This window comes from Schistocerca cancellata, chromosome 2 (assembly GCF_023864275.1).
Source record: "Schistocerca cancellata isolate TAMUIC-IGC-003103 chromosome 2, iqSchCanc2.1, whole genome shotgun sequence".
NCBI classification, from domain to species: domain Eukaryota; kingdom Metazoa; phylum Arthropoda; class Insecta; order Orthoptera; family Acrididae; genus Schistocerca; species Schistocerca cancellata.
Window position 1 is genome coordinate 1,120,110,926 of NC_064627.1, and position 144,179 is coordinate 1,120,255,104.

Here is a 144,179-nt window from a genome sequence, read left to right on the forward strand (position 1 = left end):
TGTCTCATTTCACTGTCCTATATACCTACATATGTGGCTGCCTTTACGTTTGATGGGTATTTGAAAAGCAGGAGCGGCGACATCTGGGACTACAGCGACCCGCATGCGGTTGCTGTTAGATCGCAACAACAATGGTTCACCGTTAACGTGTGGGCGGAAACACTTCCGGAACTGCTGGACAATCTACCGCTTACTGTGCACAGAGGCCTCTTGTTCCAACATGATGAAGCCCCAGCACACTACAGTGCCCATGCGCGAGGACAGCTACTTGTCCGTTTTGAGCAGAAATTATGGGACTACGAGAACCTATTGCGTCTCAAAGCGTTCTTCTGACTTGACTGCCCCTTGATTACTTTATTTGCGGACATATCAAGAGTACTGTTTGTTACTAGTCCTAAGCTGATGCCCGAATCACTGATTCATTCCGCTAAATCTGACAGAACCCTCACATGCTCTCCGGAGTTGGACGAGAAGGTGTACAAGTATGTATTGGCGCATTGGGCATATTTAACTGTTCATGCAAATTACTGACAGAACATTCCAAACTGTGTGATCTACGATCCCTCAAAATTTCTCGCCGAGTTTCTGGAACATCCTGTATACTTGGCAGTGACGTTTGCACAAATCAATTACACTGAAACGCCAGAGGAACTGGTATACGCACACGTATTCGAATACAGAGATACATAAAAAGGCAGAAAACGGCGCTGCGGTCAGCAACGCCTATATAATACAGTGTCTCGTGCAGTTGTTAGATCAGTTACTGCTGCTACAATGACAGTGAGGTGTAGCGCCGTATACCGATCTTGCCTTGGAGTCGGTTAAGTTGCAGATGTGTCTCAGAGCTGGATAGTGACAGATGTTGACGAGAGACTGGACGTGCACGTAGTTTATGTCTCAGCCGATAGAGGACAGTATTGGATAGGGGACTGATTTAGTTTCGATTGTGCCCACTAGAGTGCACTAAAGTAATAGAATGTCTTTCATAAACTGTTCTAGTATTTTCATAAAGTGTTGTTATGTCTTTGTGTATGTAAAATGTTATAAATGTGTTTTAGCAGTATGAATGATGCTCGAGTGTGGTTTAAGGTTAATATAAAGATAATTGTTTAACGAGTCATGTAGTAGGATTTAATGTGGGAACATTTCGAAGTATGGATATGGACAAAGGGGATTTTTGTAGAATAGATTTGTAAAGTAAGTTTATGGTAAAGGGAAAGTTAATTCAGGTATAAATAACAATAGTAAATAACTTCATGCATAAACAAAAACTTCATATTAGATAATTGCGTCGGTTAAGTGCAGTCGTTAGGTTTACTATTTTGCGATTGGTTATTGATGAAAAGCGCGGACTGACGCGGGAGAATTTTGTTTTGCTATTGGCTGTTGAGTAAACTGACCAATGGTAAAGTACTATTCTTCGCGCGCCTTTCTCTGCTGGTAGAGAAGACAGTATTCTAGGGAAGAGTCGGAGCCTAGCCATGAAACAGTTCGGACGTGTGTAGTAGCAGTTCCGATGGAAACGATAAGTTGCCCGATCTAGCAGTGTTTAATACATCAAAAGTGTGGTAACGTGACGACATAATTATTCCGATGAGCGTGTAGAAATTTCGGAATTTTTAGGTGAATTTTGTGACGAGAAAAGACATTTCGCGTTGCGTATTGAGCAGGTCGGTGGCTAAAAACTGACTGCATTAGGTACCGACATACTTAATGCTTGGGAAGCATTCTCAATCAAAAACGATCAGTATATTTGTAGCTATTCCGTTTTCGGGAAATGCAACACCATAAACTTGCTAACGTGTGTGAAAGGGATTGTGAGTGACTGTGTTAAGACTAGCACCGACTTGGCAGTGATACTTGTTCACCCAAGTTTCAGAATATATTAACTGAGGACAAAATTTCTAACCTTTCACTTCGTGAAAACTTTCTCCCGAAACGTAGATTAGTGACTTAAATTGCAGCCTGTTTCACGTCGAAGTGCAGTAGGTTTCACTCGGCTTCCCTACTGATGATCTGCTGAGACAATGTTCACAGGTAGGTGCATCCGTCGCAAAGGGACGGAAAGAACCGCGCCGCCGCAGCAGGTTATCAAGGTTTAAGTGAGTTCGAACCTAGTGTTCTGATCAGCGCACGAGCGACCGGACTGCGTCTCCGAAGTAGCGATGAAGTGGGGATTTTCCCGGACAACCATTCCACCAGTGTACCGTGAGTGCCAGGAATCCGGTAAAACTAATCTCCGACATCGCTGTGGCCGGAAGAAGATCCTGTAAGAACGGGACCAACGAAGACTGAAGAGAATCGTTCAACGCGACAAAAGACCAACACAGACCAACACTTCTGCAAAGTGCTGCCGATTTCAATACTGGGCCATCAACAAGTGTCAACGTGCGAACCACTCAACGAAACCTAATTGATGTGGGCTTTCGGAGCCGAAGGCAAAGTCGTGTACCCTTGACTGCACGACACAAAGCTTTACGCTTCACCTCGGCCCGTCAACACCGACACTGGACTGTTGATGACTGGAAATATGTTGCCTGGTCGGATGAGTCTCGTTTCAAATTGTAACAAGCGGATGGACCTCTACGGGCCGGCCGGTGTAGCCGTGCGGTTCTAGGCGCTACAGTCTGGAACCGCGTGACCGCTACGGTCGCAGGTTAAAATCCTGCCTCCGGCATGGATGTGTGTGACGTGTTAGGTTTAATTAGCTCTAAGTTCTAGGGGACTGATGACGTCAGATGTTAAGTCCCACAGTGCTCAGAGCCATTTGAACCATTTGACGTCTACAGGTATGGAGACAAGCCCATGGCTCTATGGACTCTTCACATCAGCAAGCTACTGGCGGCTCTGTAATGGTGTGTGGCGTATGCAGTTGGAGTGATATGGAACCCCTGATATGTCTAGATGCGACTGGCAGATAACACGTATGTAAGCATCCTGTCTGATCACGCGCATCCATTCGTGTTCATTGTGCATTCCGACGGACGTGGGCAATTGCAGGTGGACAATGCGACACCCCACACGTCCTGAAATGCTACAGAGCGGTTCCAGGGACGTTCTTCCGAGTTAAAACACATCCGCTGGCCACCAAACTCCCCAGAAATGTTCATTATTGAGCACGTCTGAGATGCCTTGCTACGTGCTGTTCAGAAGATATCTTCACCCCCCTCGTACTCTTATGGATTTATGGGTTGTCCTCCAGGATTCATGGTGTAAATTCCCTGCAGCACTACTTCAGACATTTGTCGAGTTCGTGTACGTCGTGTTGTGGCACTTCTGCGTGCTTACGTGGACTCTACACAATATTTGGTAGGTGGACCAGTTTCTTTGGCTCTTCAGTGTACATCACATGTAACTGTTCATATTAGGCTGAAATGATCGTTGTGTGTGTGTATGTGATATGGGTTATTACACGATAGCGATCTCAACAATTTGGAAATGCTGAAGTGCTTTGCGTCGTCTTGTTATGCACATTCAGTCTCTAATTTGTGCCGAATTTGGAGGCGGCGGCTTTGTGCGCTTTTTCAAACACTTCCATGGTTTAGAATCGTTTTATTTTGTTGATTGGTGTCTTGATGTAGTTTGTTGTTTGAAGGGTTACTATTTTCAGTGCAGTAAGGTATTTTATTAATATAATTTTGTATTCTCCAATGAAAATAAGAATTTATCATGAAGTTTTATTGTGAGTCAATAAATATTTGGAAGTGTCAGTATTTATTTACACTCCATTAAAATTATTCATACATTAAATCTTTGGCTTCGCAGTACCAAAAGCACTGCTCACAACTACTTTGCACATAAGTGATAATACAGTGACAGAGTAAAACTTGTTGCTGGCGACAGAAAACGCCGAAAGTATGGAGTAGGAATGTGGGTCGGTGCTTTCATAACTCAATCGGTAAGATTAATTCAGACTAGAGGGGTGGCTCGGCTCCTGTATGATTGTCACTCCAGCATACAATTTTTATCTAATAGCAACATTACAGGTACCTTGCACTGCAGAGCCTAAGTATTTCTTTTAAATTAACACACTATTCAGCTTCCGATGATAATGAGGGAACACATGAAGTGGTTGCTTTCTGATAATGGACAGGTGGAAAATGGAAGAGTTACATCACTTCAAATTGAAAAGAATTGCGTAACGTAAAGGTATGCGTGACTTACACTCAAGTACTGTCACTGCCGTGGCAAGAGTCATGTTTTGTACTGGAAATTATTTTGACAGTTCAGCTGTCAAAGGATTGTTCAAATAGAAGATTTTTGTGAAGAGTGATAATGTGTACCACTCCCCGGTCAATTGTTTATCTCGCTGTTATTAGCAGAAGTAGTCATGGGATGTGACATCTGGGATAAGGGGAGGAGATGAGAGACATGTTTGCAAGGCGGAAAGTGAAATAGTGGTTAGATTCAGGTATTTGTTCACCAATGCAAGTAGGAACTTTAACACTACAGAGATTTGCATCGTCAAGTTATTCGCCTTATTTCGCAGCTGGACAGTATAATCGCAAGTGCCTTCACTATCTGCAGCTAAATTACGGCGAACAGCTCTTGAGATAAGTGCAGAGATGTAACAGGACGGAGGCCTCGAACAATTCACGTACATGAAGGCCGCGTGTCAACAGAGGGGCAGACGCGGAGAAAGCGCGGCTGGGGAACTCCGTGACCCGCCCGCCGCCGGGTTATCGCTCCTGGATCTGTCTGTGTGAGGGGCGCCGGTGCCTCAGTGGCTGGCGGAGAGTGGGTAGCGCGGGGTGGGCCGCACGACGCTGCCCCAGAAGAGCGGCACGCCGGAGCGGCGGTGCTGCAGCACGAAGAGGAACGGCCGGTCCACGACGAACTTGTAGCTGCTGCCGGAGCGCGACGCCGTCGCCACCGTCGCGGCCGCCGCCTCCGTGCCGGACTCGGTGATGTCCATCACCACGCGGTGCACCACGTCGCTCACGTACAGGGGCGCCGTCCTGCAAGAAGGTTACACAGTGAAGGAGGCGGCTGCCACATTACCGTATCGCGGCACAAGCAGGTCAGAGGAGTAACGCGGCACAAGCAGGTCAGAGGAGTCAAGCCAGAGGAAGCATGCGATGGGGACAGATTAGCAAGAGGAAGGACGAGAGGTAGTATTAGAAGGGACATGCAACGGCAAAGACTAGGAGGAGCGTTGAAAGCGGTAGGCAGAGAAGAGAAAGCAAACAAGTGACAGGCAGAATGAGATTTTCACTGCAGCGGAGTGTGCGCTGGTATGAAATGCCGGTCGGGGTGGCCGAGGGGTTCTAGGCGCTACAGTTTGGAACCGCGCGACCGCTACGGTCGTAGGTTCGAATCCTGCCTCGGGCATGGATGTGTGTGATGTCCTTAGGTTAGTTAGATTTAAGTAGTTCTAAGTTCTAGGGGACTGATGACCTCAGAGGTTAGGTCCCATAGTGCTCAGAGCCATTTGAACCATTTGATATGAAACTTCCTGGCACATTAAAACAATGTGCCAGATGGAGACTCGAACTGGGGATCTTTGCCTTTCTGGGAACAACCCCCAGGCTGTGGCACAGCCATGTCTCCGCAATATCCTTTCTTTCGGGAGTGCTAGTTCTGCAAGGTTCGCAGGAGAGCTTCTGTAAAGTTTGGGAGGTAGGAGACGAGGTACTGGCAGAAGTAAAGCTGTGAGGACGGGGCGTGAGTCGTCCTTCGGTATCTCAGTTGGTAGAGCACTTGCCGGGAAAGGCAAAGGTCCCGAGTTCGAGGCCCGGTCCGGCACACAGTTTTAATCTGCCAGGAAGTTTCAAGTGACAGGCAAGTGGAAGATAAGTCGCTCTAGATAACTGTGTGCAGAAACGCATTATCATTCTCACTGCTGAGCGAGTCCAGCCCCCTTTGTTCCGAAGTGGCGCCGCGTCGGCCTCTTGTGTGTTACTGAGCTGTGCTTCGAATATCTAATCCAGTTTGGCGGCCCTACTCTGTGATGTTCAGTCGCTCTGCTGGTCGGTTCTGTAGGTGAGGCCACAGAGCATTGGAGTTACCGCAACCGAGCCCCTGTGCAATTCTGTAAGCTGTTCGGTAGCGCGTCGGTACCGAGGTGGGCCAGTGCCGTATCGGCGCCTCTCCCCACGCCAGCCAATCTAAGACAAGTTACCATAACTGCGGGCATGCTCACTCGCCAACGGGTACCCTAACGGCGCACCACAGTAAGCACAGAGTGTCACAACCAAAATAGCTACCCGACGACTACCAGACACGGTATTCCCCTTACTGTTTCCCAAAAGTGTGTTTACACTGAGCAGTATTGGTTATATAAGATAAAACCGGAAATGGTGGAAGAAAATGAGAAGTTTATTACCTTGACGTGAAACTGATATGGCTCCACGTATTGCCGTTCTGTGTCTGTTGTTTACATGTTCTACGTGTATTTGAAACAAAACCAGTATGCAGTGAGGCACTCTATTATTGACTGGTTTCAGCCAGTATGGCATTCCTCAGAATCACTGTTAAAAACTTGATGACATGACTTCAACTAATTTAGTCATTTCAGGATTTGCTAAATATACATACCGTCGTGTGCAAAGGGATGGCTGCAGTTCTGTGATGGGCTCCAATGTACTACTGCGTTTCCTGACCCACGTAACAGGCTGCCTTCCTCCTCAGTCACTACTTAGCCACAAAGTTACTCACAGGCACTTCAGAAGGGTTGACTCATCCCACAGATTATGTTGGCAAATTCCATGGCGCCGCATTTCCTCTAACTGCCGTGCCCACTTTCGTTGCTCTTGCCTTCTCCGTGACATTACCATGCTCACCATGTCCACTTCCACGATTCTCAGCTTAAATTCATACATAATACATTACTGGCCATTAAAATTGCTACACCACGAAGATGCCGTTCTACAGACGCGACATTTAACCAACAAGAAGAAGATGCTATGATATGCAAGTGATTAGCTTTTCAAGGCATTCATATAAGGTTGGCGCCGGTGGCGACACCTACAACGTGCCGACAAGAGGAAAGTTTCCAACCGATTTCTCATACACAAACAGCAGTTAACCAGCGTTGCCTGGTGAAACGTTGTTGTGATGCGTCGTTGTGATGCGTCGTGTAAGGAGGAGAAATGCGTACCATCATGTTTCCGACTTTGATAAAGGCCGGATTGTAGCCTATCGCGATTGTGGTTTATCGTATCGCGACAGTGCTGCTCGCGTTGATCGGAATCTAATGACTTAGCAGAATATAGAATCTGTGCGTTCAGGAGGGTAATACGGAACGCCGTGTTGGATCCCAACCGCCTCCTATCACTAGCAGTCGAGATGACAGGCATCTTATCCGCATGGCTGTAACGGATCGTGCAGCCACGTCTCGATCCCTGAGTTAACAGATGGGGACGTTTGCAAGACAACAACCATCTGCACGAACAGTTCGACGACGTTTGCAGCAGCATGGACTATCAGCTCTGAGACCGTGGTTGCGGTTACCCTTGACGCTGCATCACAGACAGGAGCGCCTGCGATGGTGTTCTCAACGACGAACCTGGGTGCACCAATGGCAAAACATTTTTTCGGATGAATCCAGGTTCTGTTTACAGCATCATGATGGTCGCATCCGTGTTTGGGACATCGCGGTGAACGCACATTGGAAGCGTGTATTCGTCATCGCCATACTGGCATACCATCCGGCGTGATGGTATGTGGTGCCATTGGTTACACGTCTGTCACCCCTTGTTCGCATTGACGGCACTTTGAACAGTGGAGGTTACATTTCAGATGTGTTACGACCTGTGGCTCTACCCTTCATTCGATCCCTGCGAAACCCTACGTTTCAGCAGAATAATGCACTGCCGCATGTTGCAGGTCCTGTACGGGCCTTTATGGATACAGAAAATGTTTGACTGCTGCCCTGGCCAGCACGGTCTCCAGATCTATCACCAATTGAAAACGTCTGGTCAATGGTGGCCAAGCAACTGGCTCGTCACAATACGCCAGTCACTACTCTTGATGAACTGTGGTATCGTGTTGTAGCTGCATGGGCAGCTGTACCTGTAAACGCCGTCCAAGCTCTGACTCATTGCCCAGGCGTATCGAGGCCGTTATTATGGCCATAGGTGGTTGTTCTGGGTACTGATTCCTCAGGATCTATGCACCCAAACTGCGTGAAAATGTAATCACATGTCTGTTCTAGTATAACATATTTGTCCAATGAATATCCGTTTATCGTCTGCATTTCTTCTTGGTGTATCAATTTTAACAGCCAGTAGTGTATTTATGAATTCATGTTTTGCTTGGACGGGTTCCAGTGATTCTTCAATAAAACAATCACTACATCCAATACGAAGAATCATTGAATATTTTTTTCGTAACAAATCGTCTCTGCAATTAAAGCACATCGAAATGAATGAAGGGTCCTACTGGCACCTCACCACCTCTTGGTAGAGGAGACGAAAGATTGGCAGGCGGACCGATCGGCAACAGGCCTCAGTAGCTTACATAACAGCAACTCCAGCTACCGAACCGAAAATGGCGTCACTAGCGATGCTACCTACGGAACCGAACGGTATGGACGATACAGAATAGGGCTAACAGCAAAGTGACTGGCGAGTCATCCCCCTCCAGCGAGTGATTCCTCCTCCAACTCAGTATCATGGCTTGGCTGTAGCCTTTGATTCACTTTATCAGCAATCTATTACGTGGCTTCTCTTCGACTACTACATCAAATTATAAGTGATATCACCTTCACTCACTGACATTGTAGAGGCCTCACTGTTTCTGTAATCAACCTGATATCTGCATTTCGTTCATCTCCTTAATATTGCGCTCTTTTTCAAATTACCGTTTGTTTATTACTGCAACTGCTACTCGTTTCATGGTTATTACTGTGATTGTTTTGTTATTACGGTTCTTAAGAATGTCGAAAAGAAAGAATGCTGAAAAGTGCATTTTTAGTGACGAGTGGGAGATGAAGTACTGCTTTGTAAACAATTTGATGAAAATCCCAATGTTTAACGAATAAAAAAAAAGATGCTTAAATCCAAACTAAGGTAACAACCTCTCCCAATAAGAGCAGTTTTGAAAGTCACGCCACGAGATAGCTACCCAAAGTTCAGACTTCACTCTTGAAATCTTCTTCAGGTCCATATATATTTGCCAAGTAACATTTTCTTCAATGGAGTACATTAAATGCACTCAGCTTAAGTGGTGCAGTGAGCCATTGGAACCTTAACATCGTTTTGGTACAGTGCATTGCAGAACTTGTCAAGACGAAGATAAATAAATTTAACGTAAATATTTGTATATCTGAATGTAAGTACGACAGAGACAAATAACTGAATAAAAATCAAAGTTTTAATAGATTGTCTTACAACCTTTACACATACAGAATACGCAGAGCTCAGGGCCCACGGCGACGGACCGTCGCACCTTCAGGTTGCTATCGCCACTGGCTGGTCTCATCTTTCTCTGCCTTCCTCTGTATACTACGGGAAGGAAGGGTTCACACGCTGGCTGCACTAAAAGAAACTATTCGGTTACATATCACACATCTCGCAGCCTCAACAGTTTTATGACGAATGCCTGCCATTTCGTTAACGGCCATAGTTATTGCGATATTTCTATTTTGAGCATGTACTGTGCGAAATTCGGATACTTTGCCATGAAAAACCGGGATCGCCACGAGTTTCCATTTGGTGCATACTAAACCATATAATGCTGCGTACAAAATGGTGCTAACAATGGAATGTTTCTGTGAAGTGGAGACGAGATCTGTATCGATCGTGGGTCTCGAGAAAATCGATTGTATGTAGTGCACTTCGTCCGATCGTGCATGCAAGTGGTAGAGTTCAAGTGAAATAAGCGTAACAGCTCCACTATCTCATGGTTCTGAGACACCGGATTGAATTTTTGTCAAATGATGGAATGCATAGCGGAGGGTGTTTTGCTATGTAGCTAAAAGCAAAACTTTATCTATTGCGATATACAGTACGAGTGACTACAGATGTTTTCAGTGAAAAAATGTATTTGAAGTGCTACCATAGATGATGAAATTAGTATTAGTGTGGATATGTAATAACACAACTGAAGGAATCATATGTTTATTTTTATAATGAGCTTGAGCTTTTCATGTCCGCAATTTATCACTAATAGACTGTTTCAGGATTCTGTTGCAATTGCAGCTGCATTATCACGTCAGTGAAGAAAAATTGTGTGAACCCCGCTGTGTTTTTGGAAAATAAGCTAATTTTGACAAGCAACAACAAAAGAGGAAAAATGGTGAACAAGACAGACGAAAACAGGTTGTTACAGTTGTTTGAATTTCAGCGTAATCCTGTACCCATTGCATTGATAATAAGCGGCTGACTTAAATTATTGGTCGCGCTGACGTAATGCGCTAAAACGATTGCTTACCGACTCGCTAGCTGTGGATTACAAGTTCTGCGTGGTAGGCGTTTGTGTGGGGCTTTTCCTGTAGAGCTACACCTTCCCTGCCGCACTGTCCCGTCCGCAACGTAGTCCCACCATTACCGTTATAGCCTCCCCTAACCCTCCGTCTGTGCAACTGGGAGCACTAATATTGCACGCACTTTACCAAATAAAGCCCCATGACGTTACTTCAAGTAGACACTGACTTACGATTTCGGAGCCGTGTGTGGAAGGAATCTGCCATAACCTTGTCAAATGAATGATCCCATTATTAGAGTGGTCTGGGGATTCCAGATAAAATAGAAGTTATAGTAGCTGTGTAGGTTTTTTAATATTCTTCTTACTGTATAGTCCAGTGTTCTATTTAGAATACTTATGTTTTACAAATTGACTAAAAACTTCTGTGCAATAGCAATGGTACAGTGCCACAAAAGCGGGGTTACTAAATATGGTTTTCCGAAATGCTTTCATCAAAGAAGACTAAGTAAATCTTCCTGAATCCGATGTAAGAACAGCTGCAAACATAGATGACTTTGGATTAAATATCTTTGGTGTAGCAAAGCAACTAGATCACTTAATAAAACCGAGTCTCGTGGGCCAAAATGTGTACCAGTTATGTTCCTAAGTAACTGATACATAAATTAATAGCTACTTACTTAGCAGTCATACACAACCGCTCACTCGACAAAAGATCCGTACCTACACTACACAGGTCACACCAATGCTCAAGAGAAGAAATAGGAGTAATCCACCGAATTTCAGACTCACGTCAATGACAAGATTAGTTTGGAGCAGGATTTTGGAACGTATATTTTGTTCCAACATTATGAATTACCTCTAACGAAACGATCTATTGACGTACAGCGAGGATTCAGGAAAGATCGTCCTTGTGAAACAACTAGCTCTTTACTCTCAGGAAATAAGAGAGCTATAGACAGGGTGCTGTCAAACTGATCCCAGATTTCTATGTTTGCAAAAGTCTTTCGATACCGTTCCTGAGAAACGGCTTACAAAGAAATTGCGTCCCTACGGAGTATTGTCTGGACTAAGGGAAAAAACACACAAAAAAGTCTCGGGTTATGCGAGTAGATTCAAGGTTTCCTCTCAGTAAGATCACAGTTCGTAGTAACTGGCGGAAAGCCATCTAGGGAAACTAAGCGATATCCAGCGTTCCCCAAGAAAGTGTTAAAGGCCGTCCAGTGTACCTGATCGACATACACTTGTAAGCTGTTTATGTTTTCTTATTGGTAACGCCACGTGGCGCTCTGTATGAAAATCACTGGCTGTGCTGTGTGCAGTCTGTTGCTAGTTTGCATTGTTGTCTGCCATTGTGGTGTTGGGCAGCGGCAGCTGGATGTGAACAGCGCGTAGCGTTGTGCAGTTGGAGGTGAGCCGCCAGCAGTGGTGGATGTGGGGAGAGAGATGGCGGAGTCTTGAAATTTGTTAGACTGGATGTCATGAACTGATATATATATATATATATATATATATATATATAACTATTAAGGTAAATACATTGTTTGTTCTCTACAAAAATCTTTCATTTGCTAACTATTCCTATCAGTAGTTAGTGCCTTCCGTAGTTTGAATCTTTTATTTAGCTGGCAGTAGTGGCACTCGCTGTATTGCAGTAGTTCGAGTAACCAAGATTTCTGTGAGGTAAGTGATTTGTGAAACGTATAGGTTAATGTTAGTCAGGGCCATTCTTTTGTAGGGATTTTTGAAAGTCAGATTGCGTTGCGCTAAAAATATTGTGTGTCAGGTTAAGCATAGTCCTGTATAAATTGTTCAAAGGGGACGTTTCACACTATTTAGGAGACAATCTGAGCAGCCCTCTTAGATTGTTTGCAGATATCTTTTACCCTGCTCTAAGGACATCACACGATCGAAAGACCACTGACAGGATATTTGTGTGGTATTTGACCCTTAACAGGGGAACCTCGTTTTTTATTGTCGCGGGAAAGAGTGAGACGCGAGTTGGGTGGCACCGATTAAAGCAAATGCATTTTTCGTCGCAACAAGATGTTTTCACGAAATTTCTCCTCCGCTTGTGGAAATATTCTGCTGAATAACCTAGGTGCAGACAAATGATCATCGCAATAAAGTAAGAGTTCCGACAGCTTTCTCATGGAAATATTTAAATTTCACAAGTCGCGACTTGGTCGTGAATTGAAACAGTGATCCAAGAAGTGTATAATGAATTCCTTTTATTTCCGCCAATGATCACAAAACTTGTGGTCCTTAGAATACCGGTTTCGGCCAGCGACAGGATTAGATACCAGTTTTGTAACGTGTCTCAATGTAATAAAGCTATAGCGGCATCGCCACAATATACACACAAAATCAGCTACTTATCGTGGCATATATGGTGTAAACTAGGTTACAGTTCTAGCTGCCGTACTGTCTCCATCGCTGTTACTCTTAACAGTAGGCACATTATGACTGAAGTGTGACCTGCTTCACACCATATTTTAAATCCATGCGAAGATAATAAGCTGATTTTGTGTGTATTTGGTGACGATGCCACAACGGGTTTATTCTATTAGTACAACGTAAAAACAGACCTGAAGATGGTCATTGTTGACCGATACCAGTAGTCTGGGGCCCAAACTTTTTGTGATCATTGGCGGAAATAAAAGAAATATTGAAGTGTTCTTTTATCCTGTACTCTGTTCGAAAGTGGAAATGTAGGGAAATGGTGTGAAAGTGGATCTATGAACCTTCTGACAGGCATGTAGGTGTGAACTGCGGAGTAATCGTGTTGCTTTAGACTAGTCCAGTTCGAGTGACAGTGTTTGGAAATTCTAAACATATTATAGCAAGGGTCTCCTACATTCATCATGCAGAGGAACATCTGGTAAGAAATATACCTGCAACCAGTCTGTATGACGAGCAGGTCTTTATCTCACAATACAAATGATGTCCTCGAATTAACGTGTTCAGCGCATTCAGGTATTTTAGTAACAGCTGACTACAAGACACGTTAAGAGCTTGAACTTTCTTTAAAAGATACCGTAGATGTATGAGGACGCACAATTCCCAAGTGCACTGAGAAAATTACAGCTTTTCACTTCCGAGCAAGAGATTATAATAATATTTAGGAGAGAACCAACGAAAGATATGGACCACGGCCTTAACAATTATGACTACATATAAAGACACGAAATTTTTACTACGTACTATGTGTGTACAGTGTTTGGGTTCACAGGAGGTGGGAGGTTGGCAGACAGTGTGCCGAGCCATATTTGTCCTCTTCATTTGATAATTAATGAATGAGAGAGATTCGATAGAGGATAGAAGGGAATGCAGATGATGGTTAAATCTTTTAGGGTGTTAGGCTGCATCGTGTTCAATTTCTTCTTCCATATTCGGCGTTTCGACCTATCTGCACTGATCTTCTGGTGCTACGGGTTAGCTCAACATTGTTCAGTGCTTAGATAGCCGAAGGCTCTAGAAGAATCTGAAAAAGGCCCAGTAGAGTGTTCCGAGCTGTAATTATGCAAGACAAAATTGAAAGGGGCATGGCGCACCGTAACACCCTTCAAGATTTTTACTTTCTATCTTAATAACCACGAAAGACAGCAGACTTAATAGTGGAGGTAATGACCAGTTAGTATACAACAGATTGTGGCAGTTTGGTGTTGGACGTATACAGAGATGGTTTGATATTTTGTACACAGAAACGAGCAACTCCAACACAGTTGGAAAATGGGTCTTTGCTCACCTATTGGGGCTGAGGATGCCGGACAGATCTGCTTTGGAAGCGTCGAACATGTCCGTGACTCCGGCGGCGACGAGAGCGTCGTTGAGGTTGAAGGAAGCTTCGAGTTTCATGCGAGGGACGTAGAAGGGCAGTTCGCTCCAGTCTGCCGAGTCCAGCAGCTGGATCAGCGCCGCTGGAGACAGCTGTTGCTCCAGCCGCGACAGGCCGGACACACCCGGCTGGTCGGGGAGCACCAGGAACAGCGCGAAGTCCTCGTCCTTGTACGGCAGACCCAGCACCTGCGGGACAAAGGTCACGGTCACGAGGGACTGCGCTCGCCGCGACGCAGCCGCACGCGCCGGTACGCTGGTCCGAGGCCGCCTGGAGCTAACCTCAGACGAGCTGCTCACAGTGGTTCACGCAGACGCAAAAGAAAGCTTGTAGTCGTCATCAGGCATTTTAAGGGGGGGTGAAGCAGAGAAGGCATAACTATAACATTTTCTGAAAATGTATTTACATCATTTCCTAAGCTAATTCTCAATGAGTGGTTTAACCCTTTCGTGGGCAAAATTATTGAGCAGTTTTTTTAATGAATGGAGAGCAGATAGTAGTCAACAGGTATATTTATCATACAGAATATCAAATTTGCTCCAACTGTGAAAGTGAGGTCATACAACAATGTGGGAAGTATTCTTCCCACTGCCCTTTCTTGGAGTTAAGTGATAAAAAATAACTTTTTCAATATACGTCATATTTATTTGATAAATTTACTTCTCTTATTACAATGATTGTTCACAATTACTTGCCATGAAATTTTCTGAAACATGGGTCTATGCGAAGTGGTATTTGACAATATGTGCAAACACAGCGAGTGCTCTTTTCCGCAGCTTTGGTACTACGATGACGGCACGTCTAGTAGGTTTCTCCTAAAATGGGTTGATGCTCCCCTACAGCCACACGACGAAAATCTTCAGGTACTTTACCCCTTTTTGCCAGAAAGACAGGTTTTTGTCCACGCCTTTTTTGGGATGAGAAGCCAGCGATCAATTGTCTGGCTAGATGGATCCTGTATGTGAGCTGATCATGCTGTCCACTTTCTCTTTTACTTATTTTCCACACCATAAAACTGTTCACTGCAGCAACGTCCACCATGAAATAAAATATTCTGTGCAACCATTTTACAGAGCATATGCGAATAGCATACCTTTCTCGTAATTGATCAAACTAAACGACACCACCCATTATTTTGTTGTATTCTGCCACAAATTCAGGACAAGAAATATCTGTACTAGTACCATCCTTGTTTTTCCTATTCACTTTGGCTGTTTCTCATGGGTCCTGAATTGAGGACAGGAAAGTGACTGGATGGTTATCCATCCATTTTACTGCAGAAATGGCTCCTTTTGCTTCAAACTGGAATTCTCCTCGTTCCAATTTTATGTTTTCCTCCATAAATTTGGGTAAATCAAGAGTATTTACATTATGCTATAGCTTTGAGGAAAAAAAAAAAATCACAAAATGTCACGCAAACAGCACTGATAGGCTCCTATACAGAGCAACACTCGGCTATACAATGCCTCTGCGCGAAGGTACAGCAAAAACGGCGGGAACTTCCGATTGGAAGTTGTACCCTATACTGTTCACTAGGTGGTAGCACCGTACAGAGGTGGGATTCACAGTTGTGTGAATCCCACGGGACTAGCAGCGAGTTCATTGTAGTGGGAAGCATGTTTCTCACGGCTCACGAAAGGTTTAAGAGCACTTTTCAGTTAGTTCACAGTAATTCTGCGAAGCGCTGTTCACGTAGGACAGTCAATCTGTTAATTACGCCTATATTACAACGAAAATATCAGCTTATCCACTCCTGTTGAGAAACAGCTATGAAGAAAACTGAACAGAAACGCATGTAAAGACATTTGTCACTCTGACTTCGACGACAGTATACCAAAACTACGATAATCATTCCGCGATATTTAGACGCTTCACGTAGTTTCTGGAGGCTAATTTCAGCTTGCTCTCTGCTAACGTAAACTCGCTACTTACGCACTCCATGTTGCAGTAAGAAAATTAGCTAAAGAAAACATTGTTTTCAAAATATGGGATTTTTTTTATAAATTAAGACTGACTTACCAGGAAATACAAAACGTGAAATTAAAGACCCACAATGGCCGCCTTAAGGTGTTGAAGCTCTTCTAACCATCCATCAGGACTCTGGATTTGATAGTTGGTTCCTTCATCATGAAAATACTCCAGCACAATGGTCGCAAAGTGTACTGACTAAGTATCTACAGTAATGAGATCAGATCAGCGTCAGAAGTAACGTCAGGGTAGGAGACCACGGAGTTAACTAGGTTAAAAGAATTCTGCTACCATTGAAGCAAAATAACATCTGACGACCCACGAAGTGACGGGGACATAAAAATCAGACCATCACTGGCAGACAGAGCGCTCCTGGCCAATGTAAGTCCACTAGTATTAACTATCGATCTTAATTTGAGAAAGAAATTTGTGAGAGTGCACGTTTAGAGGCAACGTGTAATTCAGGACGTAGGTTGCAAGTGCTACTTAAGATGGAGAGATGGGTAGAAGGGAAGAATTCTTGTCGGGTCGCCTCGAACCAGGTAGAAGACTGATGACTCAAATACACTCCTGGAAATTGAAATAAGAACACCGTGCATTCATTGTCCCAGGAAGGGGAAACTTTATTGACACATTCCTGGGGTCAGATACATCACATGATCACAATGACAGAACCACAGGCACATAGACACAGGCAACAGAGCATGCACAATGTCGGCACTAGTACAGTGTATATCCACCTTTCGCAGCAATGCAGGCTGCTATTCTCCCATGGATACGATCGTAGAGATGCTGGATGTAGTCCTGTGGAACGGCTTGCCATGCCATTTCCACCTGGCGCCTCAGTTGGACCAGCGTTCGTGCTGGACGTGCAGACCGCGTGAGACGACGCTTCATCCAGTCCCAAACATGCTCAATGGGGGACAGATCCGGATATCTTGCTGGCCAGGGTAGTTGACTTACACCTTCTAGAGCACGTTGGGTGGCACGAGATACATGCGGACGTGCATTGTCCTGTTGGAACAGCAAGTTCCCTTGCCGGTGTAGGAATGGTAGAACGATGGGTTCGATGACGGTTTGGATGTACCGTGCACTATTCAGTGTCCCCTCGACGATCACCAGTGGTGTACGGCCAGTGTAGGAGATCGCTCCCCACACCATGATGCCGGGTGTTGGCCCTGTGTGCCTCGGTCGTATGCAGTCCTGATTGTGGCGCTCACCTGCACGGCGCCAAACACGCATACGACCATCATTGGCACCAAGGCAGAAGCGACTCTCATCGCTGAAGACGACACGTCTCCATTCGTCCCTCCATTCACGCCTGTCGCGACACCACTGGAGGCGGGCTGCACGATGTTGGGGCGTGAGCGGAAGACGGCCTAACGGTGTGCGGGACCGTAGCCCAGCTTCATGGAGACGGTCGCGAATGGTCCTCGCCGATACCCCAGGAGCAACAGTGTCCCTAATTTGCTGGGAAGTGGCGGTGCGGTCCCCTACGGCACTGCGTAGGATCCTACGGTATTGGCGTGCATCCGTGCGTCGCTGCGGTCCGGTCCCAGGTCGACGGGCACGTGCACCTTCCGCCGACCACTGGCGACAACATAGATGTACTGTGGAGACCTCACGCCCCACGTGTTGAGCAATTCGGCGGTACGTCCACCCGGCCTCCCGCATGCCCACTATACGCCCTCGTTCAAAGTCCGTCAACTGCACATACGGTTCACGTCCACGCTGTCGCGGCATGCTACCAGTGTTAAAGACTGCGATGGAACTCCGTATGCCACGGCAAACTGGCTGACACTGACGGCGGCGGTGCACAAATGCTGCGCAGCTAGCGCCATTCGACGGCTAACACCGCGGTTCCTGGTGTGTCCGCTGTGCCGTGCGTGTGATCATTGCTTGTACAGCCCTCTCGCAGTGTCCGGAGCAAGTATGGTGGGTCTGACACACCGGTGTCAATGTGTTCTTTTTTCCATTTCCAGGAGTGTATATTGAAAACGTAACTCGACTGACTTAGTCTTAGTAGTTCTGTACGCAACTGTCTTAGCGATTTTGAACACATTTCTGACAAAAGATGAAACTGAGACACGCATGACGTCACGCTCAGTAACAGTTTCTTCTTCAACAGGTGGAATACAACTCTTGAACTGAGATTACTGACCGTATGGTTACTACGTCTTCCTTACACACGAGAAGTAGCAGTGTTCAAACACTAAGAGAACTGGGCAGTAATTACAGTTGTCTCAGTAAGATGAGACAGCGCATTTACACCAAAGCAGTTGACGCGGCGGAAGGGCACCTACAACCTCTTCCTGTGATGATGCGAAAGCGTGGCGCTGTCTGACATCGAACCCTAGCTTGGTGGCTCTTCAGGCAAAGATGTCGACATAAGCGGAAAATAAAGCCACATCTCAACTTCATGTGAGTAGTGGGGAGGGTTCATGATGTCAACCTGGCACCAAATTTCAGCACGACTCATCCTAGTGCCACCGTCGACCAGTCGCACAGTGTGAAGGTCGCCAGGCTACTGCTAAAACCGTCGGCACACGGACCGTGCATCCGAACGTTGAGCGTTGAGCGTGCCGAGTTTCTGACGTCGTAGCGTGGAATAGCACGTTCGGGAGTCTTTCCGAACGTGCAGAGCAATATCGGGCATGTCAGATATTCTGAGCGTGCGTCTGAGCGTTGACCAATGAGATAGCACAACGCCACCTACGTCACACGCACGCCGTCTCCCTTCAGTACTGAGTTGTGAGGCGCCATACTGGCATTCATTTCAAGCCTATATGTATATATGCCGTTTCTGAGCACCAGCAAATTGAGAATCATTGGGAAACCCGTTGTAAGTTGTGCGATTCGTTTCAATAAAATAATGAGAATCATCATATTCGTGGCAAAAGAATTATTGTAACTTGCGTATTATGAGAGTAGGCTATTTGAAGGCAGCGACACATTGAAGATCCACCCAAAATGCATTGTTCTTGGTACAATTTGTTATAATTAAATTTCAAGCAGTAACATAATTATCTGCTATTAACGTTTTTAGCTAGGGGTAACAATATGATTAACTACAAGGAGCCTACTGTTGGTTTAGCGTAATGAATAGCGTCTCTGTCTAGAAATGAGTATTTGATTGTGCTGTGGTTCGCGTCGTAACACTTCCAACTTTTTTCCTAATATTCGCGTATTTATTAGGTTCTGATACTTTATTATTAGTTTAATATAAGTATACGTTATAATATTTGATGTTATGTAAATATAAGTTCACCTTTTTTTTGACTTTGTTCGATTGGCTTAATCTACAGGACAGCTTGCGCTACTTGTATAAAGATATTTTGCTCCGTTCTCTTTTACGCTTCGTAATTCACAGGTTACAATGATTCTGATACTGGGTAGGAACAGTGATCTAGTAAGACTGACCTTGGGGTTTTACTAAAATGTGGGAATGATGAAATAATGTTTTTCTTATGCGGAGAAGTATTCCAAATTTGTACCGCATTGTTTGTAATGGAACTTTCATAAGCCTGTGTCCTTTTTGATTGGACATGGTACTTTCCTTTTCGTGGACGATGGAGGAAATGTGCGTTTTAACAGAGCTAACGTGGGAATTTCACGCGCGCCCGTTGAGTAAAGAGTGTGATTTACGAACTATCAACATCCCTCAACTGCCGCTGGAGTGCGTTGCGATCGCATTTATCACGTTGGGGCCCACGTACCGTACGCACGAGTCGCATCGTCCCTGAGCGTTCAGCAGCACGTTGAACTTGGCACGTTCAACGTTAACGTTCGACAGCACGGTCCGTCTGCCGACGGCTTTACCCACATTTCAGTCCTCTTGACGCCTCTGCGGTAGACGTCAGAAACGCCACAAGCTCCGTAGAAATCAGTGTGATTATGGGTGGCTGAGAAAACACCCAACTTTCAGAATTGCCACGACAAGCCCTCATGAGATTACGTAAAGAGCGTCAACTAAACCAACTGTTTCATTGGGGCGTTTATTCTCTCATTTCGCGGCCGAAAACATTTGCCACCGCGATGAGCAACAAGACTTTGGTTGGTTGGCTGGTTTAAAAGATGGGGGAGGGACCAAACTGCTTCGGTCATCGGTCCCTTGTTCCGATTAAAATAATTCCACAAGGGTGGGTGTAAAATAATCAAGAACTAAAAAAAACAGCTGGAAGAAAGGAAAAAACAAGAATGACAGAAGGGCAACAAACATTAAAATGGACAAAATCCGATAAGTAAACCACAGAGAGACGCAAGAAACATGAAGAGATCAAAACAAGAGGGCAGATTACCATGGCTGGCTGACCATGTGTTGCAGGGTGGGTGACCTCGCCCAACAGCTGGAGAATGAGCGGAAGTGTAGATCCACATCGACGAAGGATGCGAGAGGTCACAGTGCATGATGGACTCTATGCACCATGTAAAGTGCCCTTCCGAAAGATTTTGAAAAAACGGAGGTCAAACCCTACAGGGGACCGTCACATGAAGACCGAAACGTTAGAGACTCCTTTTAGTCGCCTCTCACGACAGGCAGGAATACCTCAGGCCTATTCTAACCTCCAGACCCGCAGGGGGAAACAAGACTATTGACAGCCTTTGACACTGCTGACACCTCTTGACCTTATAAAAACCTTCGCTAAGGCAATTGTAGGGCCCCAAACACATTGAGCGTGGTAACATCGGTTTGGAATGCAGCATGACGGCAATTTTTGGTTTCATGTACACTTTCGATACATTAGGGATCGTTGAAAACTATTCGACGAAATTAGAACGTGATACAGAGCAGCAAAGTGTACTCATGCATTTTCAGCCCACTTGTTTCGCATCCTGCCGTGACGTGATCACCGACGATACGATATTAATACATGCGTGAATAAATCGACAAAGGTCCCTGTAAGAAACCCAGTGCGGCAAAAGCCTCGGTGGCACCCACACACCCCTACTGAGAATTTTAAAGAGTATGCCTTTACACAGACTACCTGTGAAGCAGTCCTACGCGCCCTCATGTTGGAATAGGGGTGTCAAGGGGTTGTCTGCTTGCAGGAGCCAAAGTCTACTTCTCAGGTTGTCTCCGTGAAGGTTTATTTCTAAAACTCTCAGTGAAGGCTTGTAGGCGCCGCAGAGGGTTGTGCCTTAGTGGCTGTCTTAGGGGCCCCTTTGTCGTTTTATTTACAGATGTGTTATGTTGCACACTCAATGATTACGCCACGGGAGGCTGTGGAGATGCGGGCTGAAATTCATGAACACCGTTTGCTGCTTCGTATCAAGTTAGAACTTCGTCAAATGGTATTGGACGATCCCTAGTATTTCGGACCTGTAAATGAAAGCAAAAATTGCAGTCGAACTGCACTCCAAATGGGTGCGATTACATTCAACGGGGATGCAGCCGTACAATGTCTTTAACGAAGGCGTGAAACGTCCTCAAAAACGCGCTGCGAGTTGTCCCACCGCTAAATTTGTAAGAATTAACGCCCCAAGGAAAGGAGTCGTTTTGTGACGCTCTTTACATATCCTGAGGCCTCTTCGTGTCGATTCTAAGAGCCGATGTGTCTGAAAAGTTTTTCTCCACCACTCATAGTAAACCTGTGTGATCTCAACGCTGGTCGTCGTGGTTCTTACCTCCGTGACAGAGACATCAAGAGAAGGGGTGCGACGTGCGTAAGAGGCGGTCTGACAACCTTACCACCGTCTGACATGTCCACGGTGGCGCTGGGAGTTTTTTTTTTGGTGGGGTTTAAGGGCGCTCAACTACTGAGGACATTAGCGCCCAGTCACAGTTGTTAGAGCACATGGAATCTAGTAAAACTCAAGGGGAGGGGGGACACCAGAAAGTCCTGACAAAGATGCAGATAAAATACGTAAAAAGTTAGATGTCTTTGGACAAGCCAGTCAAAGTTATAAAACGCAGAACACGAGCAGCCGCTCGAGCGTCATCAGCTAAAATATCCGGTAAAGTAGATGGCAGGTACAGGACAACACGAGATTGACTAAAGCGGGGACACGACAATGAAACATGGCGCACTGTTAATGCTTGACCACAAGGGCACTGCGGGGCTGGGTCACCGGAGAGCAGGTAGCGGTGGCTAAACCGGCAATGCCCAATCCGCAACCTGGTCAGAAGGACCTCTTCTCGCCGAGATGGTCGGGAGGAGGTTGTCCAAGCAGTTGGGAACGGTTTTACTGCCCGGAGCTTGTTACCTTGGAGGGATGACCAAGCATCCCACCACAACGACACAAGCCTCTTACAAACAACCCCACGAACGTCAGATGACGGGACACAATGGGAGGCTGGCCGAGGCAGGACGACTGCAGCCTTGGCTGCAGCATCAGCAGCCTCATTCCCAGGCACTCCTACATGTCCGGGAACCCACAGAAAGCCGACAGGAGAACCATTATCGGCGAAAGAATGGAGGGACTGCTGGATCCGTTGCACCAAGGGATGGACCGGATAGGGAGCTCCAAGGCTCTGAAGAGCACTGAGTGAATCAGAGCAGAGTACATACGATGAATGGCGGAGGCGGCGGGCATACTGAACGGCCTGATACAGAGCAAAAAACTCGGCCGTAAAGCTGGAAGCGCTGGGAGAATTATTGTGAAATTTGGTTTCAGTATGGCATCAGTAGTAGTAGTAGTTTTCAGTCCAGACTAGTTTGCTGCAGCTCATGATACTCTATCCTGTGCAAGCTGCTTCATCTCCGAGAAACTACTGCAACCCACGTCCTTCTGAATCAGTGTATTCATCTCTTTGTCTCCCTCTACGATTTTTACCCTCCACGCTTCCCTCCAGTACTGAACTGGCGGGCCCTTCATGCCTCAGAACATGTCCTACCGACCGATCCCTTCTTCCAGTCAAGTTGTGCCACAAATTCCTCTTCTCCCAATTCTGTTCAGTACCTCCTCATTAGTTATGTGATCTACCCACCTCATCTTCAGCATTCTTCTGTAGCACCACATTTCGAAAGCTTCTATTCTCTTGTCTGAACTATTTATCGTCCATGTTTCACTTCCATACATGGCTACACTCCATACAAATTCTTTCTGGAAGACTTCCCGATAAATCTATACTAGATGTTAACAAATTTCTCTTTTCCAGAAGCACTTTCCATGCCATTGCCAGTGTACATTTTATGTCTCCTCTACTTCAACCATAATCAGTTATTTTGGTCTCCAAAACAGCAAAGCTCATTTACTACTTTAAGTGTCTCATTTCCTAATCTAATTCCTCAGCATCACCTGATTAAATTCGACTCCATTCCATTATCCTTGTTTTGTTTTTGTTGATACTTGTGTCATGAAAAATGTCAATTTGATACTTCAAGCTGTTTCAAACTTTACGCGGTTATATGATGGCGTGTAGCAATTCCTTCTCTGCAGCACAATGCAGATTCCGTTATGAGAGAACCAGTGGCGACCTACAAAGAATGCCGTTAAGTTAAATAGGTTCTATAATTTCTTTCTCAAGGCTAATGGAGCCATGAAGTTGAGAAATCGGCTCTGCAATTTCTTTCTCACTGCACTGTCTTTACAGAACGAAGTATACTTATTAACTACAGTTCGAAAGGATCTGATATTGCCTCATATCCAGTCGATCAATAGCATGGTTTGCTGACAAGGTTCGTGGTAAACCACCTTACGTGTTTTTATTTCGTTCTAGTGATACGGACTGTTTGCCTAAGTTTCTGCTTTGGTTGTACGATTGTGTGCACCCAGCAAACGATCGTTAGTCCGACATTTAACTTGTTGGTCTTGTTGAGAAATATTCCTCTTCTTATGGTCACAGTACCGCTGAATACAGCAACACGGTAACTGAAGATGGAGTTTAGATAGAACTACGAGTGAAATGTCGACCTGCACAATAATCGGAATAATAATGTAGCTATGAAATTTCATTTGCAATACTACCCTACGTTTTATCTTTAGCGTTCCTGTCGCTATATCCAGCACTGAAGACTGGAGATATGAACCAATCTGAAGTTTTAGGGAGGCAGAATGCGAGTTGCTACGGTGGTATCAGCCGTTCACAACACCATGACCACGTGGTCTCACTGTGAGTCGAAGCTGCTGCTCTGGTACTGACATTTCCAGCATGTGGAGGATTTCTCACAGACCTGGAACAGTAGTTACGAACTACTGCGTACATAGCAAGACGACACCATTACAATTCCTGCTGCCGGATGTTTAAAACCAATCAACACTTGCAATGCGGATAACTAACGCTACATGTTTTTCCAAGTTTGTCACGAATTGGTAACTGGGAGGATTCAATTAATCCACGTTTCCACAGAACACTCAATTCATCATTCCAGTTCTTGATTCATTTGTAGATAGGTATACCCTCAACGAACAGTGCCATGGAATGTAAATACTAAAACTTCCTGGCAGATTAAAACTGTGTGCCCGACTGAGACTCGAACTCGGGACCTTTGCCTTTCGCGGGCAAGTGCTCTACCATCTGAGCTACCGAAGCACGACTCACGCCCGGTACTCACAGCTTTACTTCTGCCAGTATCTCGTCTCCTACCTTCCAAACTTTACAGAAGCTCTTCTGCGAACCTTGCAGAACTAGCACTCCTGAAAGAAAGGATATTGCGGAGACATGGGTTAGCCACAGCCTGGGGGATGTTTCCAGAATGAGATTCTCACTCTGCAGCACTTGCCCGCGAAAGGCAAAGGTCCCCAGTTCGAGTCTCGTCCGGGCACACAGTTTTAATCTACCAGGAAGTTTCATATCAGCGCACACTCCGCTGCAGAGTGAGAATCTCATTCTGGAATGTAAATACTGTTCTGAAGTTTAGTGATTTGCTGTTTGTAGAGAAATTAGCATCTGATTTCTAGCTACCAATAACAGCTTGAGACAGTCAAGTTGAGTAATGCTGTTAAAATACTGAGTGAGATTTTTATATTTCCGTAGGCATGCCTTTTTATACTTCCTCTGTGGCGAAATACCACCGCACAGGGGAAAACTATGCTGCTAGATGTGATATTTCTCCATCTAAGCCAATACTTGTTCCGGTAAGACCAAAATACGACGTTTTAGTGTAAACTAACGTAGGAAAAGCATTGTAAAACAGCGGCGTTTGATGTGACTGACCAGAGTTGTGCTGAATAGGCAGACGTAGATTACTTCTAGATCCAGTTGCTTGTCGAAACGTACCTGGCATCCGATTACTTCGTCATAGGCAAAGAGGGCGGACGACTCCTGGAACATCATGTCGACCTCAAACGCCTCCGTCTCGCTGACGGTGAAGCGCGCCCTGCGCGTGGCGTTGACCTTGAACTGCTCGTTCCAGGCGCCGTTGAAGTAGAGGGCGCTGGCCACGGCGAGCACGGTGTCCGCGCCCAGGGGCTGCTCCAGCATCCTGGGGATCTTGGAGCGCGTCTTGTCCGACACCCACTGGTTGATGATGGTTGTCGCCTCTGTCGGGTGGCCGGCGAAGTCCACGGCGAGCACTTCCGAAGACAGGACGTTCCTCACGGTCTGCTCGTAGATGGGACTGAGAGAGACCCTCTTGTCCAGGACGACAGCGTTCGCCAAGCTTGCCGTCACCGCCTGCAGGGAAACCCACACTTTGCTTTAGAGAAACCGAGAACGTTCTGGAACTTAACGGTCTGAAATTTTGCCGGAGCTCATGTTTACTATTTTAATCGGTGGACCGATGGAGAGAAGACCAGTCACGTTAAAATAATAAATGCTTCGAAAAATACTTATTGGACATATACGGTTTAGAGCTATATGTTTTAGACGAAACTGGCTCACGATCAGTGTACGTCGACAGCTTATGAAGCCTGAATTACCGTAGTAAATTCTCGGCGGAAAAATGACCCTGTAGTACCACGAAAAAGGCAAATATAATACTCTTTCAAAGACTGGCGAAAGTGAGGAACCACCTGCCCCAAACCTCATCCCATGTTCAAGAAAAATTTTTTGTGCTCCGACTGGAACGTTTTCCGCTGGTTCCCTTCTTTGATGTGGTACATCAGGTTGCGCTGCTTAAGTAAAGCTAATTCTGCAAATCAGTTCAGTTCTTACAGTTCATTTACATCATGAGAAGCATTTACGTACACTGACATATAAACAACAAATAAGTACACTCAAGTTTCACACAAAATCGTTAGCATCATATTTTTTCTGGATACTTCTACCTATTGATCGCTTTTCATGGAAACACCCGGCTTACGATTTTTGTCTTGAGGGGATTATGACGTCAAAGGAGCAGACTTTGAGCAGGAGAGGCACCACAGGACATTTTAATTTCCACTGTGTCTACTTTTACAAATAAATTCACAAAACTTTGTCAGCATGACTTAGAAGGATTCAGGATTCACACTTACAACAGTGGAAGTTCAAACGAACAGAATTTTCCAAATCTATTAAAAACTGTGCTAAAATTGAGGTGGTGGTGTTGCGGTCTTCAGTCCTGAGACTGGTTTGATGCAGCTCTCCATGCTACTCTATCCTGTGCAAGCTTCTTCATCTCCCAGTACCTACTGCAACCTACATCCTTCTGAATCTGCTCAGTGTATTCATCTCGTGGCCTCCCTCTACGATTTTTACCCTCCACGGTGCCCTCCAATACTAAATTGGTGATCCCTTGATGCCTCATAACATGTCTTACCAACCGATCCCTTCTTCTAGTCAAGTTGTGCCACAAACTTCTCTTCTCCCCAGTTCTATTCAACACCTCCCCATTAGTTCTATTGAGGTAATTAACTATAAAATTTGAGTTTTTCTAAACATGAAGTTAAAATCTAACAGATCATTTTTTCCATAAATTCTAGAGTTTCATGCACCTCTAAGTATGGTTTGTATGCTGTGCAAACTTCATCGAAGAACCTCTCTTACTGATGAAGGAAAGTGTACTTGTAGCAACACATGCAGCCAATACCAAGTGCAAAAAAATTATTTTGTTATGTTTTTGAACTTTTACTGCTACGAGTGTCCACTGCTGTTAGTGTGATTCCTGAATCCTTCCTGGTCATTCTGACAAAGTTTTATGAATTTGTGAAACTATAGACAGTGGAAATTAAAATGTCCTGTGGTGCCTCTCCTGCTCCAAGTCAGCCCGTTTGACGTCCTACCTCCCTTAATTGAGTGAAAACGTTATTAGAAATATTTTACTGAATTTGCAGTCCTTCCGTTTGTACATAATTTTTGGCAGTTAAGACCACTTTTAGCTCGTTTTGTCACAGCAGTCCCACATTTGTATAGGCGTGAGGTGCCCATTCACAGACAGCGCATTTTAAGTTTTATTGGTGAAAAAAAAAAAACGCTGACTAAAAACAGTTTGATGATCGCAGAACGTTTGCGATGACCCCATAACCATTGCCACGTGTTCACTACGACAGTGAAAATTACATTTATGCTTCAGACCGGGAATTAAGTGCAGAAGTACGGTAAATTTGAGCCTCTATATCCGTAAAAATGATATCGAAACAAATTTCGAAGTACCTCGACAGTATCATCTTAAGTACATATGGTAACCATTTCAACGATCTTCCATACTTCTCATACCTAGAAGGTGGGAATTTAAGGAGATGGGACCTGGATAAACTGAAAGAACCAGAGGTTGTACAGAGTTTCAGGAAGAGCATAAGGGAACAATTGACAGGAATGGGGGAAAGAAATACAGTAGAAGAAGAATGGGTAGCTTTCAGGGATGAAATAGTGAAGGCAGCAGACGATCAAGTAGGTAACAAGGCGAGAGCTAGCAGAAATCCATGGGTAACAGAAGAAATATTGAATTTAATTGATGAAAGGAGAAAATATAAAAATGTAGTAAATGAAGCAGGCAAAAAGAAATACAAACGTCTCAAAAATGAGATCGACAGGAAGTGCAAAATGGCTAAGCAGGCATGACTAGAGGACAAATGTAAGGACGTAGAGGCTTATCTCACTAGGGGTAAGATAGATACTGCCTACAGGAAAATTAAAGAGACCTTTGGAGAAAAGAGAGCCACTTGCATGAATATCAAGAGCTCAGATGGAAACCCAGTTCTAAGCAAAGAGGGGAAAGCAGAAAGGTGGAAGGAGTATATAGAGGGTCTATACAAGGGCGATGCACTTGAGGACAATATTATGGAAATGGAAGAGGATGTAGATGAAGATGAAATGGGAGATACGATCTGCGTGAAGAGTTCGACAGAGCACTGAAAGACTTAAGTCGAAACAAGGCCCCCGGAGTAGACAACATTGCATTAGAACTACTGATAGGCTTGGGAGAGCCAGTCTTGGTAAAACTCTACCATCTGGTGAGCAAGATGTATGAGACAGGCGTAATGCCCTCAGACTTTAAGAAGAATATAATAATTCCAGTCCTAAAGAAAGTAGGTGATGACAGATGTGAACATTACAGGACGATCAGTTTAATAAGTCACAGCTGCAAAATACTAACGCGAATTCTTTACAGACGAATGGAAAAACTGGCAGACACCTACCTCGAGGAAGATCAGTTGGGATTCCGTAGAAATGTTGGAGCACGTTAGGCAATACTGACCCTACGACTTATCTTACAAGAAAGATTAAGGAAAGGCAAACCTACGTTTCTAGCATTTGTAGAGAAAGCTTTTGACAATGTTGACTGGAATACTCTTTCCAATTCTTAAGGTATCAGGGGTAAAATACAGGGAGCGAAAGGCTATTTACAATTTGTACAGATGGCAGTTATAAGAGTCGAAGGGCATGAAGGGGAAGCAGTGGTTGGGAAGGGAGTGAGACAGGGTTGTAGCCTCTCCCCTATGCTATTCAATCTGTATATTGAGCAAGCAGTAAAGGAAACGAAAGAAAAGTTCGGAGTAGGTATTAAAATCCATGGAGTAGAAATAAAAACTTTGAGGTTCGCCGATGACATTGTAATTCTGTCAGAGACAGCAAAGGACCAGGAAGAGCAGCTGAACGGACCGTGTCTTGAAAGGAGGATATAAGATGAACATCAACAAAAGTAAAACGAGGATAATGGAATGTAGTCGAATTAAGTCGGGTGATGCTGAGGGAATTAGATTAGGAAATGAGACACTTAAAGTAGTAAAGGAGTTTTGCTATTTGGGGAGCAAAATAACTGATGATGGTAGAAGTAGAGAGGATATAAAATGCAGACTGGCAATGGCAAGGAAAGCGTTTCTGAAGAAGAGAAATTTGTTAACATCGAGTATTGATTTAAGTGTCAGGAAGTCGTTTCTGGAAGTATTTGTATGGAGTGTAGCCATGTATGGAAGTGAAACATGGACGATAACTAGTTTGGACAAGAAGAGAATAGAAGCTTTCTAAATGTGGTGCTACAGAAGAATGCTGAAGATTAGATGGGTAGATCACATAACTAATGAGGAGGTATTGAATAGAATTGGGGAGAAGAGAAGTTTGTGGCACAACTTGACTAGAAGAAGGGATCGGTTGGTAGGATATGTTCTGAGGCATCAAGGGATAACCAATTTACTATTGGAGGGCAGGGTGGAGGGTAAAAATCGTGAAGGGAGACCAATGTATGAATACACTAAGCAGATTCAGAAGAATGGAGGCTGCAGTAGGTACTGGGAGATGAAGCAGCTTGCACAGGATAGAGTAGCATGGAGAGCTGCATCAAACCAGTCTCAGGACTGAAGACAACAACAACAACAACAACAACAACAACAACAACAACAACAACATACCTAAAGATAGTGGTTTTTCACGGTTTGCTCAGGAACCGCTCACGAATAACGTGATTTTATAAACCGTCTAAGATCCACCCAAGACCACACCTAACGCTAAAGAACCACCCTGGAGGAAACGTGTAATGTTTACATTTTGACCCTATACTGTAGGGTAGCTTCAGTATGCCCGTACTCCAGATAGGTATACGTATGGTCCCCAAGACAAGGGCTAAGCGAAACAATTGTTTATCTTTTAACAATAGTACCCGGGTAGAACACAAAGAAAATCCGCATTTGAGGGAACGTGTAACTACTTATTGACTATAACGCATAAGATAAATTTTTCGGAGCTCTAACGATAACGCCCTTGTGGAGAAGTCTCTTTTGAAGTGAAGTGCTCCAAGACGATGCTTATTTCGCACCGAAAGAGGGTCTGCATAACCTTCCTATTGACTGTTCAAAATTTCTTTAGCTTGCGCAATGAGAGATGATCCTATTGATCACTCATCTTTTGTGACTGATGTACTCAGGATGGTGCTGGCTTTCTAAACGCGCCGATTAAGCTGTTTACATAGACCAAAACGACCCTGTTACAATTTTGGAGTCACGTACTTGTGCATCCATCCTGCACAGGAACTGGTTGTTCGGGTACTAAAGGACTGAACAGCGAATCACACCCTCGGTCAAGGCTTAGTTCATCTGGAATTAGTGACTTTTGTCAGAAATGTGATCGGAGTATGAAGATATGCAGGAGAGTGGATTTGTGCCATATGACGTACAATGCGGTGTTGTCAGCCGTGACTAATATTTATAGTTGCTGCAGTGCCACCCAGCGTTATACAGCATTTTATATCACTGTAGCTTGAACACTGAGTGTTGTTTGCAGTCAAAAGGTGGTAAGCCTGACTCAGACGAGGATCATGGTCACTGACTTGTTACAATTTGCGACCTTCCGGTTACGCGGTGACTTGCTGCAATGAAACGTCCACCACCATTATGTTATTTTCCTGGCTATCAATAGATTCACTGAAAAAACCTTTCCTTAGTGAAGTATGATAGATGATAGTTGTACGGGTAATTGTACATATTAAGTGTGGACGACCGCAATGGTGTGTGGCGGAGATAGGGAACAGAGTGAATCTTGGCGCCTGCCCATAGCTTACAGTTCTGTCCTCCGCAGAGGTTAACGTCACATTCCGGACAGACCGATCATTATCAACACTGTAGGGGGTGCCCTCACTCAATAATACACTCTTGTCCCTTCTGCCGTAAAGGCAAAGGGAAAAATTGTCGACAGCACGTGGCATGCCCGGAGAGTCACCCCATATCGGTCCAAGTAGTGGCCGCGCCCAACGCTGCTTAACCTAGGTGATCTGACCGAAAACTGTGTACCCGTCCTAGCAGGGCCGTTTACATCACAGCCAGTTGAAGCCCCTTGAAATGACCCTGTGGACTAAAGCTGGCTGCTTGGGGTTAACTTTACCAGGATACACAGCTTTTATAAACTAAACAGAACAAGACACTTAAGACTCAAACGTGTCTGAAGGTTCGAGAAGTAGGCAGGGAGAATTTCATCAGTGGGGTGGACAGGATTTAGAGGGGTAGTTCACTCACCTTGGATGCGTTGATGGCACGGAGAGCCTCGCCCATCTTGTTCCAGTATATCCAGTCGGATGAAGTGCCCTGGGCGAGGAACGTAGCTATTTGTCTCGCGGTGTTGCCACGCGCGCCCATCTGCAGGGCTGCCAACACTGACGCGATGCTCAGGGGCGACAGCACGGCGTTCTCATTGGCTGGAAGGTGCCTCCGGAGCGTCGTCGCTACAGTGGCGATCCCGGAGTCCACCTCGCCGGTGGCGCGTGGGGCCTTCGTTGTCACTGCCTTAGCTGCTGGCGTTGTAGGGGAGACTGGGGGTGTAGTAACAGCACTGGCGATAATAGTATTTAAAGGAGCGGTCGTCGTCGTGGTAGTTGCAGTCCCAGTTGTCGTCGCTGCCTTATTGCTGCCGATGCTGTTCCGCGAAGAAAACGGCGTCCACGGCGCCTTCGGCGGTGGAACTGTGGCAGCAGCGACAGGCGCGACCCCCGATCGCCCCTGGACGCCGACGGACGACCTGAAGTGGGCGTAGCCAACCACGTAGCCCTGGCACGACGACGCTGCCGCCAACAGCAGCGCAAGGGAAGCGGCGAGCATCATGTCTGTGGACATAACAAATCAGAAGCTCCTTAGATCCACTTGCTCAGCATTTAAGTTAACAAGTAACGTCTGGTGCGTAAAACAAAGGAGAGTTAATTACCACATACTCTAAACGTCCCAGTTCTATTTTTATCTTGGCGCTCGCCATCGTACTGGCGGAAGTAGTATTTTTGCTTCTTTACCTTTCATTTTCTATTCCAATGATTAAAGCTGTATCGAGTGACCCATTTATCAGACTTTTGCTTGAAGCAGATACCTTCATTCTGTTTTCGCTGCCCGCTACGGTCGCAGATTCGAATCCTGCCTCGGGCATGGCTGTGTGTGATGTCCTTAGGTTAGTTAGGTTTCATTAGTTCTACGTTCTAGGCGACTGATGACCTCAGAAGTTAAGTCGCATAGTGCTCAGAGCCATTTGAACCATTTTTTTCGCCGCCATGTGCTAGGTGAATGACCTTTTCCTATTCACCGAACCATGATGTAAATTTCTAGTCCGCATCACCCTCATCCCAACTCCAATACGCTACTCCACGCGGGTGTAAAATGAATGTGCGCAGCAGAAGATAACGAACGCTAAAATGATGGCCCTGTTTGATTATCCCCTGAAGTAGATCTTAGGATCTGCTAATGCTCTTTTTTTCACATAAAAGTTACATTCTAAACATAAATGAATGATGAAGGCAACTAATACTACTACATGATAAACGTTGCTGTCCAATATACCGGGGCCGTCCAGTGTGGCCGAGCGGTTCTAGGCGCTTCAGTCTGGAACCGCGCGACCGCTACGGTCACAGGTTCCAATCCTGTCTCGGGCATGGATGTGTGTGATGTCCTTAGGTTAGTTAGGTTTAAGTAGTTCTAACTTCTAGGGGTCTGATGGCCTCAGAAATTAAGTTCCACAGTGCTCAGAGCCATTTGTACCAATATACAGGGTGATCAAGAAGTCGGTATAAATTTCAAAACTTAATAAACCACGGAATAATGTAGATAGAGAGGTAAAAATTGACACACATGCTTGGAATGACATGGGGTTTTATTAGAAACAAAACAAAGTTCGCAACATGTCTGACAGATGGCGGTGCACAGGAAAATTGCTACCGTGACGGGTGAGAGGTACGCCGATATGTTACAGAATCTTATCATCCCCAGCCTGGCTGATAAACACCTGCTGGAACGTAAGATGTTTATGCAGGATGGCGCCCCACCCCATATTGCTAGACGTGTGAAAGATCTCTTGCGCGCGTCGTTTGGTGATGATCGTGCGCTCAGCCGCCACTTTCGTCATGCTCGGCCTCCCAGGTCCCCAGACCTCAATACCTGCGATTACTGGCTTTGTGGTTACCTGAAGTCGCAAGTGTATCGTGATCGACCGACATCTCTAGGGATGCTGAAAGACAACATCCGACGCCAATGCCTCACCATAACTCCGGACATGCTTTGCAGTGCTGTTCACAACATTATTCCTCGACTACAGCTATTGTTGAGGAATGAGGGTGGAAATATTGAGCATTTCCTGTAAATAACATCATCTTTGCTTTGTCTTACTTTTTATATGCTAATTATTTCTATTCTGATCAGATGAAGAACCATCTGACAGACATTTTTTGAACCTTTGTATTTGTTTTTGGTTCTAATAAAACCCAAAGTCTTTCCAAGTGTGTGTGTCAATTTGTACCTCTCTATCTACATTATTCCGTGATTTATTCAGTTTTCAAATTTATACTGACTTTTTGATCACCCTGTATATTATAGATTAAAATCAACCTTTTGAGTACACTTGTCTATATTTCCTAACTAAAATTATTAATCAATTGCTCAACTCTGCCCCTTCTTACGACTGCGCGAACTAATATCGATAACGCAAAATGACTGACACCTACGTACAAAACACTAGAAGCACTATTTTCAAAAATGATCTACAGTGGTATGGAATCTCAGTGGAAATAAACTAACGTGATCACAGCTGTTTAGCTTTTATAACCCCAATAAGCCGAAGCAATCTGCGATATCACCGTATGTACTGCGTCCGGTTCGTCGAAGTGATTGTTCTGATACTCGTCTGCGACGATGGAAGAACTCCGGCCACAAATAAACTCTTTCAAAGACTACGACGGCAGAAGGGGGACCTCTGACTACTATACTCGAATACTGTCTTTTCCTCTCTGTGTTCTATAGACGAGAAACACGAACTCCCAGCCACAATAACGTTCAGATAACGTCTCAACGTAAGTATAGGCAGAAGAAGTGCTCTCAATTACTGAACGCTGCGTACTAAATGACGACTTCGAACCCAGAGGTGAAGTCCAGAATCGTGTAGTTTCTCAACAGTACAGTGCCTAACTCTTCCAACTGTAAACTCTCCTGAGAGCGAAGACAACAATCCGTCTGTACCAACAAAGCTGATACTGAACGGCCGTCACACACGGGCGCTCACAACGGAAGACCCCGTCTCTCCACCGCTGGCTTCCCAGCAAGGCTCGGCTCCGCATCCTCGTAATTCCGAAACAGAATCATATTGCCGAAACCACGGAATATTCTCCCTCTACAGATTCTTCCGAACGCCGACCAACCGTATTATAGTCTTTAGTCGTCCAGTCCTGAAAGTTTGCGAGGAAGACCCTATGCTCTTACAATGGTACGCTTCTGAGTAAAAATCCTTGGAAATAAACCAGCCTGCGTGGTTCCCGAGGTGCTGCTGCTTCGTTCCTCTCACCTGCGTCCAAGATTTGCAGACTTAGAGAGTATTACCCGGTTATCCTTCTGGCCCTACGACAATAGCGGCCGGCCACCCCTGTATTGTGTCGTCGCGCTCAGGTGTCCAGACTGTCCATCTTGGCACTTTATTTACAAGGCGTACGTGAGAATGTCAGTCTCCTTTATATATACATATATACGATGTACAAAGTATCACATGATACCAAATTGTGTTTGTAGATCACGCAAAGTATGTGGATGAGTGCTTGTAAGGTGCGAAATTATTGCCACCTTACACAACCTCACCTCTCATTTTCACCTCTAAGAACAGCTCTATTCGTGGCGTTCAATAAATAGTTTATTAAAGCACGTCGCTGATAATGGTTACGGGATAATACGTATTTTTCCAGAAACCTGTGATTTAGCATAAATTTCACAATGACAATTGCCCAACTGCGTAGGAAACTTACTCTCGCCCTGAACATCGTCCATGCAGAATACATACAACCGACTTTTCGAATGCAGGGCTTTCTACCAATTACTTTTCGCTGTATTACAGGAAACCACTAAGGAACTCCACAACCCCACAACCATATCAGTGACTGGACCAACTTGCGCCTTCCGTCACAAACGGCATGGAGCGCATGGAAATGAAAGCAACCCTGGGCTTCATATGATGACATTAAAGATGCTTATCGTTGTAGACGCAGAAAAATATCCTCAAACCTTAATATTCAGACGTGGTTCGTAACAATACCTTACTTTAGACAGTCACCATTTCCTCTGGATCCCAAAACGCTACATTAAAATACCTAAAATTTAATACGACGAAGAAATGCGGAAATGTGTCAGGGCTTCATAGAGTTTTATAGGGCTTTTTGACAATTCTATTGGCAAGCGATAGTAACGACAAATGTCAGAGTGTATATTTGTTTTTCTGCAATGAGGTTTGTGGTTTATGATTTGTTACAGTGGCACAAAGTCATTTCGAACTATCTCACATCTCACTCCCACACTCCCAGCTCCCCTCCCCCATAGTGGGCTCACAAGGAAACACCCCAAAAAAATTGATTACGTTTACAAAAAATGATTAAATTTCTCTACTGGCACTGACATCTGTATTTTTGTTCTAAAGTTTCTTAGACCATACTTTAAGTATGGTCTAAGAAGTTATCGAACAAAAATTCGATTCTGTGCTAATGTTAAGGTAATCACGGAGTCCTCACGGGCCGGCCGGTGTGGCCATGCGGTTCTAGACGCTTCAGTCTGGAACCGCGTGACCGCTACGGTCGCAGGTTCGAATCCTGCCTCGGGCATGGATGTGTGTGATGTCCTTAGGTTAGTTAGTTGTAAGTACTTCAAAGTTCTAGGGGACTGATGACCACAGATGTTAAGTCCCATAGTGCTCAGAGCCATTTGAACCATTTGACGTCCTCAAGGATAATGTCGGCAGTGACTAGACAAGCAGTGCATTTGAGAGCTCCCGTTACTTAACAGCCGACATATCCAGATCAGTATGATTACAGATAGGTGATGCGCAGATTTACTGACTGGTTGTAAGAAAGTTAAGCGAGACAAACAATACAGGCAAAGACAATACCTTTAAGTAGCTGAAACAAATTTAGCACTACAACAGAAGTCTAACCCAGACTTTTGAATTAATTTCATTATATATTTTCCCGCATTTTACAGTGCGAACGCTAAAACATGGGAGTTGTACGCGAACATAAAGAAACAAGAAATTTTACAGGTAAAGGAGTGAGGAGCGGTTCGGGGCATCGAGCCCCCCCCCCCCCTCTCTCTCTCTCTCTCTCTCTCTCTCTCTCTCTCTCTCTCTCTCTCGCTGGACTGACCCTACACACCTGTCGTGTGCTTCTGCGAAAGCAGAGCTGACATCGTCACACCGAGCGCCGATCCCTTCTAATGACAGAGTCGTTCTCTAACCCCTGGATGGACCAGAATTAATCTCTTAACTCACTTCAAAATAAGAAACGAGTAACGCACAACCCAGAGCAAAGCGGGACAAACAAAGCATTTTGTAACGGCTACTGCGCAATCTGGAACCGGTATGGTATGAGACAGAACAAGCCAAAGACTGAACTAATGGCATCCAATACCGAAAGAGAATATAAACCCCTTAAGAATAGTAATTATAAGAGAGGAATTAGAAACGACAGAGTCATTTACCTATTTCTCAAGAATGGTCACAAGGGATGGTTGATGCATAGTAATTGTGAATACAGCAGACCAACGTTTTATTTAATTTTGAAAACAACTTACCAACTTTGGCAACATGGTGAAAGAACTGGAAGCGAGGTGTAGCAAAGCTAATGCAGTGAGCGCTCAGCTACGATCTACTCTCTTCTGCAAGAAGGAAGTCAGTACCAAGACTAAGTTATCTGTGCACCGTTCAATCTTTCGACCAACTTTGTTGTATGGGAGCGAAAGCTGGGTGGATTCAGGTTACCTTATCAACAAGGTTGAGGTTACGGATATGAAAGTAGCTAGGATGATTGCAGGTACTAGTAGATGGGAACAATGGCAGGAGGGTGTCCACAATGAGGAAATCAAAGAAAAACTGAGAATGAACTCTATAGATGTAGCAGTCAGGGCGAACAGGCTTAGATGGTGGGGTCATGTTACACGCATGGGAGAAGCAAGGTTACCCAAGAGACTCATGGATTCAGCAGTAGAGGGTAGGAGGAGTCGGGGCAGACCGAGAAGGTACCTGGATTCGGTTAAGAATGATTTTGAAGCAATAGGTTTAACATCAGAAGAGGCACCAATGTTAGCACTGAATAGGGGATCATGGAGGAACTGTATAAGGGGGGCTATGCTCCAGACTGAACGCTGAAAGGCATAATCAGTCTTAAATGATGATGATGATGATGATGATGATGAACAACTTACCAGCAAGAACGTCAGCAAATAAGGAACCGGATCACGGAAATGTCAATTTTGAGTGTGGGCCTATGACGTTGTGAAACTTGGCCAGCAGGGAAAGAAGACAGAAGACGCCTAGAAGCGGCTGACCAGATACAGTTAGTGTCAGTTCGTCTCTTAGCATAAATGACAGCGCAGGAGACTGCTCGGGTTACATCCTTACTACTGTCTCATGTCCAATTTCCGTATCTCTTGTTACATTAAAGAACACGTTTGTCGATATCGTTTCCGGTGGGCCTCTAGAATTTGCGCCCTCAACTGCGTGACTGTCTAATGTCAATGGTAATTAACTAGGGAACGGCGCAACGTAACGACATTTTTCTTAATGATTTCTCAACACGACCTACCCTTAGACACCATTACAAGCTTGTCTGTGTTTCTGGCCACCCTGTATAGCTACGTTTCTCTTGAAATTTACTGTCAGCCAAGTCTGCTTCAAGAAAATTTTCTTCTGCTGCCTAGACAATGAACACAATGCAAAAACACATAGTACGTTTGTTAAATGCGGTTATCAGATCACTGACATATGTAGATTACTGTCCAGTCTTAACTATTTCGTCTTGACTAGTGCTGTGTTCTGTCTTCTCTCCACACTGGTCGTCTTTCCATCTTTACGTAAGCACATTATGTTTCGCTAACAAAGTGAAGGTACAATAGGTTCACGCATCACTGACATGCCAAGTGCAGCATCGATTTTGGCTCAAAGAGCAGGAGCTGTCTTGGAGAGGTCTAAGAAAACTGTTTCATTTGGTAATTCTGACTGGTGAGTTAGTAACGTCAGCTCACTGGGCTGTGCGCAAACGAGAATCAGAAGCGTTATTAAGTATCTGTTGACCAATTCAGATACTGTAGAATTCAAGCACTGCAAATGGCATCCTCACGATGGAGAAATTTACCCTCAGACGCTCCTTTTTCTGACGAAACGTAATTAAATTTATAGGGGCGCTTGAACTCTCAGAACAGTTGAAATTGGAGGTCTGAATATTTTCATCAGAGAAATTCAGAGGCTCTGCATGATATGAGAAGGAAGCCGCAGTCTGCGATTTGTGCAACGCCAATTAGTAGATATATATTTTTTCATTTGATTTGTGAACAAAATACAATAACTTTTTACAGAACTGTCGAGTTGGTTGGGTGCAGGATAAGGGACTAAAAAGGTGGTCAGTTCCTCGGGCAAAAGGTACTACATCCGCAGTTAGTGGCGTCAGAAATTTTATCGGATTATTATTGTAGGAATCGAAAAAAATCGAGGCACTGAAAGCAATATGGATGTCAGAACTGAGAAAAAATTTGAGCTATAAAATTATACGAGTCGGGTCGGTACGTAGGTGGGAACAGACGAGGTGTGTCTCGCACCTCATTTGAGTCTCCACTAACCCGACAAAGGGCGAAGACAGAGTGCAGAATGCCTTACAGACGGGAGATTCGTAATATGCAGTCTATATTTAGTGCTGAAGAACCCTTCTTGTACACGATCACAACAAATGCTGAGGTATACAGGAAATCAGCAACTCTGTAAATCGCCAGGTACTTTGCACCGCAACTAAGTAGGAACGTTGCACTTAAACACTCCTGTGTGAACAGAAGTGACTAATGACACAGGTGTCAATGTATCTTCCTATGAAGAAGAGTCAACTACTACAGTTACGAAACGCTATTTCGGTACGGTAATGTACTACCATATGTGGGCGAAGAATTGAGTAAGGAACCTGACATCCACAACTATTGACAAGAGCTGATAGAAGCACACCAACTTTCCTACTGACAGGCGTTGGTTAGTTAGTGTCAACTGTGCTCGTGGAAATGCTTGAAGTTAACGCTGTAAGTATGGGGACTCACCTGTGGAAAATCCCACGGCCGACGGTACGCTTGTGTGCTTGTAGCAATGCACCGTCTACCGTAAGGCTAAAGGTCAGCTGGGACGACGAGCCAAAGCGTGTACGGGAACTGGAAGCTGCGCAGCGCGCACTGACGTTGGCATATGCCGGGTAAACAGGCAGCCGGCAGGAGAAAGCTACTGTGACGTCGGAGAAACACCGCTCCCTCATGGCTGGGCTGAATCAGAGCTAGCTCTCTTTCCTCCTCCATAATAATGATGCACGTACGTGCGGGCACAGGTCGGCAGCTAATGGCGGCTGTGGAAGCCGACGAGGCAAACTGCAGGATGTTAACAGCGCTACGCCAGACAAGGTAATAGTTTGCAAGTGGAGCTAAGCGTCTAGGGACAAACGGCGAGTTATTTTGCTGTAGAGTACACTTCGCACTGGCAGAATTTATTCGGAAGGACGTTATGCCGTGGTGCCTTATGTGTCGTCTTTGAATCCCTGGGACATCAGAGGCATCAACGACTTATAGCAGTTACAGTCTCAGACAAACTCAACAAGCCGAACTTTTTATACAGGGTGAAAAGTATTTAAACCGACAAACTCTGGGAGGTTGTAGGGGACATCAAAACAAATATTTTCCCTAATGTCATTTTTTCCTATGAGGATTATTTAAACAAGTGGAGGCCATATTACCCTCTTCAGTTGTTAGAGGCCGTATTACGATCTCCAGTTTTAGGCAACTGCTCTCCTCCAGTGTAGTATGCATTGTCTCAGTTTACTAATGGATCGATATATCTGGAGTGAGTACAATATGGTTGGTGCGTACTACGTAGCACACCACAACGGACGAGCTGCACAGCGGGTTTGTCAACAACAATATCCTAATCGCCGTATCCCGCATCCTACGACATTTGCTGCGGTGTTCCAACGCCTGCGTGAGAGCGGGTCATTTAGCAGATTACCTGGACAGGGACGCCGTCGCACGGTAAGAACGCTGCAATTTGAGGAAGCTGTCTTGTAGCATGTGGAACGGGATCCTTAAATCAGCACTTTTGCAATTGCACGTAACATGGGGACGAATCAGACGAATGTAGAAACAGTCCTTCGAGAGCAATTGTTACGTCCATTTCACTTACAGAGTGTCCACAACCTGGAACCAGTTGATTATCCACCCAGAGCACAGTTTTAGCAGTGTTACCTGGAACAGTGTGAAATGCATCCTACATTTCCATCCTCTGTGTTGTTTACCGATGAAGCAACGTTCGGGCGTGATGGAGCCTTCAACATGCACAATTCGCATGTTTGGAGTGAGGATAACCCACGTGCCACAGTTACTAGCGCTCATCAAGTGCGGTTCTTCGTTAATGTGTGGGTCAGTGTTGTTGGGGACTGTAATTGGGCCGTATCTGCTAGCTAGGCCATTAAATGGCAGGCACTATTACAATTTTCTAGCCAGAGCATTGCCAGAATTGCTGGAAGACGTCCCGCTCCCTACAAGACAACACATGTGGTTCCAACACGACGGGGCGCCGGCACATTTCAGTCGTCGTGTGCGTCGATTCCTGGACCGACTGTTCCCAGAAACGAGGATTGGCAGAGGTGGTCCTGTACCGTGGCCTGCTCGATCCACAGATACGTCCCCTCTGGACTTTGTGTGGGGAGAGATGCGCAACCTTGTTTACGCAACTCCTGTTGCATGAGAAGAGGATCTGGTTGCCCGGATAGTAGCAGCAGCAGGAACAATTCAGTATACTCCTGGGGTTTTTGCCCGTGTCAGACAGAACATGATCCGACGGTGTAACGTTTGTTTACGTGTCAATGGAGGCATTTTTTAAAATCTACTGTAATTGAAATTGGGTTGTGTTAATGTGTTGTCTCTTCGTCATAAAAAATGGAAAAGTGTTGGTTTAATTAATTTGCCGCCAGATAAATCTTCCTCTACCGGTTTAAATACTCCTCATAGGGAAAAATATTTGTTTCGATGTCTCCTACAACCTCCCAGAGTTTGTCGGTTTAAATTCTTTTCACCCTGTATGTTGTCAGGCAACTGTCGGTTTGTGACATCAGACCACTGTAATATCTCTGAGATGCATCGACTTCTGTTATGGAACCCGTAGTGAGAAAGAGTTGACACTTACTTAGCACTAATGCCAATAACTTTTATAATTTCAATTCTTCTTCGTACCTCTTAAAGTTGTTTGTGCTTCTGAATATCTGTGGCTTTTTTTTACATCGTAGCGTAGTAATGATTACATCTTGCGGAAACCACAGTGTCACAGAAAACAGTTTGTTAGTCCCTGGTCACAGTGCTTCATATACTGCTATCGCTGCTGCTGATTGATCCGACTTGCAAAGGCGACAATTACTCTGGGTTCCTTAAGGCTGAAAGAATCAACCACAGTACTTTGAGGACGATCTGTAACATTAACTGCCTTCATAAGAAACGGCTAGTCTGACAAAGACATTGTTGTTGTTGAGGTCTTCAGTCCTGGGACTGGTTTGATGCAGCCCTCCATGTTACTCTATCCTGTGCAAGCTTCTTCATCTCCCAGTACCTACTGCAGCCTACATCCTTCTGAATCTGCTTAGTGTATTAATCTTTTGGCCTCCCCCTACGATTTTTACCCTCCACGCTGCCCTCCAATACTAAATTGGTGATCCCTTGATGCCTCAGAACATGTCCTACCAACCGAGCCCTTCTTCTGGTCAAGTTGGGCCACAAATTCCTCTTCTCCCCAATTCTTTTCAATCTTCAGCATTCTTCTGTAGCACCACATTTCGAAAGTTTCTATTCTCTTCTTGTCCAAACTATTTATCGTCCATGTTTCACTTCCATATATGGCTACACTCTATACAAATACTTTCAGAAACGACTTCCTGACATTTCAATCTATATTCGATGTTAACACTCTTCTTCAGAAACGCTTTCCTTGCCATTGCCAGTCTACATTTTATATCCTCTCTACTTCGACTATCATCAGTTATTTTGCTCCCCAAATAGCAAAACTCCTTTACTACTTTAAGTAGTCTCATTTCCTAATCTAATTCCCTCAGCATCACCCCACTTAATTCGACTACATTCCATTATCCTCGTTTTACTTTTGTTGATGTTCATCTTATATCCTCCTTTCAAGACACCGTCCATTCCGTTCAACTGCTCTTCCAAGTCCTTTGCTGTCTCTGACAGAATTACAATGTCATCGGCGAACCTCAAAGCTTTTATTTCCTCTCCATGGATTTTAATACCTACTGCGAACTTTTCTTTTGTTTCCTTTACTGCTTGCTCAATATACAGATTGAATAGCATCGGGGAGAGCCTACAACCCTGTCTCACTCCCTTCCCAACCACTGCTTCCCTTTCATGCTGCTCGACTCCTAACTGCCATCTGCTTTCTGTACAAATTGTAAACAGCCTTTCGCTCCCTGTATTTTACCCCTGCCACCTTCAGAATTTGAAAGAGTATTCCAGTCAACATTGTCAAAAGCTTTCTCTAAGTCTACAAATGCTAGAAACGTATGTTTGCCTTTCCTTAATCTTTCTTCTAAGATAAGTCTTAGGGTCAGTATTGCCTCACGTGCTCCAACATTTCTACGGAATCCAAACTGACATAGGAAGTGAAATTAAAGCAATAGCAGCCCTCCGTCGCAAAAAAGAAGACTTTTGACCGAGGTTTCAACACTACCATGTTAAAAACTTAAAAAAAAACATAGGAAATGCAGTACACCCTTCAAGGTCTAGAGCGACAAATGAGAAACAACCAATTAAAGGGAAAGTTTTCATCTATAAAATTTCACACATACGGAAAACACGGCATTAATACAGTATTCAGAACAAAATGAAAGGTGTGTGAATATTCGACCACTGCAAAGGACTTATGACCATCGCTTGCCCCAGTAGGAGTGTACAAAATCCCATGCATAGGAACTACGTAGAGAAGCATTAACGCTCTCGTAATGGGAGCACACGAGTAACTGTCGCTTGGGCGAGACAGGTAAATCACCGGGACCAGGCAACCACGAAATTCGTTTCTCTGACACTTCAGTCTTGGCAAGATCTGATCACTACGCTGAATTGTACAGAGAAGCCACAGAAATTATAAATCACAAAAACAATTTTCACAGAAAAGGATAATTTAAATTATAGAAGTAGTTGGCGTTACTTCTAAATAAAATAAGAATTCTTTCCCACTACAAGCTCCATAACACGTCGGCTTGACTCCGGATCTTAGACGACGGTCTAATGACGTCACGAACCAACCACTGAATGGATACGTAATTCGAATTGATGAGCTTGTTTGAGACTGCTTCCTGAATAGATCACGTTTCTCATGATTTCTACAGCAATCTAAGGTGAGACGTTAGACATAATTATGCGTTGGACCAAGGCCTAACGCCCATTTTCAGGAATAGCTCCTTTTACTAGGATGTTTCACTTTTAGTAAAAGTACACGTTCCCATTAGTTCATCATTCCATCATCTTTACACAAGAGTTGGAATTAGGATGACATTATGCGCAGCCGGGTCACATTGCTACTATATGGTAGTGCCCTGAATAGGCTCTGCTTGCAGTACACACCGCAGCAGGAGAAACTTTAAATGTAACTTGCTGATAGGTCTCTACGATACGTGTAGTCCAACTGACTTCAGAACTTAAGGGGATAGCCTAGTGCCGTAATTGTCTGTCATACACTCTAAGCTTTCATTTCCCATTCTTTTCTTTATTTGGGGTGTGAGCTCTTCCACTGTTTTATGTCATTTGGTCTTAAGTCACTGTTCAGTTCACCTATGACAAATGACGCGGTAGGATTCACAGTTTACAGAAGGTTATTTACGATTGCACCACAAATCCATTCACAATGGATTTCCGCCACCAGAGTCAAGACAACATTTCACGAACGTTGCTGTATCAGACCTTCGGCTCAAAAGTCTGATCATTTCTTTCAAACTCTAGGAAATCCTTTATCCGTGGCAACAGAGAGAAAGCAAGTAGTCAGCAATTCGATACTCTTACGCAAACATTTCACCAATGTGATTTACGTCTAATTTCTTTTATTACTGGTGTTTGTGATGTGAAATGGAAGACTGTAATTACCTAGGGAAAGATTAGGGTCTGTCAACAATAAACAGTGCAGATCGCAATAAGTTATTTTTAATTCTGGTAAAAGGTTTGGTCTTTACCTCGGTCTTCAGGCCGAAGACAGTAGATCAGGAGTGGAGCCATTCATGCTGCGTAGTGCCAACGCATTGGCAGTATCTGTTCGTGGTACCAGTCGGTACTACACAGCAGCTCCGTGATAAGAGGCGGCTCACTTCATGTGGAGCCTTCGGCCTGAAGATGGTAGTATAGAGCGAAACCGATTGCCAGAATTAAAAATTATTTATTGCGATTTTAACTGCTTTTTTTTTAAATGTTAAATACGATCGCATTGTTTCCTCAATGACATAGAAAATTATATGATTAGGGTTTACTGTCCCATCGTCGACGATGTCATTAGAGACGGACGCAAGTTTTAATTGGACTGAAACGAAAGTAAATCGGCCACGTTGTTCTCAAACCCACGAACCTGGCATCGGCCTCAGATGGTTCAGAGGAAACGTGGCTAATCTTAAGTTGAATTTCCAGACGAGCAGCTAAGATTCTCCTTCAGAATGACAGTCCAGATTCGTAACGGTGCACTACCACGCTTGGTAAACCATATAATTACTAACTGATACAGCATTTAAGACATTGAATTATGTTTAATTTATACTAATATTGCTAACAAAAATGCTATATTTTATGAACGAAGCACACAATAGGTCACCTCTTTATTGTAATTCTCGTTTTCGGCCGAATTAATCTACACATCTAAAATGTAGTAGTCGAGTTTTGGCTATCTTCACAAGCTCCATGCTGGTAATAGCTACTACCTTCAATATCTTAGATATGGAGATGGCCTATTTCGGCCGGAACAAGCCAATACAATGAATAACTAAATCTTCATTAAGTTTTGCTCACAAAATTATGATGCAGTGAGCTTGTTTTATCTGCTCTGAGTACCAGTGGAATCATCGACTGATGTACTGTACTCTACTGAAAGTAGTTTGACAATTCTGCTTTTTGACTTTATGCAATGATATATTAAAGAGACTTAGTCGGCTTGATTTGCCTTGTTTTCGCGATACCACAATCAAAAAATGGGTGTTGTAAACGTTTTATAGCTCTGAACGTTAGCTTGTGTTCAACAAAAGGAAATTCAAATATTGTACTCTGTGTGTGCTGACATTAACATTTAAAGCTAGCAACTTCACAGGAGAAAGTCTGCCGAGTCTCTTAATTGGCAGACGACAATCCTTTCATATGTGTGTGTACTTTTCACGTTCGTTGTGCGTTTTACGTTATTTCTGACAAATGTTACGTTTTTCACTGTGCTAATTATGTTTAAGTGCAGTGCCCCACACTTCGCGATCGCACCATTATTGTTGCTAAGATAATACAAGCGCGCTTACTATTCAGCTGTAATGGCTCGTGAGGAGCAAGGCATTAATTAAACCTCTGTACGTCACATCTTAATGCGAGTCGTAACGTGACTCGACATTTTTCTTCAGTTACTTTAAACTTTAGTACCTTGTTTTTATGTGCTAGGAAACCACAGCGGCGTCATTTTTAAGTGAGTGTGGTGTTACATAGCCTCCAGATGTATAGTTTCCACGTTCAGGAAGGCGCGCTGAACGGCTCGCTCGAGTGGCTGGCGTCATCTAATGGCACCGCCATTAGTCAGCTCGTTTTCAAAGGTGACTCCTAATGGCGAGACGGCAACACGTAGTGGAAACACCGTACTTCCTCAGAGTATATCACGTGGACATGCAAACTGGCTAACTTTTTTGTAAGCAGTCAGGTGGGGAAGGAAAGAACGATAAAAGGAAGTAGTGAATTTATATTACAGTCTGAATAATCGGTCCTTGTTTTATCCATTCTTTAGAAAAATGTTAACTTTCGATAGCTTCCATACTAAGGCTGCAGGTTATTTACCCCTTTTTCTTGTTAGGATGGAGGTTGTGCTAGTAAACATCTGTCTACTTACAGACCATTAACATCTTCAACCATCGCTGTTTGTGAGCCAAAGGCTGCATGGTATATTGAAACCATTCACCCCTTCGTTGTTTGAAACTTACCAGCTGGGTCCTCTCATGAAATACGAGAAACCAGTAAGTTCTCTTCTTCCGAGTTTTGAGTGAGACTTAGCAATGCACGTGTGCTCTCAGTGTCTCTCCCACTGCAGTTTCTTCAGCATTTCTGCTACACTCTGACCCTGACTGAACAACACTTATCAATGGCGCAGCTCATCTTTGTTCTGCGCTTTCGTGTAATCCAAGTTGTTTCTGGTAAACGCCCAGCTACAACTGGTAAGTATCGGGTTCAGCAGAAAGATCGAAGTAAAGGAATTACGTTCTCTGAGTAATTCTGATTAAGTCTACCATCTGCCTTCCATGTAACATGGTACTTCAACCTTACATCACTGCTTACTGATTTTTGACTGAACTGATTCCAGTTACGAGTGGGCCAGCCTTAGTGCAGTTAGTTCCTGTATATTTATTTTCCTTTTCTTTTCACACACTCCACAGTATTTTCTCTGAGGGTCCCCTACCAGTCTCAGACAAGCACTGTTTGCCTACAGACCTTCCTTCAGTGTTAAAATTTTGCTAATTATTTGACCTCACGATATATAACTGAAAAGCCTCAGAGCTACAAATGTTATGTTTATAAACATCGAGAATAGTAACAGTATTATCATACTTTCCTTAACCCTATGAATCCTTCAAATCTAAAAATTTTAATGAAAATTTTTGTCAAAATTAGCCTTTGTATTATAATAACGAATAGGAGAAGAAAGTGGCAAAAAATCTATTGTTTTAAAGTAGTGGTTTCACTTTGGAACCACTGGGACGTACACTTTTCAACAACCATCACTTCATGAGGTATATCTGACAGAAATTCCGCATTTTTTCTACACACAATCCCACAGCTTTAAACTTCCACGAACTCTTTAATGCCTACAAGTTATAGTCCTAAATAACAAGCAAAAATAGACCTGAATTTTAACAAATTTATATGAGAAAAATACTGCTCCAGTAGTTTCATTTAGAAACTACTCATAAACGTAGTAGTACGAACTCAAATTTACGCTCCGATAACTTTAGATACACTTACGTTCACTGCCAATTATCTCAAAATGATCAGCATAAAAAGTGAATGTGTCTTATAATCATGTAGCACAGTCTGTGACGACTGTTGGTTTGGGCCCTATAAATGGCTGCTGCAATGCACTATATTTGTAGATATTCCTCAGTGTATCACTATATGTGTGTTTCGCAATAGCATCGGTGATTTCTCGAGGAAGGCGCTGGTACTTCAAAAATTAACAAACCACGGGTATTGAAAGGGTTAAAAGCGCTGAGTCCTACGTTCACTTTTACGAATGCGTTTGGTTTTGGCTTTGCGGACAGACAACCAGTGCAACCATGTGTGAGACAAGTCGACTTTGAAGGTATTCATGGCATTCTGGATAGCAAGTAACACTGCATATACTTTGGTTCCGGTATCTACTTCCTTCTGGATCTCAGAAGAAAGGAGGGAGGGAGCTGGTTTTCCATAAAATTGGTGCTAGTCGTATTGATTCTTACAAAGGATAGTCAAAGTACTATGACTTCGAAGTATTAAAGTTATACACTTTTTCAGATTCACTTTCGAGGTTGTGTTAGACTAAGGTACCCACGTAGCAGCCCATTAAGGGCACCAAAACAAAATGGCAAGCCCGCTGCAAAAGTTTAGTATCGTGCGGTGAATAGTTTTCTTCATTTCAGGAGGAATCTGCAACAATCCTGCTGAATTCTTGACATTGTACAGTAACAATACACTGTCATAATACAGTGGTTAGGTTGGGCAGACTCAGTGTCAATGTCTAAGAACGAAACTGTTTATCACATCTGAAGTATCATGAATAGAAAGATGAGGCCTTAGACCTTGAAAGACTTATCACAACCAAACGACGCTGGAAAATAAATTTTAGTCACTTTTCTAAAACATGCACGAAGTTTGGAACGTCAGGGAGGTCGCCGCCCGCTGGGTTCCTACACTACTCTCATCCTTTCAAAAAGGCCGACGAACCGTGGCGGCAGCTGTCTCGCCAATCCAGACGACGACTGTAACCTCCTGATCACCGTGGGCGAATGATGGACGTTATGATCCTGACCTCCGAGACAAGGAGCAAAGCAAGCAGTGGAAACAAGTGGATTTACGATCACCGTAAAAGGCGAAAACCGACCATCATCGGGCAAAGTGATGCCGATTGTCTTTTGGAGCTATATTATTGTGCTTAATGGTTATACTCTGAAGGGTGTGTGTGTGTGGGGGGGGGGGGGGAGACAAACTGTAACATAAGCGTATTACGGAAATACGACGAGAGGAAGCTGTATAAGGGGGTGTTTTCTCTTCACGGCAACGACCCCACTTATTCCCCAAGGAACAGTCGCAAATTATGCTTCTGTGGGCTACGAAATTTTGCCTAGTCTCCCGTACGCTTTTGGCATGCGCCAGGCGACTTGTCCCTCGTTTGTCCGATGAAGAAACCATCACGTGACAGACGTTTCCAGAATGACGACGGCATGATTTCAGAGGTGCAACGTTTCCTGAACAAGCAGAAGACAGAATTTTACAACCAAAGTCTACGTGAAGTCTTCCATTCTTGGGAGAAATTTGTCTCATTTAAGTGTAAATGTGCAGAGAAGGAGTAATACCAAAACAAAATTTAATGTTCGCAGCTTTATTTATTTGTTTATTCGAGATGTTAGATTTTTTGTGCTTTGTGTGCTTTACTCTTGGAAATAACTGTTCACAAACGTGTGCGCTTCCAAAGAAAGATAACATATGTAACAGATGACTAAACAACAACAGCTATTTGTATCTGGGCCGGTATGATTCGTAAAATTCCAATGAAGAGACATGGTCAAATTTTGATTCTACTTGGATGTTAGATTGCTACTAGATGCTTTCCAACTGAAAATATTCTGGTAACTTATCTATATCATTTGTAAATCTTCTCGCATGAATACAGAAATTTTCATTATTTTTCGAAAATCCTGAAATCGACTTTCATATGCTTGCATCAGATCTATAAGTATGGTTGTGTATTCCATCCCATATTTAGGGGTGTTTCAATTTAACTTTACATGAACGAAACATAATGGACTTTTTTCTTATCGTGCGACACATTCTCACTTCTTCGACCGCATCGATACTCTCATTGGGCCACAAGCGACCCGTGGGTTAGACACACCTGTTTTAAACGAAGTCGTGAGTTAGGATGTTTTGTTGATATTCGTATTGTTACCCAACTCAACTTCAGTTCCAGCAGTCAGTTCCGTGAACGTGACGCTAATAACGGCTCGTGGAAGGTCGAGTTCTAAGAGATTTTGTCGGACCGGAAATTTCACACTATGTGCAAAGTACTGGAGAAGGACTAAGAGCGAAATTCTAGAAATAGAAATTTTATTAGAAGTTAACCTTTTTGCCCACCGTGTTAAATTAGACAAGGTTCTGTATTCAGTCTTTGTTATGAGTTTTATTTGTTGGTATTCATACAGAAAGCACGCAACACACACACACACACACACACACACACACACACACACACACACACACACACACACACAACCTGTCTACTACTATCCAGAGAGACGGCAATGCTATCTGCTTCCACCAACCGTCTAAATGGTTCATTTGTTTGGGTTGGCTGTTGAATGCATTTTTCAACAGGTGCGACCTGTTCCCGTGAGCTGGTCCACGGAAATGCATGCATGTTTCATCAGCCTGCTCGGAACAGTACTCGCACGCTTTTCCTCGTGCGGGACTATGACAACGCAGTTACGCAAAATGAGAGCTTGCCTGTGACATTGCACGCTGAAATTACTTCTAACTAAATTTTAGGTTTAAAACCTCCAGCGCCCTTTCATCAATTTTAAGCCAGCTGACGCATTAAGAACGTAGAAATGCAGCCGGAAGGCCTTAATTTCTTTCTGTGAATACCTTTCCCACAGTGACAGAGTGGCAAGAATAAAACCCCTTTTGCAAATGTTTCTCGTTCAGAGCTAAAGCTTGTGCCGTCTCACTATTAAGTTTGAGCCGCCATTATTAAGAAGCTAGTAAGTTTTGTTACGTATGATTTATTACAAATTCTACTCCGTATTTACCCACATTTCTTGGAAAGCGAAGTTTTCAAGATACCAAGTAACTGCCTGACAAAACACGCCCATTTAAACTAGTTGCCTACAAAGAAAACAATGACAGCCACGGTTGCACAAATCATTTACTTTTGGCGTAACTTAAGGAGATGTCAGTACAACCACCTTCTTTGTTACCTTAATCGTAGCTATATAGAAATACCGTGGGTGTTACTGTTGTGTGGTATTACCCTTGTTCAGGAAAGTTATGTTATGCTGCACGACCTTAGCCGTCACATTACTGTAAATATACAGGCCATACAATAAAACAACTTGTCAGTTCGTTATTTGTATGCGCCGTTCCTCGTGCGAAGGAAGAAATCACCATTGTAGAGAATAACTGGGTTTACTGACGTAACGCAGTAAACTTTCACCTCGAGTTGTGAGCATCTTTAATATGTTGTAGTTAATGAATTCTGTGTTCCGGGAAGATCGTTTATGAAGCTACCCATCAGACAAACTATATTGCAAAATAGTTTACCTTTTCTACGTGCATTTTTATTTTTATTCCGTTACAAGGAGTAGAGCGGGCTATTTTTGATCTAGCTGTCGCGTTTCTTTTCAGACAGTTATCAGGCGAGGTTCCAAAGGGATAGCGTAGCTCCAACTGGGGGTTAATGAAGGGGGTGGGGGGGGGGGGGAGGGAGATGATATGAGCGTTTGCAGAAGTTGTAGAAGAATTGGGGGGGGGGGGGGGGTCAGCACCGTAAAATTGTGTTAGTATAGGTTAAATGAGTAGGTTAAATTTCGATATTGTCATGCCATAACAAATTCTGCAGATGACACCAAAACTTATATTCCAAAAAATTAGTGGTTACCCTCTCAGCATATGAATAAAAACTCTGTACCCAGATTCCAAGGGGGAGTGGCAAGTACCCCCTCTTCCCGCGAGCGCCACCCTTCCCCCAAGAGGAGGTGATTACCACTTCTGGCATTTGTTTTACAAGCAAGGGAAACCACGTTCGGGAGAATATAAACCGCTGTACTAGCGAAATAAAAAGTTGTTCGTAGCGCGCCAACCGCGAAGTAAAACCGCAAATGTTCCTGTGCACGTTACTCTTTCCTCATTTGCAAATGTGATCGAGAAAGTGTAATTTACTGTCTTCCCGGATCTACCGTCTTATTTCCTCTCTGCTGACGCTGACGCACTGCACGAAGATCACAGTTACATTGTCAACTAGTTGTTCAGGACTGTACATTTTGAACTTATTTCACAATAATTACTAGCACTGAAATATTGGATAAACTGCTAAAAGTTGAAAAGTGCCTTAGAGCAGGTTCCGGATCCAAATCCATTTTTTAAAAAGCGTTACTAAAAGGTGAACAATATTTCCCAAAACTTGAATAGAGGCAAGCACTCAAAGACTCAAATCTTCAACTTTTTACTGCGCTAACTGCTTTTAGAACTCATTAAAATCTTTTTTGAAAGATGAAACCGCTATTTGACTGTATTACTTTCTGTACTACGCCATTATGGAGTACAATGCTGAAAGTTTTTAGGTCATTAACATGTCATATCTGTTAAGGCAGTCCAAAGAAAAACCCTCGAAGTCAGATTTTGTTAGTCATATTTCATAAAAAGAACTGAAGCTTTACACTGGTCTACTGCGATGTTAACTTTCTGCAAATGGACGATTTATCGCTCTCAATAGTGGAAACTCAAATTTTTAAAAAGACTAATGACAACGTTCGCTTCATTCCTTTTTGCGAGAAATGAAATAAGTTCGGGAGTTATGTGGGCATATGCCTCTGAAGAATATTTCACCGTAGTTGAAGCTTCTCTGCAGTTTAAGCAAACAATTTTATAATTTTCATAGTATCAGATTTAGATCCTGCGTTAACTGAACAGGCTAAATGCCATTTCACTTTAGAGTACAGTGAAACGTTTTAGTACTAACATGTGTGCCGATAAGCGAGGTAATACTGTTACTGTCTAAGGAATATTACTGGAGACACCCGAAAGTGTAATATAAAGAACTCTGTATGTTTTCGTCGACAGTGAGTGCGTGAATAATTTAAATTTTAACTATCAACTTGGCGGCCAGCTCGACAAGTTACCATTATCACAAGATTGAATTGACTTACTTCTTACGTTTAATTCCAAAACAGTCAGCTGTGTCTGGTGCATTACTTCATGTCAGCTTCCTAAAGTAGTGCTGCACGTTAAATTAGGGTACTGATGCTCAGAAGTAGTAAGTAACAGTACTCATACCAGTAGTCACCAAATTTGTTTTGTGACTGGCAACACTGCTAAAAACTGAAGGCTATAACGCGTGGTGAAGTTTACACACGCGGTTTGCTGGGCTGATAAATGTTTACAGCACTGAAAGTAGAGCAGCAACAGAAGTGGAGGAAGCAAAAATGCAGTCCAAGGTAACAGACTGACACTGAAGATGCTTCATAGAACATTGGGACGAAACGTGTTCGGCAAAGCACAAATTTACACACTTCCACACAGCCGTATCCTCTAAATAATAAATATTGGTCAGGCTACGTCACTGTTACCGCACAATGCGAGAAATAAGAAAAAACATAAATCGTGTGATGTCCCGTAATAAGCTGCCAGACTGATTTTCAATGGCGGTTATTGCACAGAACGTCTTTTACAACATGTCACAACGAGAAATTTAACGGAGCTTCGAACTCCTGTTCCACACAAATACAGTATCTACGACTTTCTCAGCAGAGCCACAACAAATCGTTTTACTGTTTCATTCATTGATCCCACTTTTTTATCGGAGTAGTAGCATCATTAAAAACTAACGCGGCGAACAATGAAACTTAAGAAGCACACTGTTTTAATGGTAATTAATTCGAATCTCCCAGACAAAGTCGCAGAAATGTTGTTCATTTGCGTGGAAGTTATTGCTTCGGACAGCCTCTAACAATAAATCTCTACTCTTTTAGAGTGGATAGCGTGCTGAACTGGTCCAAGAATTTCGTTTAAATCTTCATGACAAACATGGAAGGAATACAGATATAGGCAAATTTAAGCAAATTTAAGTCATAGAAAATCAGGGAATTTACCAGAGCGCACGAAAGGTATGAATATTGATCTATATGATTTTTAGTGTGGAAAGCTTAACACAAAAACCGTGAATTTTCCAAAAATGCAACCTGCATCAGAAACGTAAATACCTGAAGGAAGACATTTCAGTAGAAAATGCTAAATCTAGGGAGTTACTTATGCCGTGCTTAGATAGCGTAGGAGAATAATTAACACAAGCCAGCAATGACAATTTATTCAACTACACCATTTTTCCCTCGTCGATCTGTCACGCCGAACACGCAGACAGCTATGAAAATCTGCGATTGGTTACAGTGGTATTGTGGACAGCTGTATTACTATGCTAAGTGATGAAAATCCGTTTTGAACTTTATGAAATTGCTTTCGAAATTCCTCATCCGCCAAAGACGTGTACAGTTCAGGAAACATGCCAGCCATTTTATAAATTTATTTTTGGCGCGAATGTCGTGATTCTGAGGAGGCACAAACAGGTACGGTGTTTCGATTGGTAGATGGTAAAGCTGTCTCTTTTTGAATGTCAGATTTTCGTATGCAATATCACACTCTAAAGTTACTTTACAAATTTGTTTCATTTACCTTTTGCAAGAAGAAAGAACCTTACAATTTATTACACCTTTTCAAACGCTTAAACTTTGCTGGCAATATTTGTTATATTTCTCAACTCTGGAATTACTAAAGCGAAAAAATAAACGTACGGACTTAAGAGCCCGGGGACAAGATTTGGGCTCTTCACAGGTTCTAAATCCTTTTTCGTCATGTCTTAATTTCCTGTTTGAGATATAATGGGGGCATTTGCTAGTACCGTGAACTGAAGAGAACCGTCGAACCATAAATGAACTACTTGTGCATGAAAGTTTCATTAACACAACATCGAGAAGAAGTAGTCAGCTTTGAGGTACTGTAAAAAAAAAATAAAAGTGGCTAGGCTGTGACCGTTGGTCAGTAAGGTAAAGCGGTACTCAACGCTAAGGCTGGTTTGACCACCACAGTGATAATCCAGCTGACCAGTAAGTTGTTCTTGCACTTCGCCCATTTTACCGAGAACCACTGCGACCACTTCTAATGGTTTACATCAGAGTCACTGTAGTTAGCTTTTTAAGTCCTCGCATCTTAAGTTTTCGAGGTGTCTCGTCGATTCTGTTAGGACCTGGGATGGGAATGTTAATAAGCCATCTCCATAACGCTTTCGCGATTACAAAATGATCCTGTAACGAAGCGCGCTGCTCTCCGTTGGATCTTCTCTATCTCTTCTATCAACGCTATCTGGTACGGATCCCACACTGCTGAGCAGTATTCAAGCAGTGGGCGAACAAGCGTACTGTAACCTACTTTGTTTTCGGATTGCATTTCCTTAGGATTCTTCCAATGAATCTCAGTCTAGCATCTGCTTTACCGACGATCAACTTTATATGATCATTTCATTTTAAATTACTCCTAATGCCTACTCCCAGATAATTTATGGAATTAACTGCTTCCAGTTGCTGACCTGCTATTTTGTAGCTAAATGATAAGGGATATATATTTCTGTGTATTCGCAGCACATTACACTTGTCTACATTGATATTCAATTGCCATTCCCTGCACCATGTGTCAATTCGCTGCAGATCCTCCTGCATTTCAGTACAATTTTCCATTGTTACAACCTCTCGATACACCACAGCATCATCTGCAAAAAGCCTCAGTGAACTTCCGATGTCATCCACCAGGTCATTTATGTATATTGTGAATAGCAACGGTCCTATGACACTCCCCTGCGGCCCAGCATTCGATGCGTCTGAAGTCTCAAGTCCCACAGTAATTTGACTTGTTCGTTTGCTACAGCTTTTGTTGGCTTGTGATCCCATCAGTTCTTTGCCAGTGGCAGATGACAGTTCTGACGAATTCCAGCGTGTCATTTATTTCACAGGACTGTGCCTCTGCTTATAATCTACATCTACATCCATACTCCGCAAGCCACCTGACGGTGTGTGGCGGAGGGTACCCTGAGTACCTCTATCGGTTCTCCCTTCTATTCCAGTCTCGTATTGTTCGTGGAAAGAAGGATTGTCAGTATGCTTCTGTGTGGGCTCTAATCTATCTGATCTTATCCTCATGGTCTCTTCGCGAGATATACGTAGGAGGGAGCAATATACTGCTTGACTCTTCCGTGAAGGTATATTCTCGAAACTTCAACAAAAGCCGGTACCGAGCTACTGAGCGTCTCTCTTGCAGAGTCTTCCACTGGAGTTTATCTCCGTAACGCTTTCGCGATTACTAAATGATCCTGTAACGAAGCGTGCTGCTCTCCGTTGGTTCTCGATCTCTTCTATCAACCCTATCTGGTACGGATCCCACACCGGTGATCAGTAGCGATCTTTTTCCAACGTTACCTTCTTTTCAGAGTGCATTTTGGATCGTCTTTTGAGTTCTCGATTCTCGCTACGATGGCGTTACTCTTGATTGTTTGTTTTAGTGCAGCGAAAACCAGTCTAATTTCCTGCTTTATGGCTTTGTTAGTTAACACCCGATCTTTTCCTTACCTATTTTGCCTTATACCTTGTCCAGAAAGTACTCACGAAATGCTTTATTCCTCGAGCTGTTGGTTCAGCACTGGAATGCAGCTTTCCAGTACTGGTTCTTTGTTTGCTGTACTTTGGGCAGCTTCGTGTCGCTAGTTTGAATTAGAGAAGATACTTTGTCGTCTTTTACACAGTCTGCTAATGCATGCTTCCGTTTCTCCACTGCCTGCCTCAATTGCAACTGTCCTCGACCTACTTACAAAATGTATATACGTACTGAATAAGGTAATCCATAATTAGAGAGCCGGCCGAGCGGTTCTAGGCGCTACAGTCTGGAACCGCGCGACCGCTGCGGTCGCAGGTTCGAATCCTGCCTCGGGCATGGATGTGTGTGACGTTCTTAGGTTAGTTAGGTTTAAGTAGTTCTAAGTCTAGGGGACTGATAACATCTGAGGTCAAGTCCCATAGTGCTTAGAGCCATTTGAACCATAATTAGAGAAGGAAAGGGAATTATTGAAAACGATGAAAACGGTCAGCTTTTACACGTGATACCACCAGGAAGGCAAGAACTAGGTAACTATTATGGTGAATAAGACGTCATGTAAAGATGCGTATTCTGACTTCCAAAATAATGAGGCATAGAAAGAAGATTTTGAAACGAAACAGCTACGCCTTAAAAAATGTTGAAAAATGAACCTGTCAGACTACATTGGGAAAATAGGGGTTCTTAGCAGGGAAGTAACTGTAACAATGCTCAAGGTAAAAACCAAAATTGCCACGACTCTGGTAACCAGCTGTATCATATATTCCGCTACAGTTCATTGTCATTCGTTAACTTCACCATGTTGCGAAAATTATCACCTTGCAATCTATCTTCGGCTGCGATGCAGAACTAGTACACAACATTTCAAACTATTCTATTAACGGTGACCTCGTTGAACCGTGCAGGATGATGGAATCCAGAACTTCACAACGTTGACAAATACGGAAGTACAACAAATTGTATTGAAGCTGTAATTTCATGTGGCATCTGATGACAAATGTCGCTTATGTATTTCGCAGTGGTCAAAACTAGAAGAAATAGTTTAGGCAAGTTAAAGAGTGACATCGTTTGTACCACGATGTCAGTTTAGACCAACAAACCACCCACAGCCCATTCTTTAAGGAATCTAACTACCGTGAACAAGACAGCTTCAAACCTGTGATTATATTACAGATGAGCTGTTGCATTAAATATTTGGCGTGTGATATGTAAACGAGGAAGAAAAATTAGGGAAGGTTATAAATGATCTTTGGTATTAAAAAACAGCTTCAGCTGTATTTAGCCCTTAATTATTGGATCACTACTAATTTCGTGGCACTAAAAGCCACATCTTCAGGTGACCATCTGTATAACAACAAATATACAAGGAGTAACAACCATGAGACACACTGGTATGGTAATTTTTTTAAGATTTTGAAAACGAATCTAAATAATATTAAAAACTTTTACATGAGGGTATCAAAATTTTAGTACTCACATGACAAAAACAGAGCGGAAAAGTTCGGAACCTTTTTACTTCAGATTCGTCGTCCGTCAGAATAAAACCCCTGAAAGGTAGTATGTCATAGAATGAAATAGCCGGACTCCAGTATAGTGGATCGGTCATATACACATACTACAGTGATCCATTAGTAAGGAAAAAATAAATGAAAACTATTAAGCCCTGATTTTGAGCCAGAATGAAAATCCAAGGAGCACTTGCCACAAAATGAAGGGATGTTCTACCTGGACCAAATCCACCAGGTAAATAGCTATCGACGGAAAAGCAGAACCTGAAAACCGCACTTACCACTTCTCCGATCTATACGGAATCGCAAACAGCTATTTACTTGACGCATCTGGTCAAGGTAGAGCATCCCTCCATTTTGTCGCAACCACTTTTTTTTCTCATTCAGGCCCAAAATTAGGTCTTAATAGTTTTCATTTATTTTCTCCTTACCAATAGATCACTATGGCATTATTGTTTACGGCCATCCGCTATATTGGAATCCGTCCGTTTTATTCTATTAGCGGTGTTTTGTTCTGACGGACAGCGAATGTTGGGTAAACAGGTTCCGAGCCTTTCCACTCTAATGTTTTAGTTATGTACTAACATTCTGATACCCTCATGTAACAGTTTAATATTTTTAAAATGTTTTCAAATCCTAAAATAATTTAGGTCACTAATGTATCCCTCAGGAAATGTTATTCCTTCTGGATTTATTGTTAGAGAGATGTTCACCTGAAGATACTGCTTTTAGTGTCATGAAACCAGGAGCGATCCAATAATAAAGGACAAAATACAGCTGAAAATTAATTAACAAATGGTTCAAATGGCTTTGAGCACTATGCGACTTAACTTCTGAGGTCCTCAGTCGCCTAGAACTTAGAACTACTTAAACCTAACTAACCTAAGGACATCACACACATCCATGCCCGAGGCAGGATTCGAACCTGCGACCGTAGCGGTCGATCGGTCCCACACTATAGTACCTAGAACCGCACGGCCACTCCGGCCGGCATTAATTAACACGCAAGGTGACTATTCATAGCTGTGGCTGCGCTACCTATAAGGTTGTCTGCAGGTCGCTGAGTAACACTGATTCTCAAATACTGCATGAATATAGTACGGGTATTTTCTAAGCGCCGTAAGTGCTGTCTCAGGACGTGAAAACAGTTTGTAGCCGGCCGGAGTGGCCGTGCGGTTCTGGGCGCTACAGTCTGGAGCCGAGCGACCGCTACGGTCGCAGGTTCGAATCCTGCCTCGGGCATGGATGTGTGTGATGTCCTTAGGTTAGTTAGGTTTAATTAATTCTAAGTTCTAGGCGACTGATGACCTCAGAAGTTAAGTCCCATAGTGCTCAGAGCCATTTGAACCATTTTTGAACAGTTTGTAAATGTAATATATCTTACTGCATTAAACTTGTAACGTAAAATTGAACCCTTTAGTCAGGAGGTTAGGACAGCATTTTTAATTTTTATATTCGGTCGATAGTTTGACAATGAAATTGAAGTTTTTGTTGCTCCTGGGCGACGTTAGCTAGGCCCCCTGCAACTGAGAGGGGGTGCTATGAACCAGATTAGCAATACAGAAACATAGATGATTACTTTAATCAAACTCTGCCACGTAGTTTCGAGAGAGTCGTCATTCTCAAGTGTGCAAGTGAATGTGAACATCACCTAGTGTAAAACATAACCACGATCTCTGAACAAGTACCCGCAAAACAGGTAAACAAGTTAGGTGTTGAGCCAAAACAGTGCACTCGTGCATTGTGCGTACTTGTTCGAAGATCGTGCCCATTGACGACCATGCCATGCGTCACATTTGATGTCCGAGTTCTTATGCGGACAGCATATCGTGGCAGTCGGCGGCGACCGTAAACAAACGAGAACTTTGTCTGCCCGAGGGGAGTGGAGCGGTGGAGGTGAATAAGTACCGCCTACCTCTGGAAGGGCTGCCATCCTACGTCGCGTTCTGTGCTTCCGCGAAAGCAAAAGTGACATAGCGGTCATAAAGCTCGCCGATTTATTTTCGTGTGGTGAAAGTCTCATTCGAATGCCTTTACCACTCATTTAAAAATCAGAGAGAGAAAAAAAGGAACAAACTATCCACAACGCAAAGCAAATTAGAGTACACAAAATATTTGGTAGTGGCTACAGGGCAATTGTGTGCTGCGGGAGTTCAGGCCTGAACTCTACCGGTATCTTACGCATACTTAGTTCAAAATACTTCCCACCTAAACAGCCACGATATAGTTGACGAGAATGATGTGTCCACAACATTTCGCACGGGCGAGAATGACCATTCCCTCAGAACTAGCTGTTAGGGCTTAATAAAAAAATTATGTCAACTAATAACATGATCGAATCGAGGGGATTCCAATTCGGCTACTGCATTGGCTCCTTACTTAGCTTGCATTTATCGCGAATCTCTTGCCCACGTAAAGTACCGAGCGACTGGAAAAAAGCGCAGGTGACGCCTGTATATGAGAAGGGTAGAAGGACAGATCCTCAAAATTACAGACCATTATCCTTAACATCGGTTTGTTTCAGGATTCTCGAACATATTCCCAGTTCGAATATAATGAATTTCCTTCAGACAGTAGTTGCTGTCCATGCATCAGCACGGCTTTAGAAAGCATCGCTCCTGCGAAACGCAACGCGCCCTTTTTTCACACGATATCTTGCGAATCATGGATGAAGGGTATCAGACGGATGCCATATTCCTTGACTTCCGGAGAGAGTTTGACTCGGTGCCCCATTTGGAGACTCCTAACTAAGGTACGAGCATATGGGATTGGTTCCCAAATATATGAGTGGCTCGAAGACTTCTTAAGCAATAGAACCCAGTATGTTGTCTTCGGTGGTGAGTGTTCATCGGAGGTGAGGGTATCATCTGGAGTGCCCCAGGGAAGTGTAGTTCCGATGTTTTCTATCTACATAAATTATCTTTTGGATAGGGTGGATGGCAATGTGCGGCTGTTTGCTGATGATGCTGTGGTGTACGGGAAGGTGTCGTTGAGTGACTGTAGGAGCATACAAGATGACTTTGACAGGATTTGTGATTGGTGTAAAGGATGGCAGCTAACTCCAAATATAGATAAATGTAGATTGATGCAGATGAATAGGAAAAAGAATCCTGTAATGTTTGAATACTCCATTAGTAGTGTAGCGCTTGACACAGTCACGTCGATTAAATATTTGGGCGTAACACTGCAGAGCGATATGAAGTGGGACAAGCATGTAATGGCAGTTGTGGGGAAGGCGGATAGTCGTCTTCTGTTCATTGGTAAAATTTTGGTTAGATGTGGTACATCTGTAAAGGAGACCGCTTATGAAACACTAATACCACCTATTGTTGAGTACTGCTCGAGCGTTTGGGATCCCTATCAGGTCGGATTGAGGGAGGACATGGAAGGAATTCAGAAGCGGGCTGCTAGATTTGTTACTGGTAGGTTTGATCATCACGCAAACGTTACGCAAATGCTTCAGGAACTCGGGTGGGAGTCTCTAGAGGAAAGGAGGCGTTCTTTTCGTAAATCGCTACTGAGGAAATTTAGAGAAGCAACATTTGAGGCAGTACAAATTTACTGCCGCCAACTTACATTTCGCGGAAAGACCACAAAGGTAAGAGATATTAGGGCTCGTACAGAGGCATATAGGCAGTCATTTTTCCATCGTTCTGTTTGGGAGTGGAACAGGGAGAGAATATGCTAGTTGTGGTACGAGGTACCCTCCGCCACGCACCGTATGGTGGATTGCGGAGTATGTATGTAGATGTAGATGTCGCACTTCAAATTTAGCGAGCGTCTAGTGCCCACCCAGAGGGAGTCAAAGTTCAGAAATGGTGGAGTAATAAATATTTCTCAAAATGGGCGTTACCTGTGTCTGTGCAAAAGCAACCAGCAAGCGCAGAATGGTCAGCAAGTGCAGCGGCCTTCTGTCGACAGGGAAGGTGCAGAGCCCAGTGGAATCGCACCCGTCTGTGTAGCTAGACTGCGGCCGCTGTCGGTCGGCGTTCCGTATTATACTGTCCCTGGCGGCGACTGTGTTGTCCCGCGTTGCCGCCGAGAAGAGCCCGGGGGGCGGGCCGCCTCGTCACGGCCCCCTCCCCCCACCACCAGTCAGCCGCGTGACGTCACTCTGCCTGCCAGCCTGCAAGGCCAGCCCACAGCACAGCACAGCACAGCACGGGCGCGCCGAGCTCCCGCGAAACCAGTGACGCAGGCGCCGAGATCAGCCCCCATCCCGCATATCAAACCTTCTCCCCCCACTCCGCTGCTCGTGCCCTTCCGCCCCCATACGGCCGTTCGGCTGCCGGAGTGTCTGTGGTCTAGGGGAAGCCCGAACCCGCAACGTGACCGGTCCCGGTCGCACTGAGTGCCGTCTATGAATGGGAGGTACCGATCGTGTCAGGGACTTCCAAAACCAGTACGTGGGTGACTCAAGACCGAGAGCAATAGACGTACACGTCAGTGAGGCGTTATCTTCATTTGGAAATGTTTGACTTCTGCTTCTTTTTTTTTCCTATACTGGAACACGTGAGGCAATACTGACCTTACGACTTACCTTAGAAGAAAGATTAAGGAAAAGCAAACCTACGTTTCTAGCATTTGTAGACTTACAGAAAGCTTTTGACAATGTTGTCTGGAATACTCTCTTTCAAATTCTAAAGGTGGCAGGGGTAAAATACAGGGAGTGAAAGGCTATTTACAATTTGTACAGAAACCAGATGGTAGTTATAAGAGTCGAGGGACATGAAAGGGAAGCAGTTGTTGGGAAGGGAGTAAGACAGGGTTGTAACCTCTCCCCGATGTTATTCAATCTGTATATTGAGCAAGCAGTAAAGGAAAGAAAAGAAAAATTCGGAGTAGGTATTAAAATCCATGGAGAAGAAATAAAAACTTTGAGATTCGCCGATGACATTGTAATTCTGTCAGAGACAGCAAAGGACTTGGAAGAGCAGTTGAATGGAATGGATAGTGTCTTGAAAGGAGGATATAAGATGAACATCAACAAAAGCAAAACGAGGATAATGGAATGTAGTAGAATTAAGTCGGGTGATGCTGAGGGAATTAGATTAGGAAATGAGACACTTAAAGTAGTAAAGGAGTTTTGCTATTTGGGGAGCAAAATAACTGATGATGGTCGAAGTAGAGAGGATATAAAATGTAGACTGGCAATGAGAAGGAAAGCGTTTCTGAAGAAGAGAAATTTGTTAACATCGAGTATAGATTTAAGTGTCAAGAAGTCATTTCTGAAAGTATTTGTATGGAGTGTAGCCATGTATGGAAGTGAAACGTGGACGGTAAACAGTTTGGACAAGAAGAGAATAGAATCTTTCGAAATGTGGTGCTACAGAAGAATGCTGAAGATTAGATGGGTAGATCACATAACTAATGAGGTTGGTTGGTTGGTTTGAGGAAGGAGACCAGACAGCGTGGTCATCGGTCTCATCGGATTAGGGAAGGATTGGGAAGGAAGTCGGCCGTGCCCTTTCAGAGGAACCATCCCGGCATTTGCCTGGAGTGATTTAGGGAAATCACGGAAAACCTAAATCAGGATGGCCGGACGCGGGATTGAACCGTCGTCCTTCCGAATGCGAGTCCAGTGTCTAACCACTGCGCCACCCCGCTCGGTAACTAATGAGGAAGTATTGATAGGATTGGGGAGAGGAGAAGTTTGTGGCACAACTTGACCAGAAGAAGGGATCGGCTGGTAGGACATGTTCTGAGGCATCAAGGGATCACCAATTTAGTATTGGAGGGCAGCGTGGAGGGTAAAAATCGTAGGGGGAGACCAAGAGATGAATACACTAAGCAGATTCAGAAGGATGTAGGTTGCAGGAGGTACTGGGAGATGAAGAAGCTTGCACAGGATAGAGTAGCATGGAGGGCTGCATCAAACCAGTCTCAGGACTGAAGACCACAACAACAACATTCATTTTCAATTCCCCCCGAAGGGGGCGGGCCGGCAGCAGCTTACTACGCTGCTCTACAGCCTACAGACTTTTTTTAAATAAAGGAAGGAGAAAGAAACAAGAAAAAACAGGCGATAAAATGGCGATTTAAAGTGAAAAATGGCATGAAATTGCGGAAAGTTAAAACGGAAGCAAAGGGGGTGGCAATGTAGATAAAAGACACAGGAATCAGACAAGTAACACAGTAGACACACAGTTAAAAAAAACATGGCGACAGTCTGGTTTCTGTTCGCAAGTAATAAAAGCACACCCAGCGACAGTATGATGGCTGTTCGCTACACGTCCCAAAAGACACAACACGGAGCACGCACTGGAAAAACACACTGTAAAATACTGCACAAAAAGGCGGCACAAAGATTGCACTCCCGACCCAAGACAGATGGGGGGGGGGGGGGGACCTGGAGTAGGGGGAAAAACGAGGATGGAGGAGAGGAAAAAACGAAAAGGGGGGGGGGACCAAGGAGAGAGAGGACTAATAAAGGGGGAGAAGACTTCTGCTTCCGCCGATCCGCATATTAATATGTAACGCAGCCAATGAGATCGCTGCTAACGTAGAACCTTTTCTTCTCGCGGATCACACTCGCGCAGTGATGCCTGAAGGCTCGAGGTATTTATAACGAGTGTACAGACCTCCGATTAGCCAGTCTGCACCAGTCTGCATTAGTCTATAATCAAGTTTCAGTCTGCGCCTAATAAGATTACCATATTCCTGTACATAGCCATGAAGATAAATGTATAGACACTTTGTCATGTATCAGAGATATGCGAGAATAAGATTAACGTACCAAGACCAAAGGAACTTCAGATTGTCAATTGTAAACAGCATCCAGAATCAAGTTACGTAATATCTATGGTTTTTATTATTTTAATACATGTGTCTGAAAATTAATCAAGTTCTGTTTTAAGTTGGTCACCGTCAATCTGCTACTCTAAGCGTGCAAGTGGCATTTCTATCGTCTGACCTAACGGCAGTAGATAAACACGCCACGATAAGACCACGAGACACGTTGCTGACACTCTCCTACTTCGCTAGAGCGACAAGTCAAATAATCTGATGGTGTGTGTACCGAAGGTCTTACAGTACGCACACCACACAGACATATCATGAAATTAAATTACATATACATATGTACATATTGACACACAAGAAACCTAAGTTTGTCTTTACAACTGAATATCCAGTCCTTCAATCCAGCGCACTGCACCTGCAGTTGCTAGCAGGGAGTCCTCTTTGGCGCCGTGTTAGGCTCGAATCCTGCATACACTGACAATGTGGTGAACAGTCTGGTATGGAGCCCCGCAGTTACAGGCTCTATCAGGTAGCTTCTTCCACTTAAAGAGAGCATCCCTGCATCGGCTCATGGCCGGTACGGATTCTGTTGAGACTAGTCCAGGTCTTGCGTGGTAGGTCGAATCCACTTGGAAGTTTAGCACTTGAGAAGATGTTATGCAGGTGCACGTCTGTCACTGCTTCCCACCGACCTTTCCATTCTTTAAGAGGTTTCAAATCATTAGCAACCATGTCAGCAGCATCGCACAGAGTTGGATGGCGTGATTTCAGTCTCTTACGATTTACAAGTGGCAGGTCGCTGTGCACGGGTAGGTTAGAATTCCTTGAGAGCTTGTGGAATTCTCTCGTAAGGGCAGTACATCTGCGTAGATCAGGAGGCATTATACCGGTTAACAGTGGAAGCCAATAAACTGGAGTAGATCTGATTGCGCCAGATATTATGCGCATTGTCGTATTCAGCTGGGTATCAACAAGCCTTGTATGATGACTGTTCGTCAAAAAAGGTGCACAATACTCAGCACTCGAGTACACCAAGCCCAGAGCTGAAGATCGGAGGGTGGTTGCTCAAGATCCCCAGGTAGTTCCGCATAGTTTATGGAAGATGTTGTTTCGAGTCCTCAACGTTTGAGCTAAGTTAAGAAGGTGTTGTTTGAAGCATAGTGTAAGATCCAGGATGATCCCAAGATATTTTAGGTTCCAATTATGACGAAGAATTCTGCCTCTGAAACTTACTCCCAGTTTTATGTTCGCCAACCGGTTATTTAGATGGAAGCAACACACTTCTGTTTCAGTCACACTGGGTTGTAGTCTCCAGATTTATTATTTAATGAAGACAGGTCTTTGGCTAGAATCTCTTCTGTTGTCTTCATTTTCTGGTGTTTTACGGCTAGAGCCAGGTCATCGGCATAGCAGTATTTTCTGGACGAAGTGTCAGGTAGATCAGATAGATATAGGTTACTAAAGTCCAACAGAAACGAAAGAAGTAACAAGTGTGACATGACGAAGCGTAGTCTTCGCGATATACACTATAGGTGTATCAGATGGGGTTAACAGCACCTTCAAACCTACTCGCTGACGATGCTATTTACGGTCTTTTCGTAAGGAAACGCAGTACGATTTAGATATTGCAATGTCTGTGTTCTTCAGAATTAAGTCGCAATGTTCCTTCGGATATGCAGGCATGTTCGAAAGAACATCGCGCGCTGCGCGGGATTAGCCAAGCGGTCCGAGGCGCTGCAGTCATGGACTGTGCGGCTGGTCTCGGCGGAGGTTCGAGTCCTCCCTCGGGCATGGGTGTGTGTGTTCGTCCTTAGGGTAATTTAGGTTAAGTAGTGTGTAGCTTAGGGACTGATGACCTTAGCAGTTAAGTCCCATAAGATTTCACACACATTTCAACATTTTTTTAGAACATCGCGTCGTAATTCTGAACAGCACAAGCTTTGCAATATCGTATTTATACTCCGACACCGGCCAAGCGCCCTTCAATTAAAATGACTTCCCTGTACGGGAATATGCAAATAAATGGTTCAAATGGCTCTGAGCACTATGGGACTTAACATCTGGGGTCATCAGTCCCATAGAACTTAGAACTACTTAAATCTAACACACATCCACGCCCGAGGCAGGATTCGAACCTGCGACAGCAGCGGTTGCGCGGTTCCAGACTGTAGCGCCTAGAACCGCACGGCCACAAAGGCTGGCGGGAATATGCATAATGGGTGTACGAGTAAAGACTGCAGACACATGGCTGACGACATATGGATATCTGAGTCGTGGTCGAATAGCCTAATGGTAACCCGACCGCTCGCAGTAACTGCGAAATCCGATTTCAAGTCCCGACGTGGCACAGATTTTCATTGTCGTCATCTCGTTATTCAGCTGATGGTTATTCATATTCGCAACTGCGAATACATTTCATCTACTTACAGTTGATGTATTGAACGGCATGTGCCTTTAATATGCATAAATACGGTGCATCTCCCATAAGCAAGCGAAAACTCCCAATAGTATCTAAACAAGAGCTTAGTGGTAAACTTCTAGAGCATTACAGTCTGTTATATAGGTACGGGTAACACTACGAAGTGACACGGAAAATAGCGGGACGCTAAATTAATAGTAGGGAAAACTACTGAAGACCTAGATTTGTTGGGAAGGATTCCGGCGCCGGCCGGAGTGGCCGAGCGGTTATAGCCGCTTCAGTCTGGAACCGCGCGACCGCTACGGTAGCAGGTTCGAATCCTGCCTCGGGCATTGATGTGTGTGACGTCCTTAGGTTAGTTAGTTTTAAGTAGTTCTAAGTTCTAGGGCACTGATGACCTCAGCTGTTAAGTCCCATAGTGCTCAGAGCCATTTGAACAATTTGAAGGATACCGGCAAAATAGACAGCTTCTGTTGGGAAGTTGTATGCTAGACGCTAGTGCCACCTGTTGTACAGTATTTCTGCAATACATGGGTCCCTTGACAAGTGGACCTGAGGCCAAAGTCATTAGACTGCACGAAACGCCGTTACTTGGTATCCTATGACGACAACACGAGAACTGGAATCATTTAATTCATATAAATCCTGGTTGTAACAGTTTGCATGGTAATGAAACGGTATAATCACGAAGACTCAGTCGTAGATAAAGCAGGTGACAGATCTGCGTGACGTTTCTAGCATTTGTAGACTTAGAGGAAGCTTTTGACAATGTTGACTGGAACACTCTCTTTCAAATTTACAATTTACAATTTGTACACAAACCAGAATGCAGTTATATGAGTCGAGGGGCATGAAAGGGAAGCAGTGGCTGGGAAAGGAGGGAGACAAGGTTGTAGTCTATCCCCGATGTTATTCAATCTGCGTATTGAGCAAGCAGTAAAGGAACGAAAAGAAAAATTCGGAGTAGGAATTAAAATCCATGGAGAAGAAATAAAAACTTTGAGGTACGCCGATGACATTGTAATTCTGTCGGAGACAGCAAGGGACTTGGAGGAGCACTTGAACGGAATGGACAGTGTCTCGAAAGGAGCATATAAGATGAACATCAACAAAAGCAAAACGAGGATAATGGAAAGTAGTCGAATTAAGTCGGGTGATGCTGAGGAAATTAGATTAGGAAATGAGACACTTAAAGTAGTAACTGAGTTTTGCTATTTGGGGAGCAAAATAACTAATGGTGGTCGAAGTAGAGAGGATATAAAATGTAGACTGGCAATGGCAAGGAAAGCGTTTCTGAAGAAGACAAATTTGTTAACATCGAGTATAGATTTAAGTGTCAGGAAGTCGTTTCTGAAAGTATTTGTATGGAGTGTAGCCATGTATGGAAGTGAAACATGGACGATAAATAGTTTGGACAAGAAGAGAATAGAAGCTTTCGAAATGTGGTGCTAAAAAAGAATGCTGAAGATTAGATGGGTAGATCATATAACTAATAAGGAGGTACTGAACACAATTGGGGAGAAGAGAAGTTTGTGGCACAACTTGAGTAGAAGGAGGGATCGGTTGGTAGGACATGTTCTGAGGCACCAAGGGATCACCAATTTAGTACTGGAGGGCAGCGTGGAGGGTAAAAATCGTAGACGGAGACTAAGAGGTGAATACACTAAGCAGACTCAGAAGGATGTAGGTTGCAGTAGGTACTGGGGGATGAAGCAGCTTGCATATGATAGAGTAGCATGGAGAGCTGCATCAAACCAGTCTCTGGACTGAAGACCACAACAACAACAACAGATATCCGAGACTCTAATATTACGAAAGCAGATTTCAAGATGCTTGCTTAGAAGTGAATTCTTCATCTGCGACACTCTCTGAGGACCTTGATATTCGAGTTCTCTGTCCAGCAATGTTCTATAACGAATACGCTAAAACCCGCTTAACCTGACTATATCTTCAGCCATAAACCAGTGCATTTATTTACACGTGGAATCGGAAAAATATTTATCCATTGGGCCTTTACTATAAATATTTCAAGGAGAAGTAACAATGACGCAACACCAAGAAGGATACATCTGACTGCAATGTTACAGATTAGGCACGTCGCACGTGGCAATGTACAAACGATTAAGATTGCAGAACAGTAAATCATATCTTACTCGAAGAATTCAGTGCGACTGGAAACCTCTTTGCCCTCTAAGCTGCAGTCGGATTCTCTAAATAATGAGGCATAGAATAAAGAGAGGACCGATATGTTCCTAAGGGATCTCACTCCAAGCGATTTGAATGTGAATGCACAAAACGTCAACAGGGCTTATTAGAGGAGTGTGATAAAGATGGTGTTGACTAACCGTGTACCACACATGTAAAGTCCTGGGACAGTATAGCACAGTGCCTTACAGAGACTCGAATCCAGAACCTTGTCATTCACTTGCCATGCTCCCACCGATTAAGCTATACAGGCATGATACGTCCTCACCGCCTCACATTTGCCAATAGCTCCCTACTACTTCAAAGAAATTCTCATGCGTACTTTATTCGGCTATCACTCCTGTGCCGGCCGGAGTGACCGAGCGGTTCTAGTCGCTACAGTGTGGAACCGCGCGACCGCTACAGTCGCAGGTTCGAATCCTGCCCCGGGCATGGATGTGTGTCATATCCTTAGGTTAGTTAGGTTTAAGTAGTTCTAAGTTCTATGGGACTGATGATCTCAGAAGTTAAGTCCCATAGTGCTCAGAGCCATTTGAACCATTTGAACCACTCCTGTAAGAAAGGATGACACGGAGAAATGGCTTAGCATTAGTCAAGGGGACTGTTTCCACAAAGCACTTCCACTCTCGAAGTAGGTATAACTTCGGGCAGGCAAAGACGTCCGTGGGGAGTGAAACACTCGTTCAGGTTAATCTGGACATTGTCCTAAGGACGATGTGCATCTGAAAACGCAACCCAGAGAAGCAACGCCACCCTGTCCAGCACGCACTTCTAATGTCTAGAAGTCTCAAAGTACCACATTCTTTGTAGAGAATACATTCTACACCTTTTAGAGAATGCTCTGTTTGGTAGCTGTGTAGAGATGGAAAAATTATCACATTAGAGGAAATGATGGAAAACAGAATAAACCTAACACATTCTTTGCTTTAATTTGGATATTACACAGTCCATTCGAAAAGTTCTGAGACTGAGAGTATACCAGGGGTATAAGCGGCATGTTGTTGTTGTGGTCTTCATCTTCCAGTACCTACTGCACCCTACATCCTTCTGAATCTGCTTAGTGTATTCATCTCTTGGTCTCCCTCTACGATTTTTACCCTCCACGCTGCCCTCCAATACTACATTGGTGATCCCTTGATGCCTCAGAAGATGTCCTACCAACCGATCCCTTCTTCTGGTCAAGTTGTGCCACAAACTTCTCTTCTCCCCAATCCTATTCAATACTTCCTCATTAGTTATGTGATCTACCCATCTAATCTTCAGCATTCTTCTGTAGCACCACATTTCGAAAGCTTCTATTCTCTTCTTTTCCAAACTATTTATCGTCCATGTTTCACTTCCATACATGGCTACACTCCATACAAATACTTTCGGGACCGACTTCCTGACACTTAAATCTATACTCGATGTTAACAAATTTCTCTTCTTCAGAAACGCTTTCCTTGCCGTTGCCAGTCTACATTTTATATCGTCTCTACTTCGACCATCATCAGTTATTTTGCTTCCCAAATAGCAAAACTCCTTTACTACTTTAAGTGTCTCATTTCCTAATCTAATTCCCTCAGCATCACCCGACTTAATTCGACTACATTCCATTATCCTCGTTTTGCTTTTGTTGATGTTCATCTTATATCCTCCTTTCAAGACACTGTCCATTCCGTTCAACTGCTCTTCCAAGTCCTTTGCTGTCTCTGACAGAATTACAATGTCATCGGCGAACCTCAAAGTTTTTATTTCTTCTCCATGGATTTTAATACCTACTCCAAATGTTTCTTTTGTTTCCTTTACTGCTTGCTCAATATACAGATTGAATAACATCGGGGAGAGGCTACAACCCTGTCTTACTCCCTTCCCAACCACTGCTTCCCTTTCATGTCCCTCGACACTTATAACTGCCATCTGGTTTCTGTACAAATTGTAAATAGCCTTTCGCTCCCTGTATTTTACCCCTGCCACATTTAGAATTTGAAAGAGAGTATTCCAGTCAACATTTTCAAAAGCTTTCTCTAAGTCTACAAATGCTAGAAACGTAGGTTTGCCTTCCCTTAATCTTTCTTCTAAGATAAATCGTAAGGTCAGTATTGCCTCACGTGTTCCAGTGTTTCTACGGAATCCAAACTGATCTTCCCCGAGGTCGGCTTCTACTAGTTTTTCCATTCGTCTGTAAAGAATTCGTGTTAGTATTTTGCAGCTGTGGCTTATTAAACTGATAGTTCGGTAATTTTCACATCTGTCAACACCTACTTTCTTTGTGATTGGAATTATTATATTCTTCTTGAAGTCTGAGGGTATTTCGTCTGTCTCATACATCTTGCTCACCAGATGGTAGAGTTTTGACAGGACTGGCTCTCCCAAGGCCATCAGTAGTTCCAATGGAATGTTGTCTACTCCGGGGGCCTTGTTCCGACTCAGGTCTTTCAGTGCTCTGTCAAACTCTTCACACAGTATCATATCTCCCATTTCATCTTCATCTACATCCTCTCCCATTTCCATAATATTGTCCTCAAGTACATCGCCCTTGTATAGACCCTCTATATACTCCTTCCACCTTTCTGTTTTCCCTTCTTTGCTTAGGACTGGGTTTCCATCTGAGATAAGCGGCATAAGATGTGTATTCGACCAGTTAGCTGTGAGCAGGCTGTGTTAAATATTGGACGCCCGGCAGTGGTATGTCGGCGATGTGTAACATCTCTAAATCAAGTGTTCAAAACATCCTCCATACCGTTCTGAAGAAGAGAAAAGCGTGTGCAAAGTTTGTCCCGCACACCATGACTCCTTAACCGGAATAACGACTCGTGGACGCCTGCCTCGACTTTATCGGAGTGCAAAACGTGGACAACACGTTCCTGGAGGAAATCAATACAGCCGGCCGCTGTGACCGAGCGGTTCTAGGTGCTTCAGTCTGGAACCGCGTGACCGCTACGGTCGCAGGTTCGAATCCTACCTCGGGCATGGATATGTGTGATATCCTTAGGTTAGTTAGGTTTAAGTAGTTCTATGTTCTAGGGTACTGATGACCTCAGATGTTACGTCCCATAGTGCTCTAAGCCATTTGAACCAAAATCATCACCGGTGACCGACTAGGTGTCATCAGTGGAAACATACCTCAAAACGGCAAAGCACAGAAATTCACTTGAAGGGTAGGCGTCTTGACAATGTGACCGGCATTCAGCCACTGTGACGCACGAGTTTAACAATAACCCGAAGAATGACTTTTCCGACGGTTTCAAACAGTTGTTTGGATGTTCTGTGCGTTGTACTAGGCGGTGGTGGGGGGTGGGGGAGGAGCTTTCAGGTTTTTAGGAGGGGTTAGACTATGTAGGACAACTGAAGCATTAAAACCAATTTTTTAACTTTTCTCTGTTTTTTTCTTAATCTATCCTCGAAAATTTTTTGGATGTTCTGTGCGTTGTACTAGGCGGTGGTGGGGGGTGGGGGAGGAGCTTTCAGGTTTTTAGGAGGGGTTAGACTATGTAGGACAACTGAAGCATTAAAACCAATTTTTTAACTTTTCTCTGTTTTTTTCTTAATCTATCCTCGAAAATTTGTGGGCTGACGAGCTGTTACCTGACTGCGCAATGAATTGAAAAAATGAAGCTCTACTTTTGACAAAGTAAAAAGAAAGTGTCAAAATAAATCGTAACACTCACAGAATCAAAGTTATTGTAATCCTGTTGGTAATCGTTACTATTTACTTAGAAAGATATAGCGTACTGAAATTAGGGTCTTTCGTTTGCGTGTGGCCCACCTATTCAGTGAAACCAATAAGAAGTAACAAACCGTAGCATAAATTTTCATTACCAGTAATGTCAAGAGTAAATAAATTATGTTAGCGCTATTGTAATACTCACAAGAAGATGGCTTTTTATTGTTTCTGAACATAAAATGGCATTTGCGAGTAACAAATGTTTGCATCCAGTCACTGTATAGGTTCAAAAGACAATGAAGTCGTCTTGCTTTGCGAGCTGGATGTCAGCGAGCAAAGGAATGTGCGATGGCAGAGCTCTTCATTGACCCCTCTGCGTCCCTGGTGTAGCAAAGATACGATGACAGACCAGAGACACAACTTATTTTCTTGTAATGCGTCGTATTTTCAGATATTATGTGAATGAGACGCCAAACGAATGACATAAATATCTAGAGCTCTCACGGAGCTAACAGGTATCTGGTTGCGCTGTTAGGAAAACTACAAGACGTTGTGCGCAAAGGCAGCCAACATTGCCGTCATGGCTGGCGTTAACCAGTTGCCGTGTACCCTTCAAATAGTCTAGAAAACAAGTTTAGCCTAGATTTGTGCAGAAAATACTATGTCACGCTGTTCATCAAGCAGTTGATGGTCCTCCTTAAATGACACTTTGTTTCTATGCGTTGTGTATAGTGTTGTCGTAAGTACTGATAATTGAGTTCTACATTTTAGAAAGTATCAGATACTGTCGTATGAGAATAGGGTAAATCTCCCTTATGGTTTTCCCCTGGTTTAAAATTCTTGGCGCAACAAAAATCGACTTACTAGAGGAAGTCACGAAAATATGACTCAAACGTTAGGCATGAATATTTATAAAGTAACCGGTAGACACCGAAAAGTCTATGATACGAGCTGTCACGAAAGTTCTGTTGAAAGAAATCAGCTCAAGTTACTTAAACTGTTGTTACACTACTGGCCATTAAAATTGCTGCACCAAGAAGATGTCGTGCTACAGACGCGAAATTTAACCGACACCAAGAAGATGCTGTGATATGCAAATGATTAGCTTTTCAGACCATTCACACAAGGTTGGCGCCGGTGGCGACACCTACAACGTGCTGACATGCGGAAAGTTTCCAACAGATTTCTCATACACAAACAGCAGTCGACAGGCGTTACCTGGTGAAACGTTGTTGTGATGCCTCGTGTAAGGAGGAGAAATGCGTACCATCACGTTTCCGGCTTTGATAAAGGGCTGATTGTAGCCCATCGCGATTGCGGTTTATCGTATCGCGACATTTCTGCTCACGTTGGTCGAGATCCAATGACTGTTAGCAGAACGTGGAATCGGTGGGTTCAGGAAGGTAATACGGAACGCCGTGCTGGATCCCAACGGCCTCCTATCACTAGCAGTCGAGATGACAGGTATCTTATCCGCATGGATGTAACGGATCGTGCAGCCACGTCTCGATCCCTGTGTCAACAGATGTGGACGTTTGCAAGATAACAACCATCTGCACGAACAGTTCGACGACGTTTGCAGCAGCATGGACTATCAGCGCGGAGACCATGGATGCGGTTACCCTTGACGCTGCATCACGGACAGGAGCGCCTGCGATGGTGTACTCAACGACGAACCTGGGTGCACGAATGGCAAAACGTGATTGTTTCGGATGAATCCAGGTTCGCTTTACAGTATCATGACGGTCGCATCCGTGTTTGGCGACAACACGGTGAACGCACATTGGAAGCGTGTATTCGTCATCGCCATACTGGCGTATCACCCGGCGTGCTGGTATCGGGTGCCATTGGTTACACGTCGCGATCACCTCTTGTTCGCACTGACGGCATTTTGAACAGTGGACGTTACATTTCAGATATGTTGTGCCCTTCATTCGATCCCTGTGAAACCCTACGTTTCAGCAGGATAACCCACGACCGCATGTTGCAGGTCCTGTACGGGCCTTTCTGGATACGGAAAATGTTCGACTGCTGCCCTGGCCAGCACATTCTCCAGATCTCTCACCAATTGAAAACGTCTGGTCAATGGTGGCCGAGCAACTGGCTCGTCACAATACGCCAGTCACTACTCTTGATGAACTGTGGTATCGTGTTGAAGCTGCATGGGCAGCTGTACCTGTACACGCCATCCAAGCTCTGTTTGATTCAATGCCCAGGCGTATCAAGGCCGTTATTACGGCCAGAGGTGGTTGTTCTGGGTACTGATTTCTCGGGATCTGTGCAACCAAATTGGGTGAAAATGTAATCACATATCAGTTCTAGTACAATATATTTGTCCAATGAATACCCGTTTATTATCTGAATTTCTTCTTAGTGTAGCAATTTTATTGGCCAGTAGTGTAAATTGCAACCGTTCGCATTTCAATACTATGCTTCGGTATTTTTTAAAACGCTTTTAGCTGACCTTTCAGGGGCTAAGCGTATGACTCTAAGATTAGTGGTGTTTTAAATCGTGGAATCTCCCAGTACGGCAGGAAACCGGAAGAGTCCCGAGAAGTGACGTCAGCGCATCTTACTCACTGTGGGTCCGTCTCGCCACTAGGAGCGCCCCCTAACGCTGGTCAGGCGCGGTAGCCTACCTGTGCGGTAAAGAGCCGGTCGCGAGAGGCTGGCGGCGGAGGTGTGCCAGATTGCCGTTAGAATAGCGAAGACTAATTATCTCTACAGCGAGTGAAGGATATTCACTTACATCATTAAATTTTACCATTTGAGATATTTATTAATCTATAAATTATCAACAATACGGGAATTGTGACTCCACCTTGATTTAACAATTCTTAAAAATAAGCCATAACGTACAATAAATAAGGTATATGAAAGTATCCACAGAAAACTACATTTTAAAAACGAATAGTAAAAATGTAATAACGTGTTACTGTGTTTGTATAACTACGCTATTTTCTGCATGTTTTAGATTTAAAAAACCAACTGATGATAGCGATATTTGTCACCGAAACTAGTTTGGGGAATAAATAAGTAAACAAATAACCAAGTGTTCTAAATCGAGGCGGATTCACAATTCCCGTATTGTTCTTTTTCTGTGCAAACACGGACCAAATGGAAGAGTTCCAAGATAAAGTTACTAGAAATTATCAGCATCTAGTCGTACGTACAAATACGTATTTTGTACACAGGCTGTAAACTGACTTATTCTCGATCATTTGGTGAAGAAAATGTTCATTACATGCGTTCAGTAAGGTAACACATCTCATGAACGATCTATTCACCAGATGCCGTGCATGAACAATGTCATCTGAATGATGGCTAATCCAGTCCGAAACCAATAATGATTATGTAATTGAAGAAAACGATCTTTTGACACATAACTATCGTCTATTCAGAAAATATCACTCTTGTGAAATAAATCTGGCTCTTCATTCACACGAAATAATCAGTGCTACCGAGAGGTGGGTTGGGTTGGGTTGTTTGGGGAAGGAGACCAGACAGCGAGGTCATCGGTCTCATCAGATTAGGGAAGGACGGGGAAGAAAGTCGGCCGTGCCCTTTCAAAGGAACCATCCCGGCATTTGCGTGGAGCGATTTAGGGAAATCACGGAAAACCTAAATCAGGACGGCCGGACGCGGGATTGAACCGTCGTCCTCCAGAATGCGAGTCCAGTGTCTAACCACTGCGCCACCTCGCTCGGTGCTACCGACAGGGTATCTCAAGTTGTAAGTAGGCTGTTTATGTTTTCTTATTGGCAACGTTACATAGCGCTCTGTATGAAAATCACCGGCTGTGCTGTGTGCAGTCTGTGGCTAGTTTGCATTGTTGTCTGCCATTGTAGTGTTGGGCAGCGGCAGCTGGATGTGAACAGCGCGTAGCGTTGCGCAGTTGGAGGTGAGCCGCCAGCAGTGGTGGATGTGGGGAGAGAAATGGCGGCTCACCTCCAACTGCGCAACGCTACGCGCTGTTCACATCCAGCTGCCGCCGCCCAACACTACAATGGCAGACAACAATGCAAACTAGCCACAGACTGCACACAGCACAGCCGGTGATTTTCATACAGAGCGCTACGTAACGTTGCCAATAAGAAAACATAAACAGCCTACTTACAAAGTTGATTGCATATATGTAGATTTCCAAGAGTCATCTAACACCGTCCTAACAAGTGGTTTCTAATCAAATTGGGTACCTATGGAGTATCGCTTCAATTGTGCGACTCGATTCGTGATTTCTTGTCAGAAAAGTCACATCTCGTAGTAATAGATGAAAGGTCGTCTAGTGTAACGGAAGTGATGCACGGTGTTTCCTGGAAATGTTACAGGACCTCTGCTATACTTAATCTATATAAACCAACCCTGTTAGATTGTCTGCAGAAGATACTGTCGCTTATCGTCTACTAAGTCATCAGCAAATAGAGACGAATTCAAATTATTTAGGCAAGACATCTTCATGGTGTGAAAAGCGGCACTTCACACTTAGCAATAAAAGCCTAAGTTATCCACATGAGTACTAAAAGAATCCGTTAAGTTTCGATTACTCGATAAATAACTCAACATTAAATCATCAGGCTAGCTTCCATTTGCAAAGCGGTTGTACTCAGCGACTGTTATATTGACTTGTAAATTATAGACTGCAGCAATCAGTAACCCTTGCTTGAATTTTATTATGTAGATCTAGATGTCAGCTAGAAGCTAGCCATTCTCGCTGCACTATAATTTTCGCTCAAAGCATGTAAATCCCCGTTGATCGGGCTTCACCCACAGTTCGTTGAATACTACATATCAACAGCGACTTACATGCTTTGAGCGAAAATACACTACTGGCCATTAAAATTGCTACACCAAGAAGAAATGCAGATGATAAACGGGTATTCATTGGACAAATATATTATACTAGAACTGACATGTGATTACATATTGACCCAATATGGTTGCATAGACCCAGAACAACCACCTCTGGCCGTAATAACGGCCTTGATACGCCTGGGCATTGAGTCAAACAGAGCTTGGATGGCGTGTACAGGTACAGCTGCCCATGCAGCTTCAACACGATACCACAGTTCATTAAGAGTAGTGACTGGCGTATTGTGACGAGACAGTTGCTCGGCCACCATTGACCAGACGTTTTCAATTGGTGAGAGATCTGGAGAATGTGCTGGCCAGGGCAGCAGTCGAACATTTTCTGTGTCCAGAAAGGCCCGTACAGGACCCGCAACATGCGGTCGCGCATTATCCTGTTGAAATGAGGGTTTCGACGGGATCGAATGAATGGTAGAGGCACGTGTCGTAACACATCTTAAATGTAACGTCCACTGTTCAAAGTGCCGCCAATGCAAACAAGAGGCGACCGAGACGTGTAACCAATGGCACCGCATACCATCAACCGGGTGATACGCCAGCATGGCGATGACGAATACACGCTTCCAATGTGCGTTCACCGCGATATCACCAAACAAGGATACGAACATCATGATGCTGTAAACAGAACTTGGATTCATCCGAAAACATGACGTTTTGCCATTCGTGCACCCAGGTTTGTCGTTGAGTACACCATCGCAGGCGCTCCTCTCTGTGATGCAGCGTCAAGGGTAACCGCAGCCATGGTCTCCGAGCTGATAGTCCATGCTGCTGCAAACGTCGTCCAACTGTTCGTGCAGATGGTTGTTGTCTTGCAAACGTCCCCATCTGTTGACCCAGGGATCTAGACGTAGCTGCACGATTAATTACAGACATGCGGAAATGATGCCTGTCATCTCGACTGCTAGTGATACGAGGCAGTTGGGATCCATCACGGCGTTCCGTATTACCTTCCTGAACCTACCGATTCCATATTCTGCTAACAGTCATTGGATCGCGACCAACACGAGCAGCGATGTGGGGATACGATAAACCGCAATCGCGATAATCTAGAATCCGAACTTTATCAATGTCGGAAACGTGATGGTACGCATTTCTCCTCCTTACACGAGGCATCACAACAACGTTTCACCACGCAACGCCGGTCAACTGCTGTTTGTGTATGAGAAATTTGTTGGAAACTTTCCTCATGTCAGCATGTTGTAGATGTCGCCATCGGCGAAAACCTTGTGTGAATGGTCTGAAAAGCTAATCATTTGCATATTACAGCATCTTCTTCCTGTTGGTTAAATTTCGCGTCTGTAGCACGTCATCTTCGTGGTGTAGCAATTTTAATGGCCATTAGTGGAATAGTGCATTGAGAATGGCTAGTTTCTAGCTGAAATCTAGATCTGCAAGGACGACTGATTGATCTCTAATTTACAACTTTAAATGTTGTCGAATCCATTGAACACATTTGGATTATAATTTCAAACAACTTAATTTGGAACCATTACACAGAAAATGCGAACCAAAAACTTAGTTTTATTGACAGAAAGAAGATCCAACTAATCTACTAATGAGACTGCATACGCTACTCTCGTTCCGTCCTCTCCTGGAGTACTGCTGTGCAGTGTGGGATCGCATCACCAGGTGGGACTCACGAAGGACATCGGAAAGATCAAGTTCGTCGTATCGATAAATAGAGGAGGAGGTGTCACGGATATGATATGCGTTGTTAGTTGCAGCGAGATATTTTCACGAAATTTCAATCCCAAAATTTCTATTTAGAGCCACTGATTAGGAAAATACTTTATTGAGTACCATCTCCAAAGGAAGAAATAACCATTGCTGTGGAATAAGAGATTAGAGCCTGCACAGAAAGATTTAGGTGCTCATTTTTCCCACTTGCTATTCGAGAGTGAAACGGTCCAGAAATAGTCTGAAACTGGTTCTAAGAGCCGCTGTCTGACTTTTAATTGTGAATTGTAGATACAATAGATACAAATGTAGATGGACTGTGATTGTGTCTGAAACAAAAGAAAGTTCGTAATACGTCGATCACTGGTCTCTTTCGACGGTGTGTCGCTTTTTCCAAAAGGTTTTTGTAATACCGAATCACAAGTTTAATAACTGGCCTCCATAGTTGGGGTCACTCATGCACATCCATGCCGTGATATGCAACTGGAAGGTAAGCTGTTTGGAATTCTGCTGGTGGAGGAAATTTGTACCACCAATATCTGCCTGACAACTGGAGGAGATGAGGTGGTGGGAAATTCCTTATTACCAGAATTTGCATCGAAGTTCTCGATTAAATTTCAGAACTCTCCGCAGCAGTGCCTGCAACTTTGTGAGCATCTGTGCCCTGTCCATGTTGTGAACGTTGGCGCACAAGTAGGGCGCTGACTTTTGTATATCTTCATGTGGAGGTGATTCTGGATGGTACTACTGCTCCACTCTGGCCCATTTATCCACTGTTACAACTCATTACAATAGACGATGACGTCTATCATCAACAAGTTGTTGCATGGCAGTTGACCCCCGTCGAGCCGTTTTTTCTAAAATCCACGACCCACAGAAGAGCCCCGTTAAGATGGCACTTGATAGCTCAGAGCTTGCACGCAATAGTTCTAATGCAACCTGTGTGCAATAAAAGGTTCCCATTATGCTGTTAACTGTGAAAGGAAAACTATCGAATGTACCAAAAAGGACTTTACAAATTTGAGAACGCATATTGACTTATTCATTTGACTTACAGACCTGGTTTTGGTGTCAATTTGTAGAAAAATACATCAAGTCTTTTACCTTATACTTAAGCAGGATCAGTGTCATTTCCACTGATTATGTGGCACATATCCCATCTGAAGTCTTTTTTTGCCAAACATACTGAATCGTGTGAGGGATGACTTGTTAAATTTCGAAGTAGACTATAGCTCTGAGCTCTGGACGAGAAGCCGGTAAGGATGGAACAAATATGATATCCCTGATGAATCCCCAAAAGAAAAAGTCAGGAGGGTCATGTCCAATTAACGTGGGAACAATGTTATTGGCGCACCTCGGCCCATCTATTTAACTGGAGGGTGGACATTTAGGAAATCTCAGACATCAAAGAGGTACAATGGCGGTACGCAATCTTGTGTAACATGTACACTGTGTCCTTTGCCATCAATGCCAATCTGGAGTCTAAAAAATTTTGATGTGGAACCACACAAACTACTATGTTGATATTTTTCTCTTGAAAAAATAAAGGTCTGTAAACTTTGCTCTTGTTCAGTGAACAAAACACATTCAGTTTTGGTCTGTCACATTCATGTCCCTGGGAGTTCCGTGGATTTTCATTGCCCAAGATCCTGCAACTGTGTTTATTAAGTTTACTACTTAACTCAAAAGTCAACTCATTATCAAAGCTAATCTTTCCAATGAAATTTTCACCTTAATCCAACCTACATAACATTTCCACACAAAAGTCCTTATGAGCAATCCTACAGTCTCTTTCAGTTCTTGTACCACTATAAACTTCCATGGCTTGAGATGCAACTGTTTTCTTAACATGTATCAAATAGTCATTTACGAGACGCCAAGCTCTCGCGAAGCACACTGAGTGGATTTTACAGGACTGTTCACAAAGCTTTGTCGCACTTGTTCTACGTCATCAGATGAATGGGGAAGACCTATGGGTTTTTTATGTCTTTCCAAACACGCAGTTTCAATAAAACACTCATGCCACTCATAGTTAGTAGCCCTCCTGCGAGGATATTTACCATACTCTGTATGAAAATTATGTCTCACGGTTGTCGCAGAGTTTGACTCTTAAAACCAAAACACACAGCGACCACGCTCGGGAAAGGTAAAGGCAGCCATCGTTGCTGCAACTGCAACTAGCGCTTTGGTGGTACGATTCTGTACTAACGTACCGCGTGAGTCAGAAGTTGGTTTATTTTCCTTCACAACGACACAGCCCAAGCCTATAAATCATCTTCAGCAACTGTAGTTGTATATATCGAAATAATCAGCAAACAGTTGCATAAAAGGGATTTAATTTCTTAACCGGTTTCAGGCCCTTTTTCAGAAGACTACTGTCTCTTCTCGCCTTCACAAAAAGGGCACGAAGTGCCTGAAAACGATTAAGAAACTAAATTTCTTCTGTGCAACTGACTGCTGATTATTTCGTCATATGAATAAGTCTGGCGAATTTTCAGATTAGTGTAGTCCTTTTTTTTACACGTCGTACAATGCAAAATAATTTGATGAACAAGTGTTCATCGCTCTTAAGATAAGTTTACTTGATCTTTTTGTATTGTTTGATCCATACAACCACATTCAAAATGTGGAATACAATATGTAACACTCATTATAACGGAGACATAACATCTGGAGACACCTGAATCTCAATCTTTTGTTAGGTCGAACGTTAATCAGGCGACATAGAAAGTTCAGAGGACTAGAGGTGCAACAGAGCAGCTCTTGATGATTAAATTTTCGCAGCAGCATCCTCTATTACACACTGCTCTGCAAGGTTCCTTGTCAGGACGAAGCAGGATACTTTAACCAGATCTTTAATGAAATAGTTTTCTTCAGGGGTTACCTGAGTACATACTGGCGACACTATATAACAGTTTCAACAGCAACATCCAGCGCAATAAATGTGTCAATATTTACAAGTCAATTCTCCAGCGAGCAATGTTATGAATACCAAACTTTTCCGGGTATATATTCGTTACAACTTTAGGGAGAATAAATTACAGGCAAAAAAATTTAAAATTTAAATTCGTTTAAACAGCCCAATCACACAGTGGACGCTGGGTGGAGAAAAGCTTTGGACTTGGAAAACACTTCTTTGATCATAGTATAGAAAGATATGCGCTATTCAGTTGGCTTCATTTTCACCGTTTCTGGCTGATCTCAAAACAGAAACCTGAGTGAGAAACGCAAGATTTCTAAGCCTAGGTTGAAAGGCTTATTTGTGGCACACTCCTTTTACTGGTGCAATAGACTTAAACTTCAACATATTGTTTGTTGTGTGTTCAACTGTAAATATATTTTGCATTTTTAAAAATTATGCCCCCTGTTTTTAATATTTTTGGGTTTGCTGTCATATTCCTGGCTATTATGTGGTGACACGTTCCATAACCAAGCAGTTTTCGCTAATTTTTATGGTTCCACCGAACGAATGAATCAGATTAAATTAAAAATTAAATATCTTTGACAGATTGTGAATAAAAACTTATTTGGTCATAATCTTTCCCATCTCCTATGCGGATTTTCCGTTTTATCAGATCAGTCTAGTTGTACAATCTTATATGAAAGATCATTAATTGCACATTATAAAATTTATATATAGTAGTGACTGATGATTATAATTATATTTCACAGGCGCAGTGTAATCAGTGATCTGCACTGCGTAACGCATTTCAAGTGCAGTAATAATTACGACTTAGTGCAATGTTGATTAGCATTTGATAATCTCATTAAATACTGTATTTCTTTGTTAAATGTTTCTGTAGTACGAACGTCCTGATACAAAGGTAAGTGTAATTTGAATCTTCCTGGCAGATTAAAACTGTATGCCAGACTGGGACTCCAACCTTTGACCTTTGTGTTTCGCGGGCAAGTGCCCCACGGAGTGAACACGACTCACGACCCCTCCCACTCATCTGTAGGGTCGCCAGTATCTCATTTCCTACATCCTAACGTGAGCTGTGATGGCAGATCATTAGTCACTGTTGGATAGCTTAGTTGGTAGAACACTGACCAGTGAAAGGCAAAGATCTCAGATTCGAGCCCCGTCCTGGATACACTTTTAATGTGCCAGGGAGTTTGAGATCAGCACACACCCCACTGTACAGTGAAATTTCATTCTAGTCAGTGTATGTATTTTCAGTATGTTCTTGTTCCTGAGCATAAACTGTAATTAATATCATACTACGGAACCAGGCAATGCTTTGTAACTGCTAAATATGTATGGGAATTTGATATACACCCTAAACTCCTTCTCTCTTCTCCCCCTTTCTTTGTACATGTCCTCATCCCCTCCGTGCATCACCTCCTCACCCCTAGCTCTGTCCATCTTCTCCTCCTCCTTTCTCTCTCCATCTCCTCTTCCCCATTTCCCTGTCCATTTCCGTCCTCTTCCTCCCTATCCCATTTCTTCACTCCCTCTCTGTCCATCTTTTCTTCTCCACCCTTTCTCTGTGACCTTGAGACATGTTTATTGTTATTGCAGACGAAATCTTAATTGCGAATTGAAGTCGCTTAAAATGAATAGGTAAATCGGGTGGGGTCATTGCTACACAATGAGACAGAGACCTCTCCAGATGCTAGATCTGTGAGGATACTAGCTTCAATGATATAATTTTGCGTAGTGTAAAACTGCGAATCGGTACGATTACAAAGTTTCAGACGATTAAGTTTCCGTGGAAGTATTCTAATGCAAAGCCGATAAGCCGTAAGTACAGCTTCCCTGTTTTGTGTAAAACCGATGGCGAGGAAGAAAGAAAATCATCATATTGTCGTGTATATGTTTTTTGTTTAAAATTATATGTAAGGATGAAGGATGTATCTGAGCGTAACAATTTGTCTAATGGTTTAAATGCCTGTTACAGAGGTTAAAACTGACTGCGTGAAAGATAACCAAACGTTACAACTCCACAGCACAGAATTTTATTGTCTCGCACTAGGTTTTGATGAAAAACGTATGCATTATACGTATGTATCCTATGTCTGTCTGACTGGGTATTAAGGTACCGTGTAACAATTTGAAGTAGTTCAATCACAAACTTTTCGAGATTGTCATTGGCAAAGTACGCCTCCTCTATAGTACGTAGCCTATTCCTGTCCAAATGTTTATTAGAGTGTCGTGTAAAAATTTGAAGCAAATCGGTGAAGAAATTTCCTAGAATTTTTCTGACAACAAACGTTTCCTCTTTATATATTATATGTGTACTTACATACTAAATACATTCAAAGAATATGTAGCGTATGTCTGTCTGAATTGCTATTAGAGCATCATGTAAAAATCTGAAGTAAGTCAAACAATTATATAATGCGTGGAGCTATTCTTCCGAACGTGTCCGAAAGCACAGACAACACGTGGTATCCACAGCTCTGATACAGCATCTGTAAACTGAAGCTGTAGGGGCCAGAAAGGAAAGGAAAGGAAAGGTAAGGGAGTATTGATGTCTGCTGCATCGGGACTGCACGCGGCTCCAGCAGTGACGACTGAAAATGTGTGCCGTACGTGGATTCGAACCCGAGATCTGCTTTGCGTTAAACACTGCACCGCCCGGACACAGTATTTATCACAACTGCGCCGGCTGTGCCGGCGCGCCTCTCCATCTATCCACAGTCCCACCAAGCGTCACCCATCTGCAGGCCCTGCCCACGTCATCCATGCTCGCTACTGTGAGATTCCCGATGGAGGTCACACATAATTTTGCATCTGCACTGAAGATGGTGGATTCGTTGCACATCGAGACGAATCAGATATATGAATAAGTGGGGTCTGTGCTTTCGAACTTGTTCGAATCCTAGGCCGACACACAGTTTTGCTGGTCGCCACTGGTTTCGCGTGAAGTCGCCATTCAGCTGACACCAATAGTTCCTTCTCTTTCCTTTCATTTCTCCCCCTCCACCTTCAATTTATACATGATGTATCAAATGGTTCAAATGGCTCTGAGCACTATGGGACTTAACTTCTGATGTCAGCAGTCCCCTAGAACTTAGAACTACTTAAACCTAACTAAGGACATCACACACATCCATGCCCGAGGCAGGATTCGAACCTGCGACAGTGGCGGTACGCGGTTCCAGACTGTAGCGCCTAGAACCGCTACGCCACCCCGGCCGGCATGATTACACTACTGGCCATAAACTTGCTACACCACGAAAATGACGTGCTACAGACGCGAAATTTAGCCGACAGCAAGAAGATGCTGTGATATGCAAATGATTAGCTTTTCAGATCATTCACACAAGGTTGGCGCCAGGGGCGACACATACAACGTGCTGACATGAGGAAAGTTTCCAACCGATTTCTCATACACAAACAGCAGTTGACAGGCGTTCCCTGCTGAACCGTTGTTGTGATGCCTTCTGTAAGTAGGAGAAATGCGTACCATCACGTTTCCGACTTTGATAAAGGTCGGATTGTAGCCTACCGCGATTGCGGTTTATCGTATCGCGACACTGCTGCTCGCGTTCGTCGAGATCCAATGACTGTTAGCAGAATAAGGAATCGGTCGTTTCAGGAGGGTAATACGGAACGCCGTCTAGATCCCAACGGCGTCGTATCACTAGCAGTCGATTTGACAAGCATCTAATCCGCATGGCTGTAACGGATCGTGCAGCCACGTCTCGATCCCTGTGTCAACAGATGGGGACTTTTCCAAGACAACAACCATCTGTACGAACAGTTTGACGACGTTTGCAGCAGCATGAACTATCAGCGCGGAGACCATGGATGCGGTTACCCTTGACGCTGCATCAGAGACAGGAGCGCCTGCGATGGTGTACTCAACGATGAACTTGGGTGCACGAATGGCAAAACGTCATTTTTTCGGATGAATCCAGGTTCTGTTTACAGCATCATGATGGTCGCATCCGTGTTTGTAGACATCGCGGTGAACGCACATTGGAAGCGTGTATTCGTCATCGCCATATTGGCGTATCACCCGGCGTGATGGTATGGGGTGCCATTGGTTACACGTCTCAGTCACCTCTTGTTTGCATTGACGGCACTTTGAACAGTGGACGTTACATTTCAGATGTGTTACATCGATCCCTGCGAAACCCCACATTTCAGAAGGATAATGCACGACTGCATGTTGCAGGTCCTGTACGGGCTTTCTGGATACAGAAAATGTTCGACTGCTGCCCTGGCCAGCACATTCTCCAGATCTCTCACCAACTGAAAATGTCTGGTCAATGGTGGCCGAGCAACTGGCTCGTCCCAATACGCCAGTCACTACTCTTGATGAACTGTGGTATCGTGTTGAAGCTGCAAGGGCAGTTGTACCTGTACACGCCATCCAAGCTCTGTTTGACTCAATGCCCAGGCGTATCAAGGCCGTTATTAAGGCCAGAGGTGGTTGTTCTGGGTACTGATTTCTCAGGATCCATGCACCCAAATTGCGTGAAAATGTAATTACATGTTAGTTGTAGTATAATATATTTGTCCAATGGATACCCGTTTATCATCTGCATTTTTTCTTGGTGTAGCAATTTTAATGGCCAGTAGTGTATCGCTCGTCCGGATTCCACGTGGTGATCATTCTTTCGGACATGCCCGAAGGAACAGATGCCACGCCTTTAAATAACCGATTCGCCTCGTTGGGCAACGAGTTCACTTCCCTAGTGCGGATCCACAATTGCGTCTGATCTATTGCGGAATCTCACAGTAGCGAGCTTGGAGGACATGGACGGCGCTGGGTTGCAACGTGTATAGGTCGAGAAGCGAGCTGATATATTCCGCGGAATTACAATAAATACTATGCATGAGTGGCGCAGTTGTTAAGTCAAACGCCTAATAAGCAGGAGATGCTGGGTTCGCATCCAAGTACGCCCAACGTTTCTACTCGTCGCCGCTGATTTAGCGTTAAGTCTCGATGCAGCTGACATCAATAGCTCCTTTCCTTTCCTACCCTGTTTTCCCCTATCCACCTTCAATCTACATGTAAATCAATCAATTACTTTTCGAGATTTTCGGTAGCACGTTTAACAACGAACTGCATTTGTATAGTATTACAGATTAAAGAAAGCTAGCGTAGACAATAGCAGATATTAGTAAAGTACTGTGTAGTAAAATTGAACTGTACCCAGAAGTATTGGGACTTCTTTTAGCAGCAATTACTTCATTTACAGATTCTATTTTAGTAACTATTTCGAAATAATTCTAAATTGAGAAGCACCTTCGTATGCAATATCACTTCCAGTGGTCCGACTACGTAGTTTATCTGATTTCATTCCGAAGTTTATTTTCACGACAGCTGTTTTTTTTCCAGCTAATCTGGAATTTTACATATTATTGTTCTGCCGATGAGATTAATATTTCAAGCGTTACGTTACACGGTGAATACAAAGTGTAGAATCCCATGTATAAACAATGGGGAAAATATTTCTTAATCATAAATAAAAGCTACAGTCAAAACTGTTGAACTTTTGAGACAACCGCTGACATATTAGTACCCTATTCTATTTGATTCTGGAGAAAGCATTAAATTTTAACTACAAACAACTCTCCATTGTATTTGCATTTACTATTGACAGACAACAGAAAAAATTCACATTGAGTGTCGACAAAGATCACCTTATTAGGTCCACAAATTATTCATTTTGTTTAGTGTATGGTCGTGCAATGCACTTAAATATGATCGAACATGTTATTTTGGCAAGGAAACAAATTTCCGGTTATTCGTTCATCCTAAATTTATTGACCCAGAATAGCTACAACAACCTTCGTTTGAGATGGGACGAATTAAATTATTTGCGGATGATGATGAAGTACGTGAAAAAGCTGAACGAAAGTATATTAACACGATAATGGGTTTTCTACACGTATGATTCGTTGTACGAATGGACATCTTAGTGAGTGCAGTATTTCGTATCCTTCCTAATACACTGAAGAGCCAAAGAAACCCGGTACACCTGCCAAATATCATGTAGGGCCCCAGCGACCACGCAGAAGCGCCGCAATACGACATGGCATGGACTCAACTAGAGTCTGAAGTAGTGCTAGAGGGAATTGACACCATGAATCCTGCAACGCTGTCTATAAATCCGTGGCAGTATGAGGGCTGGAGATCTCTTCTGAACAGTACATTGCAAGGTATCCAAAATACGTTCAATAATGTTCATGTCTGCGGAGTTTGGTGGCCAGCTGAAGTTTTTAAACTAAGGAGAGCGTTCCTGGATCCACGCTATAGGAATTACTGACGTGTGGGGTGTCGCATTGTTGCTGTTGGAATTGCCCAAGTCCGTCGTAATGCACAACGGACATGAATGGTTACAGGCGATTAGACAGGATGCTTACGTACGTGTCACCAGTCAGATTCGTATCTAGACATGTCAGAGCTCCCATATCACTCCAACTACACACGCCCCACACGATTACAGAGCCTCCACTAGCTTGAACAGTTCCCTGTTGACATCCAGGGTCCATAGATTCAAGAGATTCTCTCCATACCCGTACACGTCCATCCGCTCGATACAATTTGAAACGAGACCAAGCAACATATTTCCAGTTATCAACAGTCCAATGTTGAATGGTTCGCACCTTGAATGGTTCGCACCTCGGCACTTGTTGATGGCCCAGCATTGAAAGCTGCAGGAATTTGCGGGAGGCTTGCGGTTCTGTCACGTTGAACGATTCTCTTCAATCATCATTGGTCCCGTTCTTGCAGGATCTTTTTTCGGCCGCAGCGATGTCGGAGATTTGTTGTTTTAGCGGATTCCAGGTATTCACGGTACACTCGTGAAATAGTCGTGTGGGAATATCCCCACTTCATCGCTACCTCGGAGATTCTGTGTCCAATTGCTCGTGCGCCGACTATGACACCACGTTCAAACTCACATAAATCTTGATAAACTGCCATTTTGGCTGCAGTAACCGGTCTAACAACTGCGCCAGACACTTGTCATATATAGTCTTTGCCGATCGCAGCGCCGTGTTCTGCCTGTTTAGGTACATATCTCTGTATTTGAATACGCATGCCTATAGCAATTTCTTTGGGGCTTCATTGGATATTAATAATAGGAGGGATTTGCAACGGATTTTCTAATGTAAAAACGTTTACTGTGATTTTAAGCACTTGATCAATTAAATTCTATACAATCGGTCTAACGCCACGGCTCCTTAAGAATGTGAGAATATTCCCTGAATAGTGTGAATTTCTACTGAAGAAGCTAGTGCTTAGTCACATTTTGTATAAAGTGAGTCCATCACACGTAATCAGAAAATATGTTGAAACCTAAGTTACTCATTCGAGGAGTAATAACACCACCACTAAAAAACAATTAATGGGAAATGAACCATATTACCACAGGTGTCACAAATGCATGACAGCGACGAGTCATGATCACGGTGAGGTGGATGACGCTCATATACTTCTCATAGGCAACTGAAATAGTTTTAACCAAGAAGGTTAGGATAAATTGAAGAATGGCGTCTTTTTGGGAGTACACTAAAACCAAGTAGCTACGCCCGTATGCCTCTATTCTACTACACTATCTTTTAGTCAAGTGCTTATTCGAAGCAAGCAGTGCTCATTTCAGTGTATATAACTTCTCGTGTACGGGTTAATTTTGGTATTTATTCATAATGTTCCATTACACAATTTTCCAGAATGGCTTCAAATGGCTCTAAGCACTATGGGACTTAACCTAAGGACACCACGCACATCCATGCCCAAGACAGGATTAGAACCTGCGGACGTAGCAGTCGCGTGTTTCCGGACTGAAGCGCCTAGAACCCCTCGGTCACAAAGGCCGGGCACTGTTTTCCAAATTATGTTAAATTTTTACGTATAGTTCTTGGACACAGTTTGTGAGTACAATACCCATAGGTGAACGGGATGCACTGAACAACATGAAATAAATAGTCTGAAGTAAAAATATGTTTGGCCATTCGTCGTACGTAATTTGTTTGACTGTCGGAATTCGACTACATTCCATAATCCTCGTTTTACTTTCGTTGATGTTCATCTTATACCCTCCTTTCAAGACACTGTCCATTCCGTTCAGCTGCTCTTCCAGGTCCTTTGCTACCTCTGACAGAATTACAATGTCATCGGCGAACCTCAAACTTTTTATTACTTCTCCATGGATTTTAATTCCTACTCCGAATTTTTCTTTTGTTTCTTTTATTGCTTGCTCAATAAACAAATTGAATAACATCGGGGAGAGGCTACAACCCTGTCTCACTTCCTTCCCAACCTCTGCTTCTCTTTCATGCCCCTCGATTCTTTTAACTGCCATCTAGTTTCTGTACAAAATGTAAATAGCCTTTCGATCCCTGTATTTTACCCCTGCCACCTTCAGAATTTGAAAGATAGTATTCCAGTCAACATTGTCAAAAGCTTTCTTTAAGTCTACAAGTGCTAGAAACGTCGGTTTCCCTTTCCTTAATCTATTTCCTAAGATAAGTCGTGGGATCAGCATTGCCTCACGTGTTCCAACATTTCTACGGAATCCAAACTGATCTTCCCCGAGGTCGGCTTCTACAAGTTTTTCCATTCGTCTGTAAAGAATTCGCGTTAGTATTTTGCAGCTGTGACTTATTAAACTGATAGTTCGGTAATTTTCACATCTGTCAACACCTGCTTTCTTTGGGATTGGAATTATTATATTCTTCTTGAAGTTTGAGGGTATTTCGCCTGTCTCATACATCTTGCTCACCAGATGGTAGAGTTTTGTCAGGACTGGCTCTCTCAAGGTTGTCAGTAGATCTAATGGAATGTTGACTACTCCCGGGGCCTTGTTTCGGCTTAGGTCTTTCAGTGCTCTGTCAAACTCTTCACGCAGTATCGTATCTTGTGTGTGCAGATGTAGTGCCAACTCCATCAAGCGAGTTACCAAAGCCTCTTGCTTCCATGTCACGATGCGCCATCGCTGTAATCCGTGCCAAAGGTGGACATACCTGCTATTAGGTAGGTGGTCATAATATTCTGGCTGATCAGTGTAAACTCACAGGCTGCAAGAAGCTTCCTCAACTGCGCATAATCTCATATAGTAACAGCTGATCCATATTACCTGCACTTGATACAATTTGTGAGTTGGACCTGATCGCAATGTTGAGAAGTTCTACTTGCCACCAATTCTCTACCTCTGCAGCTCCTGCCTGACTGTGACGGCTGAAGCCGGTTGTGCTGTGTGACAGAATTCTGACGTGTCGCTTTAGCTGCAGTGTTCTTCATGACAACCTTCTTTAGTGTTTATCCTGCTCTTTGCAGCCTGGATTTCGCCCACTTTTCTCTACCACCGTCTTATTTGTTACTGTGTATGCTGCCACCAACTTAGACGCTGCTGCCGGTGACTGTCTGAGATGTATCTTGTAGAGACTAACCAGTCACTAACAAACAGCATATCTGAAATTGAGAGCGGCCTTTGATACTGTTTCGCATCAGTTTAGAAGTTCTGATGTTTAAGCCATCGAAGTTCTGACAAAATGAAATTCTCCCTTCATCTACATTTAAATCTACATTTATACTCCGCAAGCCACCCAACGGTATGTGGCGGAGGGCACTTTACGTGCCACTGACATTACCTTCCTTTCCTGTTCCAGTCGCGTATGGTTCGCGGGAAGAACGAATGCCGGAAATCCTCCGTGCGCGCTCGAATCTCTCTAATTTTACATTCGTGATCTTCTGGGGAGGCATAAGTGGGGGGAAGCAATATATTCGATACCTCATCCAGAAACGCACCCTCTCGAAACCTGGACGGCAAGCTACACCGCGATGCAGGGCGCCTGTCTTGCAGAGTCTGCCACTTGAGTTTCCTAAACATCTCCGTAACGCTACCACCCTTACCAAATAACCCTGTGACGAAACGCGCCGCTCTTCTTTGGATCTTCTCCATCTCCTCTGTCAACCCGACCTGGTGCGGATCCCACACTGATCAGTAACACTCAAGTATAGGTCGAACGAGTGTTTTGTAAGCCACCTCCTTTGTTGATGGACTACATTTTGTAAGAACTCCCCCAGTGGATCTCAACCTGGCACCCACTTTACCAACAATTAATTTTATATGATCATTCCACAATAAATCGTTCCGTACGCATACTCCCAGATATTTTACAGAAATAGCTGCTACCAGTGTTTGTTCCGCTATCATATAATCATACAATAAAGGATCCTTCTTTCTATGTATTCGCAATACATTACATTTGTCTATGTTAAGGGTCAGTTGCCACTCCCTGCAACAAGTGCCTATCCGCTGCAGATCTTCCTGCATTTCGCTGCAATTTTCTAGTGCTGCAACTTCTCCGTATACTACAGCATCATGCACGAAAAGCCGCATGGAACTTCCGACACTATCTAGTAGGTTATTTATATATATCGTGAAAAGCAATGGTCCCATAACACTCCCCTGCGGCACGCCAGAGGTTACTTCAACGTCTGTAGACGTCTCTCCATTGAGAACAACATGCCGTCTTCTGTTTGCTAAAAAGTCTTCAATCAAGCCACACAGCTGGTCTGATGTTCCGTAGGCTCTTACTTTGTTTATCAGACGACAGTGCGGAACTGTATCGAACGCCTTCCGGAAGTCAAGGAAAATGGCATCTACCTGGAAGCCTGTATCTAATATTTTCTGGGTCTCATGAACAAATAAAGCGAGTTGGGTCTCACACGATCGCTGTTTCCGGAATCCATGTTGATTCCTACAGAGTAGATTTTGGGTTTCCAGAAATGACATGATACGCGAACAAAAAACATGTTCTAAAATTCTACAACAGATCGATGTCAGAGATATAGGCCTATAGTTTTGCGCATGTGCTCGACGACCCTTCTTGAAAACTTGAACTAGCTGTGCTCTTTTCCAAACATTTCGAACCTTCCGTTTCTCTAGAGACTTGCGGTACACGGATGTTAGAAGGGGGGCAAGTTCTCTTGCGAACTCTGAGTAGAATCGAATTGGTATCCCGTCAGGTCGAGTGGACTTTCCTCTGTTGAGTGATTTCAGTTGCTTTTCTATTCCTTGGACACTTATTTTGGTGTCAGCCATTTTTTCGTTCGTGCGAGGATTTAGAGAAGGAAGTGCAGTGCGGTCTTCCTCTGTGAAACAGCTTTGGAAAAAGGTGTTTAGTATTTCAGCTTTACGCGTGTCATCCTCCGTTTCAATGCCATTATCATCCCAGAGTGTCAGGATATGCTGTTTCGATCCACTTACTGATTTAACGTATGAACAGAAATTCCTAGTATTTTCTGTCAAGTAAGTACATAGAATTTTACTTTCGAATTCACTGAACGCTTCACGCATAGCCCTCCTTACGCTAACTTTGACATCGTTTAGTTTCTGTTTGTCTGAGAGGTTTTGGCTGCGTTTAAATTTGCAGTGAAGCTCCCTTTGCTTTCGCAGTAGTTTCCTAACTTTGTTGTTGAACCACTGTGGGTTTTTCCCGTCCCTCACAGTTTTACTCGGCACCTACCTGTCTAAAACGCATTTTACGATTGCCTTGAACTTTTTCCATGAACACTCAACATTGTCAGTGTCGGAACAGAAATTTTCGTTTTGTTCTGTTAGGTAGTCTGAAATCTGCCTCCTATTACTATTGCTAAACAGATAAACCTTCCTCCCTTTTTTTATATTCCTATTTACTTCCATATTCAGGGCTGGTGCAACGGCCTTATGATCACTGATTCCCTGTTCTGCACTTACAGAGTCGAAAAGTTCGGGTCTGTTCGTTATCAGTAGGTCCAAGATGTTGTCTCCACGAGTCGGTTCTCGGTTTAATTGCTCGAGGTAATTTTCGGATAGTGGACTCAGTAAAATGTTACTCGATGCTCTGTCCCTACCACCCGTCCTAAACATCTGAGTGTCCCAGTCTATATCTGGTAAATTGAAATCTCCACCTAAGACTATAACATGCTGAGGAAATTTATGTGAAATGTATTCTAGATTTTCTCTCAGTTGTTCTGCCACTTACGCTGCTGAGTCAGGAGGTCGGTAAAAGGAGCCAATTATTAACCTAGCTCGGTTGTGGATATAACCTCCACCCATAATAATTCACAGGAACTATCCACTTCTATTTCACTACAGGATGAACTACTACTAACAGCGACAAACACGCCACCACCGGTTGCATGCTATCTATCCTTTCTAAACACAGTCTGTGCCGTTAGTGCCTTCAGGTTGTGTACATCATGAATGTGAGTTACATGTGTTCCAGGATGCATATATTTCTCTAATCTTGATAGCCGTGTCTACATCTGCTCATATTTAACTGTGAGTTGCATTGCTCTGAAATAACGTCTCAACAGGAGCTCGACTGGTGGCTATGCGCCATATACAAGCATGATGCACAAATCGTATGGAAACGGAAGTGTTTTTCTTTACATTTTACAGTGTCCTTTAATGGATCGGGGAAAAACCGCCTGAGCTGCTGTTCAGCCGGTATTACAAGTTTCTATGTATTGTATGCAGACAGTTTACGTATCTATGTTAATACGGATGAGTTTCTTAAACTACACTTCCGACAGCAGTGATAAATATGGAACTATCTTTTCTTTTGTTTTATAATTTGGTTGGAGTAAATGTGAAAGAAGGGGCACGAACAATCAGCAAGAAGTTGGAACAGAGGTCACCGCGATGCGATGACCACAAGAGGAATGCAATAACGAAATGAACTTGAAAGGAAAATGTGGTAACTGTGAAGCGATAAGAAACGACAACCGTATAATTATCGCACGATGATGATGAAAGGTTACCGCTGTATAAAAACGAGCTGTGAAGGTTAAAACAGGTAACATCTACGTCTAACCTAAATAAATGTGATGAATTTAACTTCTTTTGTAATTCCAGGACTACAGTTTCCGGTTTAATATTATCATTGCCCCATTATCACTTCCACCTTCTTTACTGGATTTTTCATGTGACAGTAATGGTCGCCTTGATAGGTCTTCTGCAGAAACGGTGTCAATGTAGTGCTGAATTCTGCAGTCTCGTTACACAAAGAAAAATGCTGTTTTTCCACTGACAACCAAATTTGGCGACTAACGAAGATAATATTACGCAAGAGAAAAGTGCGGAAGTTTAGTAACAGTATGTTATGCAAGTAAGGGTTCAATTTTAATTGCATGTGGTTTGCTGCGGAAGCCATTTCAACAACGTAACCATACGAAATCAGTTCAGAAAACTCCATAACAATTTTTTCCGGTACTGTGCATGGTCTGCTCCGAAATTATCTCCTAAACAATTGACACATCACTCCCAACGCCGTTCCCACTTGCGGAAGCAGTCTTGGTACGCCTCTTGCTGGATCACATGAAGCGCCGTCCTCGAATTTCCTTTTACCTTGTCTGTCGTTGCAAATCGTAGTCTATTCAACGGGAATTTCAACTTTAGCAATAAAAAAAGACCGCAGGGTCCGGATTTGGAGACTACAGAGGATGAGGCAGCACAGTGATTTAGATTTTTGCGCAATAATCACGCACCAACAGCGATGTATACGCGGGTGCGTTATCGTGATGCAAGAGCCATGAACTGTCTCGCCTCGTTTCAGGCCGTTTTCTTCTCACATTATCTCGCAGGCGTCGCAACACGTCCGGATAGCACCATCGATAAACAGTTCGTCACTGTGGCACGAATTAAAAAAAAAAAAAGGTGTGTGTGGAATCTTATGGGACTTAACAGCTAAGGCCATCAGTCCTTAAGCTTACACACTACATAACCCATGCCCGAGGGAGGACTTGAGCGTCCGCCGGGACCAGCCACACACTTCATGACTGCAGCGCCTCAGACCGCTCGGCTAGTCCCGCGCGGCGGCACGAATTCATGACGAACTAATCGTTCTAGGTCAAAGAAAACTATCAGCATCGCTTTGACATTTGATCTGACCAGAAGAGCTCTTTTTGGTCATGGAGATCCTCTCGCGACCTATTGTGAAGATTGAACTTTGTCCTCAAGATGGTTCAAATGGCTCTGAGCACTATGGGACTTAACATCTGAGGTCATCAGTCCCCTAGAACTTAGAACTACTTAAACCTAACTAACCTAAGGACATCACACACACCCATGCCCGAGGCAGGATTCGAACCTGCGACCGTAGCGGTCGCGCGGTTCCGGACTGTAGCGCCTAGAACTGCTCGGCCACTTCGGCCGGCTGTCCTCAAGACCAAATCCGTAGGCCCACGTCTCATCACCAGTTATAGTTCTCTTAAAGAACATCTCGTTCTCATTTGCGTGATCCAGAATCTCTTCACACATTGCGAGGCGAAGGTCTTTCTGGTCTTGACTCATGAGCCTTGGGGCCAATTTGGCGGTAACATGATGCATTCCAAGCTACTGTGTCAGGATTTCATGAAATGATCCAACTGAAATGTTACATTCTTCTCGAGTGTCTCGGGCAATCACTCTTCGATCGCAGCGCATAATTTCGTTGGCATTCATGACGCGAGCGTCGTCGGTAGACGTCGAAGGGCGTCCTGGACGAGGCTCATCTTTAACTCCCGTCCGATCCCTTTTAAACCATGCGAACAATTCGTAACACCGAGTAAGACTTAAGCACCCATCATCGTAGGCTTCCTGCATCAGTTGGTGTGTCTGTGTAAATGTTTCCTTGAGTTTTACGCAAAATTTAATGCAGTCGCGTTGCTCCTGCCTTCTCGAAATTCGTAAATTGTGCGACACAACGTTCTTATCAATACAGCACTGACCAATAACTAACCGACATACAACAATGACACTTCACTTCCGGCAGTTACACCTTAAACGCAGATGTGTGCAGGGATGCCAACCGCATTTCGCTCCAACACACCTTTGACGCGAAATTATGAAATGTTCCGGATTTTTTTTTTTTAACGACTTCGTATATACAAGCTGGACCAGGACTGTTTGGGGATACCTCCTGAATATTTTGGTGTAAGGTATTGACGGTCTCTGGCTGCGGATCGGACGCTCTTATAGACCGCGTGTAGTGGTAGTAGAGCGCTTCAGAGTGAACTTATAGAATATCGTTAGTAAGTTTCCTGATCGTGCTGGTGTAAGTCAGGGTGACTTGAACTCGCCAAGTATAGATTGGGAGAGTCATGCTATCAAAACTGGTGCAACGAATAGGGATCCGAGTGACATTATTCTGAATGTATTGTCTGAAAATTACTTCGAGTAGAGTCCGCCCCTGGTAGCTGAGTGGACAGCGCGACGGAATGTCATAGCTGACGGCCCGGGTTCGATTCCCGTCTGGATCGGAGATTTTTTCCGCTGAGAGACTGGTTGTTCTGTTGTCTATTTCATTTCGTCCCCATCGACACGGAAGTCGCCAACTCGAAAGACTTCCACCAGGCGACCGGTATACCCGACGGGAGGCCCTAGCCACACAGGGCATTTCAATTGTACTTCGAGTAGATAGAGAACCAGTTCGTGAAGGTAACGCCTTAGACCTCCTAGCAACAAAAGACCTGAACTTACATAATCAGTAAACGTACAGCATGGTAACAGTGATCATAAGGCTTTGACAGTAAACTGAACACCGGTTTTATAAAAAACGTTAAAGAAGTTAGAAAACTAATTTTGTTTAAGCATCTGAGTAGTCAGTATCAAATATTCAGTGATGGGGACGACGATGTGGAGCAAAACTTGGAAAAAAATTCTGAAGTATTTAGTATGCCTTAGACATACATGTTCCAAGCAAGGTCTTAAGGGATGGGAGAGATCAACTGCGGTTTAATAGCCATGTTGGAAAAGTGATCCGTGAATAAGGGAAGCTCCATCTCAAATTAACGCGAACTCGGAACGTAGCTGACGAAGAGAAGCTGAACAAAGGGAAAATGAACGTAAGGAGAGGAATGAGAGAAGCGTTCAATGAGTTTCAAAGTAAAATGTTGTCACTCTATCTGAGTAAACACCCTAAGAAGTTGGGGTCTTATGTAAAACCAGTAAGCGGTTCGAAATCTTCGTACGAAGATCGAAATGTCAAATATTGAGATATCTGATCGCGGAACGGAAAAAGAACTGCAGTCCTTTATTAATGGCAACAGAACCAGATGAGATACTTATAAGATTCTACACAGATTATGCGAAAGAACTTGCTCCCCTTCTAGCAGCAGTTTATCTAGACGACCGGAGCAGCGAAGGACACTTCGTTTTCAGCAAGGTTCTTAGGACAGATGCACGCAATTACAGACCTGCATCTTGACGTCAATGTGTTGCAGAATTATGGAACATGTTATATGATCAAGAATTACGACGTTTTTAAGGAACGCAAATCTCACCTGTAAGAATCAACATGGTTTCAGCAAACAGAGATCTTGCGAAACTCAGCTCGGTCTGTTCCTCCATGAGATCCACAGGGCTGTAGACAACCGCTTCCTTGTCTTCAGGAAGGCATTTCACACCTTCCCGCACTGCCGTTCAGTAAAAAATATGAGCTTGTCGAGCGTCGGACCAAATTGTTGACTGGATTCAAGATATCGTTGCAGATAAAACTCAATTCGTCGCTCTTTCCGGAACAAAATCCACGGATGTAAAGGTAATTTCCGCAGTACCTCAAGGAACTGTCATAGGACCGTTATTGATTGCAACGTATATAAATGATCAAGTAGAAAAAAATGCTCTTGAAGACTTTTCGCGGCCGATGCGTTTCTCTGCAACAAAGAGGCAATGCCAGTAGATAGTATCGATTTGTAGAATAGTCTGCAGAGGGCGGATAAGTGGCGTAAGCTCTGGTAGCTGACCGTCAACGTAAATACATGTGACGTATTCCGCGCACATACGAAAAAAAGGCCAGTACTGTACAGATACACTATTAACGAGAAACTTCTGGAAACAGTGTCTGCCGTAAAATATCTAGGAGTAACTATCGAGAGCGACCTTAAGTGGAACGATTACATAAAGCAAATAGTAGGAAAAGAAGATGTGAGGCCGATATTCATAGGAACAGTCTTAAGGAAATTAACTCATCCACGAATGAAGTGGCTTATAAGGCGTTTGTTTGCCCGGTTCTTGACTATTGCTCATCAATGTGGGATCCTTACCAGGTAGGACTGATAGAAGAGATAGAGAAGATCTAATGAAGAGCGGCGCGTTTTGTCTCGGGATCGTTTAGTCGGCGCCAGAGCGTTGCTGAGATGATGGACAAACTCCATTGGCACACGTTACAAGAGAGGCGGTGTGGATCACGGAGAGGCTTATTACTGAAACTGGTAGAGAACACTTTCGGGGAAGAGTCTGGCAACATGTTACTTCCTCCCACATACATCTCACGTAATAACCAAGACGAGAAATTCTGAGAAGTTAGAGCCGATACAGAGGCTTCCCGACAGTAATTTTTCCCATGTGTCACTTGCGAGCGGAACAGGGAAGTGGGAAGCAGTTTGTGGTACCAGAAGTAATCTCTACCACAAACGATGAGATGGCTTCCGGACTATGAAGCAGATTTAGATTAAACAGTAATTGCATTCCGCTTGGTTTCTTGGCCCAAGTACCTTTGTGTCTGTATAGCACCAAAAAAAAAAAAAAAAACAAAAACTGCGCAACAGTGCAGATGTCGACGGTGTAAGCTCAGTGTCGTGTTTGGAAACAAAGTTGTTCCATTCGCTCAGGGTACTTGCTGTTGGTAGCAATAATGCCCTATTTACTATTCGCCCTCGAGCTTATATTTAGTACTGCAGTGTTCTGTTTCGGGTTTGCTTTTTCAACCCTATTAGTTGTGCACTAACAGTGATGCACAGCGGTACAGATAGGTTTACTGATGAAAGGTTGAGCAATATTCACTTCATGTATGGCTTCACTGAGTGCAGTGGAAGAGCGGACACAGCATTTATGCGGAGCTGTTCCTGCAGTTCCAGCAACCACGTCACAGTCCTTTTGTGTCTCTACATAGTCTTCTACAATAAACTGGATGTGTTGTAAATTTTCGTGATTGCAGATTACGGTCTTTTGCGTTGTTGTGAAGGTATTTGCACAGAAAAGAACGTAATTGCGATAGTAAATTCAGTAAATTATATTTACGTTCTTACTCTGCAACCAGCAAAGGGAGACCATGGGCTCCTTGAATTAAAATACTCAGAAGGTGTCCCTGAGCGACCTCTGAAAGTTTGCTGTTGTTCACCCTATCCATTATCTGTTATATATGTAAAGCAGAGTGTATGTGTGTATGTCTGGTATATCCTCCCAAACTCCTGCATCAATTTCAATCAAATTTGACACAGAAACATCAGGCTACACAAATATCAGCTCCAATAGGAGTGGAGATATGGAGAAGAATCGTGTTTTTTTTTCAGTCCCTGGCATACAGACTGCTCTGGAGTCAGGCATATTATGTATCAACAATATTGGCCTGCCAAATCAACCTGTTTTGCGAGGTAGCCTACATGTCAGGGGAAAGAAACGGTTTTCCAGGTCCTGACATGTAGGTTGCCCTATATGACAGATGTGTTGTGTTGGAGTAGTATTGGTCTGCTTTATTGACTGGCTTTGGATGGCAGGCTGTACATCAGTGGCAATTAGATGATTTTCAAAGCTGTCATGTGCATCCTGCCCTGCATGATAGGTGTGTCGTGCATGATAGGTGTGTTGTGGGAGTAGTATCAGTGTGAACTGTGTTGCAGGGGCTACATGTGCCAATGAAGTTGGCTAGTGACAGGTTGAGATGGATAAAGGAGAGGATGGACAGAATAACAGGGAGAAGGAAGTGGAAAGAGACAGGGAAGGTGTAGAGAGGGAAGGTGTAGAGAGGTAATGGGTAGGGGCAAAAGGAAAAAGGAACAGGGGAGCTAGAAAGAGATAGGAGAGGTGGATATCATAAGAGGGAGGAGGTGCAGGAAATGGGCAAAGAGAGGAAGAGGAGGAGTGGATGAAGAGACAAAGAGAACAGTGAGGAGAAGAAAGAGGTGGGAGAATGAGGTGGACAGACAGAGGGAGGAAGAGATGAACACACCCACAGGTGAATCCATGGGCAGAAGGCTAGTCTGTATATCGATTGCATCCCCTTTTGGAACAAAAATATCAGGATTCGCAAGTATTGTCACTGTGGGTTTATAACATTCTAGCTTCAATAGGAGCAGAGATACAGGCGAAAGGGTGATTTTACCAGCCCCTGCCATATAGGCTGCCCTACACAATATTTTGATTTATGGGAATAATATTGGCTTGCCAAGTAAACCTGCTTTGCAGGGCAACCTACATGTCAGGGGCATTATATGATCCTCCAACTCATGATATGTAGGCTGCTCTTCATTACTGATTTGTTGTAGGAGTGTTATCAGACTGTTTCATCCATCTATTTTTTTTACTATACTTGCCGATGGGCAGAGCTGAGCAGGATACGCGGAGGGAAGAGATAGACAGTGAAAGAGGAGGACAATGATCCCAACACAGAAAGGTGGGAGTAGGAGACTGACAGAGAAGGAAGGCTGTGATCGAGGATGAGATAGACAGACATGGGCAGAAGAGATGTATAGGTAGAGAAACCAGAGGGGATTGACAAAGAGAGATTGAAAAGAGGAGATCTGTGTAGTGTATGTGCTGAAAGTGTGTGAGAAAAGTTGCAGGGGGACTAGTCAGGCAGTATGTCATCAGGATGAGGAAGCCAATTAGTAGCTACCTTTCTTCGTTTTATTTCAGTGGGGGATGATGAGCCAGTCTGCTATCGACATCCAAAGATATCGAGCCATCATCTCTAGGTAACGATTATGTTGGCATCTCGCTATGTGACAGGGGAGTCGATCAATATGTTTTTTCATCAGTCTTCTAACTGATTTGATGCAGCTAACAATGATTTCCTCTCTGAGCCAACCTTTCCATCTCTGAGTAGCACCTGGAAAGTATGTCAGTTGCTGAATACACTCCAATCTCTGACTTCCTCTGCAATATTTACCCTGTATAGGTCCCTCTAGTGCCACAGAAGATATTCTCTCATGTCTTAACAGATGTCTTGTCACCTGACCGTTCTTCTTGTCAGTGTTTTCCAAATATACCTTTTCTCGACAATTCTGCAGATTACCTCCACATTCCTCACCTTATCAGCCACCTAACTTTCAACATTCTACTGTAGTAGCGTACCTCAAATGCGTTGATTCTCTTCTGTTCCGATTTTCCCACAGCCCATGTTTCATCACTGTACAATGCTGAGCTCCGAACGTACATTCTCAGCTATTTCTCCCTCAAATTTAGACCTATGTTGGATACTAGTAGACTTCTCTTGGCCAAGAATGCCCTTTTAGTCAGTGCTCGTCTGTTTTCTTTCCCCTCCTTGTTCTCTCCATTTGGACTATTTTGCTGCTCAGGTAGCAAAATTCTTTAATTTCATCTACCTCGTGATCACCAATTCTGATGTGAAGTTTCTCGCTGTTTTCATTTCCTCTGCTTCTCATTATTTTGGTCTTTCTTCCGTTTACCGTCAGTCCACGTTCTATACTCATTACAATGTTCATTCCGTTCAACAATTCCTGTAATTCCTCTTTTCTCCCGCTGAAGATAGCAATGTCATCAGCGAATCATATTACTGATATCCTTTCACTTTCAATTTTAATCACACTCTTGAACTTTTCATCTATTTCCGTCATTGCTTGTTCAGTGTATAGACTGAACAATAGGAGCGAAAGGCACATCCCTGTCTGACACCCTTTTTAATCCAAGCACGTCGTTCATGGTCTTCAATGTGTATCACCCTTCTTTTCTTATAGCTGTTTTTCTCTTCGCTGGTCGTCGGGGCCCAGTTCGAAGCGGGTGTCATCACTGAAGACGTTTCCAGTCCAATTAATGAGATTTCAGGCCGCGGACGTATCTAGAGACGCCCTGGACAGCCACGGGATACCAACACGAATCTCACTCACCATACGATCCGACAACCAGAGGTGCTGGTTTGGGGTGCCATTTATTTCATAGCAGGACTCCTTTGGCAGTCGTCCACGACACCCTTGCTGCACAGCGGAAGGTCGACGATATTCTACGATCAATTTTGTTGCCCTTCACGGCAGGCCGTCTTGGGGTAACATTTCAGCAAGATAACGCCCTCCGTCACACAGTGAGGGTTTCTACTGCTTGTCCGCGTGCTTGCCAAACCCTACGTCGGCCAGTAAGATCGCCGGCCTCTCCACAACTGAGAACGTGTGGAGCATTATGGGCAGAGCTCTTTCACCAGCTCGGGATTTTGACGGTATAACGCGCCAGTTGCACAGAATGCGGTAGGAAACCTCCTCGGGGGAAAATCCAACATCTATGTCAATATGTGCCAAGCTGAATAACAGCTTGCGAAAGGATCAGAGATGGACAACGCATTATTTTTTGTGGTAACGTCTTATGGGACCAAACTGCTGAGGTCATCGGTCGGTAAGCTTACACACTGCTTAATCTAACTTAAACTAACTTACGCTAAGGACGACGCACGCACCCATGCCCGAAGGAAGACGCGTTATTTACTTGCTCAATTTGTGAAGCTCTTTCTGTGGTGTCACCGCCAGACACTACACTGCTAGGTGGTAGCCTTTAAATAGGCAGCGGTCCGTCGGACCCGTGTGTCGCCACAATCAGTGATTGCAGACCGAGCGCCGCCACACGGAAGGTCTAATCTAGAGAGACTCCCTAGCACTCGCCCCGGTTGTACAGCCGACTTTGCTAGCGATGGTTCACTGTCTACATACGCTCTCATTTGCAGAGACGACAGTTTAGCACAGCCTTCAGCTACGTCATTTGCTACGACCTAGCAAGGCGCCATATTCGGTTACTATAATTCTGAACCATGGACCTTGCCGTTGGTGGGGAGGCTTCCGTGCCTCAACGATACAGATAGCCGTACCGTAGGTACAACCACAACGGAGGGGTATCTGCTGAGAGGCCGGACAAACGTGTGGTTCCTGAAGAGGGCATGCAGCTTTACTGTATGATTAAATGATGACAGCGTCCTCCTGGGTAAAATATTCCGGAGGTAAAATAGTCCCCCATTCGGATGTCCGGGCGGAGGCTACTCAAGAGGACGTTGTTACCAGGAGAAAGAAAACTGGCGTTCTACGGATCGGAGCGTGGAATGTCAGATCCCTTAATCGGGCAGATAAGTTAGAAAATTTAAAAAGGGAAATGAATAGGTTAAAGTTAGATCTAGTGGGAATTAGTGAAGTTCGGTGGCAGGAGCAACAAGACTTCTGGTCAGGTGAATACAGGGTTATAAATACAAAATCAAATAGGGGTAATGCAGGAGTATGTTTAATAACGAATAAACAAATAGGAGTGCGGGTAAGCTACTACAAACAGCATAGTGAACGCATTATTGTGGCCAAGATAGAAACGAAGCCCACGCCTACTACAGTAGTACAAGTTTATATGACAACTAGCTCTGCAGATGACGAAGAAATTGAAAAAATGTATGATGAAATAAAAGAAATTATTCAGATAGTGAAGGGTGACGCAAATTTAATAGTCATGGGTGACTGGAATTCGTCAGTAGGAAAAGGAAGAGAAGGAAACATAGTAGGTAAATATGGATTGGGGCTAAGAAATGAAAGAGGAAGCCGCCTGGTAGAATTTTGCGCAGAGCATAACTTAATTATAGTTAATACTTGGTTTAAGAATCATGAAAGAAGGTTGTATACATGGAAGAACCCTGGAGATACTAAAAGGTATCAGATAGATTATATAATGGTAAGACAAAGATTTAGGAACCAGGTTTTAAATTGTAACACATTTCCAGGGGCAGATGTGGATTCTGACCACAATCTATTGGTTGTGAACTGTAGATTAAAACTGAAGAAACTGCAAAAAGGTGGGAATTTAAGGAGATGGGACCTGGATAAACTGAAAGAACCAGAGATTGTACAGAGTTTCAGGGAGAGCATAAGGGAGCAATTGACAAGAATGGGGGAAAGAAAAGCAGTAGAAGAAGAATGGGTAGCTTTGAGGGACGAAATAGTGAAGGCAGCAGAGGATCAAATAGGTAAAAAGACCAGGGCTAGTAGAAATCCTTGGGTAACAGAAGAAATATTGAATTTAAGTGATGAAACGAGAATATATAAAATGCAGTAAATAAAGCAGGCAAAAAGGAATACAAACGTCTCAAAATGATATCGACAGGAAGTGCAAAATGGCTAAGCAGGGATGGCTAGAGGACAAATGTAAGGATGTAGAGGCTTATCTCACTGGGGGTAAGATAGATACTGCCTACAGGAAAATTAAAGAGACCTTTGGAGAAAGGAGAACCACTTGCATGAATATCAAGAGCTTTGATGGAAACCCAGTTCTAAGCAAAGAAGGGAAGGCAGAAAGGTAGAAGGAGTATATAGAGGGCCTATACAAGGGCGATGTAGTTGAGAACAATGTTATGGAAATGGAAGAGGATGTAGATGAAGATGAAATGGGAGATATGATATTGCGTGAAGAGTTTGACAGAGCATTGAAAGACCTGAGTCGAAACAAGGCCCCCAGAGTAGACAACATTGCATTAGAACTATTGAAAACCTTGGGAGAGCCAGTTCTGACAAAACTCTACCATCTGGTGAGCAAGATTTATGAGACAGGCGAAATACCCTCAGACTTCAAGAAGAATATAATAATCCCAATCCCAAAGAAAGCTGGTGTTGACAGATGTGAAAATTACTGAACTATTAGTTTAGTAAGTCACAGCTGCAAAATACTAACACGAATTCTTTACAGACGAATGGAAAAACTGACAGAAGGCGACCTCGGGGAAGATCAGTTTGGATTCCGTAGAAATGTTGGAACGCGTGAGGCAATACTGACCCTACGACTTATCCTAGAAGAAAGATTAAGGAAAGGCAAACCTACGTTTCTAGTATTTGTAGACTTAGAGAAAGCTTTTGACAATGTTGATTGGAATACTCTCTTTCAAATTCTGAAGGTGGCAGGTGTAAAATACAGGGAGCGAAAGGCTATTTACAATTTGTACAGAAACCAGATGGCAGTTATAGGGGTAGAGGGGTTTGAAAGGGAAGCAGTGGTTGGGAAAGGGGTTGTAGCCTATCCCAGATGTTATTCAATCTGTATATTGAGCAAGCAATAGAGGAAACAATAGAAAAGTTCGGAGTAGGTATTAAAATCCATGGAGAAGAAAAAAAAACTTTGAGCTTCGCCGATGACATTGTAATTCTGTCAGAGACAGCAAAGGACTTGGAAGAACAGTTGAACGGAATGGACAGTGTCTTGAAAGGAGGGTATAAGGTGAACGTCAACAAAAGCAAAGCGAGTATAATGGAATGTAGTCGAATTAAGTCGGGTGATGCTGAGGGAATTAGATTAGGAAATGAGACACTTAAAGTAGTAAAGGAGTTTTGCTATTTGGGGAGAAAAATAACTGATGACGGTCGAAGTAGAGAGGATATAAAATGTAGACTGGCAATGGCAAGGAAAGAGTTTCTGAAGAAGAAAAATTTGTTAACATCGAGTATAGATTTAAATGTCAGGAAGTCGTTTCTGAAAGTATTTGTATGGAGTGTAGCCATGTATAGAAGTGAAACGTGGACGATAAATAGCTTAGACAAGAAGAGAATAGAAGCTTTTGAAATGTGGTGCTACAGAAGAATGCTGAAGATTAGATGGGTTGATCACATAACTAATGAGGAGGTATCGAATAGAACTGGGGAGAAGAGGAGTTTGTGGCACAACTTGACTAGAAGAAGGGATCGGTTGGTAGGACATGTTCTGAGACATCGACGGATCACCAGTTTAGTATTGGAGGGCAGCGTGGAGGGTAAAAATCGTAGAGGGAGGCCAAGAGATGAATACACCAAGCATATTCAGAAGGATGTAGGCTGCAGTAGGTACTGGGAGATGAAGAAGCTTGCACAGGATAGAGTAGCATGGAGAGCTGCATCAAATTGCAATCATTTGTTTCTCTGTACATTCACATCATGTACATCGAATTGCGCCCCTCTTCGCATAATTCCTTCGTGATGCGTCATTTTTTGTCTGCAATTTATATACATAGATCTTGCCCTTGAATCAGTCTATTAGTGACGTTCCTGTCGAAGTTCCTATAGCGGTTCCTGAAGTCGTCCTTTGCATACAGACTGATGAACGCGAAAAGGTTCAGAAGAGATACGATCGGTACTTCACTGCATGAACCCAATTTTCCTTAATTTTAGCACTGTGGTCATTAACCATGATGTATGTATAACAAATAAGGTTCAAAATCCGATACGTACGTGTGTCAATAGTTGTTTGTAATAGAAAATCAAAACCAACCAAGTACTGATGTACAATTTCCTCAAAATTATTTATTGCTTTTTTAGAACATATACAGCTGGAGCTACGACAGACTACAGAAGATGACTGAAAATTAAAAACGATGCTAAACGGGTTTGTAAGCATTTAAAAGATTTATTTCGTTGCAGACACGGGGTAGAGAGAAAAGGAGACTTACTAAATTTATAAACGATACAGCGCAGAAATCAGTTGTCCTTTTTTTTTTTTGCAGGTTTTATTAAGCAAATCCAGATTTCGGCTAGTGCCTAGCTATTATCAATGCACTATTTTTTTAAAAATCGATGCGTGTTAGTTCCCTGTTGTTCGGGCGTCAGTCACTGTTCTTTGAATACTACGTAGGCCTACGTGTGTCAATAGTTGTTTGTAATAGCAAATCAAAACCAACCAAATACTAATGTAGAATTTCCTCAAAATTATTCAAAGAACTGTGTCTGACGCCCGAACAAAATATGGTAACATGTTGTAAGTAGGCTGTTTATGTTTTCTTTATGTAAGTAGGCTGTTTATGTTTTCTTATTGGCAACGTTACGTAGCGCTCTATATGAAAATCACTGGCTGTGCTGTGTGCAGTCTGTGGCTAGTTTGCATTGTTGTCTGCCATTGTAGCGTTGGGCAGCTGGATGTGAACAGCGCATAGCGTTGGGCAGTTGGAGGTGAGCCGCCAGCAGTGGTGGATGTGGGGAGAGAGATGGCGGAGTTTTGAAGTTTGTAATACTGGATGTCATATATTATGACTATTAAGGTAAATACATTGTTTGTTCTCTATTAAAATCTTTCATTTGCTAACTATCCCTATCAGTAGTTAGTGCCTTCCGTAGTTTGAATCTTTTATTTAGCTGGCAGTAGTGGCGCTCGCTGTATTGCAGTAGTTCGAGTAATGAAGATTTTTGTGAGGTAAGTGATTTGTGAAAGGTATAGATTAATGTCAGTCAGGGCCATTCTTTTGTAGGGATTTTTGAAAGTCAGATTGCGTTGCGCTAAAAATATTGTGTGTCAGTTTAAGCACAGTCGTGTACAATTGTTCTAAGGGGACGTTTCATAATGTATCTAGTTTTAAAAAAAATAGTGCATTGATAACGGCCAAGCACTAGCTGAAGTCTGGATCTAAAAAAAAAAGAGTCGACTGATTGCTGCGCTTTATCATAAATTACATAACAGTCAGTCGCTGAGTGCACCCACTTTCCTGAAGGTAACCTGATGATATAATTGCGATGGCTTCCGCGGCCAGAGTCTGTCGACATAAAAGTTTTCTGTGTATGGTACCGCTTCATAATGCATAAAGCTACTGCTAATGGTGAAGAAGGCCGCTGTAACCGTGGCCGAAACGTTGGTTTTTCTCCAGCAGCGGTAGTTTTATGCATTATGACGCGGTACCATACTCAGAAACGTTTATGTAACCTGATGAATTACTAAATATTCTTGATTTACCGTCAAATGTTCGCTTAGCACCTTCTGAAAAGTAAGCTGTATGACTTTAAAGGGGCGTACAGAATGCTGTGTATGTGATTCAGTACTGTATTGTCAAGATGTCCTCAGAGAGATTGCGCACACCTTCTTCTTAGGCCTGAACTGGTTTTGTTTCAAACAACAAAGGAATGACGTCACGTACGTGCCGTGCCTTCAATGAAGCAACTCGGTCACCTGTTGTTCCAGAAGTACGGCCGGCACGCCGCTCTTCATACGATTTCCTGTGGGAAGCCTTAGTGAACCACACTGGCGCTTTCCAACTTGTTTCTAAGAACATCCCGTCCTTATAGACCGAAACAAATTGAGGTCACACTCCATTACTATTCATCACGCCGAGATGACGCAGTTTCGGGGGACGTCCTCATGACTAGAACAGTTTAAGAGTATCGAGGAAATGAATCGGTTGCGTCAGCCTGCTTGTAAAGAGACGTGTGCTCTTTTCCTCTGGCGCGTATCCCACATCGTGAACCGCTTGACGCGTATGCTGGTGAGCGCTCTTTCGAAATAAGAGACAACGCTTCGGAACAGTTTCTGGCAAAGCTCATTGTATTCCCACAACTCGAAGGTGATACTGGTTTGACGTAAACCTCGCATTCACCGTTTATCTTATCTTCTCGCTTCGGCGCACCTGACTGGGTTTCTATACGTGTGGAGTGAATTCCAAAAAGGGACAGCTTTGTGTCGGACGCCGCAGCGTCGCAATCGTCATAGGATGTCGTCCTAGCGCAAACAAAGCGTTCGTTGCTTCAAATGTTACGTCGACTTCTGAAGGAAAGTGTTATAAATACATTCGTGTCATCGTGATAGCGGCAAGTTTGGAACGACAAATAGAGTAATTTTCGTTTGAACACGATCAGTCGTTGGCGCCATTCTGTTACGATATTTTAATTTTTCTTACCAAAGCGTTTAATGCTGTCACACTAAGGGAAGTTTCAACTTCTACGTAAACAGTGTGGCAGTGGATCACCATTTACTACATACATGTACTTATCATCATCATCATCATCATCAATTAAGACTGATTATGCCTTTCAGCGTTCAGTCTGGAGCATAGCCCCCCTTATACAATTCCTCCATGATCCCCTATTCAGTGCTAACATTGGTGCCTCTTCTGATGTTAAACCTATTACTTCAAAATCATTCTTAACCGAATCCAGGTACCTTCTCCTCGGTCTGCCGCGACTCCTCCTACCTCTACTGCTGAATCCATGAGTCTCTTGGGTAACCTTACTTCTCCCATGCGTTTAACATGACCCCACCATCTAAGCCTGATCGCCCTGACTGCTACATCTATAGAGTTCATTCCCAGTTTTTCTTTGATTTCCTCATTGTGGACACCCTCCTGCTATTGTTCCCATCTACTAGTACCAGCAACCATCCTAGCTACTTTCATATCCGTAACCTCAACCTTGCTGATAAGGTAACCTGAATCCACCCAGCTTTCGCTCCCATACAACAAAGTTGGTCGAAAGATTGAACGGTGCACAGATAACTTAGTCTTGGTACTAACTTCCTTCTTTCAGAAGAGAGTAGATCGTAGCTGAGCACTCACTGCATTAGCTTTGCTACACCTCGCTTCCAGTTCTTTCACTATGTTGCCATCCTGTGAGAATATGCATCCCAAGTACTTGAAACCGTCCACCTGTTCTAACTTTGTTCCTCCTATTTGGCACTCAATCCGTTTATATTTCTTTCCCACTGACATTACTTTCGTTTTGGAGATGCTAATCTTCATACCATAGTCCTTACATTTCTGATCTAGCTCTGAAATATTACTTTGCAAACTTTCAATCGAATCTGCCATCACAACTAAGTCATCCGCATATGCAAGACTGCTTATTTTGTGTTCACATATCTTAATCTCACCCAGCCAGTCTATTGTTTTCAACATATGATCCATAAATAATATGAACAACAGTGGAGACAGGTTGCAGCCTTGTCTTACCCCTGAAACTACTCTGAACCATGAACTCAATTTACCGTCAACTCTAACTGCTGCCTGACTATCCGTGTAAAGAACTTTAATTGCTTGCAAAAGTTTGCCTCCTATTCCATAATCTCGTAGAACGGACAATAACTTCCTCCTAGGAGCCCGGTCATATGCCTTTTCTAGATCTATAAAGCATAGATACAATTCCCTGTTCCACTCATAACACTTCTCCATTATTTGCCGTAAGCTAAAGATCTGGTCCTGACAAGCTCTAAGAGGCCTAAACCCACACTGATTTTCATCCAGTTGGTCCTCAACTAATACTCGCACTTTCCTTTCAACAATACCTGAGAAGATTTTACCCACAACGCTGATTAAAGAGATACCTCTGTAGTTGTTACAATCTTTTCTGTTTCCATGTTTAAAGATTGGTGTGATTACTGCTTTTGTCCAGTCTGATGGAACCTGTCCCGACTCCCAGGCCATTTCAATTATCCTGTGTAGCCATTTAAGACCTGACATTCCACTGTATTTGATGAGTTCCGACTTAATTTCATCCACCCCAGCCGCTTTATTGGACTGCAATCTATTGACCATTTTTTCCACTTCCTCAAATGTGATCCTATTTCCATCATCATTCCTATCCCATTCTATCTCGAAATTTGAAACATTACTGATCGCATTTTACCTACATTGAGAAACTCTTCAAAATATTCCCTCCATCTGCCCAAGGCATCCTCAGGATTCACCAGCAGTTTTCCTGACCCGTCCAAAATACTTGTCATTTCCTTCTTACCTCCCTTTCGAAGACTGCTAATTACACTCCAGAATGGTTTTCCAGCAGCTTGACCCATAGTCTCCAACCTGTTTCCAACTTGTACTTATGCTAATCGGAAATGCTAGGTGGGGTAGTGGTTGAGACATTGGTCTCGCATTTGAGTAGTCGCCGGTTCAGATTACTTTGTGGTCACAGAAAATTCGGTTTTCTATGCTTTTCCAAAATGTTTAATGCAAATGACTGGATGACCCTTATGTTAGTGACACGACCGATTTCCTTCGCCGTGTTTCCACTTGGCTGGCATGTGCTGCGTTTGTGAAGATTTCGTCGTCGACGTGACATTAAATCCTAACCTCCCTCCCTCAGGAAAGCAGAAAACCGTGGAGCTCGTGCGCTGCCTGGCGGGAAACGATGTGCACAGGGTGGCTGAAATGAAACTGGCCGAGAGAGTGTTTTTGACGTTTCCTGGCAGCGAAATCTAAACAGCAAAGAAGTAATTACAAATCTGGACAGACACAGGTGAGTGTGGCAGCAGCTGTAACAAGTAATTCTGCTGTCCATTTACCGGGGTAACTCATTCGTGTTAGACCTACAAATATTTTCCCAATCAGTTTTATTTTGACCATTCTGCAGAAATATGATATTGCAGTGCCTGTGTTTTTTCTATTTACGGTGCAATGTTCCTTCGGACATACATGCATGTATGTCCGAAGAAACATTGCATCGTAATCCGGAATAACACAGACACCACAATATTGTATTTATCCGCCGACACCGGGCAAGTGACATTCAAGTAAAATATCTTCTCTGTACGGCAATATACGTAGTGGATGTACGAATACAGATTGTAGATACATGACTGACGACATGCGGAAATTTTGGCCATGTCGTGAGTCGTTCTCGGCTAGCCAATTCGTAAGGCGACCACTCGAGATAAGCGTGTACATTTTAGCGTGAAGTATATAATACATCGTATACAAAATCAAATGAAATTCTTTCAGTTAAAGCCGGCCGAAGTGGCCGTGCGGTTAAAGGCGCTGCAGTCTGGAACCGCAAGACCGCTACGGTCGCAGGTTCGAATCCTGCCTCGGGCATGGATGTTTGTGATGTCCTTACGTTAGTTAGGTTTAACTAGTTCTAAGTTCTAGGGACTAATGACCTCAGCAGTTGAGTCCCATAGTGCTCAGAGCCATTTTTTCTTTCAGTTAAACAGCTAATATAATTTTCACCTATACACGAATCGATAGTATAATTGGTATCGGTTATTTCTGTAAAATGAGGTAATGCTAGAAAAGGGTGTCCCATTACAAACTGCACTTCAGATTTCTGATAGAGAGCGCAGTAGTGAGCAGTTAGGCACGATGGCGACAAGCGCCGTGAAAGCGTACATTAGTCTACCGTAACAGTGCAACGACATTTCAGAACGAAGTTCAGTTCGGCGATGGTACGTGCAGTTTAAAACTTTAAGATGCGTCCGGAAGGGGAAATCACGGGGGCCGCCTGCACAGTGAAGAAATGGTTAATCGCGAGCGGGCGAGTTCGCACGTAGACCGCATAACTACACTACTGGCCATTAAAATTGCTACACCAAGAAGAAATGCAGGTGATAAACGGGTATTTATTGGACAAATATATTATACTAGAACTGACATGTGATTACATTTTCACGCAATTTGAGTGCATAGATCCTGAGAAATCAGTACCCAGAACAACCACCTCTGGCCGTAATAACGGCCTTGATACGCCTGGGCATTGAGTGCAACAGAGATTGGATGGCGTGTACAGGTACAGCTGCCCATGTAGCTTCAACACGATACCACAGTTCATCAACAGTAGTGATTGGCGTATTGTGGCGAGCCAGTTGCTCGGCCACCATTGATCAGACGTTTTCAATTGGTGAGAGATCTGGAGGATGTGCTGCTCAGGGCAGCAGTCGAACATTTTCTGTATCCAGAAAGGCCCGTACAGGACCTGCAATATGCGGTCGTGCATTATCCTGCTGAAATGTAGGGTTTCGCAGGGATCGAATAAGGGTAGAGCCACGGGTCATAACTGATCTGAAATGTAACGTCCACTGTACAAAGTGCCGTCAATCCGAACAAGAGGTGACCGAGACGTGTAACCAATGGCACCCCATACCATCACGCCGGGTAATTCGCCAGTATGGCGATGACGAATACACGCTTCCAATGTGCGTTCACTGCGATGTCGCCAAACACGGATGCGACCATCATAATGCTGTAAACAGAACCTGGATTCATCCGAGAAAATGACGTTTTGCCATTCGTGCACCAGGTTCGTCGTTGAGTACACCATCGCAGACGCTTCTGTCGGTGATGCAGCGTCAAGGGTAACCGCAGCTATAGTGTCCGAGCTGATAGTCCGTGCTGCTGAAAACGTTGTCGAACTGTTGGTGCAGACGGTTGTTGTCTTGCAAACGTCCCCATCTGTTGACTCTGGGACCGAGACGTGGCTGCACGATTCGTTAGAGCCATGCTGATAAGATGCCTGTCATCTCGACTGCTAGTGCTACGAGGTCGTTGGGATCCAGTACGTCGTTCCGTATGACCCTCCTGAACCCACCGATTCCATATTCTGCTAACAGTCATTCGATCTCGTCCAACGCGAGCAGCAATGTCGCGATAAGATAAACCGCAATCGCGATAGGCTACAATCCGACCTTTATCAAAGTCGGAAACGTGATGGTACGCATTTCTCCTCCTTACACGAGGCATCACAACAACGTCTCGCCAAGCAACGCCGGTCAACTGCTGTTTGTGTGTGAGAAATCGGTTGGAAACTTTCCTCATGCCAGCACGTTGTACGTGTCACCATCGGCGCCAACCTTGTGTGAATGCTCTGAAAAGCTAATCATTTGCATATCACAGCATCGTCTTCCTGTCTGTTAAATTTCGCGTCTTGTAGCACGTCATCTTCATGGTGTAGCAATTTTAATGGCCAGTAGTGTAGATTAACAGAGAAAGCAGAGAGCTGAACACACCATAGCCGACCATGTGGAAGAGACTGGGGCTGAAGCCTTACCGCTTGCAATTGTTGCAAGCCACGACTCCCGATGACAAAGTCACGCGCTTTGAATTTTCGTCACAGTGGTTTTTCCTTTTTTTCCGAACTGTACGATATTTCAGCCCCATGGTCGATATCAAAGTGTGAGTGACTCGGTATTTTTAAAATACCAGTTCTTTGTCTAATTTATTTATTGATTTGCAGAATCAAGTCAAAACACTTGGTGCTGCTTTCGTGACCTGGACTGGTCGTTGTGTTGTCAGCTTGCCTCTCTGCTTGGCTGCTTTCAGCCGCCAGACTGCACCGCGCACCCATTAATCAGTGGAACCTCAGATTCGAAGACAGCCGGTTTTTGACTTTATTTTGTGCCGTGTCTTGTAATCGTATCTAACATAAAACTCTGTACACTAGCATCAAAACTTGTGGACAATGTTAAAGACAGTTTATTCAAAGAATCCGTAAACTAAATAAAAGTCTGGGACAGTTACTTAGTCAAGCGTCATCAACCACAAACACATTTTCGTGGAAGATATTAGCAAATAGAGAAGAAACGACTAACATGCAAAAGTTATCAAAAGGAATGGTGGTTCCATGCAGCAATGGCTATGCTAAAACAGTCTTCAGCTACATGAACAATTCATGGTCTGACGCTAGAAACAAACGAAGTGTCGATATGGTAAAAACAAAATTATCGATTTGTCGTAATTTGGAGGCTCTAACGTGCATCGGCTTTCATCAGAAAATTAAAGGTAGCAAACACCTGTTGAAATCTGTATCTGGCAATAACTAATAAAATTTTTAATGTTTGCTAAGTTTTTTATTTTGTTCACCTGATGCAACATCTATTGTGAATGGCACAGTAATAGAAACAAACCTAGCAGAAAAGGGTGATAGCCAATTGTTAGGGACATACTGTGCTGAACGAGGCAAGAACCTGATATACGCTGAATTTTAGGGGAGCACATATGAACAAATGAACCACTAGCTATATGTAAAGAAAAAAAAAAACCATATCTTTTTGAGATTTTTCTGTGTGTGTGTGTGTATTTGTGAAAGTGTGTGAAAAGCCCTATGAAATGTGTCAAATAATACAGCTACAAATCCTTGAAATCGCTTCATCTTGTATAAGTGGCGCACTGACCATTTTGCGAAACGTAAGCAGAGAACAAAAGTAGTGCTTGCGATAGCCTGGCATAAGCTTTGAATGCGCGAAAACCGGCGAGAAAATACGTATGATTGCTTTACGAAATACGAGTCCTAGGTGACAAATTTTTTTATTTATGCTTTATGAGTTGGTATCATAGCCTAGTGGTAAAATTCGTCGTTGAAAACGTTTCTGCGACCTTGAAAACTAATACTTCCGACAAATCTCAATCAAAAACTAAGATTAACTTCTCGTACCTGGGGTTTTGTAAATTCTGTAAATGATATTGTGGTCGTCTTTCAACTGCAAAATTATCTACTTGTAAAACCTAATATTTCAATTTCGATAGTGTGGCCATTATCAACTGGAAACAGTTGCATGTAGCAAACGTCAACTCCCAAAAATCATCTGAAAAGACAAGACACAGAAGCTGGTTTCATCAGTTTGCGTTCCTGATTATGCTTTCTTGTGTGTATTGTACTCTTCGAATTGCATTCCAAAATTGTTTATCGTGTTCTGTATCCATAAATTGAGTGTAGCTTATGATTGCATAATCGTTTTTGTTCATGTAAAGCACGAGCTAGTTCCGTCGCATGATGAGCTCCACAGCAATCATTTACATTTGTTCCTGCTTATGGTCAGTGTGTGAACTGCTCGATTTAAATGCGTTGTGTGTATATTGCTCATATCCTACTACATTTTTGTTTGCATCCATTTTCGCTGTTTCTCACATCTAATGGAGAAAAGACAGAACTGCTATTCGCTTTTATTACATTTGGTCATGGAATGAGTACGTAATTCTACTTTGAATGGTGATGCTTCTTGACACTGGGTACGCTCTGTAATGTTAGTGACAGTATACGTAGTCGCGGTACCAGGGATATTGATTTCTGTTACAAGGTACTTTTCGTAGTACCATAGCTGTTGATAACGTGTCAACACATTTGAGTAGCTACTGTTGCAGTTTTTGCATTTGCAAGGAAGAATGCTCTAATCATAAATGCTACAAAACATATTCAATGACAAGAAACATCACCTTATTATTTGTTTAGCGTATGGCTAATATAGACATATCATGAAATGAAATTACATATACACATGTACATATTGACACACAATAAACTTACGTTTTGTCTTTACAACTGAATATCCAGTCCTTCAATCCAGCCCACTGCATCTGGAGTTGCTAGCAGTCCTCTTTGGCGCTGTGTTAGGCTCGAATCATGCCTTCACTGACAATGTAGTGAACAGTCTGGTATAGAGCCTCGCAGTCACAAGCTGGATCAGGCAGCTTCTTCCACTTAAAGCGAGCATCCCTGCATCGGCCATGGCCGGTACGGATTCTGTTGAGAGTAGTCCTGGTCTTGCGTGGTAGGTCGAATCCACTTGGAAGTTTAGCACCCGAGAAGATGTTATGCAGGTGCACATCTGTCACTGCTTCCCACCGACCTTTCCGTGCTTCAAGAGGTTTGAAATCATTAACAACCATGTCAGCAGCATCGCACAGAGTTGGATGGCGTGATTTCAGTCTCTTGCGATTTAAAACTGGCAGGTCGCTATGCACGGGTAGGTTAAAATTCCTGGAGATTTTGTGGAATTCTCTCATAAGGGCAGAACATCTGCGTAGATCACCTTTCAAAGCAGAACTACATACTCATTCTGTGACAAGTGTAAGACAGTTGAATAACAGATCTGCGAAGAACTACTAACTCGACTTTCCTTTAAATGCGAGAAAGAAAAAAAAATGGATGCAAACAAGAATAAAGTAAAATTCGAGCAGAATACTCACAATGCATTACAATCAAGCAGCTCACACAGAGATTGTTAAGCAAGAACAAGTAATATTACACGTCCTCAGAAAAGCATGTGATGAAGCTAGCAGCTGTTTTATATGGAACAAAAACAAATATAGAATCATTTACTCCACCCAATACTAGGGATATGAGGAAAACCCAAGCAGAAAATCGAGCAACACTTTTGCATTTCAAATCGAGGATTGACACAAGAAGTCATAATTAGGAACAAAAATGGTTCAAATGGCTCTGAGCACTATGGATCTTAACTTCTGAGGTCATCAGTCCCCCAGAACTTAGAACTACTTAAACCTAACTAACCTAAGGACATCACATCCATACCCGAGGCAGGATTCGAACCTGCGACCGTAGCGGTCGCGTGGTTCCAGACTGTAGCGCCTAAAACCGCTCGGCCACTCAGGCCGGCCAATGAGGAACACTTTCTGATGAAATCAGTTTCTGTCTGCTAAGAAATTAAAAACAAATATGAAAGAAATAAAGCACCCGATAAGAAGAGTAAATGATGAAGGGTTGATAAACTCGCAGCCGTTCAAGTTGGCTGGTAACAAAGCAAGGTAGTGATAGCGCCAATTCATGTATACGAATTTCACCTGCCTGCAAACTGCAGTATTTGGCTACATTACGTTGACCCTTTTCAGTCGTACTGCAGATAACAGCACTGACAGCCAGAAGCAACACCTGACAGCAACCTCAGCAGGGTCAGCTTACCGTGGCTAAACAGTAGGTGCTGTGTTGTGAGACGCTTCAACTCCCTCATCAGCAGCGCAAGACACAGTCTACCTTCCACTCCATAATTGTTATCAAAGACCTGCCAGAAATGGGTCGCAACCCCACCAGAGATGCAAATAACTCAAAAGACACAAAATAAAAAAGATGTCAAAACTTGCATAAACTCAATGCATGATGATACTGAAACCTTACAAGCAGTGTAGCGTGATGTATTTCAGAAATTTCTTCTCATTTCTAGTGCCATATTTTATGTTCCCCCTTTGAATACACCTCGAATGCTGCTTCATCTACATTACTGAACATGAAAATCAGTCTAATTGCCCTTTGTGATTTAGTGATCATAGATGCATATTTTTTCAATATCTTGGATGTTGGGTGCAATGAAACACGCTTTGGGGAGACAGACAATCATTTATTTATTTTAATTTGATTACAGCCTTGACATTATATATATATATCTATATACACTCCTGGAAATTGAAATAAGAACACCGTGAATTCATTGTCCCAGGAAGGGGAAACTTTATTGACACATTCCTGGGGTCAGGTACATCACATGATCACACTGACAGAACCACAGGCACATAGACACAGGCAACAGAGCATGCACAATGTCGGCACTAGTACAGTGTATATCCACCTTTCGCAGCAATGCAGGCTGCTATTCTCCCATGGAGACGATCATACAGATGCTGGATGTAGTCCTGTGGAACGGCTTGCCATGCCATTTCCACCTGGCGCCTCAGTTGGACCAGCGTTCGTGCTGGACGTGCAGACCGCGTGAGACGACGCTTCATCCAGTCCCAAACATGCTCAATGGGGGACAGATCCGGAGATCTTGCTGGCCAGGGTAGTTGACTTACACCTTCTAGAGCACGTTGGGTGGCACGGGATACATGCGGACGTGAATTGTCTTGTTGGAACAGCAAGTTCCCTTGCCGGTCTAGGAATGGTAGAACGATGGGTTCGATGACGGTTTGGATGTACCGTGCACTATTCAGTGTCCCCTCGACGATCCCCAGTGGTGTACGGCCAGTGTAGGAGATCGCTCCCCACACCATGATGCCGGGTGTTGGCCCTGTGTGCCTCGGTCGTATGCAGTCCTGATTGTGGCGCTCACCTGCACGGCGCCAAACACGCATACGACCATCATTGGCACCAAGGCAGAAGCGACTCTCGTCGCTGAAGACGACACGTCTCCATTCGTCCCTCCATTCACGCCTGTCGCGACACCACTGGAGGCGGGCTGCACGATGTTGGGGCGTGAGCGGAAGACGGCCTAACGGTGTGGGGGACCGTAGCCCAGCTTCATGGAGACGGTTGCGAATGGTCCTCGCCGATACCCCAGGAGCAACAGTGTCCCTAATTTGCTGGGAAGTGGCGGTGCGGTCCCCTACGGCACTGCGTAGGATCCTACGGTCTTGGCGTGCATCCGTGCGTCGCTGCGGTCCGGTCCCAGGTCGACGGGCACGTGCACCTTCCGCCGACCACTGGCGACAACATCGACGTACTGTGGAGACCTCACGCCCCACGTGTTGAGCAATTCGGCGGTACGTCCACCCGGCCTCCCGCATGCCCACTATACGCCCTCGCTCAAAGTCCGTCAACTGCACATACGGTTCACGTCCACGCTGTCGCGGCATGCTACCAGTGTTAAAGACTGCGATGGAGCTCCGTATGCCACGGCAAACTGGCTGACACTGACGGCGGCGGTGCACAAATGCTGCGCAGCTAGCGCCATTCGACGGCCAACACCGCGGTTCCTGGTGTGTCCTCTGTGCCGTGCGTGTGATCATTGCTTGTACAGCCCTCTCGCAGTGTCCGGAGCAAGTATGGTGGGTCTGACACACCGGTGTCAATGTGTTCTTTTTTCCATTTCCAGGAGTGTATTATAATAATATTAATATAAACATTGAGAACTGTTAATACTTGCTTTCGACTGTGTGAGTCTCTTTCTATTCATCTTGAGCCTTGTGGATCTCTGATGACGCACCTTTCACTAGGGTATAGTGAATACATCTGTCGATTTCTCTGTTTGAGTGCATGGGGCAGAGGAGTGGTGGGGGTAGGTGACTGCAGCACCACGGAAATTGGGACAGTTATTTTGAGCTGGCAGCATTACATAGGAAAAGTAGGTCATTTGTAAATAGCTCCAACATCACAAATGTCACTCGAAAAACTAATAGGACAAGTGGCTACCTTGGATTTTGACAAGTGACCACACTGAATTCTACATGTAGCATGAATGACTTAGTATGGCCTACTCCTAAAAATGGTTCAAATGGCTCTGAGCACTATGGGACTTAACTGCTGTGGTCATCAGTCCCCTAGAACTTAGAACTACTTAAACCTAACCAACCGAAGGACATCACACACATCCATGCCCGAGGCAGGATTCGAACCTGCTACCGTAGCGGTCGCGCGGTTCCAGACTGTAGCGCCTAGAACCGCTCGGCCACCACGACCTATTCCTACTACAGTGTCGTGGAAAAAGGTAATAGAAAAACTGAAATCTGGCAACCATGTAGAGTGCACCAGGGATGGAATATTTGTCAGCTATAAATAGATCCGTTGCACCTGTGGTCTAGGGGTAGCGTCTTTTATTAGTTCGAACCCCCCCAACACTTAAATTTTGATTAATAATCAGCACTAGTGGCTGAAGACTTCCAGCGAAAAGGAAGTTACCCTCCGTTCAGCCAATGGGCTTGTCAAAGCGGGTGGAGGAGCGAACAGACGTTCAGGGCACTCTCTTGTCCTTGGCGTTGGAAACTGCCTCTAAAGGCGGAAGTATCAGCAATGATCAACGGCATGAGGATACAGAAGGCAATGGAAACCACTGCATTAAAGACACAAAACGTGTAGCTGCAAGATGTGGCCTGGAAAAGATTGAGTAACCAACGGAAGTATAACGTTCAACGAGTTGGGGCATGGAATGTCAGAAGCTTAAACGTGGCAGGGAAGCTAGAAAATCTGAAAAGGGATCTGAAAGGCAAAAGTGAAATGGAAAGAAGACAAGGGTTTCGGTATGAATAGGAAGGTAGGACAGAGAGTGTGTTACTGTGAGCAGTTCAGTGTTAGGACTGCTCTTATCAGAATCGGCAGCAGACCAACAGCGACAACGGTAGTTGAGGTACACATGACGACGTCGCAAGCTGAAGAAGAAAAGATAGAGAACGTATATGAGGAGATTGAATGGGTAATACAGTACGTAAAGGGAGATGAAAATCTAATAGTGATGGGGGAATGGAACGCAGTTGCAGGGGAAGGCCTAGAAGAAAAGGTTACAGGAGAATATGGACTTGGGACAAGAAATGAGAGAAGAGAAAGACTAATTGAGTTCTGTAATAAATTTCAACTAGTAATAGCGAACACCCTGTTCAAGAATCACTAGAGGAGGCCGGGAGATACGAGAAGATTCGGATTAGATAACGTCATCGTCAGACAGAGATTCCGAAATCAGATACTGGAGTGTAAGGCGTATCCAGGAGCAGATATAGACTCAGATTACAATTTAGTAGAGCTGAAGAGTAGGGTGAAGTTTAAAAGACTAGTCAGGAAGAATCAGTACACAAAGAAATGGGACACGGAAGTACTAAGGAATGACGAGATATCCCTGAAATTCCCTAAGGCAATAAATATATCAATAACGAATATCTCAGTAGGCAGTACAGTTGAACAGGAATGGACATCTCTAAAAAGGGCAATCACAGAAGTTGGAAGAAAAACATAGGTAAAAAGGAGGTAGCTGGGAAGTACTAAGGAATGACGAGATACCCTTGAAATTCTCTAAGGCTATAGATATATCAATAACGAATATCTCAGTAGGCAGTACAGTTGAACAGGAATGGACATTTCTAAAAAGGGCAATCACAGAAGTTAGAAGAAAAACATAGGTAAAAAGGAGGTAACTGGGAAGAAACCATGGGTAACATAAGAAATACTTGAATTGATAGATGAAAGGAGGAAGTACAGAAACGTTCCGGGAATACAGAAATACAAGTCACTGAGGGATGAAATAAATAGGGAGCGCAAGGAAGTTAAGACGAAATGGCTGTATGAAAAATGTGAAGAAATCGAAAAAGAAATCATTGTCGGAGGGACTGATTCAGCATACAGGAAAGTAAAAAAAGCCTTCGGTGAAATTAAAAGCAAAGGTGGTAACAGGAAGAGGGCAACGGGATTACCATTGTTAAATGAAGGGAAGGGAGCGGATAGGTGGAAAGAGTACACTGAAGGCCTCAATGAGTGGGAAGAAGTGTCTCATGTGACAGAAGAAGGAACAGGAGTCGATTTAGAAGAGATAGTGGATCCAGTATTAGAATCAGAATTTAGGACAGCTTTGGAGGATTTAAGATCAAATAAGGCAGAAGGGATAGATAATATGCCATCAGAATTTCTAAAATAATTGGGGAGGAAGTGGCAAAAGAACGACTAGACTATTCATGCTGGTGTGTAGAATGTGTGAGTCTGGCGACATATCATCTGACTTTCGGAAAAATATCATCCACCCAATTCCGAAGACTGCTAGAGCTGACAAGTGCGAGAATTATCCCACAGTCAGCCTCACAGCTTATGCATCAAAGCTGCTGACAACAATAATATTTAGAAGAATGGAAAAGAAAATTGAGGATGCGTTAGATGGCGATCAGTTTGGCTTTAGGGAAGGTAAAGGCGCCAGGGAGGTAATTCTTACGTTGCAGTTGATAATGGAAGCATGACTAAAGAAAAATCAAGACACGTTCATAGGATTTGTCGACCTGGAAAAAGCGTTCAACAATGTAAAATGGTGCAAGATGTTCGAAATTATGAGAAAAATACGGGGAATCCATAGGGAGAGGCTGGTGATAGACGATATGTACAGGAGACAAGAAGGAATAATAAAAGTGGACGACCGAGAACGAAGTGCTCAGATTAAAAAGGATGTAAGACAGGGATGTACCTTTCGCAACAACTGTTCAGTCTCTACATCGAAGAAGCAGTGATGGAAGGAGGATTCGGGAAGGAATTAAAATTCAAGATGAAAGGATATCAATGATATGATTCGCTGATGACATTGCTATCTTGAGTGAAAGTAAAGAAGAATTACATGATGTGCTGAACAGAGTGAACAGTCTAATGAGTACAGAATATGGATTAAGAGAAGTAGCAGAAATGAGAACAGCGAGAAACGTAACATCAGGTTTAATGGTCATGAGGGAGATGAAGTTAAGGAATTATATTACCTGGCAGAAAAAAAATGAAACATACGCCTTAACATGAGGAAAAAATTTCTGAGAACGTACGTTTGGAGCTCAGCATTGTATGGTAGTGAAACATGGACTGCGGGAAAACTGGAACAGAAGAGAATAGAAGCATTTGAGATGTGATGCTACAGGTGAATGTTGAAAATTGGGCAGACTGATAAGGGAAGGAATTACGAGGTTCCGCACAGAACTGGAGAGGAAAGGAATATGAGGAAAACACTGACAAGGAGAAGGGACGGGATGATAGGACATCTGGTAAGAAATCAGGGAACGACTTCGATGGTACTAGAGGCAGCTGCTGAGGGCAGAAACTGTAGAGGAGGACAGAGTTTGGAGTACATCCAGCAGATTATTGAGGAGCTAGGCTGCAAGTGCTACTGAGAGACGAAGAGATTGGCACAAGAGAGGAATTCGTGGCGAACCGCATGAAACCAGTCAAAAGACTGATGACTAAAAAAAGATAATCCCAAAAAAAGGTTGAATAATTCCAGATCCTTTGCATGTTCGCCATCAAAAATGGTTCTAGCTTCTCTATCGAACAGATCACTTCCTCAGTTGAAAACCACACTGAAAGAAGAAGAATGTAAAATGACCTTGCACGGTGAAGGGAGATTGGAGCATGATTGCTCCTTAGTGGTTTGCCAAAATACGGCAGTCTTAAGTAATGAGATTATATTTCAGCTTGGAGAAAACTCCGGGATCGTAGTCGAATAAAATGGTTTATCATTCTTCATGCAAATTTCCTTTGAGAAAATCCTGGCCACGTCCTTGCACCCATATTTGTTTCAATAAAGACTTAAACTACTCTACCCTAACAGGCACACCATAAACGTTTAAACAGCACACTGTTTGAAACATAGGTTAAGTCAGCTCTTACGATTATAAACTTAGGGTGGCACTTGTTTAAACATGAAATCTGTGTCAGTGAACTGCGATCTCAGAGAGTTGGGCCCAATTTTTTAAACTTAGGACAACTGTGCTACCACCATTCTAAGCTTAGAACTATTGGAAGCTAAGAGCAAACGGGCTATCAACCATGCAGGATCCTCTCCTATCCCCAGGTCCACTATCTTCGATTCTATAGTAAGAGAAAGTGACCTGCGAACTATGCAGGTTGTCCTCATGTGCCTAGGTCTAGCATCTTAGGTCGCCATTTTCTACTCTGAAGTTATATTGTCCTCGTATGCCCAGATCGGCATCATCGATCGCCAACTTAAATTCTGACGTCATAGAGACTGTCTTCGGGTCTGCCATCTTATATTTTATAGTTAGGACGATTAGAATATGCTTGACATCTGGTTTTTTTAATATTCCGCCATTTTACACTCAGCACAGTTGGACTGTTTTGAATATCCCAACATTTTTTTATAAATTTCTTGCCATTTTATTCTTAGAGCAATTGGTCTATGAAGTCAGAAGGGAGAAGGGGAGAAATCTGGCAACATCATATGACGTCATCAATGATGCCATCGGAAATATGGTGATGAAGCATGCTGTCCTCATATGCCTTCCGCCCTTATGCTATTATTCAGACAGTTTGTGATTGATGGGATAACTGCGTGGTCTTGCTGAAGGCACAGAGTGCTTGAGAGTGGTGAATGCAAATAAATGGGTACGCGTTGTCGACAGTAGTTTTGCTTATTATTTGTCAGTGAAAGGCGATCGAAGAGGTACCAGGGTCTTCGTTTTATTCCATGCAAATTTCCCGTCTAATGTACTGTCTCTACTGCCACATGTAGGTTTCGACATATTTGCAAAATGTCTTTAGCAGTACTTACGTTTACCACAATCTATCACTCCATATGACTTTTTTTCATGCTTCGAGCGTCAAAAAAGCAATATTTCTGGCCCAGTGTTCGTTCCCGTGCCCTATGTTGAGCAACGTTACACATGTGAGACATGGCTTCTGTATTTCATAGGGAGGAAGTTGTTCTGATTAGTATGGTGGTCCATCTACGAACTGGCGAGCGATTTACTGGGACCCACTTATCGGTTGCTGTAATGCATGATAGTCGATGGCAGTGCACTATCAATAACACGTTGTAGCCCACATTTTATTCAGGTGACTCTAGTTTTACCCAAGTCGAGGAACTCGCGGTACCTCACTGACATGGTATTAAAAAACAAGCCAAGTGTGTGCACAAACATGGAGGTAAAGTATTCCTTAGATTGAGCATCTGTGATGTGACGACCACCAAATGCTCTGGTTAAGTGCATCTGGCTCAACTTGCACCTGAATGTATCGCCGACGTGACCACCGGTTGCAGGCTTAACTGTGTGCTCTGTACGCAGCTGCGTTGTGCGACAGGGAGCATGAACAAATTTCGCACAGCTTGGAGGAGGTTGTCGAAGATGACTAATGGTGCCCCGCCTGAGGGACAGCTAGGTGAGCGGTGTCCACTGCCACGTGGCTGTAACACACTCGTACGAGTGTGGTCTGTGAATATGTGTCCATGAAGGATGTACTTCCCTTTCCATTACAGTTTGCGCTTCCTTCCTATTTGCGTTCTCTCCTATTAACATTATCAGCTGTATAGAATCTTATTAGTTCGTTCGCTCCATTTATTCACGAAAGCCTACCACGTAGTGTAAGTTCTTTTGGCACTTATAAATGCAGTTGACAATTATAATTAGCTGTGAAGTTCCTCAACGGAAAACTTTTTCATTTCTTCCGTCCAAACTATTTCTCACTGTCCTGCTTGATTTTAGCTGCAGAGTGAATGCGAACAGTGTTTCCATTATCTCGGGCGCTGATGACTGCGCAGTTGAGCGCCCCACAAACCGAACATCATCATCATCAACTATTCTTCACACAAATTATAATTCTGCAGACAAGTAAATGACCTTCAATAACGTTTAGTAATCGACTTTCTCTTCAATTTCGTTGCATATGATGGCTAAGTAAGTACCTAGCTTTGCCCGGGTATGTATTTCTTCCAATCTTCTATTCGTCCATGTCCTCATTCCCATCTCTCTGTCCACCTCCTCCTATGCCTCACTGCGTAAGTCTGCTTCCCCCCTCTGTCCCTCGACACCTCTCCACCTCTGTCCATCTCATCCTTGGCCCCTCTAATTACATCTCCTCCTCCTCCTCCCTCTCTTTGTCCTTGTCCTCACCCCCGTCTCCCTGTTCATCTTCTTCTCCTCCTTTCTGCCCATCTCCTCAATCCTCTCTTCACCTCCCATCCCCCCGTCCCTGTCCATCTCTCCTCCTTCCTCTCTCTGTCCATATCCTTCTCTTTCCCTTCTCTGCCCATCTCCTCCTCTACCCTGTCTGTGTCCATCTTTTCTTCTTCTTCAGCCGCGCGGTCTGGAGCGCGGTCTGGAGCGTCACGGTTCGCGCGGCTACCCCCGTCGGAGGTTCGAGTCCTCCCTGGGACAACGGTGTTTTGTTGTCCTTAGCGTAAGTTAGTTTAAGTGAGATTAAGTTGCGCGTAAGCCTAGGGACCGATGGCCTCAGCAGTTTGGCCCCATAGTCCTTACCAAAAATTTCCAATTTCTTCTTCTCTTGCTCTGTCCATTCCCTACCCTAATCTTTCTGTCCACCCCCTCCTTCCCTGTCCCTGTTTCTTCCTCCTGTCTTCTGTCTCCACTTTAGCACCCCCACCACAGCAGGAGGTTACTTGTCTTAGCCCACAATATTTCTTTCAAGTTAGTAAGTAATATGCGTACCAAATTTGGTTGAAAGAAATCCAGGGATTTAGAAGGAGATTTTTAACCGTGGCTTTTCCCACGTACACACATGTCACATATATTTAACATAGGCCTATTTCGCACATATCTGTGCAATTTTTTCAACTGTTTCTCTAACGCATTTCGCCCTGTAGTTTCATTTTCACGCAGCTCGATGTCTATGATGTCATATCTTCTGAACTATGTGTCATACAATGATACAAAGTTTCATGTACATGCAGTGGTGTAATACGTGGCTACTATCTGCGAAATGTGTTACAAATTGAGTTAGTACTAAAGCAGGCCGGAATGGCCAAGCGGTTCTAGGCGCTACAGTCTGGAACAGCGCGACCGCTACGGTCGCAGGTTCGAATCCTGCCTCGGGCATGGATGTGTGTGATGTCATTAGGTTAGTTAGGTTTAAGTAGTTCTAAGTTCTAGGGGACTGATGACCACTGCAATTAAGTCCCATAGTGCTCAGAGCCATTTGAACAATTTTTTTTAGTAGTAAAGAGGCATCACATTAAAACGTCATGCATGAAGTGTCAGTTTTCCATGCATCTCAGTGTTTGACGTCATATCTCCTGGACGAAGTATAGTGCAAAGATCTCTTTTTGTAGGTACATTCAGGGGCAGACGTGGATAATGTCTCGGGGAAATAAGTTGCGATTAGAATTAGTTAAGTTATAAATTTAAATGTCTTGCATGATGCGGCAATTTTTCCACTCATCTCAGTATTTATGACGTCACATCTCCTGAATTATGTCCCATACAATGGTTTATATTTACTAGTACACTCATTGGTATATGTGAACACGTCTTCAAAACGTCTCACGAACACAGTGAAAGCAGTAATAAATTTCATCATGGTTCCTGCAGCACTTTTACTGCATGAACAGCCTTCCTCACTTTGTGGGGGTTGTCAGCGAGAAGATTTGAAACTTTACACATAAAGTTTGTGATGGTGTCAGTGTCACGGAAACAGTCGACAAGTGATCTGCATGTGCCATACATGACACGCAGGAACGGCTTACCTGTGACCTTCATTTTGACGTCATTTCTCAGTAAGCCTTACGTGAATCTAACGTGTCACTAATACGGGCAACATGCATCATCTGAGTCAACAGCGTTGAAGACCGCCAAGCCGATGAAAAATATGGAAGCGAGGAGTGTGGTCATGTTAAAGATGTTAAAGTAGCTATAACATAGTTAATATGCGAGAGACGAAACGATGTAGAGAGTGATTTACGTAGAATGTATCTTACGTTGATTATTACAAGTAACTGTAAGAATTTTCACTGGTAAGCACTTAGGTGTAGGAGAGGTAACATCGTGATTTCAACTCTGTACGTGTAAGGGCTGGAAATCATAGAGAATATATCATAATCCAAAAGTGTCGTGGAACTTGACTTGCTATTATTCAGCATTTTCCCAGTCATTAATAGTTCTTTTTAGAGAAGTTCGAGCTCTAATCGTGGACCCCCTATGACTTCTCCCAAGTCTTCCTTGTATCACATCACTGAACATATTCTCCTACTCATAGAGACCTCCAAGGCACCCTTTCCACATACCCGTTCTTCCCTCTGCGTTTAACAGCAGAATCTCCGTTGCACTCTTACTGTTACCACCCTGGCTTTTAATTTCACTTTTCTGTATGCTGAGTCAGTCCTTCCGATAGTTGTTTCTCTTTCGATTTCTTCACATTTTTCCTGCAGCCATTTTATCTTGGCTGCCCCGAACTTCTTTTTTATGTCAGTCCTAAGTGATAAAAAGAAAAAGAAAACCTCTGCCCCGTCCGAACATGACATGAAGGCCCAACGGTACTCACCGGCCGCCATGCCATCCTCAACCCACAGGTGTCACTGGATGCGAGTGTGGACGGGCGTATATCCAACACTCCGCTCTCCCGTCCGTATGTCAGGTTACGAGACCGGAGCCGCCGCTTCTCAATCAAGTAGCTCCTCAGTTTGCCTCACAAGGGCTGAGTGCACCCCACTTGCCAACAGCGCTCGGTAGACCGGACGGTCACCCATCCAAGTGCTAGCCCAGCCCGACAGAACTTAACTTCAGTGATCTAACGGGAATTGGTGTGACCACTATGGCAAGCGCGTTGGCTCCGTAACTGATTTATATTGCCATATTCCTGTCTTACCCTGAACATTTTTATACTTCCTCCTTTCTTTGATCAGTTGAAGTATTTCTTACGTTACGCGAGCATTCTTCGCAGTTACCTTCCTCGTAGCTATGTCTGACTTTCCAGCAACTGTGGTTGCCCTTTTTAGAGATGTTCTCTTCAACTGAACTGCCTACTGTGATATTCCTTATCGCACTATCCATATCCTTAAAAAACCTGAAAGGCGTCTCATTATTCCTCAGTACTTCGCCATCTCACTTCCTTCGACACTGCTTCTTCCGAACCATTCTCGTAAACTGGTGATCATTAATCATACATACTCGTAATAATGACTTTAGCTATGGTGGTGTTGGTTAGGGCAGATGGTAACTTTTAGAAGCGAATAAGACCAGCAAATGATAAATCTGCTACTAATAGAACAGTCCGACTGCCGAAAATTAATTAAATTGTGACAACAATTTCCTGTTGGACAGCTTACACAGTTCAGTGGTCGATAACATACCATATCATGTAACACTGAACTATTCCGTTCACAGTGAGGATACGTGTACTCCCTCTACAACGCGGCAGTCATGTTTAATTCAATAACGGAAGTATAGAATGGAAAATATGATTCACAAATATTGCATTAATGTAGCTATCAGCAGTGTCAGAAGGTAGCTTGTGGATGCATGTTATGATAACTGATTTATGCAATCAATGTACTTGCATTACTCGCTAATCTCTGAAATATGTCAGAAGAGCGTAACGGCTGCCACAAACTGTTGCATACGCGCGTGCCGCTGTTCTCAGTTTCGCGGTGCTCTTAATACTGTCTGAGTGCGTGTGTGTGGAGCGCTTTCCTGGCTAATTTCCTTCAATATCCGTAAATTACTCTCGGTGGCTGGCATCAAATTATCAAAATATGGTTTTCCCAGACAGCCACTCCATCGCATGCTGCTACTGTTGGGCCGTTAACGGTACTGCAGTTTGCAACGCATAGCGATTGTTTTTCAACGTTACGCGTTCCTTGCCAGGATTTGAACATTATCCCTCCCTCACTCGCTCGGTCCCCCCCCCCCCCCCCGCCCTTTCCCTCACTCTCTCTCTCTCTCTCTCTCTCTCTCTCTCTCACTCACTCACTCTCTCTTCAGCGTGCAACTTGTAGCTAGGGTTCAGTACTCTGACAACCCACTACAACACCAAGCGGAAATTCTGGTTAGCTCCCACTTCTGCTATTATTGCAGTCTGAGTCGCACGGACAATCTGCTACCTCTCTTGGAAAATACGTGGATCAGCGCCTCACGCACCTGCACGTTTTAACATTCAGTGCCTCAACGTAATGAAATTACGCTGTCAAAATGGCAGATTCCACCTTCTTTCTACCACCATCAATAATGTTAAAAGGCCAGACAACAATATGGCAGCACTGTCATTGTCATCTACTGCCATCGATGTGGAGAATGTCTATATTTTCGTGGGAATGAAAATACAAGCGCTGTAAGGCAGTATTAGAGTTTTATATCCGCTTTATGTTTAATATAAGGATACGTAAGTTTGTACTCTAAAGCTAATATTTTATTTGTGCGTTAGCAACATTTCTTGTACTTCTGCAAATATATGTCCGATTTAAATACTAGGTTGGTGGAGGCTATGGCAACTGAGGGCTAGCATTCCGCGTGCATTTCATGTTCGTACTACAGGGATGGAATTTACTGGTTGAACTCTGAATTATGTTACCATATTACTATTTCCGAAAAAGTCTCTAAATTCGTGCTGATGTCGCTTACAGGTTTTCTGTTAAGACTGACTGCCAGGAACAAAGCGAAACATCACATTTTCATAATTACCAATTTTAAACATCTTTTTGAAAAGACCACATCATATATGCTGTAAGAAAACTGTGTTAGCTACGCAAGTAATGATATAACGGCAAGGGGCGAGCTATATGGACGTCTTATGTATGTATGTGTGTGTGTGTGTGTGTGTGTGTGTCTGTGTGTGTGTGTGTGTGTGTGTGTGTGTGTAGCGGCCGTGAACTCATACGTTTACAGAACACATAAAGTGTAGACAATGAACATACATTGACTGTGCAGCAAAGGGATGACTTCTGTTTTAAAAATCTATCTTGTAGACTGTCGTTCCGTAATCCACAGCTTTATAGTTTAATATAAGTTGAGGTGTTTTAATGAAGAGAATACATCTCCGGTTCGTGTATTTTCTCCCCAGGATGCATTACTTATCCGTTTGTTCGTGATACTTGTGTACAGGTGTTTCATGTGATGCTGCCACCATCTGATGGGTAGTGTATCTGAAAGCTACACCCCTTGCTGTCGCCGAGGGTACCCTCCCTCCCCCCCTCCCCCCTCCCTTTGATGTCTCACATCACAGCCTCTTGATCCGAACAGGCTGCATACCGACGAACCAAAAACCAATAGTAACAAGAACTTCTATTTGCTGTGTATAAATCACAATACTCATGAAATCAGTTTCTAAACTCTGAGAAAATCTGAGAACATGTAACTGCGCGCACAATGCTGTGAACAAAAAGTCTGTATCCAAGTATTTTCACGTCGGATACGTTTGTGTATATGTACTCAAAAGTATTCTAAATCATTACCTGAGAAAATGGGTACGTAAATGAAACACTCTAACACGTATTATGAGAAAGAAAAACGCTTGTCAGAAAATTACCTTACCACGCCTATTTTCATTCTCTGCTTTCGTATGGCATCATATTCTGGGGTAACTCATCATTGAGTAAAAGCGTGTTCATTGCGCAAAAGCGTGTAATCGGAATAATTGATGGAGCTCATCCAAGATCATCCTGCAGACACTTATTTATTGAGCTAGGGATCTTCACTGTTGCCTCACAATATATATATTCACTTATGAAATTTGTTATTAACAATCAGAACGAATTCAAAAGTAATAGCAGTGTACATGGCTACAACACTAGGAGAAAGGATGATCTTCACTACTCAAGGTTAAATCTAACTTTGGCCCAAAAGGGGGTAAATTATGCTGCCACAAAAGTCTCTGGTCACTTACCTAATAGCATCGAAAGTCTGACAGATAGCCATATAGCATTCAAAAGGAAATTAAAAGAATTTCTTAATGGCAACTCCTTCTACTCATTAGATGAATCTTTGGATATAGTAAGTGGGTAATTTCCCCAATCCCCACAAAAAAAAAAACATTAAGTGTCATGTAGTATTTTGTGTCATGTAATATCTTGTATAGACACCTTTTATTAACCTGACACGTTCCACATCATTACGAAGTGTCGTATTCATAATCTGTGGAACAAGTACTAATCTAATCTGATCTAATCTATTTGACAGAACGTGTTTAACAAAGAATAATGTATTTTTGGGTAATTGTAAATGTATTATCGGCTGTTGTTTTCATAAGTAATAAAAAATTCTCGATGAGACAAAAGCAGTTGTAACGTAGGGTCGAAGGTCCCGTTCGTGGTTTTTTCTCTGTTTTTCCACCGAATATAAACCAAATGGTGAGGCAAAGTCAAGAATTTATCCGGGGCGAAGGAGAAATCCGCCTTACGAGATATAAAATGCGTCGACAGTGATCGATAACGCGAAGAGATATATCTAAAAACAAAATTTCTGTAAAAAAGAATAACAACAGAATACTGCGAATTGTCAGGGTCAATGAAATAGAAAGAATTCACGTCGAATTTCAATTGGTGTGAAAATATTCCACAGGTAGTTACTGAACGCCATTCGTCTAACATGTTTTTGGTTCCTGAACGACGAAGTAATCACAGCTAGTGCTAGCAACAAAGCTACGATGATATAAAGTATCATCACAGACATTACCTTGGGATGATGATGACGTCTGGTTCGTGGGCGCTCAACTACGTGGTCATCAGCGCCCGTACGTCACACATTTTCTTCACAGTCAAATTTTTCTCACAGTCCATTCTAACCACTGTCACGATCGATGAGGACGATGGTGAGAACAACACAAACACCCAGCCCCCGGGCAGAGAAAATCCCTAACTCGTCCGAGAATCGAACCGGGACCCCGTGATCCAGAGGTAGCAACGCTAGCCACTAGGCCACAAGCTGCGGACGTTACCTACGGATAATTACCTACTAAGGGGTAAAATCAAATTTTCTGGGGGGGGGGGGGTAAAACATATGCGCTTGACTGTGTTTTGGTTACGAAACTACATTTATTTTTAAAAGAATATAAGTTTGTCGCTGTTTTATAACACTGTGATACTGACTACGTAAGGTTGGAAGAATCAGTTTTTTCAAATACTACCATTAATATCTGATATAATATGGTGCAGGGTGAACACAATGTACTTGCACGGTTCGGCATGTCTGTCCAATATAAGATTTCCCACATTGGCATGGGATTTGATACACGCCACGTTTCCTAAGACCAAGGTCGTCTTTGACGGAGCACAATAAATTGCTTAGTTTTGCTGGTGGCCCAAAAACACACTTGATGTATTGGTTTTTGAGGATTCTTTCTATTCTCGAAGACATGCCTCCAAAATAGGTCAAGAACGCTGTTGCAGTGGGTCCCTCCGTATCTTCATTTACCAGGCAGATACGCCATGCATTCCATTCCAAGGAAACTCGAAGCACGATATCAAGTGATCAAGTGTATTTTTCGGCCACCAGCAAAACTGAGGAATTTATTGTGCTCGGTCAAAGACGACCTTGGCCTTAGGAAACGTGGCATGTATCAAATCACATGCCAATGTGGGAAATCTTGTATTGGACAGACATACCGAACCGGGCGAGAATATTGCATCGAACACCATCGTCATACACGCCTGGGGCAGCCTCATAAATCAGCGCTAGTAGAGAATTGCCTGGACACGGGACATTGTATGCTTTACGAACAGACGGAAATTTTATCCCCAGCGTCATGTTTCTGGGACTGTGTCATTAAGGAGGCCATACATACCCGCACGGTGGACAATCTCATCAACAGGGATGCAGGTCTTCAACTAAGCACCGCCTGGAATCCAGCACTGGCAGCCATTAAATCAAAAACAGGGAAAACGAGAACTTTCGATTCATCAAGTGACGCAACGCGTAATTGAGATTTAGTTCAGACTTGAACCGGAGGAGCATCCGGCAGGACAGTCATTGCCCATAGCGCACACGCAGATGGCATTTCTGCAACTCCCAGCAGGGCCACCAGGAGTGTTGCCTTCCCCCAACTATGAGCGTCTTCCCGCGCACGCGTATGATAAATTCCTACGCCGCCGCGCGATTATCATCAGTCACGTCTTGCAGCAGTGACAGCAGCAGCTACCACCACCTGCTGACGTCGAGTAGTTGCATCGAGGAAATGTGGGATTTACACAATACGATCCAGCGGCAAACCCTAGAAGCGTATTTGCAACGTTTGTGTATGTTGAAAGCAGGAAGAGTAAGGTGTGATGGAAGGGGTACCACGCTAGGACCGTGAGGAAGAATGAATTAGATGTTATTCTAGGCTATTTTGTTAAACAGGTTCTGTTAGGCCAAGTATTCCCATGCATACAATCTGAGACATCACGAAAGCTCCTAGAAAAGCGAGCGTTAACTATTTCTGGGACAGTATACAATTTCCGAGAGGTCAGTATAACATAGCGAACCCTTTTAGACGTACTTGCGATGGTGTGTAGCTACGTGCGTGTATTTTGCAGGGATGCAGCAGTCACGCTGGGGCAAGTAAGCACGGCTGGACACAGCTCGAATGTGCCTTCAGGATCGCACCCCGTCCACTTTCTTCAGCAACTGTGCCTTAGAGACGACGTATTTCGACAGGAATTTCTCAGGTGACATGTACGAAAGGGATGAATCCGGCCCATGCTTGCGGGACCCGAATTGGCACCTGTGCGTGACTTGGCTGGGCAGCTGACTGTTGCATCATCACTTCGCTGGGGCTGCCAGTGCATGCTGACTTCTGGCAGCGTGAACGGTAGTGTCCTGTGCACTCCAGTATATATTTAATATGGCTAATAGAATACAGCAGTAGGTAAGTAATAACACAAACAAGGTATAATACAATGAATGGTCAATATGTTACAGGCAACAAGCAATTATTAGATCTAAAAAAGGAAGTAAAACACAAAATACACAAAAATACATAGAAATTATAGTAATAGTATCTAGTAATAGGTTTTTCAGAAGGAAAAGAGTAGACCAGACTCATAGTTGTATGTCCAAGTTCCTCAGCCAGCCAGAAGCATCTCCCTCCAGGAGGTGCAGCTCCTGCATTGTGCCAGGGAATCTCCTCGTAGGGCAGTCCATTGCGATATGATGTAAGAATTTGTGGATTCCCACAGTCGCAGTTGGGTGAGTCAGTCTGTCCCCATTTGTGCTTCCAGTAATTACATCTACCATAACCTGCTCGAATACGATTTAAAGTTGTCCAAGATTTTCTGGGAAGACCGAAGCCCTCGGGCCGTACGTTTGGGTCCAAGACTAATTTAAGGTGATCAGGGTTAGACATATCCCATTCCCGACGCCAGGCTTCGTCGATATCATAATTGTCCTCGATCAGCTGTTGCCCTAATCTCCATGATGCTTACGGGACTTGAGCCTGTGGCTGGGATTCTTGCAGTCTTCGTGTAAGGGTAGGTCACGGTTGTTAGCGCACTTTTGCCATTTACTCCAGTGGACAAGGGGCAGTGGGCCGTGCGTGTGCACGTTGTTTGTGTGTCTGTTGTGTTATTTTGCGAGCAGGTCTGTAGGCTGTGTTATGCATTATCTGGACAGTTTACAAGTAGTGAGTGTGTCTGCTGAGCATTTTACATGCATTATTTTTATAATTTAGGAGTTGTTTTCGGGTCTGTACTTCAGTGTACTGCGTTATTTCGGTGATTTACGAGTAGGTTACAGGCCAGTATGCTGTCTGCTGTATTATTTCGGTAATTTACTAGCTGTTTACATGTCTGTACAGTATACTGTGATATTTATGAGTAGTTTTCAGGTCTGCATACTGTTTATTGTGAACCCAAGCATGTCAGAGCGAGTGTTTTGTGTCAGTATAATAAATGAACTAGATGGAATCTGTAACTAAATAAATTGTTCAAAACTAAATAAAGTACACACGTTCCCCTCTACAGAAGCTTAGCGCAGGCTGAGTCATTCTCTCCATTTTCCCCTCCATACCACCATCCTGGAGTACATCACAGTAAGGATGACAGCACTCTCTGGTGGCAGTACTGTGTACTAGGTCAAGTCGACTCCAGACCCCATGTTGAACACACTAGATGGAGGTACTGCCTTAAATTGTTTAAATAAAGACTGCCTGCAAAATAAAGACTTACATCCATCCTATCCAGCACAGGCCGAGTCCTTTTCCCCTGCAGTTACTACGAAGAGGAGGAGGTTGGGTGACTTAGGTTAGTGGAGGTAGCCCAAGTGACCAACTTCACTGCCTATAATTGCTTAAATAAAGACTGATAATAAAGACTTATGTCCAGCACAGGCCAAGTCCTTTTCCCCTCCAGTTCCTAGGAAGAGGTGGCAGTCGGATGACTTAGGTTAGTAGAGGGAGCCATGGTGTGTTGCATTATCCTGATGGAATTTGAAGTTCCCACCATTTTCTGGGGACCTATCTTCTCGCCAGAATCCACCATCTTGGATAACTTTCGTCATAAGCTGACGCCACGGCAGCTATCCTGGATTTGGGTACTTGCGTCATCAACTGACGTCATCTCTTGTAATCAGCTGAAGTCATGGCCGCCATCTTGGATAACGTCATCAACTGACGTTACAGCCGCCATCTAGGATGACGTCACTGGGGCCATACGAACTCTGCGTCACTACTGACAATAACGTCCCTGTAATGGACTGGCCTGCATGGAGTCCTGATCTGAATCCTACAGAACACCTTTTGGGATGTTTTGGAACGCCGACTTCGTGCCAGGCCTCACCAACTGACATCGATACGTCTCCTCAGTGCAGCACTCCGTGAAGAATGGGCTGCTATTCCCCAAGAAACTTTCGAGCTGCGGATATAAGGCCTCTTGTTACTTGTCCGTCTAGCTTGAATTTTGGCTCCGTGACACTCACTTCTTGTCTGAAAGGGTAGATCGAACTTCTGCAAGTGAGCCCGATTGTTCCGGCCCTGTAAGAGTCTCACTGCCCCGCCTGTCTCGTTGCTGGTACCTGTGTAAATCGAAGGAGAGCCATGTTGAGTTGCAAATTTCGGAACGTTTAGGTTCCTTAGTCCATGCTCGGCAGTATTTATGGAATTTTTCTATTCTACCGTCTTTTGTGATACCCAGAGTGCGTGTGTACTATAATGGTTACTCAACTTCAGCATTCACGTTGAGTGCTGTAACTGCGGCAGTGTTGAACGTGCAGTGGTGGCCCGGACTTCGGCACGCCTTTAGTCTGTTCCAGCGTCATAGACAGTGTGGTATGCCGCCTTATGAGACTCTTGGAGCGTAGTGCCTTCGGAGCTGTGTTTCTACGTAGCACAGCGGCCTGCACCATCTTCACCGAGCAGGTCGCAGATCGCCACTTTATGTAATTTTAATCTGTTGATTGTTTCATGTAACTGCTGTTTTCCTGATTCGAAGGACCTAAGCAGCCAGTCATTCTATACCAGTTTGTTACCCCTAGTTTTAACTGTGTAATATGTTTTTATACTTGACCGAGGTTTTTTTAATTACTATGGGAAGCTACTCCTGTCGTAAACTGCTCATTCTTTTGGTTTAGTAGTTTATTCAATGTGGTTGCCCCCTCCCCTCTCTTTTAATGTTTTGGGTGTAACGGTACTGGCTTTGGGGACCTCGCTCTTGATGTGGCTCCAGGTGATTGTGTTCCATAGGCGCGGTGCCTAGATGCAAACAAATTGTTTCTAGTTATTCCTCATTTTCTCACTATTACCAGTCAAACTTAAGAGGAAATGCGTATAATCTGCAACGTTTGGATTTAATCTTTTGCTTAAGCATTTATCTCTGACGAATATTCTTGCGGCGGATTGTTAACCGTGACCGGTCTTGCGCAGGACAGAGTTACTTGACACTGAACGTCTTTATTATACAGGGTGCGGCGCGGGAACTTCCTTATTTAAAAAGTCATAAATCAGAAAGCATTAGAGAAATTAATTTAATTCTTTTTTCTTTACAAAGTGAAACATTTAAAGTTTTGTTCCATTAAGTTTTGAAAATGATGTCTTGAAGGTGGCCTCCGTTGTGCTCAACGCATTCGGAGAGTCGAAAGTCGAAATCGGAAGTTTCGGTGCACTTTTTCCAACATGTCGATGTTGGCAATAGCAACACGAATACAGGGTGAGTCACCTAACATTACCGCTGGATATATTTTGTAAACCACATCAAATACTGACGAATCGATTCCACAGACCGAACGTGAGGAGAGGGGCTAGTGTAACTGGTTAATACAAACCATAAAAAAATGCACGGAAGTATGTTTTTAACACAAACCTACGTTTTTTTAAATGGAACCCCGTTAGTTTTGTTACCACATCTGAACATATAAACAAATACGTAATCAGTGCCGTTTGTTGCACTGGAAAATGTTAATTACATCCGGAGATATTTTAACCTAAAATTGACGCTTGAGTACCACTCCTCCGCTGTTCGATCGTGTGTATCGGAGAGCACCGAATTACGTAGGGATCCAAAGGGAACGGTGATGGACCTTAGGTACAGAAGAGACTGGAACAGCACATTACGTCCATATGCTAACACCTTTTTATTGGTCTTTTTCACTCACGCACATGTACATTACTATGACGTGGAGGACGCATAAATTGGTCAGTCCGTTCTCCTGATCTTACACCTCTGGACTTCTTTCTGTGGGGTACGTTAAAGGAGAATGTGTACCGTGATGTGCCTACAACCCCAGAGGATATGAAACAACGTATTGTGGCAGCCTGCGGCGACATTACACCAGATGTACTGCGGCGTGTACGACATTCATTACGCCAGAGATTGCAATTGTGTGAACATCTATTGGCCTGACATGTCGGACACACTCCATTCCACTCCGTAATTGAAAACTGAAACCACGTGTGTACGTGTACCTCAACCCTCATGGTAATGTACATGTGCGCCAGTGAAAAAGACCAATAAAAAGGTGTTATCATGTGGACGTAATGTGCTGTTCCAGTCGCTTCTCTACCTAAGGTCCATCACCGTTCCCTTTGGATCCCTACGTAATTCGGTGCTCTCTGATACACACGATCGAACAGCGGAGGAGTGGTACTCAAGCGTCAACTTTAGGTTACAATATCTCCGGATGTAATTAACATTTTACATTGTAACAAACGGCTCTGATTACGTATTTGTTTATATGTTCAGATGTGCTAACAAAACTAACGGGGTTCCATTTAAAAAAACGTAGATTTGCGTTAAAAAACATACTTCCGTGCAATTTTTTATGGTTTGTATTAACCAATTACACTAGCCCCTCTCCTCACGTTCGGTCTGTGGAATAGATTCGTCAGTATTTGATGTGGTTTACGAAATATATCCAGCGGTAACGTTAGGTGACTCACTCTGTATTGTTCCGTAGCTCAGACACGGTTTGCGGAAGATTGGTATACACCAAGGATTTGAGATAGCCCCATAAGAAAATGTCGCATGGCGCTAAATCTGGAGAGCGTGGTGGCCACTGGAGAACCCTCAAAAAGATGAGACGATCGATGTTCGTGCCGTGTGAGCTGTGGCGCCATCTTGTTGGAACACCCATCCATTTCTTCAAGTTCTAGAAGAATAAACTATTCAATCTTGTGAACATAACACTCAGAAGTGACCGTTCTCTTCGTAAAACCAGGGTCCAATAATACCAACTTTAGATACTGCACACCAAACAGTCACACGTTCTGTATGCAGGGGCTGCTCATCAAGCGCTCTAGGGTTCGTACCACTCCAGTACCACATATTTTGTTTATTCACGCAGTCAGAAAAGGAAAATTCGCCTCGTCACTGAAGAACACTTAGGCGTCATGTAACAGATCATCGATCAAAGCTTCACACGCATCTTTTCGTGAATCAAAATCACGTGGATGAAGCTGAAATTTCAACTCTTCATGAAGAACTGGTCTCAGTGTTCGTTCAGAAATTGCAAGGACAACTGCATGTTTGCGTGCAGATCGCTTGGGGGGAATTCGATATCGACACCCCTACGCTCTCGATGTTTTCAGGCATTCTTGTGATTCTTTAAGGTCCCGGTTTCTTTTTCTGCACACTTCCAGTATCCATAAGGGTGTCTACCCACATAACAATTTATTTCTCATCAGGAACGCGACCTGCAGGTGCGATGTTGAACTGTTTTCTGAATGCACTTTGAGTTCTGATGACCGAACATCCATTCGAAAAGTAGGCCACAACGGCGAAGGTGTGCTGCTCTCTTGCCAACTGCATGCTCGCTTCTAAACTACCCTAGGAAAACGTTAAGTCTCGCACTTTTGATTGCACTGAAACCCACGCAATAATGGGTAACAGCTGCTGTGTGCAGAGTGTTTCAAATTAGGAAGTTCCAGAGCCGCATCCTGTTTATATAAGAAATAGGGGGAGAAGAAAAGGCCGCAGCGCCAAATATTAAAATTTGTTTATTAACTCACTGAATTCTACGGTTAGCTACGACGCCAAAATTTGTCTGTCATTGGAGATATAGAGGCAGAGCCTAATTCTGACATTTCACGTTTATTTTAATTCTAAAATTCAGGCCTTAGTTTAATAACTGTTTAAATATTGAGTCAGTCCAGTGGGGCAACTTTGTAATGGAAAATTGTGTTTAGCTTATTTGCGCCCGTAACTGTTCTCCCAAGCTGTGCCCTTTGTTAAAATATGTACAGTCTCTGGTTTAAATAATAGTAATATTTGGTTGTGATGTTAAAGATCTGCAGTATATGGCGTTGTCTATGAAGGGTTTATATTTCATAAAAAGCATTGTTTCACTTCGAAACTGTTGTGGTAACCAAAATATTTTACATTTTTAATTGCTGTTTAATGCAATTGTTGTTGATCTCAGAAACTGATTCTATTAGTGTATATAGTTTTTTTCTTTAATAATAATAATGTTTGTCGAATGGTTAATGATGGGTACCTAAAACCATGGGCCAGTCATTTCACGCGTTTGATTTTAGGTTGAGTCGCACCCTTTAAAGGTGCAATTTCAGTCAGAGACTCAAAACATTAGCAGCGCGAAGTCTTCCAATTTGTGCCACTTTAGAAGTAAGGAGTCTAGCAATGAAGTAAGTTATAAACAATAAGAAGGGTGCATATACAGCGTGTTACAAAAAGGTACGGCCAAACTTTCAGGAAACATTCCTCACACACAAAGAAAGAAAATATGTTATGTGGACATGTGTCCGGAAACGCTTACTTTCCATCTTAGAGCTCATTTTATTACTTCTCTTCAAATCACATTAATCATGGAATGGAAACACACAGCAACAGAACGTATCAGCGTGACTTCAAACACTTTGTCACAGGAAATGTTCAAAATGTCCTCCGTTAGCGAGGATACATGCATCCACCCTCCGTCGCATGGAATCCCTGATGCGGTGATGCAGCCCTGGAGAATGGCGTATTGTATCACAGCCGTCCACAATACGAGCAGGAAGAGTCTCTATATTTGGTACCGGGGTTGCGTAGACAAGAGCTTTCAAATGCCCCCATAAATGAAAGTCAAGAGGGTTGAGGTCAGGAGAGCGTGGAGGCGATGGAATTGGTCCGCCTCTACCAATCCATCGGTGACCGAATCTGTTGTTGAGAAGCGTACGACACTTCGACTGAAATGTGCAGGAGCTCCATCGTGCATGAACCACATGTTATGTCGTACTTGTAAAGGCACATGTTCTAGCAGCACAGGTAGAGTATCCCGTGTGAAATCATCATAACGTGCTCAATACTGACGAAACTAAAATGAGCTCTGACATGGAAATTAAGCGTTTCCGGACACATGTCCACATAACATCTTTTCTTTATTTGTGTGTGAGGAATGTTTCCTGAAAGTTTGGCCGTACCTTTTTGTAACACCCTGTATTTTAGCTTGGTCGATTTTATATTGGGACGCAATGTGTGGGTGACGCAAGTGTCAGTAGGGAGGGGAATGGCATAGAGGAAGCACGAAACATGCAATCAGAGTCCACTGATTGCTTTTTTTCCCGAGAAGGTGTTGTGTTCACGTAGCATTCGTAATGCACTGAAATTTTTTTCATCGTCCTATAAAAGAGGTTGTTAGAAATAAGTAGCATCAAATATCTCATTGATTCATCAGTTCGTGGTTTAATAAAACATCTAGGACTGGAACGGCTGTTGACTAGTTGAACCCAGTGCATAATACCGAATTACGAGTAATCAGCAGAGCTGAAAGTGATATCAGGTGTGCTGCAAGGAAGCGTGACAGCACTGCTAGTGTTTTACTTGTACATAAGCGATGTACTTAGGATCAGATTGTCCGTTGACAGCGATGTCGTCCACATGAAAGTGTCGTTGGTGGATGCTTGCAATTAAACGCAAGGCGGCCCGGCCATAGTACTCACTTGATGTAGTAAATGACAGCTGTAATTAAACATGAGAAACTGCAAGATGAAGGTCGTTTCAAGGAGAAAAAATCTATTAATGTCCGATTGCACGATTAATGGTGAATTCTTTAAATTTTTAGAGATAGTATTAAAAGTATGGGCTGAACACGGCAGGCTATTAGTTTAAAATGTTCAAATGTGTGTGAAATCTTATGGGACTTAACTGCTAAGGACATTAGTCCCTAACCTTACACACTACTTAACCTAAATTATCCTAAGGACAAACACACACACCCATGCCCGAGGGAGGACTCGAACCTCCGCCGGGAGGGCTATTAGTAGCAGGTGTTATATTGCTGATTGCAGTGCTTGTTCATGTATTTTATTTGCATAAGGGACGACCTGAACCGTGCGAAGCTTTATTGCAGTTCAGTGGACAGATCTGTGTCGGAACAGTCCAGTTGATGTTATCACGCCAGTAAACCTTATTATCCAGGCTAAACCACTTAGCATTTAGGGCATGGTGGGTATTTCGGTCGTGCAAGAAATGAACCTGTCATTCCGTGACGTACCACTGCGATCACCCAACAGCCTACAGCCGAAGCAGTGAGTTATTGTGTTAGCAGCATTTAACTAAGAATTGTGATAAATGATGAGAAACGAGCAAAAGGCCTAACTCATCTCTCTCTCTCTTTTGTTTCAGTCTCCTGACTGGTTTGACGAGGCCTGCAACGAATATCTCTCCTGTGCCAGCATCTTCACCTCGGAGTAGGCCTTGCAGCCAACATCCTCGATTGTTTGTTACATATAGTCCGACCTCTGTCTTCTCCTACAGGTTTTACATTTACAGCTCCCTCAGGTGTCATGGGAGTTATTCCTCGATGTCCGAGCGCTTACCCTACTGCCCTGTCCTTTCTTTTTTTTTTCAGTGTTTTCTCTCACCGATCCTGCTGGGAACCTCCTCACGCCTTATCAGTTCACGTAATATCCAACATTGTTACAAGTCAACTGATCTCAAACGCTTCGATTTTTCCCCCGGTTTTCTGACTGTCCATATTCACTACCATATAATGCTGTGCTCCAAAACTACATTCTCAGGCATTCCTTTCTCAAATTAAGGCTTATTTGTAGACTTCTTTTACAAAAAGCGCCCTCTATGGCCGTGACTGTCTGATTTCTACGTTCTCCGTGCTCGCCCCTCATTTGGTTGTTTGCTTCTTAGGCAGCCGAGTTCCTCCACTTCATCTGCTTACTGAGCCCACATTTTGATGTT

At 43.6% G+C, this 144,179-nt stretch overlaps 1 protein-coding gene across 1 annotated transcript; it reads right to left on the minus strand.

Moving 5' to 3' along the window:
* Positions 1-3,680: 3,680 nt before the first annotated feature.
* Positions 3,681-61,836, minus strand: LOC126150100 (leukocyte elastase inhibitor-like). Its single transcript, XM_049915853.1, has 5 exons — positions 61,649-61,836; positions 31,418-32,001; positions 25,332-25,727; positions 14,114-14,391; positions 3,681-4,958 (listed from the first exon to the last, which is right to left on the minus strand). Exons 2-5 carry the CDS (start codon positions 31,997-31,999, stop codon positions 4,721-4,723), a joined length of 1,494 nt encoding a protein of 497 aa, XP_049771810.1. The 5' UTR covers positions 32,000-32,001; positions 61,649-61,836; the 3' UTR covers positions 3,681-4,720.
* Between the last annotated feature and the right edge of the window lie 82,343 nt (positions 61,837-144,179).

What these genes read in the sequence shown, in the direction of transcription:
- LOC126150100 (XM_049915853.1), bottom strand. Translation starts at nt 31,999, where the DNA reads ATGATGCTCGCCGCTTCCCTTGCGCTGCTGTTGGCGGCAGCGTCGTCG. An exon ending in ACGAAGTAATCGGATGCCAG is followed by an intron (nt 14,392 to 25,331) that starts GTACGTTTCGAC and finishes TTTGTCCCGCAG; the next exon opens with GTGCTGGGTCTGCCGTACAA. An exon ending in GGCATCCTCAGCCCCAATAG is followed by an intron (nt 4,959 to 14,113) that starts GTGAGCAAAGAC and finishes ACCTTCTTGCAG; the next exon opens with GACGGCGCCCCTGTACGTGA.